The sequence below is a fragment of the Sminthopsis crassicaudata genome, chromosome 6 (genome assembly GCF_048593235.1).
Source record: "Sminthopsis crassicaudata isolate SCR6 chromosome 6, ASM4859323v1, whole genome shotgun sequence".
NCBI classification, from domain to species: domain Eukaryota; kingdom Metazoa; phylum Chordata; class Mammalia; order Dasyuromorphia; family Dasyuridae; genus Sminthopsis; species Sminthopsis crassicaudata.
The window spans coordinates 134879474-135023652 of NC_133622.1; positions in this window are offsets into that span (position 1 = coordinate 134879474).

Sequence of the window (144179 nt, forward strand, 5' to 3'; positions counted from 1 at the left end):
ATTCCTTTTGGATACTTGTTCTCTATTTCCTTTTCTATGTAATTATGTTTTCCCTTTGATGTCTATTAGCAATCCTTTTAAGTCATAAAATTTACATTCAAAGAAATGATCCAGTTATTCTCTTTCGAAAAAACAATTCCTTTGCTTACTTGTTCTTCTCTATGTCACATTCTATTGAGTCTAGTTTTCCCTTTGTTCCTTTTGCAGTATGGGATATTATAGTTGATATATATTGTCTCATATTTGCTTCAAGAAACATTTTGTGCACAATGCATTATCTTATTTATATTTTAGCTGGATCAAAGGCTTCATAACAGGCGTCCTATTAAGTGGAAAGAGTGAATTGCAGAGAAATGTTCCAGGTATTTCCTTTTGAAAAATCCATTCCTTTTGGACACTTGTTCTTCTCTATTTCCCTTTCTATGTAAAGTTTTCTCTTTGATGTTAATTCTCTCAAATTTGATTCAGTGGAACTTTCTGTACAAGTTACAATAACTTCTTTATACTTAAAGCTTGATCCAAGGTTTTGTAACAGCAATCCTTTTAAGTCATAAAATTTACAATTAATGAAATGATCCAGTTATTCCCTTTCGAAAAACAATTCCTTTTTTACTGATTCTTCTCTATTTCACATTCTATTGATTTTAGTTTTTTCTTTGTTCCTTTTGAATTTGGGGATATTTTAGTTGATATCAATTCTCTCATATTTGTTTCAAAGAAACATTTTGTGCACAATGCATTATCTTCTTTATATTTTAGCTGGATCAAAGGCTTCATAATAGGCGTCCTATTAAGTGGAAAGAGTGAATTGCAGAGAAATCTTCCAGGTATTTCCTTTTGAAAAATCCATTCCTTTTGGACACTTGTTCTTCTCTATTACCCATTCCATTGTGTCTAGGTTTCTCTTTGTTTCCCTTGCATTTGGGTTCATTATACTTGATGTTAATTCTCTCCCATTTGCTTCAGTGGAATATTTCTCTACAAGTTTCATTAACTTCTTTATATTTAAAGCTTGATCAAAGGTTTTGTAATAGCAATCCTTTTAAGTCATAAAATTTACATTCAAAGAAATGATCCAGTTATTCTCTTTCGAAAAAACAATTTCTTCTCTTACATGTTCTTCTCTATTTCACATTCTATTGAGTCAAGTTTTCCCTTTGTCCCATTTGAATTTTGGGATATTATAGTTGATATCAATAATCTCATATTTGTTTCAATGAAACATTTTGTGCACAATGCATTATCTTCTTTATATTTTAGCTGGATCAACGGCTTCATGACAGGCGTCCTATTAAGTGGAAAGAGTGAATTGCAGAGAAATCTTCCAGGTATTTCCTTTTGAAAAATCCATTCCTTTTGGACACTTGTTCTTCTCTATTTCCCTTTCTCTGTAAAGTTTTCCCTTTGATGTTAATTCTCTCAAATTTGATTCAGTGGAACTTTCTGTACAAGTTACAATAACTTCTTTATAATTAAAGCTTGATCCAAGGTTTTGTAACAGCAATCCTTTTAAGTCATAAAATTTACATTCAATGAAATGATCCAGTTATTCCCTTTCGAAAAACAATTCCTTTTTTACTGATTCTTCTCTATTTCACATTCTATTGATTTTAGTATTTTCTTTGTTCCTTTTGAATTTGGGGATATTTTAGTTGATATCAATTCTCTCATATTTGTTTCAATGAAACATTTTTTGCACAATGCATTATCTTCTTTATATTTTAGCTGGATCAAACGCTTCATAATAGGCGTCCTATTAAGTGGAAAGAGTGAATTGCAGAGAAATCTTCCAGGTATTTCCTTTTGAAAAATCCATTCCTTTTGGACACTTGTTCTTCTCTATTACCCATTCCATTGTGTCTAGGTTTCTCTTTGTTTCCCTTGCATTTGGGTTCATTATACTTGATGTTAATTCTCTCCCATTTGCTTCAGTGGAATATTTCTCTACAAGTTTCATTAACTTCTTTATATTTAAAGCTTGATCAAAGATTTTGTAATAGCAATACTTTTAAGTCATAAAATTTACATTCAAAGAAATGATCCAGTTATTCTCTTTCGAAAAATCAATTCCTTTGCTTACTTGTTCTTCTCTATGTCACATTCTATTGAGTCTAGTTTTCCCTTTGTTCCTTTTGCAGTATGGGATATTATAGTTGATATATATTGTCTCATATTTGCTTCAAGAAACATTTTGTGCACAATGCATTATCTTCTTTATATTTTAGCTGGATCAAAGGCTTCATAACAGGCGTCCTATTAAGTGGAAAGAGTGAATTGCAGAGAAATCTTCCAGGTATTTCCTTTTGAAAAATCCATTCCTTTTGGACACTTGTTCTTCTCTATTACCCATTCCATTGTGTCTAGGTTTCTCTTTGTTTCCCTTGCATTTGGGTTCATTATACTTGATGTTAATTCTCTCCCATTTGCTTCAGTGGAATATTTCTCTACAAGTTTCATTAACTTCTTTATATTTAAAGCTTGATCAAAGGTTTTGTAATAGCAATCCTTTTAAGTCATAAAATTTACATTCAAAGAAATGATCCAGTTATTCTCTTTCGAAAAAACAATTTCTTCTCTTACATGTTCTTCTCTATTTCACATTCTATTGAGTCTAGTTTTCCCTTTGTTCCTTTTGAATTTTGGGATATTATAGTTGATATCAATAATCTCATATTTGTTTCAATGAAACATTTTGTGCACAATGCTTTATCTTCTTTATATTTTAGCTGGATCAACGGCTTCATAACAGGCGTCCTATTAAGTGGAAAGAGTGAATTGCAGAGAAATCTTCCAGGTATTTACTATTGAAAAATCCATTCCTTTTGGATACTTGTTCTTCTCTATTTCCTTTTCTATGTAGTTATGTTTTCCCTTTGATGTCTATTCTCTCAAATTTGATTCAATGGAACTTTCTGTACACGTTACAATAACTATTTTATATTTAAAGCTTGATCCAAGGTTTTGTAACAGCAATCCTTTTAAGTCATAAAATTTACGTTCAAAGAAATGATCCAGTTATTCCCTTTCAAAGAAAAAATTCCTTTGCTTACTTGTTCTTCTCTATGTCACATTCTATTGAGTCTAGTTTTCCCTTTGTTCTTTTTGCAGTATGGGATATTATAGTTGATATATATTGTCTCATATCTGCTTCAAGAAACGTTTTGTGCACAATGCATTATCTTCTTATTATTTTAGCTGGATCAACGGCTTCATAACAGGCGTCCTATTAAGTGGAAAGAGTGAATTGCAGAGAAATCTTCCAGGTATTTCCTTTTGAAAAATCCATTCCTTTTGGACACTTGTTCTTCTCTATTTCCCTTTCTATGTAAAGTTTTCCCTTTGATGTTAATTCTCTCAAATTTGATTCAGTGGAACTTTCTGTACAAGTTACAATAACTTCTTTATACTTAAAGCTTGATCCAAGGTTTTGTAACAGCAATCCTTTTAAGTCATAAAATTTACATTCAATGAAATGATCCAGTTATTACCTTTCGAAAAACAATTCCTTTTTTACTGATTCTTCTGTATTTCACATTCTATTGATTTTAGTTTTTTCTTTGTTCCTTTTGAATTTGGGGATATTTTAGTTGATATCAATTCTCTCATATTTGTTTCAATGAAACATTTTTTGCACAATGCATTATCTTCTTTATATTTTAGCTGGATCAAAGGCTTCATAATAGGCGTCCTATTAAGTGGAAAGAGTGAATTGCAGAGAAATCTTCCAGGTATTTCCTTTTGAAACATCCATTCCTTTTGGACACTTGTTCTTCTCTATTACCCATTCCATTGTGTCTAGGTTTCTCTTTGTTTCCCTTGCATTTGGGTTCATTATACTTGATGTTAATTCTCTCCCATTTGCTTCAGTGGAATATTTCTCTACAAGTTTCATTAACTTCTTTATACTTAAAGCTTGATCCAAGGTTTTGTAACAGCAATCCTTTTAAGTCATAAAATTTACATTCAATGAAGTGATCCAGTTATTCCCTTTCGAAAAACAATTCCTTTTTTACTGATTCTTCTCTATTTCACATTCTATTGATTTTAGTTTTTTCTTTGTTCCTTTTGAATTTGGGGATATATTAGTTGATATCAATTCTCTCATATTTGTTTCAATGAAACATTTTGTGCACAATGCATTATCTTCTTTATATTTTAGCTGGATCAAAGGCTTCATAATAGGCGTCCTATTAAGTGGAAAGAGTGAATTGCAGAGAAATCTTCCAGGTATTTCCTTTTGAAAAATCCATTCCTTTTGGAAACTTTTTCTTCTCTATTTCCTTTTCTATGTAAAGTTTTCCCTTTGATGTTAATTCTCTCAAATTTGATTCAATGGAACTTTCTGTACACGTTACAATAACTATTTTATATTTAAAGCTTGATCCAAGGTTTTGTAACAGCAATCCTTTTAAGTCATAAAATTTACGTTCAAAGAAATGATCCAGTTATTCCCTTTCAAAGAAACAATTCCTTTGCTTACTTGTTCTTCTCTATGTCACATTCCATTGAGTCTAGTTTTCCCTTTGTTCTTTTTGCAGTATGGGATATTATAGTTGATATATATTGTCTCATATCTGCTTCAAGAAACGTTTTGTGCACAATGCATTATCTTCTTATTATTTTAGCTGGATCAACGGCTTCATAACAGGCGTCCTATTAAGTGGAAAGAGTGAATTGCAGAGAAATCTTCCAGGTATTTCCTTTTGAAAAATCCATTCCTTTTGGACACTTGTTCTTCTCTATTTCCCTTTCTATGTAAAGTTTTCCCTTTGATGTTAATTCTCTCAAATTTGATTCAGTGGAACTTTCTGTACAAGTTACAATAACTTCTTTATACTTAAAGCTTGATCCAAGGTTTTGTAACAGCAATCCTTTTAAGTCATAAAATTTACGTTCAAAGAAATGATCCAGTTATTCCCTTTCAAAGAAACAATTCCTTTGCTTACTTGTTCTTCTCTATGTCACATTCTATTGAGTCTAGTTTTCCGTTTGTTCCTTTTGCAGTATGGGATATTATAGTTGATATATATTGTCTCATATTTGCTTCAAGAAACATTTTGTGCACAATGATTTATCTTCTTTATATTTTAGCTGGATCAAAGGCTTCATAATAGGCGTCCTATTAAGTGGAAAGAGTGAATTGCAGAGAAATCTTCCAGGTATTTCCTTTTGAAAAATCCATTCCTTTTGGACACTTGTTCTTCTCTATTACCCATTCCATTGTGTCTAGGTTTCTCTTTGTTTCCCTTGCATTTGGGTTCATTATACTTGATGTTAATTCTCTCCCATTTGCTTCAGTGGAATATTTCTCTACAAGTTTCATTAACTTCTTTATATTTAAAGCTTGATCAAAGATTTTGTAATAGCAATCCTTTTAAGTCATAAAATTTACATTCAAAGAAATGATCCAGTTATTCTCTTTCGAAAAAACAATTTCTTCTCTTACATATTCTTCTCTATTTCACATTCTATTGAGTCAAGTTTTCCCTTTGTCCCTTTTGAATTTTTGGATATTATAGTTGATATCAATAATCTCATATTTGTTTCAATGAAACATTTTGTGCACAATGCATTATCTTCTTTATATTTTAGCTGGATCAACGTCTTCATGACAGGCGTCCTATTAAGTGGAAAGAGTGAATTGCAGAGAAATCTTCCAGGTATTTCCTTTTGAAAAATCCATTCCTTTTGGACACTTGTTCTTCTCTATTTCCTTTTCTATGTAAAGTTTTCCCTTTGATGTTAATTCTCTCAAATTTGATTCAGTGGAACTTTCTGTACAAGTTACAATAACTTCTTTATACTTAAAGCTTGATCCAAGGTTTTGTAACAGCCATCCTTTTAAGTCATAAAATTTACATTCAATGAAATGATCCAGTTATTCCCTTTCGAAAAACAATTCCTTTTTTACTGATTCTTCTCTATTTCACATTCTATTGATTTTAGTATTTTCTTTGTTCCTTTTGAATTTGGGGATATTTTAGTTGATATCAATTCTCTCATATTTGTTTCAATGAAACATTTTTTGCACAATGCATTATCTTCTTTATATTTTAGCTGGATCAAACGCTTCATAATAGGCGTCCTATTAAGTGGAAAGAGTGAATTGCAGAGAAATCTTCCAGGTATTTCCTTTTGAAAAATCCATTCCTTTTGGACACTTGTTCTTCTCTATTACCCATTCCATTGTGTCTAGGTTTCTCTTTGTTTCCCTTGCATTTGGGTTCATTATACTTGATGTTAATTCTCTCCCATTTGCTTCAGTGGAATATTTCTCTACAAGTTTCATTAACTTCTTTATATTTAAAGCTTGATCAAAGGTTTTGTAATAGCAATCCTTTTAAGTCATAAAATTTACATTCAAAGAAATGATCCAGTTATTCTCTTTCGAAAAAACAATTTCTTCTCTTACATGTTCTTCTCTATTTCACATTCTATTGAGTCTAGTTTTCCCTTTGTTCCTTTTGAATTTTGGGATATTATAGTTGATATCAATAATCTCATATTTGTTTCAATGAAACATTTTGTGCACAATGCTTTATCTTCTTTATATTTTAGCTGGATCAACGGCTTCATAACAGGCGTCCTATTAAGTGGAAAGAGTGAATTGCAGAGAAATCTTCCAGGTATTTACTATTGAAAAATCCATTCCTTTTGGATACTTGTTCTTCTCTATTTCCTTTTCTATGTAGTTATGTTTTCCCTTTGATGTCTATTCTCTCAAATTTGATTCAATGGAACTTTCTGTACACGTTACAATAACTATTTTATATTTAAAGCTTGATCCAAGGTTTTGTAACAGCAATCCTTTTAAGTCATAAAATTTACGTTCAAAGAAATGATCCAGTTATTCCCTTTCAAAGAAACAATTCCTTTGCTTACTTGTTCTTCTCTATGTCACATTCCATTGAGTCTAGTTTTCCCTTTGTTCTTTTTGCAGTATGGGATATTATAGTTGATATATATTGTCTCATATCTGCTTCAAGAAACGTTTTGTGCACAATGCATTATCTTCTTATTATTTTAGCTGGATCAACGGCTTCATAACAGGCGTCCTATTAAGTGGAAAGAGTGAATTGCAGAGAAATCTTCCAGGTATTTCCTTTTGAAAAATCCATTCCTTTTGGACACTTGTTCTTCTCTATTTCCCTTTCTATGTAAAGTTTTCCCTTTGATGTTAATTCTCTCAAATTTGATTCAGTGGAACTTTCTGTACAAGTTACAATAACTTCTTTATACTTAAAGCTTGATCCAAGGTTTTGTAACAGCAATCCTTTTAAGTCATAAAATTTACGTTCAAAGAAATGATCCAGTTATTCCCTTTCAAAGAAACAATTCCTTTGCTTACTTGTTCTTCTCTATGTCACATTCTATTGAGTCTAGTTTTCCGTTTGTTCCTTTTGCAGTATGGGATATTATAGTTGATATATATTGTCTCATATTTGCTTCAAGAAACATTTTGTGCACAATGATTTATCTTCTTTATATTTTAGCTGGATCAAAGGCTTCATAATAGGCGTCCTATTAAGTGGAAAGAGTGAATTGCAGAGAAATCTTCCAGGTATTTCCTTTTGAAAAATCCATTCCTTTTGGACACTTGTTCTTCTCTATTACCCATTCCATTGTGTCTAGGTTTCTCTTTGTTTCCCTTGCATTTGGGTTCATTATACTTGATGTTAATTCTCTCCCATTTGCTTCAGTGGAATATTTCTCTACAAGTTTCATTAACTTCTTTATATTTAAAGCTTGATCAAAGATTTTGTAATAGCAATCCTTTTAAGTCATAAAATTTACATTCAAAGAAATGATCCAGTTATTCTCTTTCGAAAAAACAATTTCTTCTCTTACATATTCTTCTCTATTTCACATTCTATTGAGTCAAGTTTTCCCTTTGTCCCTTTTGAATTTTTGGATATTATAGTTGATATCAATAATCTCATATTTGTTTCAATGAAACATTTTGTGCACAATGCATTATCTTCTTTATATTTTAGCTGGATCAACGTCTTCATGACAGGCGTCCTATTAAGTGGAAAGAGTGAATTGCAGAGAAATCTTCCAGGTATTTCCTTTTGAAAAATCCATTCCTTTTGGACACTTGTTCTTCTCTATTTCCTTTTCTATGTAAAGTTTTCCCTTTGATGTTAATTCTCTCAAATTTGATTCAGTGGAACTTTCTGTACAAGTTACAATAACTTCTTTATACTTAAAGCTTGATCCAAGGTTTTGTAACAGCCATCCTTTTAAGTCATAAAATTTACATTCAATGAAATGATCCAGTTATTCCCTTTCGAAAAACAATTCCTTTTTTACTGATTCTTCTCTATTTCACATTCTATTGATTTTAGTATTTTCTTTGTTCCTTTTGAATTTGGGGATATTTTAGTTGATATCAATTCTCTCATATTTGTTTCAATGAAACATTTTTTGCACAATGCATTATCTTCTTTATATTTTAGCTGGATCAAACGCTTCATAATAGGCGTCCTATTAAGTGGAAAGAGTGAATTGCAGAGAAATCTTCCAGGTATTTCCTTTTGAAAAATCCATTCCTTTTGGACACTTGTTCTTCTCTATTACCCATTCCATTGTGTCTAGGTTTCTCTTTGTTTCCCTTGCATTTGGGTTCATTATACTTGATGTTAATTCTCTCCCATTTGCTTCAGTGGAATATTTCTCTACAAGTTTCATTAACTTCTTTATATTTAAAGCTTGATCAAAGGTTTTGTAATAGCAATCCTTTTAAGTCATAAAATTTACATTCAAAGAAATGATCCAGTTATTCTCTTTCGAAAAAACAATTTCTTCTCTTACATGTTCTTCTCTATTTCACATTCTATTGAGTCTAGTTTTCCCTTTGTTCCTTTTGAATTTTGGGATATTATAGTTGATATCAATAATCTCATATTTGTTTCAATGAAACATTTTGTGCACAATGCTTTATCTTCTTTATATTTTAGCTGGATCAACGGCTTCATAACAGGCGTCCTATTAAGTGGAAAGAGTGAATTGCAGAGAAATCTTCCAGGTATTTACTATTGAAAAATCCATTCCTTTTGGATACTTGTTCTTCTCTATTTCCTTTTCTATGTAGTTATGTTTTCCCTTTGATGTCTATTCTCTCAAATTTGATTCAATGGAACTTTCTGTACACGTTACAATAACTATTTTATATTTAAAGCTTGATCCAAGGTTTTGTAACAGCAATCCTTTTAAGTCATAAAATTTACGTTCAAAGAAATGATCCAGTTATTCCCTTTCAAAGAAACAATTCCTTTGCTTACTTGTTCTTCTCTATGTCACATTCTATTGAGTCTAGTTTTCCCTTTGTTCTTTTTGCAGTATGGGATATTATAGTTGATATATATTGTCTCATATCTGCTTCAAGAAACGTTTTGTGCACAATGCATTATCTTCTTATTATTTTAGCTGGATCAACGGCTTCATAACAGGCGTCCTATTAAGTGGAAAGAGTGAATTGCAGAGAAATCTTCCAGGTATTTCCTTTTGAAAAATCCATTCCTTTTGGACACTTGTTCTTCTCTATTTCCCTTTCTATGTAAAGTTTTCCCTTTGATGTTAATTCTCTCAAATTTGATTCAGTGGAACTTTCTGTACAAGTTACAATAACTTCTTTATACTTAAAGCTTGATCCAAGGTTTTGTAACAGCAATCCTTTTAAGTCATAAAATTTACATTCAATGAAATGATCCAGTTATTCCCTTTCGAAAAACAATTCCTTTTTTACTGATTCTTCTGTATTTCACATTCTATTGATTTTAGTTTTTTCTTTGTTCCTTTTGAATTTGGGGATATTTTAGTTGATATCAATTCTCTCATATTTGTTTCAATGAAACATTTTGTGCACAATGCATTATCTTCTTTATATTTTAGCTGGATCAAAGGCTTCATAATAGGCGTCCTATTAAGTGGAAAGAGTGAATTGCAGAGAAATCTTCCAGGTATTTCCTTTTGAAACATCCATTCCTTTTGGACACTTGTTCTTCTCTATTACCCATTCCATTGTGTCTAGGTTTCTCTTTGTTTCCCTTGCATTTGGGTTCATTATACTTGATGTTAATTCTCTCCCATTTGCTTCAGTGGAATATTTCTCTACAAGTTTCATTAACTTCTTTATATTTAAAGCTTGATCAAAGGTTTTGTAATAGCAATCCTTTTAAGTCATAAAATTTACATTCAAAGAAATGATCCAGTTATTCTCTTTCGAAAAAACAATTTCTTCTCTTACATGTTCTTCTCTATTTCACATTCTATTGAGTCTAGTTTTCCCTTTGTTCCTTTTGACTTTTGGGATATTATAGTTGATATCAATAATCTCATATTTGTTTCAATGAAACATTTTGTGCACAGTGCATTATCTTCTTTATATTTTAGATGGATCAACGGCTTCATGACAGGCGTCCTATTAAGTGGAAAGAGTGAATTGCAGAGAAATCTTCCAGGTATTTCCTTTTGAAAAATCCATTCCTTTTGGATACTTGTTCTTCTCTATTTCCTTTTCTATGTAGTTATGTTTTCCCTTTGATGTTAATTCTCTCAAATTTGATTCAATGGAACTTTCTGTACAAGTTACAATAACTTCTTTCTACTTAAAGCTTGATCCAAGGTTTTGTAACAGCAATCCTTTTAAGTCATAAAATTTACGTTCAAAGAAATGATCCAGTTATTCCCTTTCAAAGAAACAATTCCTTTGCTTACTTGTTCTTCTCTATGTCACATTCTATTGAGTCTAGTTTTCCGTTTGTTCCTTTTGCAGTATGGGATATTATAGTTGATATATATTGTCTCATATTTGCTTCAAGAAACATTTTGTGCACAATGCTTTATCTTCTTTATATTTTAGCTGGATCAACGGCTTCATAACAGGCGTCCTATTAAGTGGAAAGAGTGAATTGCAGAGAAATCTTCCAGGTATTTCCTTTTGAAAAATCCATTCCTTTTGGATACTTGTTCTTCTCTATTTCCTTTTCTATGTAGTTATGTTTTCCCTTTGATGTCTATTCTCTCAAATTTGATTCAATGGAACTTTCTGTACATGTTACAATAACTTCTTTATACTTAAAGCTTGATCCAAGGTTTTGTAACAGCAATCCTTTTAAGTCATAAAATTTACATTCAATGAAATGATCCAGTTATTCCCTTTCGAAAAACAATTCCTTTTTTACTGATTCTTCTCTATTTCACATTCTATTGATTTTAGTTTTTTCTTTGTTCCTTTTGAATTTGGGGATATATTAGTTGATATCAATTCTCTCATATTTGTTTCAATGAAACATTTTGTGCACAATGCATTATCTTCTTTATATTTTAGCTGGATCAAAGGCTTCATAATAGGCATCCTATTAAGTGGAAAGAGTGAATTGCAGAGAAATCTTCCAGGTATTTCCTTTTGAAAAATCCATTCCTTTTGGAAACTTTTTCTTCTCTATTTCCTTTTCTATGTAAAGTTTTCCCTTTGATGTTAATTCTCTCAAATTTGATTCAATGGAACTTTCTGTACACGTTACAATAACTATTTTATATTTAAAGCTTGATCCAAGTTTTTGTAACAGCAATCCTTTTAAGTCATAAAATTTACGTTCAAAGAAATGATCCAGTTATTCCCTTTCAAAGAAACAATTCCTTTGCTTACTTGTTCTTCTCTATGTCACATTCCATTGAGTCTAGTTTTCCCTTTGTTCTTTTTGCAGTATGGGATATTATAGTTGATATATATTGTCTCATATCTGCTTCAAGAAACGTTTTGTGCACAATGCATTATCTTCTTATTATTTTAGCTGGATCAACGGCTTCATAGCAGGCGTCCTATTAAGTGGAAAGAGTGAATTGCAGAGAAATCTTCCAGGTATTTCCTTTTGAAAAATCCATTCCTTTTGGACACTTGTTCTTCTCTATTTCCCTTTCTATGTAAAGTTTTCCCTTTGATGTTAATTCTCTCAAATTTGATTCAGTGGAACTTTCTGTACAAGTTACAATAACTTCTTTATACTTAAAGCTTGATCCAAGGTTTTGTAACAGCAATCCTTTTAAGTCATAAAATTTACGTTCAAAGAAATGATCCAGTTATTCCCTTTCAAAGAAACAATTCCTTTGCTTACTTGTTCTTCTCTATGTCACATTCTATTGAGTCTAGTTTTCCGTTTGTTCCTTTTGCAGTATGGGATATTATAGTTGATATATATTGTCTCATATTTGCTTCAAGAAACATTTTGTGCACAATGATTTATCTTCTTTATATTTTAGCTGGATCAAAGGCTTCATAATAGGCGTCCTATTAAGTGGAAAGAGTGAATTGCAGAGAAATCTTCCAGGTATTTCCTTTTGAAAAATCCATTCCTTTTGGACACTTGTTCTTCTCTATTACCCATTCCATTGTGTCTAGGTTTCTCTTTGTTTCCCTTGCATTTGGGTTCATTATACTTGATGTTAATTCTCTCCCATTTGCTTCAGTGGAATATTTCTCTACAAGTTTCATTAACTTCTTTATATTTAAAGCTTGATCAAAGATTTTGTAATAGCAATCCTTTTAAGTCATAAAATTTACATTCAAAGAAATGATCCAGTTATTCTCTTTCGAAAAAACAATTTCTTCTCTTACATGTTCTTCTCTATTTCACATTCTATTGAGTCTAGTTTTCCCTTTGTTCCTTTTGAATTTTGGGATATTATAGTTGATATCAATAATCTCATATTTGCTTCAATGAAACATTTTGTGCACAATGCATTATCTTCTTTATATTTTAGCTGGATCAACGGCTTCATAACAGGCGTCCTATTAAGTGGAAAGAGTGAATTGCAGAGAAATCTTCCAGGTATTTCCTTTTGAAAAATCCATTCCTTTTGGATACTTGTTCTTCTCTATTTCCTTTTCTATGTAGTTATGTTTTCCCTTTGATGTTAATTCTCTCAAATTTGATTCAATGGAACTTTCTGTACAAGTTACAATAACTTCTTTCTACTTAAAGCTTGATCCAAGGTTTTGTAACAGCAATCCTTTTAAGGCATAAAATTTACGTTCAAAGAAATGATCCAGTTATTCCCTTTCAAAGAAACAATTCCTTTGCTTACTTGTTCTTCTCTATGTCACATTCTATTGAGTCTAGTTTTCCGTTTGTTCCTTTTGCAGTATGGGATATTATAGTTGATACATATTGTCTCATATTTGCTTCAAGGAAACATTTTGTGCACAATGCATTAACTTCTTTATATTTAAAGCTGTTTCAAAGGAATCTTATTCAGAGGAAAGGGTGAACGTGCAGAGCAGTCTTCCAGTTGTTCACTTTTGAAAAGTCTATTCCTTTGCTGCCTTGTTCTTCTCTATTACCCATTCCATTGTGTCTAGGTTTCGCTTTGTTTCCCTTGCATTTGGGTTCATTATACTTGATGTTAATTCTCTCCCATTTGCTTCAGTGGAATATTTCTCTACAAGTTGCATTAACTTCTTTATATTTAAAGCTTGATCAAAGGTTTTTTAATAGCAATCCTTTTAAATCATTAAATTTACGTTCAAAGAAATGATCCAGTTATTCCTTTTCTTAAAAACAATTTCTTTTCTCACTTGTGCTTCTCTATTTCACATTCTATTGAGTCTAGTATTCGCTTTGTTCCTTTTGCATTTTGGGATATTATAGTTGATATATATTGTCTCATATTTGCTTCAAGGAAACATTTTGTGCACAATGCATTATCTTCTTATTATTTTAGCTGGATCAACGGCTTCATAACAGGCGTCCTATTAAGTGGAAAGAGTGAATTGCAGAGAAATCTTCCAGGTATTTCCTTTTGAAAAATCCATTCCTTTTGGACACTTGTACTTCTCTATTTCCCTTTCTATGTAAAGTTTTCCCTTTGATGTTAATTCTCTCAAATTTGATTCAGTGGAACTTTCTGTACAAGTTACAATAACTTCTTTATACTTAAAGCTTGATCCAAGGTTTTGTAACAGCAATCCTTTTAAGTCATAAAATTTACATTCAATGAAATGATCCAGTTATTCCCTTTCGAAAAACAATTCCTTTTTTACTGATTCTTCTCTATTTCACATTCTATTGATTTTAGTTTTTTCTTTGTTCCTTTTGAATTTGGGGATATTTTAGTTGATATCAATTCTCTCATATTTGTTTCAATGAAACATTTTGTGCACAATGCATTATCTTCTTTATATTTTAGCTGGATCAAAGGCTTCATAATAGGCGTCCTATTAAGTGGAAAGATTGAATTGCAGAGAAATCTTCCAGGTATTTCCTTTTGAAAAATCCAATCCTTTTGGAAACTTTTTCTTCTCTATTTCCTTTTCTATGTAAAGTTTTCCCTTTGATGTTAATTCTCTCAAATTTCATTCAGTGGAACTTTCTGTACAAGTTACAATAACTTCTTTATACTTAAAGCTTGATCCAAGGTTTTGTAACAGCAATCCTTTTAAGTCATAAAATTTACATTCAATGAAATGATCCAGTTATTCCCTTTCGAAAAACAATTCCTTTTTTACTGATTCTTCTCTATTTCACATTCTATTGATTTTAGTTTTTTCTTTGTTCCTTTTGAATTTGGGGATATTTTAGTTGATATCAATTCTCTCATATTTGTTTCAATGAAACATTTTGTGCACAATGCATTATCTTCTTTATATTTTAGCTGGATCAAAGGCTTCATAATAGGCGTCCTATTAAGTGGAAAGAGTGAATTGCAGAGAAATCTTCCAGGTATTTCCTTTTGAAAAATCCATTCCTTTTGGACACTTGTTCTTCTCTATTACCCATTCCATTGTGTCTAGGTTTCTCTTTGTTTCCCTTGCATTTGGGTTCATTATACTTGATGTTAATTCTCTCCCATTTGCTTCAGTGGAATATTTCTCTACAAGTTTCATTAACTTCTTTATATTTAAAGCTTGATCAAAGGTTTTGTAATAGCAATCCTTTTAAGTCATAAAATTTACATTCAAAGAAATGATCCAGTTATTCTCTTTCGAAAAAACAATTTCTTCTCTTACATGTTCTTCTCTATTTCACATTCTATTGAGTCTAGTTTTCCCTTTGTTCCTTTTGAATTTTGGGATATTATAGTTGATATCAATAATCTCATATTTGTTTCAATGAAACATTTTGTGCACAATGCATTATCTTCTTTATATTTTAGCTGGATCAACGGCTTCATAATAGGCGTCCTATTAAGTGGAAAGAGTGAATTGCAGAGAAATCTTCCAGGTATTTCCTTTTGAAAAATCCATTCCTTTTGGATACTTGTTCTTCTCTATTTCCTTTTCTATGTAGTTATGTTTTCCCTTTGATGTTAATTCTTTCAAATTTCATTCAATGGAACTTTCTATGCAAGTTACAATAACTTCTTTCTACTTAAAGCTTGATCCAAGGTTTTGTAACAGCAATCCTTTTAAGTCATAAAATTGCGTTCAAAGAAATGATCCAGTTATTCCCTTTCAAAGAAACAATTCCTTTGCTTACTTGTTCTTCTCTATGTCACATTCTATTGAGTCTAGTTTTCCGTTTGTTCCTTTTGCAGTATGGGATATTATAGTTGATATATATTGTCTCATATTTGCTTCAAGGAAACATTTTGTGCACAATGCATTATCTTCTTTATATTTTAGCTGGATCAACGGCTTCATAACAGGCATCCTATTAAGTGGAAAGAGTGAATTGCAGAGAAATCTTCCAGGTATTTCCTTTTGAAAAATCCATTCCTTTTGGACACTTGTTCTTCTCTATTTCCCTTTCTATGTAGTTATGTTTTCCCTTTGATGTCTATTCTCTCAAATTTGATTCAATGGAACTTTCTGTACACGTTACAATAACTTCTTTATACTTAAAGCTTGATCCAAGGTTTTGTAACAGCAATCCTTTTAAGTCATAAAATTTACATTCAATGAAATGATCCAGTTATTTCCTTTCGAAAAACAATTCCTTTTTTACTGATTCTTCTCTATTTCACATTCTATTGATTTTAGTTTTTTCTTTGTTCCTTTTGAATTTGGGGATATTTTAGTTGATATCAATTCTCTCATATTTGTTTCAATGAAACATTTTTTGCACAATGCATTATCTTCTTTATATTTTAGCTGGATCAAACGCTTCATAATAGGCGTCCTATTAAGTGGAAAGAGTGAATTGCAGAGAAATCTTCCAGGTATTTCCTTTTGAAAAATCCATTCCTTTTGGACACTTGTTCTTCTCTATTACCCATTCCATTGTGTCTAGGTTTCTCTTTGTTTCCCTTGCATTTGGGTTCATTATACTTGATGTTAATTCTCTCCCATTTGCTTCAATGGAATATTTCTCTACAAGTTTCATTAACTTCTTTATATTTAAAGCTTGATCAAAGGTTTTGTAATAGCAATCCTTTTAAGTCATAAAATTTACATTCAAAGAAATGATCCAGTTATTCTCTTTCGAAAAAACAATTTCTTCTCTTACATGTTCTTCTCTATTTCACATTCTATTGAGTCTAGTTTTCCCTTTGTTCCTTTTGAATTTTGGGATATTATAGTTGATATCAATAATCTCATATTTGTTTCAATGAAACATTTTGTGCACAATGCATTATCTTCTTTATATTTTAGCTGGATCAACGGCTTCATAACAGGCGTCCTATTAAGTGGAAAGAGTGAATTGCAGAGAAATCTTCCAGGTATTTCCTTTTGAAAAATCCATTCCTTTTGGATTCTTGTTCTTCTCTATTTCCTTTTCTATGTAGTTATGTTTTCCCTTTGATGTTAATTCTCTCAAATTTGATTCAATGGAACTTTCTGTACAAGTTACAATAACTTCTTTCTACTTAAAGCTTGATCCAAGGTTTTGTAACAGCAATCCTTTTAAGGCATAAAATTTACGTTCAAAGAAATGATCCAGTTATTCCCTTTCAAAGAAACAATTCCTTTGCTTACTTGTTCTTCTCTATGTCACATTCTATTGAGTCTAGTTTTCCGTTTGTTCCTTTTGCAGTATGGGATATTATAGTTGATACATATTGTCTCATATTTGCTTCAAGGAAACATTTTGTGCACAATGCATTAACTTCTTTATATTTAAAGCTGTTTCAAAGGAATCTTATTCAGAGGAAAGGGTGAACGTGCAGAGCAGTCTTCCAGTTGTTCACTTTTGAAAAATCTATTCCTTTGCTGCCTTGTTCTTCTCTATTACCCATTCCATTGTGTCTAGGTTTCGCTTTGTTTCCCTTGCATTTGGGTTCATTATACTTGATGTTAATTCTCTCCCATTTGCTTCAGTGGAATATTTCTCTACAAGTTGCATTAACTTCTTTATATTTAAAGCTTGATCAAAGGTTTTTTAATAGCAATCCTTTTAAATCATTAAATTTACGTTCAAAGAAATGATCCAGTTATTCCTTTTCTTAAAAACAATTTCTTTTCTCACTTGTGCTTCTCTATTTCACATTCTATTGAGTCTAGTATTCGCTTTGTTCCTTTTGCATTTTGGGATATTATAGTTGATATATATTGTCTCATATTTGCTTCAAGGAAACATTTTGTGCACAATGCATTATCTTCTTTATATTTTAGCTGGATCAACGGCTTCATAACAGGCGTCCTATTAAGTGAAAAGAGTGAATTGCAGAGAAATCTTCCAGGTATTTCCTTTTGAAAAATCCATTCCTTTTGGACACTTGTTCTTCTCTATTTCCCTTTCTATGTAAAGTTTTCCCTTTGATGTTAATTCTCTCAAATTTGATTCAGTGGAACTTTCTGTACAAGTTACAATAACTTCTTTATACTTAAAGCTTGATCCAAGGTTTTGTAACAGCAATCCTTTTAAGTCATAAAATTTACATTCAATGAAATGATCCAGTTATTCCCTTTCGAAAAACAATTCCTTTTTTACTGATTCTTCTCTATTTCACATTCTATTGATTTTAGTTTTTTCTTTGTTCCTTTTGAATTTGGGGATATTTTAGTTGATATCAATTCTCTCATATTTGTTTCAATGAAACATTTTGTGCACAATGCATTATCTTCTTTATATTTTAGCTGGATCAAAGGCTTCATAATAGGCGTCCTATTAAGTGGAAAGAGTGAATTGCAGAGAAATCTTTCAGGTATTTCCTTTTGAAAAATCCATTCCTTTTGGACACTTGTTCTTCTCTATTACCCATTCCATTGTGTCTAGGTTTCTCTTTGTTTCCCTTGCATTTGGGTTCATTATACTTGATGTTAATTCTCTCCCATTTGCTTCAGTGGAATATTTCTCTACAAGTTTCATTAACTTCTTTATATTTAAAGCTTGATCAAAGGTTTTGTAATAGCCATCCTTTTAAGTCATAAAATTTACATTCAAAGAAATGATCCAGTTATTCTCTTTCGAAAAAACAATTTCTTCTCTTACATGTTCTTCTCTATTTCACATTCTATTGAGTCTAGTTTTCCCTTTGTTCCTTTTGAATTTTGGGATATTATAGTTGATATCAATAATCTCATATTTGTTTCAATGAAACATTTTGTACACAATGCTTTATCTTCTTTATATTTTAGCTGGATCAACGGCTTCATAACAGGCGTCCTATTAAGTGGAAAGAGTGAATTGCAGAGAAATCTTCCAGGTATTTCCTTTTGAAAAATCCATTCCTTTTGGATACTTGTTCTTCTCTATTTCCTTTTCTATGTAGTTATGTTTTCCCTTTGATGTTAATTCTCTCAAATTTGATTCAATGGAACTTTCTGTACAAGTTACAATAACTTCTTTCTACTTAAAGCTTGATCCAAGGTTTTGTAACAGCAATCCTTTTAAGTCATAAAATTTACGTTCAAAGAAATGATCCAGTTATTCCCTTTAAATGAAACAATTCCTTTGCTTACTTGTTCTTCTCTACTTCACATTCTATTGAGTCAAGTTTTCCCTTTGTTCCTTTTGCAGTTTGGGATATTATAGTTGATATATATTGTCTCATATTTTCTTCAAGGAAACATTTTCTGCAAAATGCATTAACTTCTTTAATTTTAAAGCTGAGTCAAAGGAATCTTATTCAGCGGAAAGTGTGAACATGCAGAGCAGTCTTCCATTTGTTCACTTTTAAAAAGTCCATTCCTTGGCTTCCTTGTTTTTCTCTATTACCCATTCCATTGTGTCTAGGTTTCGCATTGTTACCCTTGCATTTGGGTTCACTATACTTGATGTTAATTCTCTCCCATTTGCTTCAGTGGAATATTTCTGTACAAGTTGCATTAACTTCTTGATATTTATAGCTTGATCAAAGGTTTTGTAATAGCAATCCTTTTAAGTCATAAAATTTACGTTCAAAGAAGTGATCCAGTTATTCTTTTTCTAAAAACAATTTCTTTTCTCACTTGTTCTTCTCTATTTCACATTCTATTGAGTCTAGTTTTCCCTTTGTTCCCTTTGCATTTTGGGATATTATAGTTGATATCAATTCTCTCATATTTGTTTCAATGAAACATTTTGTGCACAATGCTTTATCTTCTTTATATTTTAGCTGGATCAACGGCTTCATAACAGGCGTCCTATTAAGTGGAAAGAGTGAATTGCAGAGAAATCTTCCAGGTATTTCCTTTTGAAAAATCCATTCCTTTTGGATACTTGTTCTTCTCTATTTCCTTTTCTATGTAGTTATGTTTTCCCTTTGATGTCTATTCTCTCAAATTTGATTCAATGGAACTTTCTGTACATGTTACAATAACTTCTTTATACTTAAAGCTTGATCCAAGGTTTTGTAACAGCAATCCTTTTAAGTCATAAAATTTACATTCAATGAAATGATCCAGTTATTCCCTTTCGAAAAACAATTCCTTTTTTACTGATTCTTCTCTATTTCACATTCTATTGATTTTAGTTTTTTCTTTGTTCCTTTTGAATTTGGGGATATATTAGTTGATATCAATTCTCTCATATTTGTTTCAATGAAACATTTTGTGCACAATGCATTATCTTCTTTATATTTTAGCTGGATCAAAGGCTTCATAATAGGCGTCCTATTAAGTGGAAAGAGTGAATTGCAGAGAAATCTTCCAGGTATTTCCTTTTGAAAAATCCATTCCTTTTGGAAACTTTTTCTTCTCTATTTCCTTTTCTATGTAAAGTTTTCCCTTTGATGTTAATTCTCTCAAATTTGATTCAATGGAACTTTCTGTACACGTTACAATAACTATTTTATATTTAAAGCTTGATCCAAGGTTTTGTAACAGCAATCCTTTTAAGTCATAAAATTTACGTTCAAAGAAATGATCCAGTTATTCCCTTTCAAAGAAACAATTCCTTTGCTTACTTGTTCTTCTCTATGTCACATTCCATTGAGTCTAGTTTTCCCTTTGTTCTTTTTGCAGTATGGGATATTATAGTTGATATATATTGTCTCATATCTGCTTCAAGAAACGTTTTGTGCACAATGCATTATCTTCTTATTATTTTAGCTGGATCAACGGCTTCATAACAGGCGTCCTATTAAGTGGAAAGAGTGAATTGCAGAGAAATCTTCCAGGTATTTCCTTTTGAAAAATCCATTCCTTTTGGACACTTGTACTTCTCTATTTCCCTTTCTATGTAAAGTTTTCCCTTTGATGTTAATTCTCTCAAATTTGATTCAGTGGAACTTTCTGTACAAGTTACAATAACTTCTTTATACTTAAAGCTTGATCCAAGGTTTTGTAACAGCAATCCTTTTAAGTCATAAAATTTACGTTCAAAGAAATGATCCAGTTATTCCCTTTCAAAGAAACAATTCCTTTGCTTACTTGTTCTTCTCTATTTCACATTCTATTGAGTCTAGTTTTCCGTTTGTTCCTTTTGCAGTATGGGATATTATAGTTGATATATATTGTCTCATATTTGCTTCAAGAAACATTTTGTGCACAATGATTTATCTTCTTTATATTTTAGCTGGATCAAAGGCTTCATAATAGGCGTCCTATTAAGTGGAAAGAGTGAATTGCAGAGAAATCTTCCAGGTATTTCCTTTTGAAAAATCCATTCCTTTTGGACACTTGTTCTTCTCTATTAGCCATTCCATTGTGTCTAGGTTTCTCTTTGTTTCCCTTGCATTTGGGTTCATTATACTTGATGTTAATTCTCTCCCATTTGCTTCAGTGGAATATTTCTCTACAAGTTTCATTAACTTCTTTATATTTAAAGCTTGATCAAAGATTTTGTAATAGCAATCCTTTTAAGTCATAAAATTTACATTCAAAGAAATGATCCAGTTATTCTCTTTCGAAAAAACAATTTCTTCTCTTACATGTTCTTCTCTATTTCACATTCTATTGAGTCAAGTTTTCCCTTTGTCCCTTTTGAATTTTGGGATATTATAGTTGATATCAATAATCTCATATTTGTTTCAATGAAACATTTTGTGCACAATGCATTATCTTCTTTATATTTTAGCTGGATCAACGGCTTCATGACAGGCGTCCTATTAAGTGGAAAGAGTGAATTGCAGAGAAATCTTCCAGGTATTTCCTTTTGAAAAATCCATTCCTTTTGGACACTTGTTCTTCTCTATTTCCTTTTCTATGTAAAGTTTTCCCTTTGATGTTAATTCTCTCAAATTTGATTCAGTGGAACTTTCTGTACAAGTTACAATAACTTCTTTATACTTAAAGCTTGATCCAAGGTTTTGTAACAGCAATCCTTTTAAGTCATAAAATTTACATTCAATGAAATGATCCAGTTATTCCCTTTCGAAAAACAATTCCTTTTTTACTGATTCTTCTCTATTTCACATTCTATTGATTTTAGTATTTACTTTGTTCCTTTTGAATTTGGGGATATTTTAGTTGATATCAATTCTCTCATATTTGTTTCAATGAAACATTTTTTGCACAATGCATTATCTTCTTTATATTTTAGCTGGATCAAACGCTTCATAATAGGCGTCCTATTAAGTGGAAAGAGTGAATTGCAGAGAAATCTTCCAGGTATTTCCTTTTGAAAAATCCATTCCTTTTGGACACTTGTTCTTCTCTATTACCCATTCCATTGTGTCTAGGTTTCTCTTTGTTTCCCTTGCATTTGGGTTCATTATACTTGATGTTAATTCTCTCCCATTTGCTTCAGTGGAATATTTCTCTACAAGTTTCATTAACTTCTTTATATTTAAAGCTTGATCAAAGGTTTTGTAATAGCAATCCTTTTAAGTCATAAAATTTACATTCAAAGAAATGATCCAATTATTCTCTTTCGAAAAAACAATTTCTTCTCTTACATGTTCTTCTCTATTTCACATTCTATTGAGTCTAGTTTTCCCTTTGTTCCTTTTGAATTTTGGGATATTATAGTTGATATCAATAATCTCATATTTGTTTCAATGAAACATTTTGTGCACAATGCTTTATCTTCTTTATATTTTAGCTGGATCAACGGCTTCATAACAGGCGTCCTATTAAGTGGAAAGAGTGAATTGCAGAGAAATTTTCCAGGTATTTACTATTGAAAAATCCATTCCTTTTGGATACTTGTTCTTCTCTATTTCCTTTTCTATGTAGTTATGTTTTCCCTTTGATGTTAATTCTCACAAATTTGATTCAATGGAACTTTCTGTACAAGTTACAATAACTTCTTTCTACTTAAAGCTTGATCCAAGGTTTTGTAACAGCAATCCTTTTAAGTCATAAAATTTACGTTCAAAGAAATGATCCAGTTATTCCCTTTCAAAGAAACAATTCCTTTGCTTACTTGTTCTTCTCTATGTCACATTCTATTGAGTCTAGTTTTCCGTTTGTTCCTTTTGCAGTATGGGATATTATAGTTGATATATATTGTCTCATATTTGCTTCAAGAAACATTTTGTGCACAATGCTTTATCTTCTTTATATTTTAGCTGGATCAACGGCTTCATAACAGGCGTCCTATTAAGTGGAAAGAGTGAATTGCAGAGAAATCTTCCAGGTATTTCCTTTTGAAAAATCCATTCCTTTTGGATACTTGTTCTTCTCTATTTCCTTTTCTATGTAGTTATGTTTTCCCTTTGATGTCTATTCTCTCAAATTTGATTCAATGGAACTTTCTGTACATGTTACAATAACTTCTTTATACTTAAAGCTTGATCCAAGGTTTTGTAACAGCAATCCTTTTAAGTCATAAAATTTACATTCAATGAAATGATCCAGTTATTCCCTTTCGAAAAACAATTCCTTTTTTACTGATTCTTCTCTATTTCACATTCTATTGATTTTAGTTTTTTCTTTGTTCCTTTTGAATTTGGGGATATATTAGTTGATATCAATTCTCTCATATTTGTTTCAATGAAACATTTTGTGCACAATGCATTATCTTCTTTATATTTTAGCTGGATCAAAGGCTTCATAATAGGCGTCCTATTAAGTGGAAAGAGTGAATTGCAGAGAAATCTTCCAGGTATTTCCTTTTGAAAAATCCATTCCTTTTGGAAACTTTTTCTTCTCTATTTCCTTTTCTATGTAAAGTTTTCCCTTTGATGTTAATTCTCTCAAATTTGATTCAATGGAACTTTCTGTACACGTTACAATAACTATTTTATATTTAAAGCTTGATCCAAGGTTTTGTAACAGCAATCCTTTTAAGTCATAAAATTTACGTTCAAAGAAATGATCCAGTTATTCCCTTTCAAAGAAACAATTCCTTTTCTTACTTGTTCTTCTCTATGTCACATTCCATTGAGTCTAGTTTTCCCTTTGTTCTTTTTGCAGTATGGGATATTATAGTTGATATATATTGTCTCATATCTGCTTCAAGAAACGTTTTGTGCACAATGCATTATCTTCTTATTATTTTAGCTGGATCAACGGCTTCATAACAGGCGTCCTATTAAGTGGAAAGAGTGAATTGCAGAGAAATCTTCCAGGTATTTCCTTTTGAAAAATCCATTCCTTTTGGACACTTGTACTTCTCTATTTCCCTTTCTATGTAAAGTTTTCCCTTTGATGTTAATTCTCTCAAATTTGATTCAGTGGAACTTTCTGTACAAGTTACAATAACTTCTTTATACTTAAAGCTTGATCCAAGGTTTTGTAACAGCAATCCTTTTAAGTCATAAAATTTACATTCAATGAAATGATCCAGTTATTCCCTTTCGAAAAACAATTCCTTTTTTACTGATTCTTCTCTATTTCACATTCTATTGATTTTAGTTTTTTCTTTGTTCCTTTTGAATTTGGGGATATTTTAGTTGATATCAATTCTCTCATATTTGTTTCAATGAAACATTTTGTGCACAATGCATTATCTTCTTTATATTTTAGCTGGATCAAAGGCTTCATAATAGGCGTCCTATTAAGTGGAAAGAGTGAATTGCAGAGAAATCTTCCAGGTATTTCCTTTTGAAAAATCCATTCCTTTTGGACACTTGTTCTTCTCTATTACCCATTCCATTGTGTCTAGGTTTCTCTTTGTTTCCCTTGCATTTGGGTTCATTATACTTGATGTTAATTCTCTCCCATTTGCTTCAGTGGAATATTTCTCTACAAGTTTCATTAACTTCTTTATATTTAAAGCTTGATCAAAGGTTTTGTAATAGCAATCCTTTTAAGTCATAAAATTTACATTCAAAGAAATGATCCAGTTATTCTCTTTCGAAAAAACAATTTCTTCTCTTACATGTTCTTCTCTATTTCACATTCTATTGAGTCTAGTTTTCCCTTTGTTCCTTTTGAATTTTGGGATATTATAGTTGATATCAATAATCTCATATTTGTTTCAATGAAACATTTTGTGCACAATGCATTATCTTCTTTATATTTTAGCTGGATCAACGGCTTCATAATAGGCGTCCTATTAAGTGGAAAGAGTGAATTGCAGAGAAATCTTCCAGGTATTTCCTTTTGAAAAATCCATTCCTTTTGGATTCTTGTTCTTCTCTATTTCCTTTTCTATGTAGTTATGTTTTCCCTTTGATGTTAATTCTTTCAAATTTCATTCAATGGAACTTTCTATGCAAGTTACAATAACTTCTTTCTACTTAAAGCTTGATCCAAGGTTTTGTAACAGCAATCCTTTTAAGTCATAAAATTGCGTTCAAAGAAATGATCCAGTTATTCCCTTTCAAAGAAACAATTCCTTTGCTTACTTGTTCTTCTCTATGTCACATTCTATTTGAGTCTAGTTTTTCCGTTTGGTTCCTTTTGCAGTATGGGATATTATAGTTGATATATATTGTCTCATATTTGCTTCAAGGAAACATTTTGTGCACAATGCATTATCTTCTTTATATTTTAGCTGGATCAACGGCTTCATAACAGGCATCCTATTAAGTGGAAAGAGTGAATTGCAGAGAAATCTTCCAGGTATTTCCTTTTGAAAAATCCATTCCTTTTGGACACTTGTTCTTCTCTATTTCCCTTTCTATGTAGTTATGTTTTCCCTTTGATGTCTATTCTCTCAAATTTGATTCAATGGAACTTTCTGTACACGTTACAATAACTTCTTTATACTTAAAGCTTGATCCAAGGTTTTGTAACAGCAATCCCTTTTAAGTCATAAAAATTTACATTCAATGAAATGATCCAGTTATTTCCTTTCGAAAAACAATTCCTTTTTTACTGATTCTTCTCTATTTCACATTCTATTGATTTTAGTTTTTTCTTTGTTCCTTTTGAATTTGGGGATATTTTAGTTGATATCAATTCTCTCATATTTGTTTCAATGAAACATTTTTTGCACAATGCATTATCTTCTTTATATTTTAGCTGGATCAAAACGCTTCATAATAGGCGTCCTATTAAGTGGAAAGAGTGAATTGCAGAGAAATCTTCCAGGTATTTCCTTTTGAAAAATCCATTCCTTTTGGACACTTGTTCTTCTCTATTACCCATTCCATTGTGTCTAGGTTTCTCTTTGTTTCCCTTGCATTTGGGTTCATTATACTTGATGTTAATTCTCTCCCATTTGCTTCAATGGAATATTTCTCTACAAGTTTCATTAACTTCTTTATATTTAAAGCTTGATCAAAGGTTTTTGTAATAGCAATCCTTTTAAGTCATAAAATTTACATTCAAAGAAATGATCCAGTTATTCTCTTTCGAAAAAACAATTTCTTCTCTTACATGTTCTTCTCTATTTCACATTCTATTGAGTCTAGTTTTCCCTTTGTTCCTTTTGAATTTTGGGATATTATAGTTGATATCAATAATCTCATATTTGTTTCAATGAAACATTTTGTGCACAATGCATTATCTTCTTTATATTTTAGCTGGATCAACGGCTTCATAACAGGCGTCCTATTAAGTGGAAAGAGTGAATTGCAGAGAAATCTTCCAGGTATTTCCTTTTGAAAAATCCATTCCTTTTGGATACTTGTTCTTCTCTATTTCCTTTTCTATGTAGTTATGTTTTCCCTTTGATGTTAATTCTCTCAAATTTGATTCAATGGAACTTTCTGTACAAGTTACAATAACTTCTTTCTACTTAAAGCTTGATCCAAGGTTTTGTAACAGCAATCCTTTTAAGGCATAAAATTTACGTTCAAAGAAATGATCCAGTTATTCCCTTTCAAAGAAACAATTCCTTTGCTTACTTGTTCTTCTCTATGTCACATTCTATTGAGTCTAGTTTTCCGTTTGTTCCTTTTGCAGTATGGGATATTATAGTTGATACATATTGTCTCATATTTGCTTCAAGGAAACATTTTGTGCACAATGCATTAACTTCTTTATATTTAAAGCTGTTTCAAAGGAATCTTATTCAGAGGAAAGGGTGAACGTGCAGAGCAGTCTTCCAGTTGTTCACTTTTGAAAAGTCTATTCCTTTGCTGCCTTGTTCTTCTCTATTACCCATTCCATTGTGTCTAGGTTTCGCTTTGTTTCCCTTGCATTTGGGTTCATTATACTTGATGTTAATTCTCTCCCATTTGCTTCAGTGGAATATTTCTCTACAAGTTGCATTAACTTCTTTATATTTAAAGCTTGATCAAAGGTTTTTTAATAGCAATCCTTTTAAATCATTAAATTTACGTTCAAAGAAATGATCCAGTTATTCCTTTTCTTAAAAACAATTTCTTTTCTCACTTGTGCTTCTCTATTTCACATTCTATTGAGTCTAGTATTCGCTTTGTTCCTTTTGCATTTTGGGATATTATAGTTGATATATATTGTCTCATATTTGCTTCAAGGAAACATTTTGTGCACAATGCATTATCTTCTTTATATTTTAGCTGGATCAACGGCTTCATAACAGGCGTCCTATTAAGTGAAAAGAGTGAATTGCAGAGAAATCTTCCAGGTATTTCCTTTTGAAAAATCCATTCCTTTTGGACACTTGTTCTTCTCTATTTCCCTTTCTATGTAAAGTTTTCCCTTTGATGTTAATTCTCTCAAATTTGATTCAGTGGAACTTTCTGTACAAGTTACAATAACTTCTTTATACTTAAAGCTTGATCCAAGGTTTTGTAACAGCAATCCTTTTAAGTCATAAAATTTACATTCAATGAAATGATCCAGTTATTCCCTTTCGAAAAACAATTCCTTTTTTACTGATTCTTCTCTATTTCACATTCTATTGATTTTAGTTTTTTCTTTGTTCCTTTTGAATTTGGGGATATTTTAGTTGATATCAATTCTCTCATATTTGTTTCAATGAAACATTTTGTGCACAATGCATTATCTTCTTTATATTTTAGCTGGATCAAAGGCTTCATAATAGGCGTCCTATTAAGTGGAAAGAGTGAATTGCAGAGAAATCTTTCAGGTATTTCCTTTTGAAAAATCCTTTCCTTTTGGACACTTGTTCTTCTCTATTACCCATTCCATTGTGTCTAGGTTTCTCTTTGTTTCCCTTGCATTTGGGTTCATTATACTTGATGTTAATTCTCTCCCATTTGCTTCAGTGGAATATTTCTCTACAAGTTTCATTAACTTCTTTATATTTAAAGCTTGATCAAAGGTTTTGTAATAGCCATCCTTTTAAGTCATAAAATTTACATTCAAAGAAATGATCCAGTTATTCTCTTTCGAAAAAACAATTTCTTCTCTTACATGTTCTTCTCTATTTCACATTCTATTGAGTCTAGTTTTCCCTTTGTTCCTTTTGAATTTTGGGATATTATAGTTGATATCAATAATCTCATATTTGTTTCAATGAAACATTTTGTACACAATGCTTTATCTTCTTTATATTTTAGCTGGATCAACGGCTTCATAACAGGCGTCCTATTAAGTGGAAAGAGTGAATTGCAGAGAAATCTTCCAGGTATTTCCTTTTGAAAAATCCATTCCTTTTGGATACTTGTTCTTCTCTATTTCCTTTTCTATGTAGTTATGTTTTCCCTTTGATGTTAATTCTCTCAAATTTGATTCAATGGAACTTTCTGTACAAGTTACAATAACTTCTTTCTACTTAAAGCTTTATCCAAGGTTTTGTAACAGCAATCCTTTTAAGTCATAAAATTTACGTTCAAAGAAATGATCCAGTTATTCCCTTTAAATGAAACAATTCCTTTGCTTACTTGTTCTTCTCTATGTCACATTCTATTGAGTCAAGTTTTCCCTTTGTTCCTTTTGCAGTTTGGGATATTATAGTTGATATATATTGTCTCATATTTTCTTCAAGGAAACATTTTCTGCAAAATGCATTAACTTCTTTAATTTTAAAGCTGAGTCAAAGGAATCTTATTCAGCGGAAAGTGTGAACATGCAGAGCAGTCTTCCATTTGTTCACTTTTAAAAAGTCCATTCCTTGGCTTCCTTGTTTTTCTCTATTACCCATTCCATTGTGTCTAGGTTTCGCTTTGTTACCCTTGCATTTGGGTTCACTATACTTGATGTTAATTCTCTCCCATTTGCTTCAGTGGAATATTTCTGTACAAGTTGCATTAACTTCTTGATATTTATAGCTTGATCAAAGGTTTTGTAATAGCAATCCTTTTAAGTCATAAAATTTACGTTCAAAGAAGTGATCCAGTTATTCTTTTTCTAAAAACAATTTCTTTTCTCACTTGTTCTTCTCTATTTCACATTCTATTGAGTCTAGTTTTCCCTTTGTTCCCTTTGCATTTTGGGATATTATAGTTGATATCAATTCTCTCATATTTGTTTCAATGAAACATTTTGTGCACAATGCTTTATCTTCTTTATATTTTAGCTGGATCAACGGCTTCATAACAGGCGTCCTATTAAGTGGAAAGAGTGAATTGCAGAGAAATCTTCCAGGTATTTCCTTTTGAAAAATCCATTCCTTTTGGATACTTGTTCTTCTCTATTTCCTTTTCTATGTAGTTATGTTTTCCCTTTGATGTTAATTCTCTCAAATTGATTCAATGGATCTTTCTGTACAAGTTACAATGACTTCTTTCTACTTAAAGCTTGATCCAAGGTTTTGTAACAGCAATCCTTTTAAGTCATAAAATTTACGTTCAAAGAAATGATCCAGTTATTCCCTTTCAATGAAACAATTCATTTGCTTACTTGTTCTTCTCTATGTCACATTCTCTTGAGTCTAGTTTTCCCTTTGTTCCTTTTGCAGTTTGGGATATTATAGTTGATATATATTGTCTCATATTTTCTTCAAGGAAACATTTTCTGCAAAATGCATTAACTTCTTTAATTTTAAAGCTGAGTCAAAGGAATCTTATTCAGCGGAAAGTGTGAACGTGCAGAGCAGTCTTCCATTTGTTCACTTTTAAAAAGTCCATTCCTTGACTTCCTTGTTTTTCTCTATTACCCATTCCATTGTGTCTAGGTTTCGCTTTGTTACCCTTGCATTTGGGTTCACTATACTTGATGTTAATTCTCTCCCATTTGCTTCAGTGGAATATTTCTGTACAAGTTGCATTAACTTCTTGATATTTATAGCTTGATCAAAGGTTTTGTAATAGCAATCCTTTTAAGTCATAAAAATTACGTTCAAAGAAATGATCCAGTTATTCTTTTTCTAAAAACAATTTCTTTTCTCACTTGTTCTTCTCTATTTCACATTCTATTGAGTCTAGTTTTCCCTTTGTTCCCTTTGCATTTTGGGATATTATAGTTGATATCAATTCTCTCATATTTGTTTCAATGAACCATTTTGTGCACAATACATTAACTTCTTTACATTTTAGCTGGATCAAAGGCTTCATAACAGGTGTCCTATTAAGTGGAAAGCGTGAATTGCAGAGAAATCTTCCAGGTATTTCCTTTTGAAAAATCCATTCCTTTTGGATACTTGTTCTTCTCTATTTCCTTTTCTATGTAAAGTTTTCCCTTTGATGTTAATTCTCTCAAATTTGATTCAGTGGAACTTTCTGTACAAGTTACAATAACTTCTTTATACTTAAAGATTGATCCAAGGTTTTGTAATAGCAATCCTTTTAAGTCATAAAATTTACGTTCAAAGAAATGATCCAGTTATGCCCTTTCAAAGAAACAATTCCTTTCCTTACTTGTTCTTCTCTATGTCACATTCTATTTAATCTAGTTTTCCCTTTGTTCCTTTTGCAGTATGGCATATTATAGTTGATATATATTTCGTCATATTTGCTTCAAGGAAACATTTTGTGCACAATGCCTTATCTTCTTTATATTTTAGCTGGATCAAAGGCTTCATAACAGGCGTCCTATTAAGTGGAAAGAGTGAATTGCAGAGAAATCTTACAGGTATTTCCTTTTGAAAAATCCATTCCTTTTGGATACTTGTTCTTCTCTATTTCCCTTTCTATGTAAAGTTTTCCCTTTGATGTTAATTCTCTCAATTTTGATTCAGTGGAACTTTTTGTACAAGTTACATTAACTTCTTTATATTTAAAGGTTTATTAAAGGTTTTGTAACAGCAATCCTTTTAAGTCATAAAATTTACATTAAAAGAAATGATCCAGTTATTCCCTTTCAAAGAAACAATTCCTTTCCTTACTTGTTCTTCTCCATGTCACATTCTATTGAGTCTAGTTTTCCCTTTGTTCCTTTTGCAGTTTGGGATATTATACTTGATATTTATTGTCTCATATTTGCTTCAAGGAAACATTTTGTGCACAATGCATTAACTTCTTTATATTTAAAGCTGTGTCAAAGGAATCTTATTCAGCGGAAAGGGTGAAAGTTCAGAGCAGTCTTCCAGTTGTTCACTTTTGAAAAGTTCATTCCTTTGCTTACTTGTTCTTCTCTATTACCCATTCCCTTGTGTTTAGGTTTCGCTTTGTTTCCCTTGCATTTGGGTTCATTATACTTGATGTTAATTCTCTCCCATTTGCTTCAGTGGAATATTTCTGTACAAGTTGAATTAACTTCTTTATATTTAAAGCTTGATCAAAGTATTTATAACAGCAATCCTTTTCAGTCTGAAAAAGGTTTTGTCCAAAGGAATGTTCCGGTTATTCCAGTACCAAAAAACAGTTGGTTTTCTTACTTGTTCTTCTCTATTTCACATTCTGAGTCTAGTCTTCCCTTTTTTTCTTTTGCCCTTTGGGATATTATAGTTGTTATCAATTTTCTCCATTTGCTTAAATGGAAGTTTTTTGCACAATGCATTATCTTCTTTATATTAAAATTGTATGAAAGGATTCTTTTTTTTTTAATTTTATATTATATATATTTTTATAATATCATCCCTTTTATTCATTTTTCCAAGTTATCCCCCCCTCCCTCAATTCCCTCCCCCCATGACAGGCAATCCCATACATTTTACATTTGTTACAATATAGTCTAGGTACAATACATGTGTGTGAATACCACTTTCTTGTTGCACAATAAACTTTAGATTCCGAAGGTACATGTAACCTGGGCAGACAGATATTAGTGCTAACAATTTACATTCACTTCCCAGTGTTTCTTCTCTTGGTGTAGCTACCTCTGTCCATCATTGATCAACTGGAAGTGAGTTGGTTTTTCTTTATGTTGAAGATTTCCACTTCCATCAGAATACATCCTCATAAAGTATTGTTGTTGAAGTGTACAGTGATCTTCTGGTTCTGCTCATTTCACTCAGCACCAGTTGATTTAAGTCTCTCCAGGCCTCTCTGTATTCCTCCTGCTGGTCATTTCTTACAGAGCAATAATATTCCATAACATTCATATACCACAATTTACCCAACCATTCTCCAACTGATGGACATCCATTCATCTTCCAGTTTCTAGCTACAACAAAAAGAGCTGCCACAAACATTTTGGCACATATATGTCTCTTTCCGCTCTTTAGTATTTCTTTGGGATATTATAGTTGATATCAATTCTCTCGCATTTCCTTCAATAGAAGTTTTGTGCACAATGCATTATCTTCTTTATATTTAAATTGTATGAAAGGATTCTTAATAGGAGTCCTATACAGTGGAAAGGGTTAATGGGTAGAGAAATCTTCCAGTTATTCCCTTTTGATAAATCCATTTCTTTGGTTACTTTTTCTTCTCTATTTCCCATTTTGTTGAGTCTAGTTTCACTTTGTTTCCCTTGCATTTTAGATCATTGTAATTGATTTAAATTCTCACCTATTTGCTTCAATGGAACTTTCTTTACAAGTTGCATAATCTTCTTTATATTTATAGATTGATCAAAAGATTCCTAACAGCAATCCTTTTCAGTCTGAAAAAGGTTTTGTCCAAAGGAATGTTCCGGTTATTCCAGTACCAAAAAACAATTGGTTTTCTTCTCTATTTCACATTATACTGAGTCTAGTTTTCCCTTTGTTTCTTTTGCAGTTTGGGATATTATAGTTGATATCAATTTTCTCCATTTGCTTCAATGGAAGTTTTGTGCACAATGCATTTTCTTCTTTATATTAAAATTGTATGAAAGGATTCTTAATAGTAGTCTTATATAGTGGAAAGGCAGAATGGGTAGAGAAATCTTTCAGTTATTCCCTACTAAAAAATCCATTCCTTTGTATACTTGTTCTTCTTTATTTCCCATTCTATTGAGTCTGGTTTTCCCTTTGTTTCTCTTGCATTTGGGATCATTATCATTGATTTAAATTCTCTGCCATTTTCTTCAATGGAACTTTCTGTTCAAGTTGCATCATCTTCATTATATTTAAAGATTGATCGAAGGATTCATAAAAGCAATCCTTTTCATTCTGAAAATGTTTTGTCCAAAGCAATGTTCCGGTTATTCCAGTACCAAAAAACAATTGGTTTTCTTACTTGTTCTTCTCTATTTGACATTCTGAGTCTAGTTTTCCCTTCTTTTCTTTTGCAGTTCGGGATATTATAGTTGATATCAATTCTCTCGCATTTCCTTCAATAGAAGTTTTGTGCACAATGCATCATCTCCTTTATATTTAAACTACATGAAAGGATTCTGAACAACAGTCCTATACAGTGGAAAGGGTGACTGGGTAGAAAAATCTTCAAGTTATTTCCTATCAAAAATTCCATTCCTTTGGATATTTGTTCTCTTCTATTTACCATTATATTGAGTCTAGGTTTCCCTTTATTTCCCTTGCATTTCAGATCATTGTAATTGATGTAAATTCTCTCCCATTTGTTTCAATGGAACTTTCTTACAAGTTGCATATTCTTCTTTATATTTAAAGATTGAACAAAGGGTTCGTAACAGCAATCCTTTTCAGTCTGAAAAAGGTTTTGTCCAAAGGAATGTTCCGGTTATTCCAGTACCAAAAAAAAATTGGTTTTCTTACTTGTTTTTCTCTATTTCACATTCTATTGAGTCTAGTTTTCCCTTTGTTTCTTTTGCAGTTTGGGATATTATAGTTGATATCAATTTTCTCCATTTGCTTCAATACAAGTTTTGTGCACAATGAATTATCTTCCTTATATTCAAACTGTACCAAAGGATTCTTAACAGCACTCCTATACAGTGGAAAGGGTGACAGCGTAGAGAAATCTTCAAGTTATTCCCTTTTGATAAATCTATTCCTTTGGATACATTTTCTTCTCTATTTCCATTTTATTCAGTCTAGTTTTCCCTTTGTTTCCCTTGCATTTCAGATCATTGTAATTGATGTAAATTCTCTCCCATTTGCTTCAATGGAATTTTCTTTACAAGTTGCATAATCTTCTTTATATTTAAAGATTGATCAGAGGATTCGTAACAACAATCCTTTTCAATCTAAAAAAGGTTTTGTCCAAAGGAATGTTCCGGTTATTCCAGGACCAAAAAACAATTTGTTTTCTTACTTGTTCTTCTCTCTTTCCCATTCTGAGTCTAGTTTTCCCTTTGTTTCTTTTGCAGTTTGGGATATTATAGTTGATATCAATTCTCTCGCATTTCCTTCAATAGAAGTTTTGTGCACAATGCATTATCTTCTTTATATTTAAACTGCATGAAAGGATTCTTAATAAGAGTCCTATAGAGTGGAAAGGGTGAATGGGTTGAGTAATCTTTAAATTATTCCCTATTGAAAAATCCATTCCTTTGGATACTTGTTCTTCTTTATTTCCGATTCTATTGAGTCTAGGTTTCCCTTTGTTTCTCTTGCATTTGGGATCATTATACTTGATGTAAATCCTCTACCATTTCCTTCAGTGAAACTTTCTGTTCTAGTTGCATCATCTTCATTATATTTAAAGATTGATCAAAGGATTCGTAACAGCAATCCTTTTCAGTCGGAAAATGTTTTGTCCAAAGCAATGTTCCTGTTATTCCTGTATGAAAAAACAATTCATTTACTTCGATGTTCTTTACTAATTCACATTCTGAGTCTATTTTTCCATTTGCTTCTTTTACTGTTTGGGATATTATAGTTGATATCAATTTTCTCGCATTTCCTTCAATAGAAGTTTTGTACACAATGCATTATCTTCCTTATATTCAAACTGTACCAAAGGATTCTTAACAACAGTGCTAGACTGTGGAAATAGTGACTAGGTTGAGAAATCTTCAAGTTATTCCTTATTAAAAATTCCATTCCTTTGGATATTTGTTCTCTACTATTTCCCATTGTATTGAGTCTAGGTTTCCCTTTGTTTCCCTTGCATTTCAGATCATTGTAATTGATGTAAATTCTATCCACTTTGCTTCAATGGAACTTTCTTTACAAGTTGCATAATCTTCTTTATATTTAAAGATTGATCAAAGGATTTGTAACAGCAATCCTTTTCAGTCTGAAAAAGGTTTTGTCCAAAGGAATGTTCCGGTTATTCCAGTACCAAAAAACAATTGGTTTTCTTACTTGTTTTTCTCTATTTCACATTCTATTGAGTCTAGTTTTCCCTTTGTTTCTTTTGCAGTTTGGGATATTATAGTTGATATCAATTTTCTCCATTTGCTTCAATGGAAGTTTTGTGCACAATGCATTATCTTCTTTATATTTAAACTGGAAGAAAGGATTCTTAACAACAGTCCTTTACAGTGGAAACGGTGACTGGGTTGCAAAATCTTCAAGTTATTTCGTATTGAAAATTCCATTCCATTGGATATTTGTTCTTCTCTATTTCCCATTCTCTTGAGTCTAGGTTTCCCTTTGTTTCCCTTGCATTTCATATCATTGTAATCGATTTGAATTCTCTCCCATTTGCTTCAATGCAACTTTTTTTACAAGTTGCATAATCTTCTTTATATGTAAAGATTGATCAAAGGATTCGTAACAACACTCCTTTTCAATCTAAAAAAGGTTTTGTCCAAAGGAATGTTCCGGTTATTCCAGGACCAAAAAACAATTTGTTTTCTTACTTGTTCTTCTCTCTTTCCCATTCTGAGTCTAGTTTTCCCTTTGTTTCTTTTGCAGTTTGGGATATTATAGTTGATATCAATTCTCTCGCATTTCCTTCAATAGAAGTTTTGTGCACAATGCATTATCTTCTTTATATTTAAACTGCATGAAAGGATTCTTAATAAGAGTCCTATAGAGTGGAAAGGGTGAATGGGTTGAGAATTCTTTAAATTATTCTTTATTGAAAAATCCATTCCTTTGGATACTTGTTCTTCTTTATTTCCGATTCTATTGAGTCTAGCTTTCGCTTTGTTTCTCTTGCATTTGGGATCATTATACTTGATGTAAATTCACTACCATTTCCTTCAGTGATACTTTCTGTTCAAGTTGCATCATCTTCATTATATTTAACGATTGATCAAAGGATTCCTAACAGCAATCCTTTTCGGTCGGAAAATGTTTTGTCCAAAGCAATGTTCCTGTTATTCCTGTATGAAAAAACAATTCCTTTTCTTCCATGTTCTTTATTAATTCCAATTCTGAGTTTAGTTTTCCATTTGCTTCTTTTACTGTTTGGGATATTATAGTTGATATTAATTCTCTCGCATTTCCTTCAATAGAAGTTTTGTACACAATACATTATCTTCCTTATATGCAAACTGTTCCAAAGGATTCTTAACAACATTCCTATACAGTGGAAAGGGTGACAGCGTAGAGAAATCTTCAAGTTATTCCCTTTTGATAAATCTATTCCTTTGGATACATTTTCTTCTCTATTTCCATTTTATTCAGTCTAGTTTTCCCTTTGTTTCCCTTGCATTTCAGATCATTGTAATTGATGTAAATTCTCTCCCATTTGCTTCAATGGAATTTTCTTTACAAGATGCATAATCTTCTTTATATTTAAAGATTGATCAGAGGATTCGTAACAGCAATCCTTTTCAGTCTGAAAAAGGTTTTGTCCAAAGGAATGTTCCGGTTATTCCAGTACCAAAAAACAATTGGTTTTCTTACTTGTTTTTCTCTATTTCACATTCTATTGAGTCTAGTTTTCCCTTTGTTTCTTTTGCAGTTTGGGATATTATAGTTGATATCAATTTTCTCCATTTGCTTCAATGGAAGTTTTGTGCACAATGCATTATCTTCTTTATATTTAAACTGCAAGAAAGGATTCTTAACAACAGTCCTTTACAGTGGAAACGGTGACTGGGTTGCGAAATCTTCAAGTTATTTCATATTGAAAATTCCATTCCATTGGATATTTGTTCTTCTCTATTTCCCATTCTCTTGAGTCTAGGTTTCACTTTGTTTCCCTTGCATTTCATATCATTGTAATTGATTTGAATTCTCTCCCATTTGCTTCAATGCAACTTTTTTTACAAGTTGCATAATCTTCTTTATATTTAAAGATTGATCAAAGGATTCGTAACAACAATCCTTTTCAATCTAAAAAAGGTTTTGTCCAAGGAATGTTCCGGTTATTCCAGGACCAAAAAACAATTTGTTTTCTTATTTCTTCTCTCTTTCCCATTCTGAGTCTAGTTTTCCCTTTGTTTCTTTTGCAGTTTGGGATATTATAGTTGATATCAATTCTCTCGCATTTCCTTCAATAGAAGTTTTGTGCACAATGCATTGTCTTCTTTATATTTAAACTGCATGAAAGGTTTCTTAATAAGAGTCCTATAGAGTGGAAAGGGTGAATGGGTTGAGTAATCTTTAAATTATTCCCTTTTGAAAAATCCATTCCTTTGGATACTTGTTCTTCTTTATTTCCGATTCTATTGAGTCTAGGTTTCCCTTTGTTTCTCTTGCATTTGGGATCATTATACTTGATGTAAATCCTCTACCATTTCCTTCAGTGAAACTTTCTGTTCTAGTTGCATCATCTTCATTATATTGAAAGATTGATCAAAGGATTCGTAACAGCAATCCTTTTCAGTCGGAAAATGTTTTGTCCAAAGCAATGTTCCTGTTATTCCTGTATGAAAAAACAATTCATTTTCTTTGATGTTCTTTACTAATTCACATTCTGAGTCTATTTTTCCATTTGCTTCTTTTACTGTTTGGGATATTATAGTTGATATCAATTTTCTCGCATTTCCTTCAATAGAAGTTTTGTACACAATGCATTATCTTCCTTATATTCAAACTGTACCAAAGGATTCTTAACAACAGTGCTAGACTGTGGAAATAGTGACTAGGTTGAGAAATCTTCAAGTTATTCCTTATTAAAAATTCCATTCCTTTGGATATTTGTTCTCTACTATTTCCCATTGTATTGAGTCTAGGTTTCCCTTTGTTTCCCTTGCATTTCAGATCATTGTAATTGATGTAAATTCTATCCACTTTGCTTCAATGGAACTTTCTTTACAAGTTGCATAATCTTCTTTATATTTAAAGATTGATCAAAGGATTCGTAACAGCAATCCTTTTCAGTCTGAAAAAGGTTTTGTCCAACTGAATGGTCCGGTTATTCCAGTACCAAAAAACAATTGGTTTTCTTACTTGTTTTTCTCTATTTCACATTCTATTGAGTCTAGTTTTCCCTTTGTTTCTTTTGCAGTTTGGGATATTATAGTTGATATCAATTTTCTCCATTTGCTTCAATGGAAGTTTTGTGCACAATGCATTATCTTCTTTATATTTAAACTGCAAGAAAGGATTCTTAACAACAGTCCTTTACAGTGGAAACGGTGACTGGGTTGCAAAATCTTCAAGTTATTTCGTATTGAAAATTCCATTCCATTGGATATTTGTTCTTCTCTATTTCCCATTCTCTTGAGTCTAGGTTTCCCTTTGTTTCCCTTGCATTTCATATCATTGTAATTGATTTGAATTCTCTCCCATTTGCTTCAATGCAACTTTTTTTACAAGTTGCATAATCTTCTTTATATGTAAAGATTGATCAAAGGATTCGTAACAACACTCCTTTTCAATCTAAAAAAGGTTTTGTCCAAAGGAATGTTCCGGTTATTCCAGGACCAAAAAACAATTTGTTTTCTTACTTGTTCTTCTCTCTTTCCCATTCTGAGTCTAGTTTTCCCTTTGTTTCTTTTGCAGTTTGGGATATTATAGTTGATATCAATTCTCTCGCATTTCCTTCAATAGAAGTTTTGTGCACAATGCATTATCTTCTTTATATTTAAACTGCATGAAAGGATTCTTAATAAGAGTCCTATAGAGTGGAAAGGGTGAATGGGTTGAGAATTCTTTAAATTATTCTTTATTGAAAAATCCATTCCTTTGGATACTTGTTCTTCTTTATTTCCGATTCTATTGAGTCTAGCTTTCGCTTTGTTTCTCTTGCATTTGGGATCATTATACTTGATGTAAATTCACTACCATTTCCTTCAGTGATACTTTCTGTTCAAGTTAGATCATCTTCATTATATTTAACGATTGATCAAAGGATTCGTAACAGCAATCCATTTCGGTCGGTAAATGTTTTGTCCAAAGCAATGTTCCTGTTATTCCTGTATGAAAAAACAATTCCTTTTCTTCCATGTTCTTTATTAATTCCAATTCTGAGTCTAGTTTTCCATTTGCTTCTTTTACTGTTTGGGATATTATAGTTGATATTAATTCTCTCGCATTTCCTTCAATAGAAGTTTTGTACACAATACATTATCTTCCTGATATGCAAACTGTTCCAAAGGATTCTTAACAACATTCCTATACAGTGGAAAGGGTGACAGCGTAGAGAAATCTTCAAGTTATATCCTTTTGATAAATCAATTCCTTTGGATTCATTTTCTTCTCTATTTCCATTTTATTCAGTCTAGTTTTCCCTTTGTTTCCCTTGCATTTCATATCATTGTAATTGATTTGAATTCTCTCCCATTTCCTTCAATGCAACTTTTTTTACAAGTTGCATAATCTTCTTTATATTTAAAGATTAATCAAAGGATTCATAACAACAATCCTTTTCAATCTAAAAAAGGTTTTGTCCAAAGGAATGTTCCGGTTATTCCAGGACCAAAAAACAATTTGTTTTCTTACTTGTTCTTCTCTCTTTCCCATTCTGAGTCTAGTTTTCCCTTTGTTTCTTTTGCAGTTTGGGATATTATAGTTGATATCAATTCTCTCGCATTTCCTTCAATAGAAGTTTTGTGCACAATGCATTATCTTCTTTATATTTAAACTGCATGAAAGGATTCTTAATAAGAGTCCTATAGAGTGGAAAGGGTGAATGGGTTGAGAATTCTTTAAATTATTCTTTATTGAAAAATCCATTCCTTTGGATACTTGTTCTTCTTTATTTCCGATTCTATTGAGTCTAGCTTTCGCTTTGTTTCTCTTGCATTTGGGATCATTATACTTGATGTAAATTCACTACCATTTCCTTCAGTGATACTTTCTGTTCAAGTTGCATCATCTTCATTATATTTAACGATTGATCAAAGGATTCCTAACAGCAATCCTTTTCGGTCGGAAAATGTTTTGTCCAAAGCAATGTTCCTGTTATTCCTGTATGAAAAAACAATTCCTTTTCTTCCATGTTCTTTATTAATTCCAATTCTGAGTCTAGTTTTCCATTTGCTTCTTTTACTGTTTGGGATATTATAGTTGATATTTATTCTCTCGCATTATCTTCAATAGAAGTTTTGTACACAATACATTATCTTCCTTATATGCAAACTGTTCCAAAGGATTCTTAACAACATTCCTATACAGTGGAAAGGGTGACAGCGTAGAGAAATCTTCAAGTTATTCCCTTTTGATAAATCTATTCCTTTGGATACATTTTCTTCTCTATTTCCATTTTATTCAGTCTAGTTTTCCCTTTGTTTCCCTTGCATTTCAGATCATTGTAATTGATGTAAATTCTCTCCCATTTGCTTCAATGGAATTTTCTTTACAAGTTGCATAATCTTCTTTATATTTAAAGATTGATCAGAGGATTCGTAACAGCAATCCTTTTCAGTCTGAAAAAGGTTTTGTCCAAAGGAATGTTCCGGTTATTCCAGTACCAAAAAACAATTGGTTTTCTTACTTGTTTTTCTCTATTTCACATTCTATTGAGTCTAGTTTTCCCTTTGTTTCTTTTGCAGTTTGGGATATTATAGTTGATATCAATTCTCTCGCATTTCCTTCAATAGAAGTTTTGTGCACAATGCATTATCTTCTTTATATTTAAACTGCATGAAAGTTTTCTTAATAAGAGTCCTATAGAGTGGAAAGGGTGAATGGGTTGAGTAATCTTTAAATTATTCCCTTTTGAAAAATCCATTCCTTTGGATACTTGTTCTTCTTTATTTCCGATTCTATTGAGTCTAGGTTTCCCTTTGTTTCTCTTGCATTTGGGATCATTATACTTGATGTAAATCCTCTACCATTTCCTTCAGTGAAACTTTCTGTTCTAGTTGCATCATCTTCATTATATTGAAAGATTGATCAAAGGATTCGTAACAGCAATCCTTTTCAGTCGGAAAATGTTTTGTCCAAAGCAATGTTCCTGTTATTCCTGTATGAAAAAACAATTCATTTACTTCGATGTTCTTTACTAATTCACATTCTGAGTCTATTTTTCCATTTGCTTCTTTTACTGTTTGGGATATTATAGTTGATATCAATTTTCTCGCATTTCCTTCAATAGAAGTTTTGTACACAATGCATTATCTTCCTTATATTCAAACTGTACCAAAGGATTCTTAACAACAGTGCTAGACTGTGGAAATAGTGACTAGGTTGAGAAATCTTCAAGTTATTCCTTATTAAAAATTCCATTCCTTTGGATATTTGTTCTCTACTATTTCCCATTGTATTGAGTCTAGGTTTCCCTTTGTTTCCCTTGCATTTCAGATCATTGTAATTGATGTAAATTCTATCCACTTTGCTTCAATGGAACTTTCTTTACAAGTTGCATAATCTTCTTTATATTTAAAGATTGATCAAAGGATTTGTAACAGCAATCCTTTTCAGTCTGAAAAAGGTTTTGTCCAAAGGAATGTTCCGGTTATTCCAGTACCAAAAAACAATTGGTTTTCTTACTTGTTTTTCTCTATTTCACATTCTATTGAGTCTAGTTTTCCCTTTGTTTCTTTTGCAGTTTGGGATATTATAGTTGATATCAATTTTCTCCATTTGCTTCAATGGAAGTTTTGTGCACAATGCATTATCTTCTTTATATTTAAACTGCAAGAAAGGATTCTTAACAACAGTCCTTTACAGTGGAAACGGTGACTGGGTTGCAAAATCTTCAAGTTATTTCGTATTGAAAATTCCATTCCATTGGATATTTGTTCTTCTCTATTTCCCATTCTCTTGAGTCTAGGTTTCCCTTTGTTTCCCTTGCATTTCATATCATTGTAATCGATTTGAATTCTCTCCCATTTGCTTCAATGCAACTTTTTTTACAAGTTGCATAATCTTCTTTATATGTAAAGATTGATCAAAGGATTCGTAACAACACTCCTTTTCAATCTAAAAAAGGTTTTGTCCAAAGGAATGTTCCGGTTATTCCAGGACCAAAAAACAATTTGTTTTCTTACTTGTTCTTCTCTCTTTCCCATTCTGAGTCTAGTTTTCCCTTTGTTTCTTTTGCAGTTTGGGATATTATAGTTGATATCAATTCTCTCGCATTTCCTTCAATAGAAGTTTTGTGCACAATGCATTATCTTCTTTATATTTAAACTGCATGAAAGGATTCTTAATAAGAGTCCTATAGAGTGGAAAGGGTGAATGGGTTGAGAATTCTTTAAATTATTCTTTATTGAAAAATCCATTCCTTTGGATACTTGTTCTTCTTTATTTCCGATTCTATTGAGTCTAGCTTTCGCTTTGTTTCTCTTGCATTTGGGATCATTATACTTGATGTAAATTCACTACCATTTCCTTCAGTGATACTTTCTGTTCAAGTTGCATCATCTTCATTATATTTAACGATTGATCAAAGGATTCGTAACAGCAATCCTTTTCGGTCGGAAAATGTTTTGTCCAAAGCAATGTTCCTGTTATTCCTGTATGAAAAAACAATTCCTTTTCTTCCATGTTCTTTATTAATTCCAATTCTGAGTCTAGTTTTCCATTTGCTTCTTTTACTGTTTGGGATATTATAGTTGATATTAATTCTCTCGCATTTCCTTCAATAGAAGTTTTGTACACAATACATTATCTTCCTTATATGCAAACTGTTCCAAAGGATTCTTAACAACATTCCTATACAGTGGAAAGGGTGACAGCGTAGAGAAATCTTCAAGTTATTCCCTTTTGATAAATCTATTCCTTTGGATACATTTTGTTCTCTATTTCCATTTTATTCAGTCTAGTTTTCCCTTTGTTTCCCTTGCATTTCAGATCATTGTAATTGATGTAAATTCTCTCCCATTTGCTTCAATGGAATTTTCTTTACAAGTTGCATAATCTTCTCTATATTTAAAGATTGATCAGAGGATTCGTAACAGCAATCCTTTTCAGTCTGAAAAAGGTTTTGTCCAAAGGAATGTTCCGGTTATTCCAGTACCAAAAAACAATTGGTTTTCTTACTTGTTTTTCTCTATTTCACATTCTATTGAGTCTAGTTTTCCCTTTGTTTCTTTTGCAGTTTGGGATATTATAGTTGATATCAATTTTCTCCATTTGCTTCAATGGAAGTTTTGTGCACAATGCATTATCTTCTTTATATTTAAACTGCAAGAAAGGATTCTTAACAACAGTCCTTTACAGTGGAAACGGTGACTGGGTTGCGAAATCTTCAAGTTATTTCATATTGAAAATTCCATTCCATTGGATATTTGTTCTTCTCTATTTCCCATTCTCTTGAGTCTAGGTTTCACTTTGTTTCCCTTGCATTTCATATCATTGTAATTGATTTGAATTCTCTCCCATTTGCTTCAATGCAACTTTTTTTACAAGTTGCATAATCTTCTTTATATTTAAAGATTGATCAAAGGATTCGTAACAACAATCCTTTTCAATCTAAAAAAGGTTTTGTCCAAAGGAATGTTCCGGTTATTCCAGGACCAAAAAACAATTTGTTTTCTTATTTGTTCTTCTCTCTTTCCCATTCTGAGTCTAGTTTTCCCTTTGTTTCTTTTGCAGTTTGGGATATTATAGTTGATATCAATTCTCTCGCATTTCCTTCAATAGAAGTTTTGTGCACAATGCATTGTCTTCTTTATATTTAAACTGCATGAAAGGTTTCTTAATAAGAGTCCTATAGAGTGGAAAGGGTGAATGGGTTGAGTAATCTTTAAATTATTCCCTTTTGAAAAATCCATTCCTTTGGATACTTGTTCTTCTTTATTTCCGATTCTATTGAGTCTAGGTTTCCCTTTGTTTCTCTTGCATTTGGGATCATTATACTTGATGTAAATCCTCTACCATTTCCTTCAGTGAAACTTTCTGTTCTAGTTGCATCATCTTCATTATATTGAAAGATTGATCAAAGGATTCGTAACAGCAATCCTTTTCAGTCGGAAAATGTTTTGTCCAAAGCAATGTTCCTGTTATTCCTGTATGAAAAAACAATTCATTTTCTTTGATGTTCTTTACTAATTCACATTCTGAGTCTATTTTTCCATTTGCTTCTTTTACTGTTTGGGATATTATAGTTGATATCAATTTTCTCGCATTTCCTTCAATAGAAGTTTTGTACACAATGCATTATCTTCCTTATATTCAAACTGTACCAAAGGATTCTTAACAACAGTGCTAGACTGTGGAAATAGTGACTAGGTTGAGAAATCTTCAAGTTATTCCTTATTAAAAATTCCATTCCTTTGGATATTTGTTCTCTACTATTTCCCATTGTATTGAGTCTAGGTTTCCCTTTGTTTCCCTTGCATTTCAGATCATTGTAATTGATGTAAATTCTATCCACTTTGCTTCAATGGAACTTTCTTTACAAGTTGCATAATCTTCTTTATATTTAAAGATTGATCAAAGGATTCGTAACAGCAATCCTTTTCAGTCTGAAAAAGGTTTTGTCCAACTGAATGGTCCGGTTATTCCAGTACCAAAAAACAATTGGTTTTCTTACTTGTTTTTCTCTATTTCACATTCTATTGAGTCTAGTTTTCCCTTTGTTTCTTTTGCAGTTTGGGATATTATAGTTGATATCAATTCTCTCGCATTTCCTTCAATAGAAGTTTTGTGCACAATGCATTATCTTCTTTATATTTAAATTGTATGAAAGGATTCTTAATAGGATTCCTATACAGTGGAAAGGGTTAATGGGTAGAGAAATCTTCCAGTTATTCCCTTTTGATAAATCCATTTCTTTGGTTACTTTTTCTTCTCTATTTCCCATTTTGTTGAGTCTAGTTTCACTTTGTTTCCCTTGCATTTTAGATCATTGTAATTGATTTAAATTCTCACCTATTTGCTTCAATGGAACTTTCTTTACAAGTTGCATAATCTTCTTTATATTTATAGATTGATCAAAAGATTCCTAACAGCAATCCTTTTCAGTCTGAAAAAGGTTTTATCCAAAGGAATGTTCCGGTTATTCCAGTACCAAAAAACAATTGGTTTTCTTCTCTATTTCACATTATACTGAGTCTAGTTTTCCCTTTGTTTCTTTTGCAGTTTGGGATATTATAGTTGATATCAATTTTCTCCATTTGCTTCAATGGAAGTTTTGTGCACAATGCATTATCTTCTTTATATTTAAACTGCAAGAAAGGATTCTTAACAACAGTCCTTTACAGTGGAAACGGTGACTGGGTTGCGAAATCTTCAAGTTATTTCATATTGAAAATTCCATTCCATTGGATATTTGTTCTTCTCTATTTCCCATTCTCTTGAGTCTAGGTTTCACTTTGTTTCCCTTGCATTTCATATCATTGTAATTGATTTGAATTCTCTCCCATTTGCTTCAATGCAACTTTTTTTACAAGTTGCATAATCTTCTTTATATTTAAAGATTGATCAAAGGATTCGTAACAACAATCCTTTTCAATCTAAAAAAGGTTTTCTCCAAAGGAATGTTCCGGTTATTCCAGGACCAAAAAACAATTTGTTTTCTTATTTGTTCTTCTCTCTTTCCCATTCTGAGTCTAGTTTTCCCTTTGTTTCTTTTGCAGTTTGGGATATTATAGTTGATATCAATTCTCTCGCATTTCCTTCAATAGAAGTTTTGTGCACAATGCATTGTCTTCTTTATATTTAAACTGCATGAAAGGTTTCTTAATAAGAGTCCTATAGAGTGGAAAGGGTGAATGGGTTGAGTAATCTTTAAATTATTCCCTTTTGAAAAATCCATTCCTTTGGATACTTGTTCTTCTTTATTTCCGATTCTATTGAGTCTAGGTTTCCCTTTGTTTCTCTTGCATTTGGGATCATTATACTTGATGTAAATCCTCTACCATTTCCTTCAGTGAAACTTTCTGTTCTAGTTGCATCATCTTCATTATATTGAAAGATTGATCAAAGGATTCGTAACAGCAATCCTTTTCAGTCGGAAAATGTTTTGTCCAAAGCAATGTTCCTGTTATTCCTGTATGAAAAAACAATTCATTTTCTTTGATGTTCTTTACTAATTCACATTCTGAGTCTATTTTTCCATTTGCTTCTTTTACTGTTTGGGATATTATAGTTGATATCAATTTTCTCGCATTTCCTTCAATAGAAGTTTTGTACACAATGCATTATCTTCCTTATATTCAAACTGTACCAAAGGATTCTTAACAACAGTGCTAGACTGTGGAAATAGTGACTAGGTTGAGAAATCTTCAAGTTATTCCTTATTAAAAATTCCATTCCTTTGGATATTTGTTCTCTACTATTTCCCATTGTATTGAGTCTAGGTTTCCCTTTGTTTCCCTTGCATTTCAGATCATTGTAATTGATGTAAATTCTATCCACTTTGCTTCAATGGAACTTTCTTTACAAGTTGCATAATCTTCTTTATATTTAAAGATTGATCAAAGGATTCGTAACAGCAATCCTTTTCAGTCTGAAAAAGGTTTTGTCCAACTGAATGGTCCGGTTATTCCAGTACCAAAAAACAATTGGTTTTCTTACTTGTTTTTCTCTATTTCACATTCTATTGAGTCTAGTTTTCCCTTTGTTTCTTTTGCAGTTTGGGATATTATAGTTGATATCAATTCTCTCGCATTTCCTTCAATAGAAGTTTTGTGCACAATGCATTATCTTCTTTATATTTAAATTGTATGAAAGGATTCTTAATAGGAGTCCTATACAGTGGAAAGGGTTAATGGGTAGAGAAATCTTCCAGTTATTCCCTTTTGATAAATCCATTTCTTTGGTTACTTTTTCTTCTCTATTTCCCATTTTGTTGAGTCTAGTTTCACTTTGTTTCCCTTGCATTTTAGATCATTGTAATTGATTTAAATTCTCACCTATTTGCTTCAATGGAACTTTCTTTACAAGTTGCATAATCTTCTTTATATTTATAGATTGATCAAAAGATTCCTAACAGCAATCCTTTTCAGTCTGAAAAAGGTTTTATCCAAAGGAATGTTCCGGTTATTCCAGTACCAAAAAACAATTGGTTTTCTTCTCTATTTCACATTATACTGAGTCTAGTTTTCCCTTTGTTTCTTTTGCAGTTTGGGATATTATAGTTGATATCAATTTTCTCCATTTGCTTCAATGGAAGTTTTGTGCACAATGCATTTTCTTCTTTATATTAAAATTGTATGAAAGGATTCTTAATAGTAGTCTTATATAGTGGAAAGGCAGAATGGGTAGAGAAATCTTTCAGTTATTCCCTACTAAAAAATCCATTCCTTTGTATACTTGTTCTTCTTTATTTCCCATTCTATTGAGTCTGGTTTTCCCTTTGTTTCTCTTGCATTTGGGATCATTATCATTGATTTAAATTCTCTGCCATTTTCTTCAATGGAACTTTCTGTTCAAGTTGCATCATCTTCATTATATTTAAAGATTGATCGAAGGTTTCATAAAAGCAATCCTTTTCATTCTGAAAATGTTTTGTCCAAAGCAATGTTCCGGTTATTCCAGTACCAAAAAACAATTGGTTTTCTTACTTGTTCTTCTCTATTTGACATTCTGAGTCTAGGTTTCCCTTCTTTTCTTTTGCAGTTCGGGATATTATAGTTGATATCAATTCTCTCGCATTTCCTTCAATAGAAGTTTTGTGCACAATGCATCATCTCCTTTATATTTAAACTACATGAAAGGATTCTGAACAACAGTCCTATACAGTGGAAAGGGTGACTGGGTAGAGAAATCTTCAAGTTATTTCCTATCAAAAATTCCATTCCTTTGGATATTTGTTCTCTTCTATTTACCATTATATTGAGTCTAGGTTTCCCTTTATTTCCCTTGCATTTCAGATCATTGTAATTGATGTAAATTCTCTCCCATTTGTTTCAATGGAACTTTCTTACAAGTTGCATATTCTTCTTTATATTTAAAGATTGAACAAAGGGTTCGTAACAGCAATCCTTTTCAGTCTGAAAAAGGTTTTGTCCAAAGGAATGTTCCGGTTATTCCAGTACCAAAAAAAAATTGGTTTTCTTACTTGTTTTTCTCTATTTCACATTCTATTGAGTCTAGTTTTCCCTTTGTTTCTTTTGCAGTTTGGGATATTATAGTTGATATCAATTTTCTCCATTTGCTTCAATACAAGTTTTGTGCACAATGAATTATCTTCCTTATATTCAAACTGTACCAAAGGATTCTTAACAGCACTCCTATACAGTGGAAAGGGTGAATGGGTTGAGAAATCTTTAAATTATTCCCTATTGAAAAATCCATTCCTTTGGATACTTGTTCTTCTTTATTTCCGATTCTATTGAGTCTAGGTTTCCCTTTGTTTCTTTTGCATTTGGGATCATTATACTTGATGTAAATCCTCTACCATTTCCTTCAGTGAAACTTTCTGTTCTAGTTGCATCATCATCATTATATTGAAAGATTGATCAAAGGATTCGTAACAGCAATCCTTTTCAGTCTGAAAATGTTTTGTCCAAAGAAATGTTCCTGTTATTCCTGTATGAAAAAACAATTCATTTTCTTCGATGTTCTTTACTAATTCACATTCTGAGTCTATTTTTCCATTTGCTTCTTTTACTGTTTGGGATATTATAGTTGATATTAATTCTCTCGCATTTCCTTCAATAGAAGTTTTGTACACAATACATTATGTTCCTTATATGCAAACTGTTCCAAAGGATTCTTAACAACATTCCTATACAGTGGAAAGGGTGACAGCGTAGAGAAATCTTCAAGTTATTCCCTATTGATAAATCCATTCCTTTGGATACATTTTCTTCTCTATTTCCATTTTATTCAGTCTAGTTTTCCCTTTGTTTCCCTTGCATTTCAGATCATTGTAATTGATGTAAATTCTCTCCCATTTGCTTCAATGGAATTTTCTTTACAAGTTGCATAATCTTCTTTATATTTAAAGATTGATCAGAGGATTCGTAACAACAATCCTTTTCAATCTAAAAAAGGTTTTGTCCAAAGGAATGTTCCGGTTATTCCAGGACCAAAAAACAATTTGTTTTCTTACTTGTTCTTCTCTCTTTCCCATTCTGAGTCTAGTTTTCCCTTTGTTTCTTTTGCAGTTTGGGATATTATAGTTGATATCAATTCTCTCGCATTTCCTTCAATAGAAGTTTTGTGCACAATGCATTATCTTCTTTATATTTAAACTGCATGAAAGGATTCTTAATAAGAGTCCTATAGAGTGGAAAGGGTGAATGGGTTGAGTAATCTTTAAATTATTCCCTATTGAAAAATCCATTCCTTTGGATACTTGTTCTTCTTTATTTCCGATTCTATTGAGTCTAGGTTTCCCTTTGTTTCTCTTGCATTTGGGATCATTATACTTGATGTAAATCCTCTACCATTTCCTTCAGTGAAACTTTCTGTTCTAGTTGCATCATCTTCATTATATTGAAAGATTGATCAAAGGATTCGTAACAGCAATCCTTTTCAGTCGGAAAATGTTTTGTCCAAAGCAATGTTCCTGTTATTCCTGTATGAAAAAACAATTCATTTTCTTTGATGTTCTTTACTAATTCACATTCTGAGTCTATTTTTCCATTTGCTTCTTTTACTGTTTGGGATATTATAGTTGATATCAATTTTCTCGCATTTCCTTCAATAGAAGTTTTGTACACAATGCATTATCTTCCTTATATTCAAACTGTACCAAAGGATTCTTAACAACAGTGCTAGACTGTGGAAATAGTGACTAGGTTGAGAAATCTTCAAGTTATTCCTTATTAAAAATTCCATTCCTTTGGATATTTGTTCTCTACTATTTCCCATTGTATTGAGTCTAGGTTTCCCTTTGTTTCCCTTGCATTTCAGATCATTGTAATTGATGTAAATTCTATCCACTTTGCTTCAATGGAACTTTCTTTACAAGTTGCATAATCTTCTTTATATTTAAAGATTGATCAAAGGATTCGTAACAGCAATCCTTTTCAGTCTGAAAAAGGTTTTGTCCAACTGAATGGTCCAGTTATTCCAGTACCAAAAAACAATTGGTTTTCTTACTTGTTTTTCTCTATTTCACATTCTATTGAGTCTAGTTTTCCCTTTGTTTCTTTTGCAGTTTGGGATATTATAGTTGATATCAATTTTCTCCATTTGCTTCAATGGAAGTTTTGTGCACAATGCATTATCTTCTTTATATTTAAACTGCAAGAAAGGATTCTTAACAACAGTCCTTTACAGTGGAAACGGTGACTGGGTTGCAAAATCTTCAAGTTATTTCGTATTGAAAATTCCATTCCATTGGATATTTGTTCTTCTCTATTTCCCATTCTCTTGAGTCTAGGTTTCCCTTTATTTCCCTTGCATTTCATATCATTGTAATTGATTTGAATTCTCTCCCATTTGCTTCAATGCAACTTTTTTTACAAGTTGCATAATCTTCTTTATATGTAAAGATTAATCAAAGGATTCGTAACAACACTCCTTTTCAATCTAAAAAAGGTTTTGTCCAAAGGAATGTTCCGGTTATTCCAGGACCAAAAAACAATTTGTTTTCTTACTTGTTCTTCTCTCTTTCTCATTCTGAGTCTAGTTTTCCCTTTGTTTCTTTTGCAGTTTGGGATATTATAGTTGATATCAATTCTCTCGCATTTCCTTCAATAGAAGTTTTGTGCACAATGCATTATCTTCTTTATATTTAAACTGCATGAAAGGATTCTTAATAAGAGTCCTATAGAGTGGAAAGGGTGAATGGGTTGAGAATTCTTTAAATTATTCCCTATTCAAAAATCCATTCCTTTGGATACTTGTTCTTCTTTATTTCCGATTCTATTGAGTCTAGCTTTCGCTTTGTTTCTCTTGCATTTGGGATCATTATACTTGATGTAAATTCACTACCATTTCCTTCAGTGATACTTTCTGTTCAAGTTAGATCATCTTCATTATATTTAACGATTGATCAAAGGATTCGTAACAGCAATCCTTTTCGGTCGGAAAATGTTTTGTCCAAAGCAATGTTCCTGTTATTCCTGTATGAAAAAACAATTCCTTTTCTTCCATGTTCTTTATTAATTCCAATTCTGAGTCTAGTTTTCCATTTGCTTCTTTTACTGTTTGGGATATTATAGTTGATATTAATTCTCTCGCATTTCCTTCAATAGAAGTTTTGTACACAATACATTATCTTCCTTATATGCAAACTGTTCCAAAGGATTCTTAACAACATTCCTATACAGTGGAAAGGGTGACAGCGTAGAGAAATCTTCAAGTTATTCCCTTTTGATAAATCAATTCCTTTGGATTCATTTTCTTCTCTATTTCCATTTTATTCAGTCTAGTTTTCCCTTTGTTTCCCTTGCATTTCATATCATTGTAATTGATTTGAATTCTCTCCCATTTCCTTCAATGCAACTTTTTTTACAATTTGCATAATCTTTTTTATATTTAAAGATTAATCAAAGGATTCATAACAACAATCCTTTTCAATCTAAAAAAGTTTTGTCCAAAGGAATGTTCCGGTTATTCCAGGACCAAAAAACAATTTGTTTTCTTACTTGTTCTTCTCTATTTCCCATTCTGAGTCTAGTTTTCCCTTTGTTTCTTTTGCAGTTTGGGATATTATAGTTGATATCAATTCTCTCGCATTTCCTTCAATAGAAGTTTTGTGCACAATGCATTATCTTCTTTATATTTAAACTGCATGAAAGGATTCTTAATAAGAGTCCTATAGAGTGGAAAGGGTGAATGGGTTGAGAATTCTTTAAATTATTCTTTATTGAAAAATCCATTCCTTTGGATACTTGTTCTTCTTTATTTCCGATTCTATTGAGTCTAGCTTTCGCTTTGTTTCTCTTGCATTTGGGATCATTATACTTGATGTAAATTCACTACCATTTCCTTCAGTGATACTTTCTGTTCAAGTTGCATCATCTTCATTATATTTAACGATTGATCAAAGGATTCCTAACAGCAATCCTTTTCGGTCGGAAAATGTTTTGTCCAAAGCAATGTTCCTGTTATTCCTGTATGAAAAAACAATTCCTTTTCTTCCATGTTCTTTATTAATTCCAATTCTGAGTCTAGTTTTCCATTTGCTTCTTTTACTGTTTGGGATATTATAATTGATATTAATTCTCTCGCATTTCCTTCAATAGAAGTTTTGTACACAATACATTATCTTCCTTATATGCAAACTGTTCCAAAGGATTCTTAACAACATTCCTATACAGTGGAAAGGGTGACAGCGTAGAGAAATCTTCAAGTTATTCCCTTTTGATAAATCTATTCCTTTGGATACATTTTCTTCTCTATTTCCATTTTATTCAGTCTAGTTTTCCCTTTGTTTCCCTTGCATTTCAGATCATTGTAATTGATGTAAATTCTCTCCCATTTGCTTCAATGGAATTTTCTTTACAAGTTGCATAATCTTCTTTATATTTAAAGATTGATCAGAGGATTCGTAACAGCAATCCTTTTCAGTCTGAAAAAGGTTTTGTCCAAAGGAATGTTCCGGTTATTCCAGTACCAAAAAACAATTGGTTTTCTTACTTGTTTTTCTCTATTTCACATTCTATTGAGTCTAGTTTTCCCTTTGTTTCTTTTGCAGTTTGGGATATTATAGTTGATATCAATTCTCTCGCATTTCCTTCAATAGAAGTTTTGTGCACAATGCATTATCTTCTTTATATTTAAACTGCATGAAAGGTTTCTTAATAAGAGTCCTATAGAGTGGAAAGGGTGAATGGGTTGAGTAATCTTTAAATTATTCCCTTTTGAAAAATCCATTCCTTTGGATACTTGTTCTTCTTTTTTTCCGATTCTATTGAGTCTAGGTTTCCCTTTGTTTCTCTTGCATTTGGGATCATTATACTTGATGTAAATCCTCTACCATTTCCTTCAGTGAAACTTTCTGTTCTAGTTGCATCATCTTCATTATATTGAAAGATTGATCAAAGGATTCGTAACAGCAATCCTTTTCAGTCGGAAAATGTTTTGTCCAAAGCAATGTTCCTGTTATTCCTGTATGAAAAAACAATTCATTTTCTTTGATGTTCTTTACTAATTCACATTCTGAGTCTATTTTTCCATTTGCTTCTTTTACTGTTTGGGATATTATAGTTGATATCAATTTTCTCGCATTTCCTTCAATAGAAGTTTTGTACACAATGCATTATCTTCCTTATATTCAAACTGTACCAAAGGATTCTTAACAACAGTGCTAGACTGTGGAAATAGTGACTAGGTTGAGAAATCTTCAAGTTATTCCTTATTAAAAATTCCATTCCTTTGGATATTTGTTCTCTACTATTTCCCATTGTATTGAGTCTAGGTTTCCCTTTGTTTCCCTTGCATTTCAGATCATTGTAATTGATGTAAATTTTATCCACTTTGCTTCAATGGAACTTTCTTTACAAGTTGCATAATCTTCTTTATATTTAAAGATTGATCAAAGGATTCGTAACAGCAATCCTTTTCAGTCTGAAAAAGGTTTTGTCCAACTGAATGGTCCAGTTATTCCAGTACCAAAAAACAATTGGTTTTCTTACTTGTTTTTCTCTATTTCACATTCTATTGAGTCTAGTTTTCCCTTTGTTTCTTTTGCAGTTTGGGATATTATAGTTGATATCAATTTTCTCCATTTGCTTCAATGGAAGTTTTGTGCACAATGCATTATCTTCTTTATATTTAAACTGCAAGAAAGGATTCTTAACAACAGTCCTTTACAGTGGAAACGGTGACTGGGTTGCAAAATCTTCAAGTTATTTCGTATTGAAAATTCCATTCCATTGGATATTTGTTCTTCTCTATTTCCCATTCTCTTGAGTCTAGGTTTCCCTTTATTTCCCTTGCATTTCATATCATTGTAATTGATTTGAATTCTCTCCCATTTGCTTCAATGCAACTTTTTTTACAAGTTGCATAATCTTCTTTATATGTAAAGATTAATCAAAGGATTCGTAACAACACTCCTTTTCAATCTAAAAAAGGTTTTGTCCAAAGGAATGTTCCGGTTATTCCAGGACCAAAAAACAATTTGTTTTCTTACTTGTTCTTCTCTCTTTCCCATTCTGAGTCTAGTTTTCCCTTTGTTTCTTTTGCAGTTTGGGATATTATAGTTGATATCAATTCTCTCGCATTTCCTTCAATAGAAGTTTTGTGCACAATGCATTATCTTCTTTATATTTAAACTGCATGAAAGGATTCTTAATAAGAGTCCTATAGAGTGGAAAGGGTGAATGGGTTGAGAATTCTTTAAATTATTCCCTATTCAAAAATCCATTCCTTTGGATACTTGTTCTTCTTTATTTCCGATTCTATTGAGTCTAGCTTTCGCTTTGTTTCTCTTGCATTTGGGATCATTATACTTGATGTAAATTCACTACCATTTCCTTCAGTGATACTTTCTGTTCAAGTTAGATCATCTTCATTATATTTAACGATTGATCAAAGGATTCGTAACAGCAATCCTTTTCGGTCGGAAAATGTTTTGTCCAAAGCAATGTTCCTGTTATTCCTGTATGAAAAAACAATTCCTTTTCTTCCATGTTCTTTATTAATTCCAATTCTGAGTCTAGTTTTCCATTTGCTTCTTTTACTGTTTGGGATATTATAGTTGATATTAATTCTCTCGCATTTCCTTCAATAGAAGTTTTGTACACAATACATTATCTTCCTTATATGCAAACTGTTCCAAAGGATTCTTAACAACATTCCTATACAGTGGAAAGGGTGACAGCGTAGAGAAATCTTCAAGTTATTCCCTTTTGATAAATCAATTCCTTTGGATTCATTTTCTTCTCTATTTCCATTTTATTCAGTCTAGTTTTCCCTTTGTTTCCCTTGCATTTCATATCATTGTAATTGATTTGAATTCTCTCCCATTTCCTTCAATGCAACTTTTTTTACAATTTGCATAATCTTCTTTATATTTAAAGATTAATCAAAGGATTCATAACAACAATCCTTTTCAATCTAAAAAAGTTTTGTCCAAAGGAATGTTCCGGTTATTCCAGGACCAAAAAACAATTTGTTTTCTTACTTGTTCTTCTCTATTTCCCATTCTGAGTCTAGTTTTCCCTTTGTTTCTTTTGCAGTTTGGGATATTATAGTTGATATCAATTCTCTCGCATTTCCTTCAATAGAAGTTTTGTGCACAATGCATTATCTTCTTTATATTTAAACTGCATGAAAGGATTCTTAATAAGAGTCCTATAGAGTGGAAAGGGTGAATGGGTTGAGAATTCTTTAAATTATTCTTTATTGAAAAATCCATTCCTTTGGATACTTGTTCTTCTTTATTTCCGATTCTATTGAGTCTAGCTTTCGCTTTGTTTCTCTTGCATTTGGGATCATTATACTTGATGTAAATTCACTACCATTTCCTTCAGTGATACTTTCTGTTCAAGTTGCATCATCTTCATTATATTTAACGATTGATCAAAGGATTCCTAACAGCAATCCTTTTCGGTCGGAAAATGTTTTGTCCAAAGCAATGTTCCTGTTATTCCTGTATGAAAAAACAATTCCTTTTCTTCCATGTTCTTTATTAATTCCAATTCTGAGTCTAGTTTTCCATTTGCTTCTTTTACTGTTTGGGATATTATAATTGATATTAATTCTCTCGCATTTCCTTCAATAGAAGTTTTGTACACAATACATTATCTTCCTTATATGCAAACTGTTCCAAAGGATTCTTAACAACATTCCTATACAGTGGAAAGGGTGACAGCGTAGAGAAATCTTCAAGTTATTCCCTTTTGATAAATCTATTCCTTTGGATACATTTTCTTATCTATTTCCATTTTATTCAGTCTAGTTTTCCCTTTGTTTCCCTTGCATTTCAGATCATTGTAATTGATGTAAATTCTCTCCCATTTGCTTCAATGGAATTTTCTTTACAAGTTGCATAATCTTCTTTATATTTAAAGATTGATCAGAGGATTCGTAACAGCAATCCTTTTCAGTCTGAAAAAGGTTTTGTCCAAAGGAATGTTCCGGTTATTCCAGTACCAAAAAACAATTGGTTTTCTTACTTGTTTTTCTCTATTTCACATTCTATTGAGTCTAGTTTTCCCTTTGTTTCTTTTGCAGTTTGGGATATTATAGTTGATATCAATTCTCTCGCATTTCCTTCAATAGAAGTTTTGTGCACAATGCATTATCTTCTTTATATTTAAACTGCATGAAAGGTTTCTTAATAAGAGTCCTATAGAGTGGAAAGGGTGAATGGGTTGAGTAATCTTTAAATTATTCCCTTTTGAAAAATCCATTCCTTTGGATACTTGTTCTTCTTTTTTTCCGATTCTATTGAGTCTAGGTTTCCCTTTGTTTCTCTTGCATTTGGGATCATTATACTTGATGTAAATCCTCTACCATTTCCTTCAGTGAAACTTTCTGTTCTAGTTGCATCATCTTCATTATATTGAAAGATTGATCAAAGGATTCGTAACAGCAATCCTTTTCAGTCGGAAAATGTTTTGTCCAAAGCAATGTTCCTGTTATTCCTGTATGAAAAAACAATTCATTTTCTTTGATGTTCTTTACTAATTCACATTCTGAGTCTATTTTTCCATTTGCTTCTTTTACTGTTTGGGATATTATAGTTGATATCAATTTTCTCGCATTTCCTTCAATAGAAGTTTTGTACACAATGCATTATCTTCCTTATATTCAAACTGTACCAAAGGATTCTTAACAACAGTGCTAGACTGTGGAAATAGTGACTAGGTTGAGAAATCTTCAAGTTATTCCTTATTAAAAATTCCATTCCTTTGGATATTTGTTCTCTACTATTTCCCATTGTATTGAGTCTAGGTTTCCCTTTGTTTCCCTTGCATTTCAGATCATTGTAATTGATGTAAATTCTATCCACTTTGCTTCAATGGAACTTTCTTTACAAGTTGCATAATCTTCTTTATATTTAAAGATTGATCAAAGGATTCGTAACAGCAATCCTTTTCAGTCTGAAAAAGGTTTTGTCCAACTGAATGGTCCAGTTATTCCAGTACCAAAAAACAATTGGTTTTCTTACTTGTTTTTCTCTATTTCACATTCTATTGAGTCTAGTTTTCCCTTTGTTTCTTTTGCAGTTTGGGATATTATAGTTGATATCAATTTTCTCCATTTGCTTCAATGGAAGTTTTGTGCACAATGCATTATCTTCTTTATATTTAAACTGCAAGAAAGGATTCTTAACAACAGTCCTTTACAGTGGAAACGGTGACTGGGTTGCAAAATCTTCAAGTTATTTCGTATTGAAAATTCCATTCCATTGGATATTTGTTCTTCTCTATTTCCCATTCTCTTGAGTCTAGGTTTCCCTTTGTTTCCCTTGCATTTCATATCATTGTAATTGATTTGAATTCTCTCCCATTTGCTTCAATGCAACTTTTTTTACAAGTTGCATAATCTTCTTTATATGTAAAGATTGATCAAAGGATTCGTAACAACACTCCTTTTCAATCTAAAAAAGGTTTTGTCCAAAGGAATGTTCCGGTTATTCCAGGACCAAAAAACAATTTGTTTTCTTACTTGTTCTTCTCTCTTTCCCATTCTGAGTCTAGTTTTCCCTTTGTTTCTTTTGCAGTTTGGGATATTATAGTTGATATCAATTCTCTCGCATTTCCTTCAATAGAAGTTTTGTGCACAATGCATTATCTTCTTTATATTTAAACTGCATGAAAGGATTCTTAATAAGAGTCCTATAGAGTGGAAAGGGTGAATGGGTTGAGAATTCTTTAAATTATTCCCTATTGAAAAATCCATTCCTTTGGATACTTGTTCTTCTTTATTTCCGATTCTATTGAGTCTAGCTTTCGCTTTGTTTCTCTTGCATTTGGGATCATTATACTTGATGTAAATTCACTACCATTTCCTTCAGTGATACTTTCTGTTCAAGTTAGATCATCTTCATTATATTTAACGATTGATCAAAGGATTCGTAACAGCAATCCTTTTCGGTCGGAAAATGTTTTGTCCAAAGCAATGTTCCTGTTATTCCTGTATGAAAAAACAATTCCTTTTCTTCCATGTTCTTTATTAATTCCAATTCTGAGTCTAGTTTTCCATTTGCTTCTTTTACTGTTTGGGATATTATAGTTGATATTAATTCTCTCGCATTTCCTTCAATAGAAGTTTTGTACACAATACATTATCTTCCTTATATGCAAACTGTTCCAAAGGATTCTTAACAACATTCCTATACAGTGGAAAGGGTGACAGCGTAGAGAAATCTTCAAGTTATTCCCTTTTGATAAATCAATTCCTTTGGATTCATTTTCTTCTCTATTTCCATTTTATTCAGTCTAGTTTTCCCTTTGTTTCCCTTGCATTTCATATCATTGTAATTGATTTGAATTCTCTCCCATTTCCTTCAATGCAACTTTTTTTACAAGTTGCATAATCTTCTTTATATTTAAAGATTAATCAAAGGATTCGTAACAACAATCCTTTTCAATCTAAAAAAGGTTTTGTCCAAAGGAATGTTCCGGTTATTCCAGGACCAAAAAACAATTTGTTTTCTTACTTGTTCTTCTCTATTTCCCATTCTGAGTCTAGTTTTCCCTTTGTTTCTTTTGCAGTTTGGGATATTATAGTTGATATCAATTCTCTCGCATTTCCTTCAATAGAAGTTTTGTGCACAATGCATTATCTTCTTTATATTTAAACTGCATGAAAGGATTCTTAATAAGAGTCCTATAGAGTGGAAAGGGTGAATGGGTTGAGAATTCTTTAAATTATTCTTTATTGAAAAATCCATTCCTTTGGATACTTGTTCTTCTTTATTTCCGATTCTATTGAGTCTAGCTTTCGCTTTGTTTCTCTTGCATTTGGGATCATTATACTTGATGTAAATTCACTACCATTTCCTTCAGTGATACTTTCTGTTCAAGTTGCATCATCTTCATTATATTTAACGATTGATCAAAGGATTCCTAACAGCAATCCTTTTCGGTCGGAAAATGTTTTGTCCAAAGCAATGTTCCTGTTATTCCTGTATGAAAAAACAATTCCTTTTCTTCCATGTTCTTTATTAATTCCAATTCTGAGTCTAGTTTTCCATTTGCTTCTTTTACTGTTTGGGATATTATAGTTGATATTAATTCTCTCGCATTTCCTTCAATAGAAGTTTTGTACACAATACATTATCTTCCTTATATGCAAACTGTTCCAAAGGATTCTTAACAACATTCCTATACAGTGGAAAGGGTGACAGCGTAGAGAAATCTTCAAGTTATTCCCTTTTGATAAATCTATTCCTTTGGATATATTTTCTTCTCTATTTCCATTTTATTCAGTCTAGTTTTCCCTTTGTTTCCCTTGCATTTCAGATCATTGTAATTGATGTAAATTCTCTCCCATTTGCTTCAATGGAATTTTCTTTACAAGATGCATAATCTTCTTTATATTTAAAGATTGATCAGAGGATTCGTAACAGCAATCCTTTTCAGTCTGAAAAAGGTTTTGTCCAAAGGAATGTTCCGGTTATTCCAGTACCAAAAAACAATTGGTTTTCTTACTTGTTTTTCTCTATTTCACATTCTATTGAGTCTAGTTTTCCCTTTGTTTCTTTTGCAGTTTGGGATATTATAGTTGATATCAATTTTCTCCATTTGCTTCAATGGAAGTTTTGTGCGCAATGCATTATCTTTTTTTATTTAAACTGCAAGAAAGGATTCTTAACAACAGTCCTTTACAGTGGAAACGGTGACTGGGTTGCGAAATCTTCAAGTTATTTCATATTGAAAATTCCATTCCATTGGATATTTGTTCTTCTCTATTTCCCATTCTCTTGAGTCTAGGTTTCACTTTGTTTCCCTTGCATTTCATATCATTGTAATTGATTTGAATTTTCTCCCATTTGCTTCAATGCAACTTTTTTTACAAGTTGCATAATCTTCTTTATATTTAAAGATTGATCAAAGGATTCGTAACAACAATCCTTTTCAATCTAAAAAAGGTTTTGTCCAAAGGAATGTTCCGGTTATTCCAGGACCAAAAAACAATTTGTTTTCTTATTTGTTCTTCTCTCTTTCCCATTCTGAGTCTAGTTTTCCCTTTGTTTCTTTTGCAGTTTGGGATATTATAGTTGATATCAATTCTCTCGCATTTCCTTCAATAGAAGTTTTGTGCACAATGCATTATCTTCTTTATATTTAAACTGCATGAAAGGTTTCTTAATAAGAGTCCTATAGAGTGGAAAGGGTGAATGGGTTGAGTAATCTTTAAATTATTCCCTTTTGAAAAATCCATTCCTTTGGATACTTGTTCTTCTTTATTTCAGATTCTATTGAGTCTAGGTTTCCCTTTGTTTCTCTTGCATTTGGGATCATTATACTTGATGTAAATCCTCTACCATTTCCTTCAGTGAAACTTTCTGTTCTAGTTGCATCATCTTCATTATATTGAAAGATTGATCAAAGGATTCGTAACAGCAATCCTTTTCAGTCGGAAAATGTTTTGTCCAAAGCAATGTTCCTGTTATTCCTGTATGAAAAAACAATTCATTTTCTTTGATGTTCTTTACTAATTCACATTCTGAGTCTATTTTTCCATTTGCTTCTTTTACTGTTTGGGATATTATAGTTGATATCAATTTTCTCGCATTTCCTTCAATAGAAGTTTTGTACACAATGCATTATCTTCCTTATATTCAAACTGTACCAAAGGATTCTTAACAACAGTGCTAGACTGTGGAAATAGTGACTAGGTTGAGAAATCTTCAAGTTATTCCTTATTAAAAATTCCATTCCTTTGGATATTTGTTCTCTACTATTTCCCATTGTATTGAGTCTAGGTTTCCCTTTGTTTCCCTTGCATTTCAGATCATTGTAATTGATGTAAATTCTATCCACTTTGCTTCAATGGAACTTTCTTTACAAGTTGCATAATCTTCTTTATATTTAAAGATTGATCAAAGGATTCGTAACAGCAATCCTTTTCAGTCTGAAAAAGGTTTTGTCCAACTGAATGGTCCGGTTATTCCAGTACCAAAAAACAATTGGTTTTCTTACTTGTTTTTCTCTATTTCACATTCTATTGAGTCTAGTTTTCCCTTTGTTTCTTTTGCAGTGTGGGATATAGTTGATATCAATTTTCTCCATTTGCTTCAATGGAAGTTTTGTGCACAATGCATTATCTTCTTTATATTTAAACTGCAAGAAAGGATTCTTAACAACAGTCCTTTACAGTGGAAACGGTGACTGGGTTGCAAAATCTTCAAGTTATTTGGTATTGAAAATTCCATTCCATTGGATATTTGTTCTTCTCTATTTCCCATTCTCTTGAGTCTAGGTTTCCCTTTGTTTCCCTTGCATTTCATATCATTGTAATTGATTTGAATTCTCTCCCATTTCCTTCAATGCAACTTTTTTTACAAGTTGCATAATCTTCTTTATATGTAAAGATTAATCAAAGGATTCGTAACAACACTCCTTTTCAATCTAAAAAAGGTTTTGTCCAAAGGAATGTTCCGGTTATTCCAGGACCAAAAAACAATTTGTTTTCTTACTTGTTCTTCTCTCTTTCCCATTCTGAGTCTAGTTTTCCCTTTGTTTCTTTTGCAGTTTGGGATATTATAGTTGATATCAATTCTCTCGCATTTCCTTCAATAGAAGTTTTGTGCACAATGCATTATCTTCTTTATATTTAAACTGCATGAAAGGATTCTTAATAAGAGTCCTATAGAGTGGAAAGGGTGAATGGGTTGAGAATTCTTTAAATTATTCCCTATTGAAAAATCCATTCCTTTGGATACTTGTTCTTCTTTATTTCCGATTCTATTGAGTCTAGCTTTCGCTTTGTTTCTCTTGCATTTGGGATCATTATACTTGATGTAAATTCACTACCATTTCCTTCAGTGATACTTTCTGTTCAAGTTAGATCATCTTCATTATATTTAACGATTGATCAAAGGATTCGTAACAGCAATCCTTTTCGGTCGGAAAATGTTTTGTCCAAAGCAATGTTCCTGTTATTCCTGTATGAAAAAACAATTCCTTTTCTTCCATGTTCTTTATTAATTGCAATTCTGAGTCTAGTTTTCCATTTGCTTCTTTTACTGTTTGGGATATTATAGTTGATATTAATTCTCTCGCATTTCCTTCAATAGAAGTTTTGTACACAATACATTATCTTCCTTATATGCAAACTGTTCCAAAGGATTCTTAACAACATTCCTATACAGTGGAAAGGGTGACAGCGTAGAGAAATCTTCAAGTTATTCCCTTTTGATAAATCAATTCCTTTGGATTCATTTTCTTCTCTATTTCCATTTTATTCAGTCTAGTTTTCCCTTTGTTTTCCTTGCATTTCATATCATTGTAATTGATTTGAATTCTCTCCCATTTCCTTCAATGCAACTTTTTTTACAAGTTGCATAATCTTCTTTATATTTAAAGATTGATCAAAGGATTCGTAACAACAATCCTTTTCAATCTAAAAAAGGTTTTGTCCAAAGGAATGTTCCGGTTATTCCAGGACCAAAAAACAATTTGTTTTCTTACTTGTTCTTCTCTATTTCCCATTCTGAGTCTAGTTTTCCCTTTGTTTCTTTTGCAGTTTGGGATATTATAGTTGATATCAATTCTCTCGCATTTCCTTCAATAGAAGTTTTGTGCACAATGCATTATCTTCTTTATATTTAAACTGCATGAAAGGATTCTTAATAAGAGTCCTATAGAGTGGAAAGGGTGAATGGGTTGAGAATTCTTTAAATTATTCTTTATTGAAAAATCCATTCCTTTGGATACTTGTTCTTCTTTATTTCCGATTCTATTGAGTCTAGCTTTCGCTTTGTTTCTCTTGCATTTGGGATCATTATACTTGATGTAAATTCACTACCATTTCCTTCAGTGATACTTTCTGTTCAAGTTGCATCATCTTCATTATATTTAACGATTGATCAAAGGATTCCTAACAGCAATCCTTTTCGGTCGGAAAATGTTTTGTCCAAAGCAATGTTCCTGTTATTCCTGTATGAAAAAACAATTCCTTTTCTTCCATGTTCTTTATTAATTCCAATTCTGAGTCTAGTTTTCCATTTGCTTCTTTTACTGTTTGGGATATTATAGTTGATATTAATTCTCTCGCATTTCCTTCAATAGAAGTTTTGTACACAATACATTATCTTCCTTATATGCAAACTGTTCCAAAGGATTCTTAACAACATTCCTATACAGTGGAAAGGGTGACAGCGTAGAGAAATCTTCAAGTTATTCCCTTTTGATAAATCTATTCCTTTGGATATATTTTCTTCTCTATTTCCATTTTATTCAGTCTAGTTTTCCCTTTGTTTCCCTTGCATTTCAGATCATTGTAATTGATGTAAATTCTCTCCCATTTGCTTCAATGGAATTTTCTTTACAAGATGCATAATCTTCTTTATATTTAAAGATTGATCAGAGGATTCGTAACAGCAATCCTTTTCAGTCTGAAAAAGGTTTTGTCCAAAGGAATGTTCCGGTTATTCCAGTACCAAAAAACAATTGGTTTTCTTACTTGTTTTTCTCTATTTCACATTCTATTGAGTCTAGTTTTCCCTTTGTTTCTTTTGCAGTTTGGGATATTATAGTTGATATCAATTTTCTCCATTTGCTTCAATGGAAGTTTTGTGCGCAATGCATTATCTTTTTTTATTTAAACTGCAAGAAAGGATTCTTAACAACAGTCCTTTACAGTGGAAACGGTGACTGGGTTGCGAAATCTTCAAGTTATTTCATATTGAAAATTCCATTCCATTGGATATTTGTTCTTCTCTATTTCCCATTCTCTTGAGTCTAGGTTTCACTTTGTTTCCCTTGCATTTCATATCATTGTAATTGATTTGAATTTTCTCCCATTTGCTTCAATGCAACTTTTTTTACAAGTTGCATAATCTTCTTTATATTTAAAGATTGATCAAAGGATTCGTAACAACAATCCTTTTCAATCTAAAAAAGGTTTTGTCCAAAGGAATGTTCCGGTTATTCCAGGACCAAAAAACAATTTGTTTTCTTATTTGTTCTTCTCTCTTTCCCATTCTGAGTCTAGTTTTCCCTTTGTTTCTTTTGCAGTTTGGGATATTATAGTTGATATCAATTCTCTCGCATTTCCTTCAATAGAAGTTTTGTGCACAATGCATTATCTTCTTTATATTTAAACTGCATGAAAGGTTTCTTAATAAGAGTCCTATAGAGTGGAAAGGGTGAATGGGTTGAGTAATCTTTAAATTATTCCCTTTTGAAAAATCCATTCCTTTGGATACTTGTTCTTCTTTATTTCCGATTCTATTGAGTCTAGGTTTCCCTTTGTTTCTCTTGCATTTGGGATCATTATACTTGATGTAAATCCTCTACCATTTCCTTCAGTGAAACTTTCTGTTCTAGTTGCATCATCTTCATTATATTGAAAGATTGATCAAAGGATTCGTAACAGCAATCCTTTTCGGTCGGAAAATGTTTTGTCCAAAGCAATGTTCCTGTTATTCCTGTATGAAAAAACAATTCCTTTTCTTCCATGTTCTTTATTAATTCCAATTCTGAGTCTAGTTTTCCATTTGCTTCTTTTACTGTTTGGGATATTATAGTTGATATTAATTCTCTCGCATTTCCTTCAATAGAAGTTTTGTACACAATACATTATCTTCCTTATATGCAAACTGTTCCAAAGGATTCTTAACAACATTCCTATACAGTGGAAAGGGTGACAGCGTAGAGAAATCTTCAAGTTATTCCCTTTTGATAAATCAATTCCTTTGGATTCATTTTCTTCTCTATTTCCATTTTATTCAGTCTAGTTTTCCCTTTGTTTCCCTTGCATTTCATATCATTGTAATTGATTTGAATTCTCTCCCATTTCCTTCAATGCAACTTTTTTTACAAGTTGCATAATCTTCTTTATATTTAAAGATTGATCAAAGGATTCGTAACAACAATCCTTTTCAATCTAAAAAAGGTTTTGTCCAAAGGAATGTTCCGGTTATTCCAGGACCAAAAAACAATTTGTTTTCTTACTTGTTCTTCTCTATTTCCCATTCTGAGTCTAGTTTTCCCTTTGTTTCTTTTGCAGTTTGGGATATTATAGTTGATATCAATTCTCTCGCATTTCCTTCAATAGAAGTTTTGTGCACAATGCATTATCTTCTTTATATTTAAACTGCATGAAAGGATTCTTAATAAGAGTCCTATAGAGTGGAAAGGGTGAATGGGTTGAGAATTCTTTAAATTATTCTTTATTGAAAAATCCATTCCTTTGGATACTTGTTCTTCTTTATTTCCGATTCTATTGAGTCTAGCTTTCGCTTTGTTTCTCTTGCATTTGGGATCATTATACTTGATGTAAATTCACTACCATTTCCTTCAGTGATACTTTCTGTTCAAGTTGCATCATCTTCATTATATTTAACGATTGATCAAAGGATTCCTAACAGCAATCCTTTTCGGTCGGAAAATGTTTTGTCCAAAGCAATGTTCCTGTTATTCCTGTATGAAAAAACAATTCCTTTTCTTCCATGTTCTTTATTAATTCCAATTCTGAGTCTAGTTTTCCATTTGCTTCTTTTACTGTTTGGGATATTATAGTTGATATTAATTCTCTCGCATTTCCTTCAATAGAAGTTTTGTACACAATACATTATCTTCCTTATATGCAAACTGTTCCAAAGGATTCTTAACAACATTCCTATACAGTGGAAAGGGTGACAGCGTAGAGAAATCTTCAAGTTATTCCCTTTTGATAAATCTATTCCTTTGGATATATTTTCTTCTCTATTTCCATTTTATTCAGTCTAGTTTTCCCTTTGTTTCCCTTGCATTTCAGATCATTGTAATTGATGTAAATTCTCTCCCATTTGCTTCAATGGAATTTTCTTTACAAGATGCATAATCTTCTTTATATTTAAAGATTGATCAGAGGATTCGTAACAGCAATCCTTTTCAGTCTGAAAAAGGTTTTGTCCAAAGGAATGTTCCGGTTATTCCAGTACCAAAAAACAATTGGTTTTCTTACTTGTTTTTCTCTATTTCACATTCTATTGAGTCTAGTTTTCCCTTTGTTTCTTTTGCAGTTTGGGATATTATAGTTGATATCAATTTTCTCCATTTGCTTCAATGGAAGTTTTGTGCGCAATGCATTATCTTTTTTTATTTAAACTGCAAGAAAGGATTCTTAACAACAGTCCTTTACAGTGGAAACGGTGACTGGGTTGCGAAATCTTCAAGTTATTTCATATTGAAAATTCCATTCCATTGGATATTTGTTCTTCTCTATTTCCCATTCTCTTGAGTCTAGGTTTCACTTTGTTTCCCTTGCATTTCATATCATTGTAATTGATTTGAATTTTCTCCCATTTGCTTCAATGCAACTTTTTTTACAAGTTGCATAATCTTCTTTATATTTAAAGATTGATCAAAGGATTCGTAACAACAATCCTTTTCAATCTAAAAAAGGTTTTGTCCAAAGGAATGTTCCGGTTATTCCAGGACCAAAAAACAATTTGTTTTCTTATTTGTTCTTCTCTCTTTCCCATTCTGAGTCTAGTTTTCCCTTTGTTTCTTTTGCAGTTTGGGATATTATAGTTGATATCAATTCTCTCGCATTTCCTTCAATAGAAGTTTTGTGCACAATGCATTATCTTCTTTATATTTAAACTGCATGAAAGGTTTCTTAATAAGAGTCCTATAGAGTGGAAAGGGTGAATGGGTTGAGTAATCTTTAAATTATTCCCTTTTGAAAAATCCATTCCTTTGGATACTTGTTCTTCTTTATTTCCGATTCTATTGAGTCTAGGTTTCCCTTTGTTTCTCTTGCATTTGGGATCATTATACTTGATGTAAATCCTCTACCATTTCCTTCAGTGAAACTTTCTGTTCTAGTTGCATCATCTTCATTATATTGAAAGATTGATCAAAGGATTCGTAACAGCAATCCTTTTCAGTCGGAAAATGTTTTGTCCAAAGCAATGTTCCTGTTATTCCTGTATGAAAAAACAATTCATTTTCTTTGATGTTCTTTACTAATTCACATTCTGAGTCTATTTTTTCCATTTGCTTCTTTTACTGTTTGGGATATTATAGTTGATATCAATTTTCTCGCATTTCCTTCAATAGAAGTTTTGTACACAATGCATTATCTTCCTTATATTCAAACTGTACCAAAGGATTCTTAACAACAGTGCTAGACTGTGGAAATAGTGACTAGGTTGAGAAATCTTCAAGTTATTCCTTATTAAAAATTCCATTCCTTTGGATATTTGTTCTCTACTATTTCCCATTGTATTGAGTCTAGGTTTCCCTTTGTTTCCCTTGCATTTCAGATCATTGTAATTGATGTAAATTCTATCCACTTTGCTTCAATGGAACTTTCTTTACAAGTTGCATAATCTTCTTTATATTTAAAGATTGATCAAAGGATTCGTAACAGCAATCCTTTTCAGTCTGAAAAAGGTTTTGTCCAACTGAATGGTCCGGTTATTCCAGTACCAAAAAACAATTGGTTTTCTTACTTGTTTTTCTCTATTTCACATTCTATTGAGTCTAGTTTTCCCTTTGTTTCTTTTGCAGTTTGGGATATTATAGTTGATATCAATTTTCTCCATTTGCTTCAATGGAAGTTTTGTGCACAATGCATTATCTTCTTTATATTTAAACTGCAAGAAAGGATTCTTAACAACAGTCCTTTACAGTGGAAACGGTGACTGGGTTGCAAAATCTTCAAGTTATTTGGTATTGAAAATTCCATTCCATTGGATATTTGTTCTTCTCTATTTCCCATTCTCTTGAGTCTAGGTTTCCCTTTGTTTCCCTTGCATTTCATATCATTGTAATTGATTTGAATTCTCTCCCATTTGCTTCAATGCAACTTTTTTTACAAGTTGCATAATCTTCTTTATATGTAAAGATTGATCAAAGGATTCGTAACAACACTCCTTTTCAATCTAAAAAAGGTTTTGTCCAAAGGAATGTTCCGGTTATTCCAGGACCAAAAAACAATTTGTTTTCTTACTTGTTCTTCTCTCTTTCCCATTCTGAGTCTAGTTTTCCCTTTGTTTCTTTTGCAGTTTGGGATATTATAGTTGATATCAATTCTCTCGCATTTCCTTCAATAGAAGTTTTGTGCACAATGCATTATCTTCTTTATATTTAAACTGCATGAAAGGATTCTTAATAAGAGTCCTATAGAGTGGAAAGGGTGAATGGGTTGAGAATTCTTTAAATTATTCCCTATTGAAAAATCCATTCCTTTGGATACTTGTTCTTCTTTATTTCCGATTCTATTGAGTCTAGCTTTCGCTTTGTTTCTCTTGCATTTGGGATCATTATACTTGATGTAAATTCACTACCATTTCCTTCAGTGATACTTTCTGTTCAAGTTAGATCATCTTCATTATATTTAACGATTGATCAAAGGATTCGTAACAGCAATCCTTTTCGGTCGGAAAATGTTTTGTCCAAAGCAATGTTCCTGTTATTCCTGTATGAAAAAACAATTCCTTTTCTTCCATGTTCTTTATTAATTCCAATTCTGAGTCTAGTTTTCCATTTGCTTCTTTTACTGTTTGGGATATTATAGTTGATATTAATTCTCTCGCATTTCCTTCAATAGAAGTTTTGTACACAATACATTATCTTCCTTATATGCAAACTGTTCCAAAGGATTCTTAACAACATTCCTATACAGTGGAAAGGGTGACAGCGTAGAGAAATCTTCAAGTTATTCCCTTTTGATAAATCAATTCCTTTGGATTCATTTTCTTCTCTATTTCCATTTTATTCAGTCTAGTTTTCCCTTTGTTTCCCTTGCATTTCATATCATTGTAATTGATTTGAATTCTCTCCCATTTCCTTCAATGCAACTTTTTTTACAAGTTGCATAATCTTCTTTATATTTAAAGATTGATCAAAGGATTCGTAACAACAATCCTTTTCAATCTAAAAAAGGTTTTGTCCAAAGGAATGTTCCGGTTATTCCAGGACCAAAAAACAATTTGTTTTCTTACTTGTTCTTCTCTATTTCCCATTCTGAGTCTAGTTTTCCCTTTGTTTCTTTTGCAGTTTGGGATATTATAGTTGATATCAATTCTCTCGCATTTCCTTCAATAGAAGTTTTGTGCACAATGCATTATCTTCTTTATATTTAAACTGCATGAAAGGATTCTTAATAAGAGTCCTATAGAGTGGAAAGGGTGAATGGGTTGAGAATTCTTTAAATTATTCTTTATTGAAAAATCCATTCCTTTGGATACTTGTTCTTCTTTATTTCCGATTCTATTGAGTCTAGCTTTCGCTTTGTTTCTCTTGCATTTGGGATCATTATACTTGATGTAAATTCACTACCATTTCCTTCAGTGATACTTTCTGTTCAAGTTGCATCATCTTCATTATATTTAACGATTGATCAAAGGATTCCTAACAGCAATCCTTTTCGGTCGGAAAATGTTTTGTCCAAAGCAATGTTCCTGTTATTCCTGTATGAAAAAACAATTCCTTTTCTTCCATGTTCTTTATTAATTCCAATTCTGAGTCTAGTTTTCCATTTGCTTCTTTTACTGTTTGGGATATTATAGTTGATATTAATTCTCTCGCATTTCCTTCAATAGAAGTTTTGTACACAATACATTATCTTCCTTATATGCAAACTGTTCCAAAGGATTCTTAACAACATTCCTATACAGTGGAAAGGGTGACAGCGTAGAGAAATCTTCAAGTTATTCCCTTTTGATAAATCTATTCCTTTGGATATATTTTCTTCTCTATTTCCATTTTATTCAGTCTAGTTTTCCCTTTGTTTCCCTTGCATTTCAGATCATTGTAATTGATGTAAATTCTCTCCCATTTGCTTCAATGGAATTTTCTTTACAAGATGCATAATCTTCTTTATATTTAAAGATTGATCAGAGGATTCGTAACAGCAATCCTTTTCAGTCTGAAAAAGGTTTTGTCCAAAGGAATGTTCCGGTTATTCCAGTACCAAAAAACAATTGGTTTTCTTACTTGTTTTTCTCTATTTCACATTCTATTGAGTCTAGTTTTCCCTTTGTTTCTTTTGCAGTTTGGGATATTATAGTTGATATCAATTTTCTCCATTTGCTTCAATGGAAGTTTTGTGCGCAATGCATTATCTTTTTTTATTTAAACTGCAAGAAAGGATTCTTAACAACAGTCCTTTACAGTGGAAACGGTGACTGGGTTGCGAAATCTTCAAGTTATTTCATATTGAAAATTCCATTCCGTTGGATATTTGTTCTTCTCTATTTCCCATTCTCTTGAGTCTAGGTTTCACTTTGTTTCCCTTGCATTTCATATCATTGTAATTGATTTGAATTTTCTCCCATTTGCTTCAATGCAACTTTTTTTACAAGTTGCATAATCTTCTTTATATTTAAAGATTGATCAAAGGATTCGTAACAACAATCCTTTTCAATCTAAAAAAGGTTTTGTCCAAAGGAATGTTCCGGTTATTCCAGGACCAAAAAACAATTTGTTTTCTTATTTGTTCTTCTCTCTTTCCCATTCTGAGTCTAGTTTTCCCTTTGTTTCTTTTGCAGTTTGGGATATTATAGTTGATATCAATTCTCTCGCATTTCCTTCAATAGAAGTTTTGTGCACAATGCATTATCTTCTTTATATTTAAACTGCATGAAAGGTTTCTTAATAAGAGTCCTATAGAGTGGAAAGGGTGAATGGGTTGAGTAATCTTTAAATTATTCCCTTTTGAAAAATCCATTCCTTTGGATACTTGTTCTTCTTTATTTCCGATTCTATTGAGTCTAGGTTTCCCTTTGTTTCTCTTGCATTTGGGATCATTATACTTGATGTAAATCCTCTACCATTTCCTTCAGTGAAACTTTCTGTTCTAGTTGCATCATCTTCATTATATTGAAAGATTGATCAAAGGATTCGTAACAGCAATCCTTTTCAGTCGGAAAATGTTTTGTCCAAAGCAATGTTCCTGTTATTCCTGTATGAAAAAACAATTCATTTTCTTTGATGTTCTTTACTAATTCACATTCTGAGTCTATTTTTCCATTTGCTTCTTTTACTGTTTGGGATATTATAGTTGATATCAATTTTCTCGCATTTCCTTCAATAGAAGTTTTGTACACAATGCATTATCTTCCTTATATTCAAACTGTACCAAAGGATTCTTAACAACAGTGCTAGACTGTGGAAATAGTGACTAGGTTGAGAAATCTTCAAGTTATTCCTTATTAAAAATTCCATTCCTTTGGATATTTGTTCTCTACTATTTCCCATTGTATTGAGTCTAGGTTTCCCTTTGTTTCCCTTGCATTTCAGATCATTGTAATTGATGTAAATTCTATCCACTTTGCTTCAATGGAACTTTCTTTACAAGTTGCATTATCTTCTTTATATTTAAAGATTGATCAAAGGATTCGTAACAGCAATCCTTTTCAGTCTGAAAAAGGTTTTGTCCAACTGAATGGTCCGGTTATTCCAGTACCAAAAAACAATTGGTTTTCTTACTTGTTTTTCTCTATTTCACATTCTATTGAGTCTAGTTTTCCCTTTGTTTCTTTTGCAGTTTGGGATATTATAGTTGATATCAATTTTCTCCATTTGCTTCAATGGAAGTTTTGTGCACAATGCATTATCTTCTTTATATTTAAACTGCAAGAAAGGATTCTTAACAACAGTCCTTTACAGTGGAAACGGTGACTGGGTTGCAAAATCTTCAAGTTATTTCGTATTGAAAATTCCATTCCATTGGATATTTGTTCTTCTCTATTTCCCATTCTCTTGAGTCTAGGTTTCCCTTTGTTTCCCTTGCATTTCATATCATTGTAATTGATTTGAATTCTCTCCCATTTGCTTCAATGCAACTTTTTTTACAAGTTGCATAATCTTCTTTATATGTAAAGATTGATCAAAGGATTCGTAACAACACTCCTTTTCAATCTAAAAAAGGTTTTGTCCAAAGGAATGTTCCGGTTATTCCAGGACCAAAAAACAATTTGTTTTCTTACTTGTTCTTCTCTCTTTCCCATTCTGAGTCTAGTTTTCCCTTTGTTTCTTTTGCAGTTTGGGATATTATAGTTGATATCAATTCTCTCGCATTTCCTTCAATAGAAGTTTTGTGCACAATGCATTATCTTCTTTATATTTAAACTGCATGAAAGGATTCTTAATAAGAGTCCTATAGAGTGGAAAGGGTGAATGGGTTGAGAATTCTTTAAATTATTCCCTATTGAAAAATCCATTCCTTTGGATACTTGTTCTTCTTTATTTCCGATTCTATTGAGTCTAGCTTTCGCTTTGTTTCTCTTGCATTTGGGATCATTATACTTGATGTAAATTCACTACCATTTCCTTCAGTGATACTTTCTGTTCAAGTTAGATCATCTTCATTATATTTAACGATTGATCAAAGGATTCGTAACAGCAATCCTTTTCGGTCGGAAAATGTTTTGTCCAAAGCAATGTTCCTGTTATTCCTGTATGAAAAAACAATTCCTTTTCTTCCATGTTCTTTATTAATTCCAATTCTGAGTCTAGTTTTCCATTTGCTTCTTTTACTGTTTGGGATATTATAGTTGATATTAATTCTCTCGCATTTCCTTCAATAGAAGTTTTGTACACAATACATTATCTTCCTTATATGCAAACTGTTCCAAAGGATTCTTAACAACATTCCTATACAGTGGAAAGGGTGACAGCGTAGAGAAATCTTCAAGTTATTCCCTTTTGATAAATCAATTCCTTTGGATTCATTTTCTTCTCTATTTCCATTTTATTCAGTCTAGTTTTCCCTTTGTTTCCCTTGCATTTCATATCATTGTAATTGATTTGAATTCTCTCCCATTTCCTTCAATGCAACTTTTTTTACAAGTTGCATAATCTTCTTTATATTTAAAGATTGATCAAAGGATTCGTAACAACAATCCTTTTCAATCTAAAAAAGGTTTTGTCCAAAGGAATGTTCCGGTTATTCCAGGACCAAAAAACAATTTGTTTTCTTACTTGTTCTTCTCTATTTCCCATTCTGAGTCTAGTTTTCCCTTTGTTTCTTTTGCAGTTTGGGATATTATAGTTGATATCAATTCTCTCGCATTTCCTTCAATAGAAGTTTTGTGCACAATGCATTATCTTCTTTATATTTAAACTGCATGAAAGGATTCTTAATAAGAGTCCTATAGAGTGGAAAGGGTGAATGGGTTGAGAATTCTTTAAATTATTCTTTATTGAAAAATCCATTCCTTTGGATACTTGTTCTTCTTTATTTCCGATTCTATTGAGTCTAGCTTTCGCTTTGTTTCTCTTGCATTTGGGATCATTATACTTGATGTAAATTCACTACCATTTCCTTCAGTGATACTTTCTGTTCAAGTTGCATCATCTTCATTATATTTAACGATTGATCAAAGGATTCCTAACAGCAATCCTTTTCGGTCGGAAAATGTTTTGTCCAAAGCAATGTTCCTGTTATTCCTGTATGAAAAAACAATTCTTTTTCTTCCATGTTCTTTATTAATTCCAATTCTGAGTCTAGTTTTCCATTTGCTTCTTTTACTGTTTGGGATATTATAGTTGATATTAATTCTCTCGCATTTCCTTCAATAGAAGTTTTGTACACAATACATTATCTTCCTTATATGCAAACTGTTCCAAAGGATTCTTAACAACATTCCTATACAGTGGAAAGGGTGACAGCGTAGAGAAATCTTCAAGTTATTCCCTTTTGATAAATCTATTCCTTTGGATATATTTTCTTCTCTATTTCCATTTTATTCAGTCTAGTTTTCCCTTTGTTTCCCTTGCATTTCAGATCATTGTAATTGATGTAAATTCTCTCCCATTTGCTTCAATGGAATTTTCTTTACAAGATGCATAATCTTCTTTATATTTAAAGATTGATCAGAGGATTCGTAACAGCAATCCTTTTCAGTCTGAAAAAGGTTTTGTCCAAAGGAATGTTCCGGTTATTCCAGTACCAAAAAACAATTGGTTTTCTTACTTGTTTTTCTCTATTTCACATTCTATTGAGTCTAGTTTTCCCTTTGTTTCTTTTGCAGTTTGGGATATTATAGTTGATATCAATTTTCTCCATTTGCTTCAATGGAAGTTTTGTGCGCAATGCATTATCTTTTTTTATTTAAACTGCAAGAAAGGATTCTTAACAACAGTCCTTTACAGTGGAAACGGTGACTGGGTTGCGAAATCTTCAAGTTATTTCATATTGAAAATTCCATTCCGTTGGATATTTGTTCTTCTCTATTTCCCATTCTCTTGAGTCTAGGTTTCACTTTGTTTCCCTTGCATTTCATATCATTGTAATTGATTTGAATTTTCTCCCATTTGCTTCAATGCAACTTTTTTTACAAGTTGCATAATCTTCTTTATATTTAAAGATTGATCAAAGGATTCGTAACAACAATCCTTTTCAATCTAAAAAAGGTTTTGTCCAAAGGAATGTTCCGGTTATTCCAGGACCAAAAAACAATTTGTTTTCTTATTTGTTCTTCTCTCTTTCCCATTCTGAGTCTAGTTTTCCCTTTGTTTCTTTTGCAGTTTGGGATATTATAGTTGATATCAATTCTCTCGCATTTCCTTCAATAGAAGTTTTGTGCACAATGCATTATCTTCTTTATATTTAAACTGCATGAAAGGTTTCTTAATAAGAGTCCTATAGAGTGGAAAGGGTGAATGGGTTGAGTAATCTTTAAATTATTCCCTTTTGAAAAATCCATTCCTTTGGATACTTGTTCTTCTTTATTTCCGATTCTATTGAGTCTAGGTTTCCCTTTGTTTCTCTTGCATTTGGGATCATTATACTTGATGTAAATCCTCTACCATTTCCTTCAGTGAAACTTTCTGTTCTAGTTGCATCATCTTCATTATATTGAAAGATTGATCAAAGGATTCGTAACAGCAATCCTTTTCAGTCGGAAAATGTTTTGTCCAAAGCAATGTTCCTGTTATTCCTGTATGAAAAAACAATTCATTTTCTTTGATGTTCTTTACTAATTCACATTCTGAGTCTATTTTTCCATTTGCTTCTTTTACTGTTTGGGATATTATAGTTGATATCAATTTTCTCGCATTTCCTTCAATAGAAGTTTTGTACACAATGCATTATCTTCCTTATATTCAAACTGTACCAAAGGATTCTTAACAACAGTGCTAGACTGTGGAAATAGTGACTAGGTTGAGAAATCTTCAAGTTATTCCTTATTAAAAATTCCATTCCTTTGGATATTTGTTCTCTACTATTTCCCATTGTATTGAGTCTAGGTTTCCCTTTGTTTCCCTTGCATTTCAGATCATTGTAATTGATGTAAATTCTATCCACTTTGCTTCAATGGAACTTTCTTTACAAGTTGCATTATCTTCTTTATATTTAAAGATTGATCAAAGGATTCGTAACAGCAATCCTTTTCAGTCTGAAAAAGGTTTTGTCCAACTGAATGGTCCGGTTATTCCAGTACCAAAAAACAATTGGTTTTCTTACTTGTTTTTCTCTATTTCACATTCTATTGAGTCTAGTTTTCCCTTTGTTTCTTTTGCAGTTTGGGATATTATAGTTGATATCAATTTTCTCCATTTGCTTCAATGGAAGTTTTGTGCACAATGCATTATCTTCTTTATATTTAAACTGCAAGAAAGGATTCTTAACAACAGTCCTTTACAGTGGAAACGGTGACTGGGTTGCAAAATCTTCAAGTTATTTCGTATTGAAAATTCCATTCCATTGGATATTTGTTCTTCTCTATTTCCCATTCTCTTGAGTCTAGGTTTCCCTTTGTTTCCCTTGCATTTCATATCATTGTAATTGATTTGAATTCTCTCCCATTTGCTTCAATGCAACTTTTTTTACAAGTTGCATAATCTTCTTTATATGTAAAGATTGATCAAAGGATTCGTAACAACACTCCTTTTCAATCTAAAAAAGGTTTTGTCCAAAGGAATGTTCCGGTTATTCCAGGACCAAAAAACAATTTGTTTTCTTACTTGTTCTTCTCTCTTTCCCATTCTGAGTCTAGTTTTCCCTTTGTTTCTTTTGCAGTTTGGGATATTATAGTTGATATCAATTCTCTCGCATTTCCTTCAATAGAAGTTTTGTGCACAATGCATTATCTTCTTTATATTTAAACTGCATGAAAGGATTCTTAATAAGAGTCCTATAGAGTGGAAAGGGTGAATGGGTTGAGAATTCTTTAAATTATTCCCTATTGAAAAATCCATTCCTTTGGATACTTGTTCTTCTTTATTTCCGATTCTATTGAGTCTAGCTTTCGCTTTGTTTCTCTTGCATTTGGGATCATTATACTTGATGTAAATTCACTACCATTTCCTTCAGTGATACTTTCTGTTCAAGTTAGATCATCTTCATTATATTTAACGATTGATCAAAGGATTCGTAACAGCAATCCTTTTCGGTCGGAAAATGTTTTGTCCAAAGCAATGTTCCTGTTATTCCTGTATGAAAAAACAATTCCTTTTCTTCCATGTTCTTTATTAATTCCAATTCTGAGTCTAGTTTTCCATTTGCTTCTTTTACTGTTTGGGATATTATAGTTGATATTAATTCTCTCGCATTTCCTTCAATAGAAGTTTTGTACACAATACATTATCTTCCTGATATGCAAACTGTTCCAAAGGATTCTTAACAACATTCCTATACAGTGGAAAGGGTGACAGCGTAGAGAAATCTTCAAGTTATTCCCTTTTGATAAATCAATTCCTTTGGATTCATTTTCTTCTCTATTTCCATTTTATTCAGTCTAGTTTTCCCTTTGTTTCCCTTGCATTTCATATCATTGTAATTGATGTAAATTCTCTCCCATTTGCTTCAATGGAATTTTCTTTACAAGTTGCATAATCTTCTTTATATTTAAAGATTGATCAGAGGATTCGTAACAGCAATCCTTTTCAGTCTGAAAAAGGTTTTGTCCAAAGGAATGTTCCGGTTATTCCAGTACCAAAAAACAATTGGTTTTCTTACTTGTTTTTCTCTATTTCACATTCTATTGAGTCTAGTTTTCCCTTTGTTTCTTTTGCAGTTTGGGATATTATAGTTGATATCAATTTTCTCCATTTGCTTCAATGGAAGTTTTGTGCACAATGCATTATCTTCTTTATATTTAAACTGCAAGAAAGGATTCTTAACAACAGTCCTTTACAGTGGAAACGGTGACTGGGTTGCGAAATCTTCAAGTTATTTCATATTGAAAATTTCATTCCATTGGATATTTGTTCTTCTCTATTTCCCATTCTCTTGAGTCTAGGTTTCACTTTGTTTCCCTTGCATTTCATATCATTGTAATTGATTTGAATTCTCTCCCATTTGCTTCAATGCAACTTTTTTTACAAGTTGCATAATCTTCTTTATATTTAAAGATTGATCAAAGGATTCGTAACAACAATCCTTTTCAATCTAAAAAAGGTTTTGTCCAAAGGAATGTTCCGGTTATTCCAGGACCAAAAAACAATTTGTTTTCTTATTTGTTCTTCTCTATTTCCCATTCTGAGTCTAGTTTTCCCTTTGTTTCTTTTGCAGTTTGGGATATTATAGTTGATATCAATTCTCTCGCATTTCCTTCAATAGAAGTTTTGTGCACAATGCATTATCTTCTTTATATTTAAACTGCATGAAAGGTTTCATAATAAGAGTCCTATAGAGTGGAAAGGGTGAATGGGTTGAGTAATTTTAAATTATTCCCTTTTGAAAAATCCATTCCTTTGGATACTTGTTCTTCTTTATTTCCGATTCTATTGAGTCTAGGTTTCCCTTTGTTTCTCTTGCATTTGGGATCATTATACTTGATGTAAATCCTCTACCATTTCCTTCAGTGAAACTTTCTGTTCTAGTTGCATCATCTTCATTATATTGAAAGATTGATCAAAGGATTCGTAACAGCAATCCTTTTCAGTCGGAAAATGTTTTGTCCAAAGCAATGTTCCTGTTATTCCTGTATGAAAAAACAATTCATTTTCTTTGATGTTCTTTACTAATTCACATTCTGAGTCTATTTTTCCATTTGCTTCTTTTACTGTTTGGGATATTATAGTTGATATCAATTTTCTCGCATTTCCTTCAATAGAAGTTTTGTACACAATGCATTATCTTCCTTATATTCAAACTGTACCAAAGGATTCTTAACAACAGTGCTAGACTGTGGAAATAGTGACTAGGTTGAGAAATCTTCAAGTTATTCCTTATTAAAAATTCCATTCCTTTGGATATTTGTTCTCTACTATTTCCCATTGTATTGAATCTAGGTTTCCCTTTGTTTCCCTTGCATTTCAGATCATTGTAATTGATGTAAATTCTATCCACTTTGCTTCAATGGAACTTTCTTTACAAGTTGCATAATCTTCTTTATATTTAAAGATTGATCAAAGGATTCGTAACAGCAATCCTTTTCAGTCTGAAAAAGGTTTTGTCCAACTGAATGGTCCGGTTATTCCAGTACCAAAAAACAATTGGTTTTCTTACTTGTTTTTCTCTATTTCACATTCTATTGAGTCTAGTTTTCCCTTTGTTTCTTTTGCAGTTTGGGATATTATAGTTGATATCAATTTTCTCCATTTGCTTCAATGGAAGTTTTGTGCACAATGCATTATCTTCTTTATATTTAAACTGCAAGAAAGGATTCTTAACAACAGTCCTTTACAGTGGAAACGGTGACTGGGTTGCAAAATCTTCAAGTTATTTGGTATTGAAAATTCCATTCCATTGGATATTTGTTCTTCTCTATTTCCCATTCTCTTGAGTCTAGGTTTCCCTTTGTTTCCCTTGCATTTCATATCATTGTAATTGATTTGAATTCTCTCCCATTTGCTTCAATGCAACTTTTTTTACAAGTTGCATAATCTTCTTTATATGTAAAGATTGATCAAAGGATTCGTAACAACACTCCTTTTCAATCTAAAAAAGGTTTTGTCCAAAGGAATGTTCCGGTTATTCCAGGACCAAAAAACAATTTGTTTTCTTACTTGTTCTTCTCTCTTTCCCATTCTGAGTCTAGTTTTCCCTTTGTTTCTTTTGCAGTTTTGGATATTATAGTTGATATCAATTCTCTCGCATTTCCTTCAATAGAAGTTTTGTGCACAATGCATTATCTTCTTTATATTTAAACTGCATGAAAGGATTCTTAATAAGAGTCCTATAGAGTGGAAAGGGTGAATGGGTTGAGAATTCTTTAAATTATTCCCTATTGAAAAATCCATTCCTTTGGATACTTGTTCTTCTTTATTTCCGATTCTATTGAGTCTAGCTTTCGCTTTGTTTCTCTTGCATTTGGGATCATTATACTTGATGTAAATTCACTACCATTTCCTTCAGTGAAACTTTCTGTTCAAGTTAGATCATCTTCATTATATTTAACGATTGATCAAAGGATTCGTAACAGCAATCCTTTTCGGTCGGAAAATGTTTTGTCCAAAGCAATGTTCCTGTTATTCCTGTATGAAAAAACAATTCCTTTTCTTCCATGTTCTTTATTAATTCCAATTCTGAGTCTAGTTTTCCATTTGCTTCTTTTACTGTTTGGGATATTATAGTTGATATTAATTCTCTCGCATTTCCTTCAATAGAAGTTTTGTACACAATACATTATCTTCCTTATATGCAAACTGTTCCAAAGGATTCTTAACAACATTCCTATACAGTGGAAAGGGTGACAGCGTAGAGAAATCTTCAAGTTATTCCCTTTTGATAAATCAATTCCTTTGGATTCATTTTCTTCTCTATTTCCATTTTATTCAGTCTAGTTTTCCCTTTGTTTCCCTTGCATTTCATATCATTGTAATTGATTTGAATTCTCTCCCATTTCCTTCAATGCAACTTTTTTTACAAGTTGCATAATCTTCTTTATATTTAAAGATTGATCAAAGGATTCGTAACAACAATCCTTTTCAATCTAAAAAAGGTTTTGTCCAAAGGAATGTTCCGGTTATTCCAGGACCAAAAAACAATTTGTTTTCTTACTTGTTCTTCTCTATTTCCCATTCTGAGTCTAGTTTTCCCTTTGTTTCTTTTGCAGTTTGGGATATTATAGTTGATATCAATTCTCTCGCATTTCCTTCAATAGAAGTTTTGTGCACAATGCATTATCTTCTTTATATTTAAACTGCATGAAAGGATTCTTAATAAGAGTCCTATAGAGTGGAAAGGGTGAATGGGTTGAGAATTCTTTAAATTATTCTTTATTGAAAAATCCATTCCTTTGGATACTTGTTCTTCTTTATTTCCGATTCTATTGAGTCTAGCTTTCGCTTTGTTTCTCTTGCATTTGGGATCATTATACTTGATGTAAATTCACTACCATTTCCTTCAGTGATACTTTCTGTTCAAGTTGCATCATCTTCATTATATTTAACGATTGATCAAAGGATTCCTAACAGCAATCCTTTTCGGTCGGAAAATGTTTTGTCCAAAGCAATGTTCCTGTTATTCCTGTATGAAAAAACAATTCCTTTTCTTCCATGTTCTTTACTAATTCACATTCTGAGTCTAGTTTTCCATTTGCTTCTTTTACTGTTTGGGATATTATAGTTGATATCAATTTTCTCGCATTTCCTTCAATAGAAGTTTTGTACACAATGCATTATCTTCCTTATATTCAAACTGTACCAAAGGATTCTTAACAACTGTGCTAGACTGTGGAAATAGTGACTAGGTTGAGAAATCTTCAAGTTATTCCTTATTAAAAATTCCATTCCTTTGGATATTTGTTCTCTACTATTTCCCATTGTATTGAATCTAGGTTTCCCTTTGTTTCCCTTGCATTTCAGATCATTGTAATTGATGTAAATTCTATCCACTTTGCTTCAATGGAACTTTCTTTACAAGTTGCATAATCTTCTTTATATTTAAAGATTGATCAAAGGATTCGTAACAGCAATCCTTTTCAGTCTGAAAAAGGTTTTGTCCAACTGAATGGTCCGGTTATTCCAGTACCAAAAAACAATTGGTTTTCTTACTTGTTTTTCTCTATTTCACATTCTATTGAGTCTAGTTTTCCCTTTGTTTCTTTTGCAGTTTGGGATATTATAGTTGATATCAATTTTCTCCATTTGCTTCAATGGAAGTTTTGTGCACAATGCATTATCTTCTTTATATTTAAACTGCAAGAAAGGATTCTTAACAACAGTCCTTTACAGTGGAAACGGTGACTGGGTTGCAAAATCTTCAAGTTATTTGGTATAGAAAATTCCATTCCATTGGATATTTGTTCTTCTCTATTTCCCATTCTCTTGAGTCTAGGTTTCCCTTTGTTTCCCTTGCATTTCATATCATTGTAATTGATTTGAATTCTCTCCCATTTGCTTCAATGCAACTTTTTTTACAAGTTGCATAATCTTCTTTATATGTAAAGATTGATCAAAGGATTCGTAACAACACTCCTTTTCAATCTAAAAAAGGTTTTGTCCAAAGGAATGTTCCGGTTATTCCAGGACCAAAAAACAATTTGTTTTCTTACTTGTTCTTCTCTCTTTCCCATTCTGAGTCTAGTTTTCCCTTTGTTTCTTTTGCAGTTTGGGATATTATAGTTGATATCAATTCTCTCGCATTTCCTTCAATAGAAGTTTTGTGCACAATGCATTATCTTCTTTATATTTAAACTGCATGAAAGGATTCTTAATAAGAGTCCTATAGAGTGGAAAGGGTGAATGGGTTGAGAATTCTTTAAATTATTCCCTATTGAAAAATCCATTCCTTTGGATACTTGTTCTTCTTTATTTCCGATTCTATTGAGTCTAGCTTTCGCTTTGTTTCTCTTGCATTTGGGATCATTATACTTGATGTAAATTCACTACCATTTCCTTCAGTGATACTTTCTGTTCAAGTTACATCATCTTCATTATATTTAACGATTGATCAAAGGATTCCTAACAGCAATCCTTTTCGGTCGGAAAATGTTTTGTCCAAAGCAATGTTCCTGTTATTCCTGTATGAAAAAACAATTCCTTTTCTTCCATGTTCTTTATTAATTCCAATTCTGAGTCTAGTTTTCCATTTGCTTCTTTTACTGTTTGGGATATTATAGTTGATATTAATTCTCTCGCATTTCCTTCAATAGAAGTTTTGTACACAATACATTATCTTCCTGATATGCAAACTGTTCCAAAGGATTCTTAACAACATTCCTATACAGTGGAAAGGGTGACAGCGTAGAGAAATCTTCAAGTTATTCCCTTTTGATAAATCAATTCCTTTGGATTCATTTTCTTCTCTATTTCCATTTTATTCAGTCTAGTTTTCCCTTTGTTTCCCTTGCATTTCATATCATTGTAATTGATGTAAATTCTCTCCCATTTGCTTCAATGGAATTTTCTTTACAAGTTGCATAATCTTCTTTATATTTAAAGATTGATCAGAGGATTCGTAACAGCAATCCTTTTCAGTCTGAAAAAGGTTTTGTCCAAAGGAATGTTCCGGTTATTCCAGTACCAAAAAACAATTGGTTTTCTTACTTGTTTTTCTCTATTTCACATTCTATTGAGTCTAGTTTTCCCTTTGTTTCTTTTGCAGTTTGGGATATTATAGTTGATATCAATTTTCTCCATTTGCTTCAATGGAAGTTTTGTGCACAATGCATTATCTTCTTTATATTTAAACTGCAAGAAAGGATTCTTAACAACAGTCCTTTACAGTGGAAACGGTGACTGGGTTGCGAAATCTTCAAGTTATTTCATATTGAAAATTTCATTCCATTGGATATTTGTTCTTCTCTATTTCCCATTCTCTTGAGTCTAGGTTTCACTTTGTTTCCCTTGCATTTCATATCATTGTAATTGATTTGAATTCTCTCCCATTTGCTTCAATGCAACTTTTTTTACAAGTTGCATAATCTTCTTTATATTTAAAGATTGATCAAAGGATTCGTAACAACAATCCTTTTCAATCTAAAAAAGGTTTTGTCCAAAGGAATGTTCCGGTTATTCCAGGACCAAAAAACAATTTGTTTTCTTATTTGTTCTTCTCTATTTCCCATTCTGAGTCTAGTTTTCCCTTTGTTTCTTTTGCAGTTTGGGATATTATAGTTGATATCAATTCTCTCGCATTTCCTTCAATAGAAGTTTTGTGCACAATGCATTATCTTCTTTATATTTAAACTGCATGAAAGGTTTCATAATAAGAGTCCTATAGAGTGGAAAGGGTGAATGGGTTGAGTAATTTTAAATTATTCCCTTTTGAAAAATCCATTCCTTTGGATACTTGTTCTTCTTTATTTCCGATTCTATTGAGTCTAGGTTTCCCTTTGTTTCTCTTGCATTTGGGATCATTATACTTGATGTAAATCCTCTACCATTTCCTTCAGTGAAACTTTCTGTTCTAGTTGCATCATCTTCATTATATTGAAAGATTGATCAAAGGATTCGTAACAGCAATCCTTTTCAGTCGGAAAATGTTTTGTCCAAAGCAATGTTCCTGTTATTCCTGTATGAAAAAACAATTCATTTTCTTTGATGTTCTTTACTAATTCACATTCTGAGTCTATTTTTCCATTTGCTTCTTTTACTGTTTGGGATATTATAGTTGATATCAATTTTCTCGCATTTCCTTCAATAGAAGTTTTGTACACAATGCATTATCTTCCTTATATTCAAACTGTACCAAAGGATTCTTAACAACAGTGCTAGACTGTGGAAATAGTGACTAGGTTGAGAAATCTTCAAGTTATTCCTTATTAAAAATTCCATTCCTTTGGATATTTGTTCTCTACTATTTCCCATTGTATTGAGTCTAGGTTTCCCTTTGTTTCCCTTGCATTTCATATCATTGTAATTGATTTGAATTCTCTCCCATTTGCTTCAATGCAACTTTTTTTACAAGTTGCATAATCTTCTTTATATGTAAAGATTGATCAAAGGATTCGTAACAACACTCCTTTTCAATCTAAAAAAGGTTTTGTCCAAAGGAATGTTCCGGTTATTCCAGGACCAAAAAACAATTTGTTTTCTTACTTGTTCTTCTCTCTTTCCCATTCTGAGTCTAGTTTTCCCTTTGTTTCTTTTGCAGTTTTGGATATTATAGTTGATATCAATTCTCTCGCATTTCCTTCAATAGAAGTTTTGTGCACAATGCATTATCTTCTTTATATTTAAACTGCATGAAAGGATTCTTAATAAGAGTCCTATAGAGTGGAAAGGGTGAATGGGTTGAGAATTCTTTAAATTATTCCCTATTGAAAAATCCATTCCTTTGGATACTTGTTCTTCTTTATTTCCGATTCTATTGAGTCTAGCTTTCGCTTTGTTTCTCTTGCATTTGGGATCATTATACTTGATGTAAATTCACTACCATTTCCTTCAGTGAAACTTTCTGTTCAAGTTAGATCATCTTCATTATATTTAACGATTGATCAAAGGATTCGTAACAGCAATCCTTTTCGGTCGGAAAATGTTTTGTCCAAAGCAATGTTCCTGTTATTCCTGTATGAAAAAACAATTCCTTTTCTTCCATGTTCTTTATTAATTCCAATTCTGAGTCTAGTTTTCCATTTGCTTCTTTTACTGTTTGGGATATTATAGTTGATATTAATTCTCTCGCATTTCCTTCAATAGAAGTTTTGTACACAATACATTATCTTCCTTATATGCAAACTGTTCCAAAGGATTCTTAACAACATTCCTATACAGTGGAAAGGGTGACAGCGTAGAGAAATCTTCAAGTTATTCCCTTTTGATAAATCAATTCCTTTGGATTCATTTTCTTCTCTATTTCCATTTTATTCAGTCTAGTTTTCCCTTTGTTTCCCTTGCATTTCATATCATTGTAATTGATTTGAATTCTCTCCCATTTCCTTCAATGCAACTTTTTTTACAAGTTGCATAATCTTCTTTATATTTAAAGATTGATCAAAGGATTCGTAACAACAATCCTTTTCAATCTAAAAAAGGTTTTGTCCAAAGGAATGTTCCGGTTATTCCAGGACCAAAAAACAATTTGTTTTCTTACTTGTTCTTCTCTATTTCCCATTCTGAGTCTAGTTTTCCCTTTGTTTCTTTTGCAGTTTGGGATATTATAGTTGATATCAATTCTCTCGCATTTCCTTCAATAGAAGTTTTGTGCACAATGCATTATCTTCTTTATATTTAAACTGCATGAAAGGATTCTTAATAAGAGTCCTATAGAGTGGAAAGGGTGAATGGGTTGAGAATTCTTTAAATTATTCTTTATTGAAAAATCCATTCCTTTGGATACTTGTTCTTCTTTATTTCCGATTCTATTGAGTCTAGCTTTCGCTTTGTTTCTCTTGCATTTGGGATCATTATACTTGATGTAAATTCACTACCATTTCCTTCAGTGATACTTTCTGTTCAAGTTGCATCATCTTCATTATATTTAACGATTGATCAAAGGATTCCTAACAGCAATCCTTTTCGGTCGGAAAATGTTTTGTCCAAAGCAATGTTCCTGTTATTCCTGTATGAAAAAACAATTCCTTTTCTTCCATGTTCTTTACTAATTCACATTCTGAGTCTAGTTTTCCATTTGCTTCTTTTACTGTTTGGGATATTATAGTTGATATCAATTTTCTCGCATTTCCTTCAATAGAAGTTTTGTACACAATGCATTATCTTCCTTATATTCAAACTGTACCAAAGGATTCTTAACAACTGTGCTAGACTGTGGAAATAGTGACTAGGTTGAGAAATCTTCAAGTTATTCCTTATTAAAAATTCCATTCCTTTGGATATTTGTTCTCTACTATTTCCCATTGTATTGAATCTAGGTTTCCCTTTGTTTCCCTTGCATTTCAGATCATTGTAATTGATGTAAATTCTATCCACTTTGCTTCAATGGAACTTTCTTTACAAGTTGCATAATCTTCTTTATATTTAAAGATTGATCAAAGGATTCGTAACAGCAATCCTTTTCAGTCTGAAAAAGGTTTTGTCCAACTGAATGGTCCGGTTATTCCAGTACCAAAAAACAATTGGTTTTCTTACTTGTTTTTCTCTATTTCACATTCTATTGAGTCTAGTTTTCCCTTTGTTTCTTTTGCAGTTTGGGATATTATAGTTGATATCAATTTTCTCCATTTGCTTCAATGGAAGTTTTGTGCACAATGCATTATCTTCTTTATATTTAAACTGCAAGAAAGGATTCTTAACAACAGTCCTTTACAGTGGAAACGGTGACTGGGTTGCAAAATCTTCAAGTTATTTGGTATAGAAAATTCCATTCCATTGGATATTTGTTCTTCTCTATTTCCCATTCTCTTGAGTCTAGGTTTCCCTTTGTTTCCCTTGCATTTCATATCATTGTAATTGATTTGAATTCTCTCCCATTTGCTTCAATGCAACTTTTTTTACAAGTTGCATAATCTTCTTTATATGTAAAGATTGATCAAAGGATTCGTAACAACACTCCTTTTCAATCTAAAAAAGGTTTTGTCCAAAGGAATGTTCCGGTTATTCCAGGACCAAAAAACAATTTGTTTTCTTACTTGTTCTTCTCTCTTTCCCATTCTGAGTCTAGTTTTCCCTTTGTTTCTTTTGCAGTTTGGGATATTATAGTTGATATCAATTCTCTCGCATTTCCTTCAATAGAAGTTTTGTGCACAATGCATTATCTTCTTTATATTTAAACTGCATGAAAGGATTCTTAATAAGAGTCCTATAGAGTGGAAAGGGTGAATGGGTTGAGAATTCTTTAAATTATTCCCTATTGAAAAATCCATTCCTTTGGATACTTGTTCTTCTTTATTTCCGATTCTATTGAGTCTAGCTTTCGCTTTGTTTCTCTTGCATTTGGGATCATTATACTTGATGTAAATTCACTACCATTTCCTTCAGTGATACTTTCTGTTCAAGTTACATCATCTTCATTATATTTAACGATTGATCAAAGGATTCCTAACAGCAATCCTTTTCGGTCGGAAAATGTTTTGTCCAAAGCAATGTTCCTGTTATTCCTGTATGAAAAAACAATTCCTTTTCTTCCATGTTCTTTATTAATTCCAATTCTGAGTCTAGTTTTCCATTTGCTTCTTTTACTGTTTGGGATATTATAGTTGATATTAATTCTCTCGCATTTCCTTCAATAGAAGTTTTGTACACAATACATTATCTTCCTTATATGCAAACTGTTCCAAAGGATTCTTAACAACATTCCTATACAGTGGAAAGGGTGACAGCGTAGAGAAATCTTCAAGTTATTCCCTTTTGATAAATCAATTCCTTTGGATTCATTTTCTTCTCTATTTCCATTTTATTCAGTCTAGTTTTCCCTTTGTTTCCCTTGCATTTCATATCATTGTAATTGATTTGAATTCTCTCCCATTTCCTTCAATGCAACTTTTTTTACAAGTTGCATAATCTTCTTTATATTTAAAGATTGATCAAAGGATTCGTAACAACAATCCTTTTCAATCTAAAAAAGGTTTTGTCCAAAGGAATGTTCCGGTTATTCCAGGACCAAAAAACAATTTGTTTTCTTACTTGTTCTTCTCTATTTCCCATTCTGAGTCTAGTTTTCCCTTTGTTTCTTTTGCAGTTTGGGATATTATAGTTGATATCAATTCTCTCGCATTTCCTTCAATAGAAGTTTTGTGCACAATGCATTATCTTCTTTATATTTAAACTGCATGAAAGGATTCTTAATAAGAGTCCTATAGAGTGGAAAGGGTGAATGGGTTGAGAATTCTTTAAATTATTCTTTATTGAAAAATCCATTCCTTTGGATACTTGTTCTTCTTTATTTCCGATTCTATTGAGTCTAGCTTTCGCTTTGTTTCTCTTGCATTTGGGATCATTATACTTGATGTAAATTCACTACCATTTCCTTCAGTGATACTTTCTGTTCAAGTTGCATCATCTTCATTATATTTAACGATTGATCAAAGGATTCCTAACAGCAATCCTTTTCGGTCGGAAAATGTTTTGTCCAAAGCAATGTTCCTGTTATTACTGTATGAAAAAACAATTCCTTTTCTTCCATGTTCTTTATTAATTCCAATTCTGAGTCTAGTTTTCCATTTGCTTCTTTTACTGTTTGGGATATTATAGTTGATATTAATTCTCTCGCATTTCCTTCAATAGAAGTTTTGTACACAATACATTATCTTCCTTATATGCAAACTGTTCCAAAGGATTCTTAACAACATTCCTATACAGTGGAAAGGGTGACAGCGTAGAGAAATCTTGAAGTTATTCCCTTTTGATAAATCTATTCCTTTGGATACATTTTCTTCTCTATTTCCATTTTATTCAGTCTAGTTTTCCCTTTGTTTCCCTTGCATTTCAGATCATTGTAATTGATGTAAATTCTCTCCCATTTGCTTCAATGGAATTTTCTTTACAAGTTGCATAATCTTCTTTATATTTAAAGATTGATCAAAGGATTCGTAACAGCAATCCTTTTCAGTCTGAAAAAGGTTTTGTCCAAAGGAATGTTCCGGTTATTCCAGTACCAAAAAACAATTGGTTTACTTGTTTTTCTCTATTTCACATTCTATTGAGTCTAGTTTTCCCTTTGTTTCTTTTGCAGTTTGGGATATTATAGTTGATATCAATTTTCTCCATTTGCTTCAATGGAAGTTTTGTGCGCAATGCATTATCTTTTTTTATTTAAACTGCAAGAAAGGATTCTTAACAACAGTCCTTTACAGTGGAAACGGTGACTGGGTTGCGAAATCTTCAAGTTATTTCATATTGAAAATTCCATTCCATTGGATATTTGTTCTTCTCTATTTCCCATTCTCTTGAGTCTAGGTTTCACTTTGTTTCCCTTGCATTTCATATCATTGTAATTGATTTGAATTCTCTCCCATTTGCTTCAATGCAACTTTTTTTACAAGTTGCATAATCTTCTTTATAGTTAAAGATTGATCAAAGGATTCGTAACAACAATCCTTTTCAATCTAAAAAAGGTTTTGTCCAAAGGAATGTTCCGGTTATTCCAGGACCAAAAAACAATTTGTTTTCTTATTTGTTCTTCTCTCTTTCCCATTCTGAGTCTAGTTTTCCCTTTGTTTCTTTTGCAGTTTGGGATATTATAGTTGATATCAATTCTCTCGCATTTCCTTCAATAGAAGTTTTGTGCACAATGCATTATCTTCTTTATATTTAAACTGCATGAAAGGTTTCTTAATAAGAGTCCTATAGAGTGGAAAGGGTGAATGGGTTGAGTAATCTTTAAATTATTCCCTTTTGAAAAATCCATTCCTTTGGATACTTGTTCTTCTTTATTTCCGATTCTATTGAGTCTAGGTTTCCCTTTGTTTCTCTTGCATTTGGGATCATTATACTTGATGTAAATCCTCTACCATTTCCTTCAGTGAAACTTTCTGTTCTAGTTGCATCATCTTCATTATATTGAAAGATTGATCAAAGGATTCGTAACAGCAATCCTTTTCAGTCGGAAAATGTTTTGTCCAAAGCAATGTTCCTGTTATTCCTGTATGAAAAAACAATTCATTTTCTTTGATGTTCTTTACTAATTCACATTCTGAGTCTATTTTTCCATTTGCTTCTTTTACTGTTTGGGATATTATAGTTGATATCAATTTTCTCGCATTTCCTTCAATAGAAGTTTTGTACACAATGCATTATCTTCCTTATATTCAAACTGTACCAAAGGATTCTTAACAACAGTGCTAGACTGTGGAAATAGTGACTAGGTTGAGAAATCTTCAAGTTATTCCTTATTAAAAATTCCATTCCTTTGGATATTTGTTCTCTACTATTTCCCATTGTATTGAGTCTAGGTTTCCCTTTGTTTCCCTTGCATTTCAGATCATTGTAATTGATGTAAATTCTATCCACTTTGCTTCAATGGAACTTTCTTTACAAGTTGCATAATCTTCTTTATATTTAAAGATTGATCAAAGGATTCGTAACAGCAATCCTTTTCAGTCTGAAAAAGGTTTTGTCCAACTGAATGGTCCGGTTATTCCAGTACCAAAAAACAATTGGTTTTCTTACTTGTTTTTCTCTATTTCACATTCTATTGAGTCTAGTTTTCCCTTTGTTTCTTTTGCAGTTTGGGATATTATAGTTGATATCAATTTTCTCCATTTGCTTCAATGGAAGTTTTGTGCACAATGCATTATCTTCTTTATATTTAAACTGCAAGAAAGGATTCTTAACAACAGTCCTTTACAGTGGAAACGGTGACTGGGTTGCAAAATCTTCAAGTTATTTGGTATTGAAAATTCCATTCCATTGGATATTTGTTCTTCTCTATTTCCCATTCTCTTGAGTCTAGGTTTCCCTTTGTTTCCCTTGCATTTCATATCATTGTAATTGATTTGAATTCTCTCCCATTTGCTTCAATGCAACTTTTTTTACAAGTTGCATAATCTTCTTTATATGTAAAGATTGATCAAAGGATTCGTAACAACACTCCTTTTCAATCTAAAAAAGGTTTTGTCCAAAGGAATGTTCCGGTTATTCCAGGACCAAAAAACAATTTGTTTTCTTACTTGTTCTTCTCTCTTTCCCATTCTGAGTCTAGTTTTCCCTTTGTTTCTTTTGCAGTTTGGGATATTATAGTTGATATCAATTCTCTCGCATTTCCTTCAATAGAAGTTTTGTGCACAATGCATTATCTTCTTTATATTTAAACTGCATGAAAGGATTCTTAATAAGAGTCCTATAGAGTGGAAAGGGTGAATGGGTTGAGAATTCTTTAAATTATTCCCTATTGAAAAATCCATTCCTTTGGATACTTGTTCTTCTTTATTTCCGATTCTATTGAGTCTAGCTTTCGCTTTGTTTCTCTTGCATTTGGGATCATTATACTTGATGTAAATTCACTACCATTTCCTTCAGTGATACTTTCTGTTCAAGTTAGATCATCTTCATTATATTTAACGATTGATCAAAGGATTCGTAACAGCAATCCTTTTCGGTCGGAAAATGTTTTGTCCAAAGCAATGTTCCTGTTATTCCTGTATGAAAAAACAATTCCTTTTCTTCCATGTTCTTTATTAATTCCAATTCTGAGTCTAGTTTTCCATTTGCTTCTTTTACTGTTTGGGATATTATAGTTGATATTAATTCTCTCGCATTTCCTTCAATAGAAGTTTTGTACACAATACATTATCTTCCTTATATGCAAACTGTTCCAAAGGATTCTTAACAACATTCCTATACAGTGGAAAGGGTGACAGCGTAGAGAAATCTTCAAGTTATTCCCTTTTGATAAATCAATTCCTTTGGATTCATTTTCTTCTCTATTTCCATTTTATTCAGTCTAGTTTTCCCTTTGTTTCCCTTGCATTTCATATCATTGTAATTGATTTGAATTCTCTCCCATTTCCTTCAATGCAACTTTTTTTACAAGTTGCATAATCTTCTTTATATTTAAAGATTGATCAAAGGATTCGTAACAACAATCCTTTTCAATCTAAAAAAGGTTTTGTCCAAAGGAATGTTCCGGTTATTCCAGGACCAAAAAACAATTTGTTTTCTTACTTGTTCTTCTCTATTTCCCATTCTGAGTCTAGTTTTCCCTTTGTTTCTTTTGCAGTTTGGGATATTATAGTTGATATCAATTCTCTCGCATTTCCTTCAATAGAAGTTTTGTGCACAATGCATTATCTTCTTTATATTTAAACTGCATGAAAGGATTCTTAATAAGAGTCCTATAGAGTGGAAAGGGTGAATGGGTTGAGAATTCTTTAAATTATTCTTTATTGAAAAATCCATTCCTTTGGATACTTGTTCTTCTTTATTTCCGATTCTATTGAGTCTAGCTTTCGCTTTGTTTCTCTTGCATTTGGGATCATTATACTTGATGTAAATTCACTACCATTTCCTTCAGTGATACTTTCTGTTCAAGTTGCATCATCTTCATTATATTTAACGATTGATCAAAGGATTCCTAACAGCAATCCTTTTCGGTCGGAAAATGTTTTGTCCAAAGCAATGTTCCTGTTATTACTGTATGAAAAAACAATTCCTTTTCTTCCATGTTCTTTATTAATTCCAATTCTGAGTCTAGTTTTCCATTTGCTTCTTTTACTGTTTGGGATATTATAGTTGATATTAATTCTCTCGCATTTCCTTCAATAGAAGTTTTGTACACAATACATTATCTTCCTTATATGCAAACTGTTCCAAAGGATTCTTAACAACATTCCTATACAGTGGAAAGGGTGACAGCGTAGAGAAATCTTGAAGTTATTCCCTTTTGATAAATCTATTCCTTTGGATACATTTTCTTCTCTATTTCCATTTTATTCAGTCTAGTTTTCCCTTTGTTTCCCTTGCATTTCAGATCATTGTAATTGATGTAAATTCTCTCCCATTTGCTTCAATGGAATTTTCTTTACAAGTTGCATAATCTTCTTTATATTTAAAGATTGATCAGAGGATTCGTAACAGCAATCCTTTTCAGTCTGAAAAAGGTTTTGTCCAAAGGAATGTTCCGGTTATTCCAGTACCAAAAAACAATTGGTTTACTTGTTTTTCTCTATTTCACATTCTATTGAGTCTAGTTTTCCCTTTGTTTCTTTTGCAGTTTGGGATATTATAGTTGATATCAATTTTCTCCATTTGCTTCAATGGAAGTTTTGTGCACAATGCATTATCTTTTTTTATTTAAACTGCAAGAAAGGATTCTTAACAACAGTCCTTTACAGTGGAAACGGTGACTGGGTTGCGAAATCTTCAAGTTATTTCATATTGAAAATTCCATTCCATTGGATATTTGTTCTTCTCTATTTCCCATTCTCTTGAGTCTAGGTTTCACTTTGTTTCCCTTGCATTTCATATCATTGTAATTGATTTGAATTCTCTCCCATTTGCTTCAATGCAACTTTTTTTACAAGTTGCATAATCTTCTTTATATTTAAAGATTGATCAAAGGATTCGTAACAACAATCCTTTTCAATCTAAAAAAGGTTTTGTCCAAAGGAATGTTCCGGTTATTCCAGGACCAAAAAACAATTTGTTTTCTTATTTGTTCTTCTCTCTTTCCCATTCTGAGTCTAGTTTTCCCTTTGTTTCTTTTGCAGTTTGGGATATTATAGTTGATATCAATTCTCTCGCATTTCCTTCAATAGAAGTTTTGTGCACAATGCATTATCTTCTTTATATTTAAACTGCATGAAAGGTTTCTTAATAAGAGTCCTATAGAGTGGAAAGGGTGAATGGGTTGAGTAATCTTTAAATTATTCCCTTTTGAAAAATCCATTCCTTTGGATACTTGTTCTTCTTTATTTCAGATTCTATTGAGTCTAGGTTTCCCTTTGTTTCTCTTGCATTTGGGATCATTATACTTGATGTAAATCCTCTACCATTTCCTTCAGTGAAACTTTCTGTTCTAGTTGCATCATCTTCATTATATTGAAAGATTGATCAAAGGATTCGTAACAGCAATCCTTTTCAGTCGGAAAATGTTTTGTCCAAAGCAATGTTCCTGTTATTCCTGTATGAAAAAACAATTCATTTTCTTTGATGTTCTTTACTAATTCACATTCTGAGTCTATTTTTCCATTTGCTTCTTTTACTGTTTGGGATATTATAGTTGATATCAATTTTCTCGCATTTCCTTCAATAGAAGTTTTGTACACAATGCATTATCTTCCTTATATTCAAACTGTACCAAAGGATTCTTAACAACAGTGCTAGACTGTGGAAATAGTGACTAGGTTGAGAAATCTTCAAGTTATTCCTTATTAAAAATTCCATTCCTTTGGATATTTGTTCTCTACTATTTCCCATTGTATTGAGTCTAGGTTTCCCTTTGTTTCCCTTGCATTTCAGATCATTGTAATTGATGTAAATTCTATCCACTTTGCTTCAATGGAACTTTCTTTACAAGTTGCATAATCTTCTTTATATTTAAAGATTGATCAAAGGATTCGTAACAGCAATCCTTTTCAGTCTGAAAAAGGTTTTGTCCAACTGAATGGTCCGGTTATTCCAGTACCAAAAAACAATTGGTTTTCTTACTTGTTTTTCTCTATTTCACATTCTATTGAGTCTAGTTTTCCCTTTGTTTCTTTTGCAGTTTGGGATATTATAGTTGATATCAATTTTCTCCATTTGCTTCAATGGAAGTTTTGTGCACAATGCATTATCTTCTTTATATTTAAACTGCAAGAAAGGATTCTTAACAACAGTCCTTTACAGTGGAAACGGTGACTGGGTTGCAAAATCTTCAAGTTATTTGGTATTGAAAATTCCATTCCATTGGATATTTGTTCTTCTCTATTTCCCATTCTCTTGAGTCTAGGTTTCCCTTTGTTTCCCTTGCATTTCATATCATTGTAATTGATTTGAATTCTCTCCCATTTGCTTCAATGCAACTTTTTTTACAAGTTGCATAATCTTCTTTATATGTAAAGATTGATCAAAGGATTCGTAACAACACTCCTTTTCAATCTAAAAAAGGTTTTGTCCAAAGGAATGTTCCGGTTATTCCAGGACCAAAAAACAATTTGTTTTCTTACTTGTTCTTCTCTCTTTCCCATTCTGAGTCTAGTTTTCCCTTTGTTTCTTTTGCAGTTTGGGATATTATAGTTGATATCAATTCTCTCGCATTTCCTTCAATAGAAGTTTTGTGCACAATGCATTATCTTCTTTATATTTAAACTGCATGAAAGGATTCTTAATAAGAGTCCTATAGAGTGGAAAGGGTGAATGGGTTGAGAATTCTTTAAATTATTCCCTATTGAAAAATCCATTCCTTTGGATACTTGTTCTTCTTTATTTCCGATTCTATTGAGTCTAGCTTTCGCTTTGTTTCTCTTGCATTTGGGATCATTATACTTGATGTAAATTCACTACCATTTCCTTCAGTGATACTTTCTGTTCAAGTTAGATCATCTTCATTATATTTAACGATTGATCAAAGGATTCGTAACAGCAATCCTTTTCGGTCGGAAAATGTTTTGTCCAAAGCAATGTTCCTGTTATTCCTGTATGAAAAAACAATTCCTTTTCTTCCATGTTCTTTATTAATTCCAATTCTGAGTCTAGTTTTCCATTTGCTTCTTTTACTGTTTGGGATATTATAGTTGATATTAATTCTCTCGCATTTCCTTCAATAGAAGTTTTGTACACAATACATTATCTTCCTTATATGCAAACTGTTCCAAAGGATTCTTAACAACATTCCTATACAGTGGAAAGGGTGACAGCGTAGAGAAATCTTCAAGTTATTCCCTTTTGATAAATCAATTCCTTTGGATTCATTTTCTTCTCTATTTCCATTTTATTCAGTCTAGTTTTCCCTTTGTTTCCCTTGCATTTCATATCATTGTAATTGATTTGAATTCTCTCCCATTTCCTTCAATGCAACTTTTTTTACAAGTTGCATAATCTTCTTTATATTTAAAGATTGATCAAAGGATTCGTAACAACAATCCTTTTCAATCTAAAAAAGGTTTTGTCCAAAGGAATGTTCCGGTTATTCCAGGACCAAAAAACAATTTGTTTTCTTACTTTTTCTTCTCTATTTCCCATTCTGAGTCTAGTTTTCCCTTTGTTTCTTTTGCAGTTTGGGATATTATAGTTGATATCAATTCTCTCGCATTTCCTTCAATAGAAGTTTTGTGCACAATGCATTATCTTCTTTATATTTAAACTGCATGAAAGGATTCTTAATAAGAGTCCTATAGAGTGGAAAGGGTGAATGGGTTGAGAATTCTTTAAATTATTCTTTATTGAAAAATCCATTCCTTTGGATACTTGTTCTTCTTTATTTCCGATTCTATTGAGTCTAGCTTTCGCTTTGTTTCTCTTGCATTTGGGATCATTATACTTGATGTAAATTCACTACCATTTCCTTCAGTGATACTTTCTGTTCAAGTTGCATCATCTTCATTATATTTAACGATTGATCAAAGGATTCCTAACAGCAATCCTTTTCGGTCGGAAAATGTTTTGTCCAAAGCAATGTTCCTGTTATTCCTGTATGAAAAAACAATTCCTTTTCTTCCATGTTCTTTATTAATTCCAATTCTGAGTCTAGTTTTCCATTTGCTTCTTTTACTGTTTGGGATATTATAGTTGATATTAATTCTCTCGCATTTCCTTCAATAGAAGTTTTGTACACAATACATTATCTTCCTTATATGCAAACTGTTCCAAAAGGATTCTTAACAACATTCCTATACAGTGGAAAGGGTGACAGCGTAGAGAAATCTTGAAGTTATTCCCTTTTGATAAATCTATTCCTTTGGATACATTTTCTTCTCTATTTCCATTTTATTCAGTCTAGTTTTCCCTTTGTTTCCCTTGCATTTCAGATCATTGTAATTGATGTAAATTCTCTCCCATTTGCTTCAATGGAACTTTCTTTACAAGTTGCATAATCTTCTTTATATGTAAAGATTGATCAAAGGATTCGTAACTGCAATCCTTTTCAGTCTGAAAAAGGTTTTGTCCAAAGGAATGTTCCGGTTATTTCAGTACCAAAAACAATTGGTTTTCTTACTTGTTCTTCTCTATTTCACATTATATTGAGTCTAGTTTTCCCTTTGTTTCTTTTGCAGTTTGAGATGTTATACTTGATATCACTTCTCTCGCTTTTCCTTCAATAGAAGTTTTGTGCACAATGCATTATCTTCTTTATATTTAAATTGTATGAAAGGATTCTTAATAGGAGTCCTATACAGTGGAAAGGGTGAATGGGTAGAGAAATCTTCAAGTTATTTCCTATTGAAAATTCCATTCCTTTGGATATTTTTTCTTCTCTATTTCCCATTCAATTGAGTCTAGGTTTCACTTTGTTTCCCTTGCATTTCAGATCATTGTAATTGATTTAATTTCTCTCCCATTTGCTTCAATGGAACTTTCTTTACAAGTTGCATAATCTTCTTTATATATAAAGATTGATCAAAGGATTCGTAACTGCAATCCTTTTCAGTTTGAAAAAGGTTTTGTCCAAAGGAATGTTCCGGTTATTCCAGTACCAAAAAACAATTGGTATTCTTACTCGTTTTTCTCTATTTCACATTATATTGAGTCTAGTTTTCCCTTTGTTTCTTTTGCAGTTTGGGATATTATAGTTGATATCAATTTTCTCCATTTGCTTCAATGGAAGTTTTGTGCACAATGCATTATCTTCTTTATATTGAAACTGTACCAAAGGATTCTTAACAACAGTCCTATACAGTGGAAAGAATGACTGAGTAGAGAAATCTTCAAGTTATTTCCTATTGAAAATTCCATTCCTTTAAATACTTGTTCTTCTTTATTTCCGATTCTATTGAGTCTACCTTTCCCTTTGTTTCTCTTGTATTTGGGATCATTATACTTGATGTAAATTCTCTACCATTTCCTTCAGTGAAACTTTCTGTTCAAGTTGCATCATCTTCATTATATTGAAAGATTGATCAAAGGATTCGTAACAGCAATCCTTTTCAGTCTGAAAAGGTTTTGTCCAAAGCAATGTTCCTGTTATTCCAGTAAGAAAAAACAATTCCTTTTCTTACTCTTTCTTTACTAATTCACATTCTGAGTCTAGTTTTCCATTTGCTTCTTTTACTGTTTGGGATATTATAGTTGATATCAATTCTCTCGCATTTGCTTCAATGGAAGTTTTGTACACAATGCATTATCTTCCTTATATTGAAACTGTACCAAAGGATTCTTAACAACAGTCCTATACAGTGGAAAGGGTGACTGAGTAGAGAAATCTTCAAGTTATTTCCTATTGAAAATTCCATTCCTTTGGATATTTTTTCTTCTCTATTTCCCATTCTATTGAGTCTAGGTTTCACTTTGTTTCCCTTGCATTTCAGATCATTGTAATTGATTTAAATTCTCTCCCATTTGCTTCAATGGAACTTTCTTTACAAGTTGCATAATCTTCTTTATATGTAAAGATTGATCAAAGGATTCGTAACTGCAATCCTTTTCAGTCTGAAAAAGGTTTTGTCCAAAGGAATGTTCCGGTTATTCCAGTACCAAAAAACAATTGGTTTTTTTACTTGTTTTTCTCTATTTCACATTATATTGAGTCTAGTTTTCCCTTTGTTTCTTTTGCAGTTTGGGATATTATAGTTGATATCAATTTTCTCCATTTGCTTCAATGGAAGTTTTGTGCACAATGCATTATCTTCTTTATATTTAAATTGTATGAAAGGATTCTTAATAGGAGTCCTATACAGTGGAAAGGGTGAATGGGTAGAGAAATCTTCAAGTTATTTCCTATTGAAAATTCCATTCCTTTGGATATTTTTTCTTCTCTATTTCCCATTCAATTGAGTCTAGGTTTCACTTTGTTTCCCTTGCATTTCAGATCATTGTAATTGATTTAATTTCTCTCCCATTTGCTTCAATGGAACTTTCTTTACAAGTTGCATAATCTTCTTTATATATAAAGATTGATCAAAGGATTCGTAACTGCAATCCTTTTCAGTTTGAAAAAGGTTTTGTCCAAAGGAATGTTCCGGTTATTCCAGTACCAAAAAACAATTGGTGTTCTTACTCGTTTTTCTCTATTTCACATTATATTGAGTCTAGTTTTCCCTTTGTTTCTTTTGCAGTTTGGGATATTATAGTTGATATCAATTTTCTCCATTTGCTTCAATGGAAGTTTTGTGCACAATGCATTATCTTCTTTATATTGAAACTGTACCAAAGGATTCTTAACAACAGTCCTATACAGTGGAAAGGGTGACTGAGTAGAGAAATCTTCAAGTTATTTCCTATTGAAAATTCCATTCCTTTGGATATTTTTTCTTCTCTATTTCCCATTCTATTGAGTCTAGGTTTCACTTTGTTTCCCTTGCATTTCAGATCATTGTAATTGATTTAAATTCTCTCCTATTTGCTTCAATGGAACTTTCTTTACAAGTTGCATAATCTTCTTTATATGTAAAGATTGATCAAAGGATTCGTAACTGCAATCCTTTTCAGTCTGAAAAAGGTTTTGTCCAAAGGAATGTTCCGGTTATTTCAGTACCAAAATCAATTGGTTTTCTTACTTGTTCTTCTCTATTTCACATTATATTGAGTCTAGTTTTCCCTTTGTTTCTTTTGCAGTTTGAGATGTTATACTTGATATCACTTCTCTCGCTTTTCCTTCAATAGAAGTTTTGTGCACAATGCATTATCTTCTTTATATTTAAATTGTATGAAAGGATTCTTAATAGGAGTCCTATACAGTGGAAAGGGTGAATGGGTAGAGAAATCTTCAAGTTATTTCCTATTGAAAATTCCATTCCTTTGGATATTTTTTCTTCTCTATTTCCCATTCAATTGAGTCTAGGTTTCACTTTGTTTCCCTTGCATTTCAGATCATTGTAATGGATTTAATTTCTCTCCCATTTGCTTCAATGGAACTTTTTTACAAGTTGCATAATCTTCTTTATATATAAAGATTGATCAAAGGATTCGTAACTGCAATCCTTTTCAGTTTGAAAAAGGTTTTGTGCAAAGGAATGTTCCGGTTATTCCAGTACCAAAAAACAATTGGTGTTCTTACTCGTTTTTCTCTATTTCACATTATATTGAGTCTAGTTTTCCCTTTGTTTCTTTTGCAGTTTGGGATATTATAGTTGATATCAATTTTCTCCATTTGCTTCAATGGAAGTTTTGTGCACAATGCATTATCTTCTTTATATTTAAATTGTATGAAAGGATTCTTAATAGGAGTCCTATACAGTGGAAAGGGTGAATGGGTTGAGAAATCTTTAAATTATTCCCTATTGAAAAATCCATTCCTTTGGATACTTGTTCTTCTTTATTTCCGATTCTATTGAGTCTACCTTTCCCTTTGTTTCTCTTGTATTTGGGATCATTATACTTGATGTAAATTCTCTACCATTTCCTTCAGTGAAACTTTCTGTTCAAGTTGCATCATCTTCATTATATTGAAAGATTGATCAAAGGATTCGTAACAGCAATCCTTTTCAGTCTGAAAAGGTTTTGTCCAAAGCAATGTTCCTGTTATTCCAGTAAGAAAAAACAATTCCTTTTCTTACTCTATCTTTACTAATTCACATTCTGAGTCTAGTTTTCCATTTGCTTCTTTTACTGTTTGGGATATTATAGTTGATATCAATTCTCTCGCATTTGCTTCAATGGAAGTTTTGTACACAATGCATTATCTTCCTTATATTGAAACTGTACCAAAGAATTCTTAACAACAGTCCTATACAGTGGAAAGGGTGACTGAGTAGAGAAATCTTCAAGTTATTTCCTATTGAAAATTCCATTCCTTTGGATATTTTTTCTTCTCTATTTCCCATTCTATTGAGTCTAGGTTTCACTTTGTTTCCCTTGCATTTCAGATCATTGTAATTGATTTAAATTCTCTCCCATTTGCTTCAATGGAACTTTCTTTACAAGTTGCATAATCTTCTTTATATGTAAAGATTGATCAAAGGATTCGTAACTGCAATCCTTTTCAGTCTGAAAAAGGTTTTGTCCAAAGGAATGTTCCGGTTATTTCAGTACCAAAAACAATTGGTTTTCTTACTTGTTCTTCTCTATTTCACATTATATTGAGTCTAGTTTTCCCTTTGTTTCTTTTGCAGTTTGAGATGTTATACTTGATATCACTTCTCTCGCTTTTCCTTCAATAGAAGTTTTGTGCACAATGCATTATCTTCTTTCTATTTAAATTGTATGAAAGGATTCTTAAAAGGAGTCCTATACAGTGGAAAGGGTGAATGGGTAGAGAAATCTTCAAGTTATTTCCTATTGAAAATTCCATTCCTTTGGATATTTTTTCTTCTCTATTTCCCATTCAATTGAGTCTAGGTTTCACTTTGTTTCCCTTGCATTTCAGATCATTGTAATGGATTTAATTTCTCTCCCATTTGCTTCAATGGAACTTTCTTTACAAGTTGCATAATCTTCTTTATATATAAAGATTGATCAAAGGATTCGTAACTGCAATCCTTTTCAGTTTGAAAAAGGTTTTGTCCAAAGGAATGTTCCGGTTATTCCAGTACCAAAAAACAATTGGTGTTCTTACTCGTTTTTCTCTATTTCACATTATATTGAGTCTAGTTTTCCCTTTGTTTCTTTTGCAGTTTGGGATATTATAGTTGATATCAATTTTCTCCATTTGCTTCAATGGAAGTTTTGTGCACAATGCATTATCTTCTTTATATTTAAATTGTATGAAAGGATTCTTAATAGGAGTCCTATACAGTGGAAAGGGTGAATGGGTTGAGAAATCTTTAAATTATTCCCTATTGAAAAATCCATTCCTTTGGATTTTTGTTCTTCTTTATTTCCGATTCTATTGAGTCTACCTTTCCCTTTGTTTCTCTTGTATTTGGGATCATTATACTTGATGTAAATTCTCTACCATTTCCTTCAGTGAAACTTTCTGTTCAAGTTGCATCATCTTCATTATATTGAAAGATTGATCAAAGGATTCGTAACAGCAATCCTTTTCAGTCTGAAAAGGTTTTGTCCAAAGCAATGTTCCTGTTATTCCAGTAAGAAAAAACAATTCCTTTTCTTACTCTTTCTTTACTAATTCACATTCTGAGTCTAGTTTTCCATTTGCTTCTTTTACTGTTTGGGATATTATAGTTGATATCAATTCTCTCGCATTTGCTTCAATGGAAGTTTTGTACACAATGCATTATCTTCCTTATATTGAAACTGTACCAAAGGATTCTTAACAACAGTCCTATACAGTGGAAAGGGTGACTGAGTAGAGAAATCTTCAAGTTATTTCCTATTGAAAATTCCATTCCTTTGGATATTTTTTCTTCTCTATTTCCCATTCTATTGAGTCTAGGTTTCACTTTGTTTCCCTTGCATTTCAGATCATTGTAATTGATTTAAATTCTCTCCCATTTGCTTCAATGGAACTTTCTTTACAAGTTGCATAATCTTCTTTATATGTAAAGATTGATCAAAGGATTCGTAACTGCAATCCTTTTCAGTCTGAAAAAGGTTTTGTCCAAAGGAATGTTCCGGTTATTTCAGTACCAAAAACAATTGGTTTTCTTACTTGTTCTTCTCTATTTCACATTATATTGAGTCTAGTTTTCCCTTTGTTTCTTTTGCAGTTTGAGATGTTATACTTGATATCACTTCTCTCGCTTTTCCTTCAATAGAAGTTTTGTGCACAATGCATTATCTTCTTTCTATTTAAATTGTATGAAAGGATTCTTAATAGGAGTCCTATACAGTGGAAAGGGTGAATGGGTAGAGAAATCTTCAAGTTATTTCCTATTGAAAATTCCATTCCTTTGGATATTTTTTCTTCTCTATTTCCCATTCAATTGAGTCTAGGTTTCACTTTGTTTCCCTTGCATTTCAGATCCTTGTAATTGATTTAATTTCTCTCCCATTTGCTTCAATGGAACTTTCTTTACAAGTTGCATAATCTTCTTTATATATAAAGATTGATCAAAGGATTCGTAACTGCAATCCTTTTCAGTTTGAAAAAGGTTTTGTCCAAAGGAATGTTCCGGTTATTCCAGTACCAAAAAACAATTGGTGTTCTTACTCGTTTTTCTCTATTTCACATTATATTGAGTCTAGTTTTCCCTTTGTTTCTTTTGCAGTTTGGGATATTATAGTTGATATCAATTTTCTCCATTTGCTTCAATGGAAGTTTTGTGCACAATGCATTATCTTCTTTATATTGAAACTGTACCAAAGGATTCTTAACAACAGTCCTATACAGTGGAAAGGGTGACTGAGTAGAGAAATCTTCAAGTTATTTCCTCATGAAAATTCCATTCCTTTAAATACTTGTTCTTCTTTATTTCCGATTCTATTGAGTCTACCTTTCCCTTTGTTTCTCTTGTATTTGGGATCATTATACTTGATGTAAATTCTCTACCATTTCCTTCAGTGAAACTTTCTGTTCAAGTTGCATCATCTTCATTATATTGAAAGATTGATCAAAGGATTCGTAACAGCAATCCTTTTCAGTCTGAAAAGGTTTTGTCCAAAGCAATGTTCCTGTTATTCCAGTAAGAAAAAACAATTCCTTTTCTTACTCTTTCTTTACTAATTCACATTCTGAGTCTAGTTTTCCATTTGCTTCTTTTACTGTTTGGGATATTATAGTTGATATCAATTCTCTCGCATTTGCTTCAATGGAAGTTTTGTACACAATGCATTATCTTCCTTATATTGAAACTGTACCAAAGGATTCTTAACAACAGTCCTATACAGTGGAAAGGGTGACTGAGTAGAGAAATCTTCAAGTTATTTCCTATTGAAAATTCCATTCCTTTGGATATTTTTTCTTCTCTATTTCCCATTCTATTGAGTCTAGGTTTCACTTTGTTTCCCTTGCATTTCAGATCATTGTAATTGATTTAAATTCTCTCCCATTTGCTTCAATGGAACTTTCTTTACAAGTTGCATAATCTTCTTTATATGTAAAGATTGATCAAAGGATTCGTAACTGCAATCCTTTTCAGTCTGAAAAAGGTTTTGTCCAAAGGAATGTTCCGGTTATTTCAGTACCAAAAACAATTGGTTTTCTTACTTGTTCTTCTCTATTTCACATTATATTGAGTCTAGTTTTCCCTTTGTTTCTTTTGCAGTTTGAGATGTTATACTTGATATCACTTCTCTCGCTTTTCCTTCAATAGAAGTTTTGTGCACAATGCATTATCTTCTTTATATTTAAATTGTATGAAAGGATTCTTAATAGGAGTCCTATACAGTGGAAAGGGTGAATGGGTAGAGAAATCTTCAAGTTATTTCCTATTGAAAATTCCATTCCTTTGGATATTTTTTCTTCTCTATTTCCCATTCAATTGAGTCTAGGTTTCACTTTGTTTCCCTTGCATTTCAGATCATTGTAATTGATTTAATTTCTCTCCCATTTGCTTCAATGGAACTTTCTTTACAAGTTGCATAATCTTCTTTATATATAAAGATTGATCAAAGGATTCGTAACTGCAATCCTTTTCAGTTTGAAAAAGGTTTTGTCCAAAGGAATGTTCCGGTTATTCCAGTACCAAAAAACAATTGGTGTTCTTACTCGTTTTTCTCTATTTCACATTATATTGAGTCTAGTTTTCCCTTTGTTTCTTTTGCAGTTTGGGATATTATAGTTGATATCAATTTTCTCCATTTGCTTCAATGGAAGTTTTGTGCACAATGCATTATCTTCTTTATATTGAAACTGTACCAAAGGATTCTTAACAACAGTCCTATACAGTGGAAAGAATGACTGAGTAGAGAAATCTTCAAGTTATTTCCTCATGAAAATTCCATTCCTTTAAATACTTGTTCTTCTTTATTTCCGATTCTATTGAGTCTACCTTTCCCTTTGTTTCTCTTGTATTTGGGATCATTATACTTGATGTAAATTCTCTACCATTTCCTTCAGTGAAACTTTCTGTTCAAGTTGCATCATCTTCATTATATTGAAAGATTGATCAAAGGATTCGTAACAGCAATCCTTTTCAGTCTGAAAAGGTTTTGTCCAAAGCAATGTTCCTGTTATTCCAGTAAGAAAAAACAATTCCTTTTCTTACTCTTTCTTTACTAATTCACATTCTGAGTCTAGTTTTCCATTTGCTTCTTTTACTGTTTGGGATATTATAGTTGATATCAATTCTCTCGCATTTGCTTCAATGGAAGTTTTGTACACAATGCATTATCTTCCTTATATTGAAACTGTACCAAAGGATTCTTAACAACAGTCCTATACAGTGGAAAGGGTGACTGAGTAGAGAAATCTTCAAGTTATTTCCTATTGGAAATTCCATTCCTTTGGATATTTTTTCTTCTCTATTTCCCATTCTATTGAGTCTAGGTTTCACTTTGTTTCCCTTGCATTTCAGATCATTGTAATTGATTTAAATTCTCTCCCATTTGCTTCAATGGAACTTTCTTTACAAGTTGCATAATCTTCTTTATATGTAAAGATTGATCAAAGGATTCGTAACTGCAATCCTTTTCAGTCTGAAAAAGGTTTTGTCCAAAGGAATGTTCCGGTTATTTCAGTACCAAAAACAATTGGTTTTCTTACTTGTTCTTCTCTATTTCACATTATATTGAGTCTAGTTTTCCCTTTGTTTCTTTTGCAGTTTGAGATGTTATACTTGATATCACTTCTCTCGCTTTTCCTTCAATAGAAGTTTTGTGCACAATGCATTATCTTCTTTCTATTTAAATTGTATGAAAGGATTCTTAAAAGGAGTCCTATACAGTGGAAAGGGTGAATGGGTAGAGAAATCTTCAAGTTATTTCCTATTGAAAATTCCATTCCTTTGGATATTTTTTCTTCTCTATTTCCCATTCAATTGAGTCTAGGTTTCACTTTGTTTCCCTTGCATTTCAGATCATTGTAATGGATTTAATTTCTCTCCCATTTGCTTCAATGGAACTTTCTTTACAAGTTGCATAATCTTCTTTATATATAAAGATTGATCAAAGGATTCGTAACTGCAATCCTTTTCAGTTTGAAAAAGGTTTTGTCCAAAGGAATGTTCCGGTTATTCCAGTACCAAAAAACAATTGGTGTTCTTACTCGTTTTTCTCTATTTCACATTATATTGAGTCTAGTTTTCCCTTTGTTTCTTTTGCAGTTTGGGATATTATAGTTGATATCAATTTTCTCCATTTGCTTCAATGGAAGTTTTGTGCACAATGCATTATCTTCTTTATATTGAAACTGTACCAAAGGATTCTTAACAACAGTCCTATACAGTGGAAAGAATGACTGAGTAGAGAAATCTTCAAGTTATTTCCTCATGAAAATTCCATTCCTTTAAATACTTGTTCTTCTTTATTTCCGATTCTATTGAGTCTACCTTTCCCTTTGTTTCTCTTGTATTTGGGATCATTATACTTGATGTAAATTCTCTACCATTTCCTTCAGTGAAACTTTCTGTTCAAGTTGCATCATCTTCATTATATTGAAAGATTGATCAAAGGATTCGTAACAGCAATCCTTTTCAGTCTGAAAAGGTTTTGTCCAAAGCAATGTTCCTGTTATTCCAGTAAGAAAAAACAATTCCTTTTCTTACTCTTTCTTTACTAATTCACATTCTGAGTCTAGTTTTCCATTTGCTTCTTTTACTGTTTGGGATATTATAGTTGATATCAATTCTCTCGCATTTGCTTCAATGGAAGTTTTGTACACAATGCATTATCTTCCTTATATTGAAACTGTACCAAAGGATTCTTAACAACAGTCCTATACAGTGGAAAGGGTGACTGAGTAGAGAAATCTTCAAGTTATTTCCTATTGAAAATTCCATTCCTTTGGATATTTTTTCTTCTCTATTTCCCATTCTATTGAGTCTAGGTTTCACTTTGTTTCCCTTGCATTTCAGATCATTGTAATTGATTTAAATTCTCTCCCATTTGCTTCAATGGAACTTTCTTTACAAGTTGCATAATCTTCTTTATATGTAAAGATTGATCAAAGGATTCGTAACTGCAATCCTTTTCAGTCTGAAAAAGGTTTTGTCCAAAGGAATGTTCCGGTTATTTCAGTACCAAAAACAATTGGTTTTCTTACTTGTTCTTCTCTATTTCACATTATATTGAGTCTAGTTTTCCCTTTGTTTCTTTTGCAGTTTGAGATGTTATACTTGATATCACTTCTCTCGCTTTTCCTTCAATAGAAGTTTTGTGCACAATGCATTATCTTCTTTCTATTTAAATTGTATGAAAGGATTCTTAATAGGAGTCCTATACAGTGGAAAGGGTGAATGGGTAGAGAAATCTTCAAGTTATTTCCTATTGAAAATTCCATTCCTTTGGATATTTTTTCTTCTCTATTTCCCATTCAATTGAGTCTAGGTTTCACTTTGTTTCCCTTGCATTTCAGATCCTTGTAATTGATTTAATTTCTCTCCCATTTGCTTCAATGGAACTTTCTTTACAAGTTGCATAATCTTCTTTATATATAAAGATTGATCAAAGGATTCGTAACTGCAATCCTTTTCAGTTTGAAAAAGGTTTTGTCCAAAGGAATGTTCCGGTTATTCCAGTACCAAAAAACAATTGGTGTTCTTACTCGTTTTTCTCTATTTCACATTATATTGAGTCTAGTTTTCCCTTTGTTTCTTTTGCAGTTTGGGATATTATAGTTGATATCAATTTTCTCCATTTGCTTCAATGGAAGTTTTGTGCACAATGCATTATCTTCTTTATATTGAAACTGTACCAAAGGATTCTTAACAACAGTCCTATACAGTGGAAAGGGTGACTGAGTAGAGAAATCTTCAAGTTATTTCCTCATGAAAATTCCATTCCTTTAAATACTTGTTCTTCTTTATTTCCGATTCTATTGAGTCTACCTTTCCCTTTGTTTCTCTTGTATTTGGGATCATTATACTTGATGTAAATTCTCTACCATTTCCTTCAGTGAAACTTTCTGTTCAAGTTGCATCATCTTCATTATATTGAAAGATTGATCAAAGGATTCGTAACAGCAATCCTTTTCAGTCTGAAAAGGTTTTGTCCAAAGCAATGTTCCTGTTATTCCAGTAAGAAAAAACAATTCCTTTTCTTACTCTTTCTTTACTAATTCACATTCTGAGTCTAGTTTTCCATTTGCTTCTTTTACTGTTTGGGATATTATAGTTGATATCAATTCTCTCGCATTTGCTTCAATGGAAGTTTTGTACACAATGCATTATCTTCCTTATATTGAAACTGTACCAAAGGATTCTTAACAACAGTCCTATACAGTGGAAAGGGTGACTGAGTAGAGAAATCTTCAAGTTATTTCCTATTGAAAATTCCATTCCTTTGGATATTTTTTCTTCTCTATTTCCCATTCTATTGAGTCTAGGTTTCACTTTGTTTCCCTTGCATTTCAGATCATTGTAATTGATTTAAATTCTCTCCCATTTGCTTCAATGGAACTTTCTTTACAAGTTGCATAATCTTCTTTATATGTAAAGATTGATCAAAGGATTCGTAACTGCAATCCTTTTCAGTCTGAAAAAGGTTTTGTCCAAAGGAATGTTCCGGTTATTTCAGTACCAAAAACAATTGGTTTTCTTACTTGTTCTTCTCTATTTCACATTATATTGAGTCTAGTTTTCCCTTTGTTTCTTTTGCAGTTTGAGATGTTATACTTGATATCACTTCTCTCGCTTTTCCTTCAATAGAAGTTTTGTGCACAATGCATTATCTTCTTTATATTTAAATTGTATGAAAGGATTCTTAATAGGAGTCCTATACAGTGGAAAGGGTGAATGGGTAGAGAAATCTTCAAGTTATTTCCTATTGAAAATTCCATTCCTTTGGATATTTTTTCTTCTCTATTTCCCATTCAATTGAGTCTAGGTTTCACTTTGTTTCCCTTGCATTTCAGATCATTGTAATTGATTTAATTTCTCTCCCATTTGCTTCAATGGAACTTTCTTTACAAGTTGCATAATCTTCTTTATATATAAAGATTGATCAAAGGATTCGTAACTGCAATCCTTTTCAGTTTGAAAAAGGTTTTGTCCAAAGGAATGTTCCGGTTATTCCAGTACCAAAAAACAATTGGTGTTCTTACTCGTTTTTCTCTATTTCACATTATATTGAGTCTAGTTTTCCCTTTGTTTCTTTTGCAGTTTGGGATATTATAGTTGATATCAATTTTCTCCATTTGCTTCAATGGAAGTTTTGTGCACAATGCATTATCTTCTTTATATTGAAACTGTACCAAAGGATTCTTAACAACAGTCCTATACAGTGGAAAGAATGACTGAGTAGAGAAATCTTCAAGTTATTTCCTCATGAAAATTCCATTCCTTTAAATACTTGTTCTTCTTTATTTCCGATTCTATTGAGTCTACCTTTCCCTTTGTTTCTCTTGTATTTGGGATCATTATACTTGATGTAAATTCTCTACCATTTCCTTCAGTGAAACTTTCTGTTCAAGTTGCATCATCTTCATTATATTGAAAGATTGATCAAAGGATTCGTAACAGCAATCCTTTTCAGTCTGAAAAGGTTTTGTCCAAAGCAATGTTCCTGTTATTCCAGTAAGAAAAAACAATTCCTTTTCTTACTCTTTCTTTACTAATTCACATTCTGAGTCTAGTTTTCCATTTGCTTCTTTTACTGTTTGGGATATTATAGTTGATATCAATTCTCTCGCATTTGCTTCAATGGAAGTTTTGTACACAATGCATTATCTTCCTTATATTGAAACTGTACCAAAGGATTCTTAACAACAGTCCTATACAGTGGAAAGGGTGACTGAGTAGAGAAATCTTCAAGTTATTTCCTATTGGAAATTCCATTCCTTTGGATATTTTTTCTTCTCTATTTCCCATTCTATTGAGTCTAGGTTTCACTTTGTTTCCCTTGCATTTCAGATCATTGTAATTGATTTAAATTCTCTCCCATTTGCTTCAATGGAACTTTCTTTACAAGTTGCATAATCTTCTTTATATGTAAAGATTGATCAAAGGATTCGTAACTGCAATCCTTTTCAGTCTGAAAAAGGTTTTGTCCAAAGGAATGTTCCGGTTATTTCAGTACCAAAAACAATTGGTTTTCTTACTTGTTCTTCTCTATTTCACATTATATTGAGTCTAGTTTTCCCTTTGTTTCTTTTGCAGTTTGAGATGTTATACTTGATATCACTTCTCTCGCTTTTCCTTCAATAGAAGTTTTGTGCACAATGCATTATCTTCTTTCTATTTAAATTGTATGAAAGGATTCTTAAAAGGAGTCCTATACAGTGGAAAGGGTGAATGGGTAGAGAAATCTTCAAGTTATTTCCTATTGAAAATTCCATTCCTTTGGATATTTTTTCTTCTCTATTTCCCATTCAATTGAGTCTAGGTTTCACTTTGTTTCCCTTGCATTTCAGATCATTGTAATGGATTTAATTTCTCTCCCATTTGCTTCAATGGAACTTTCTTTACAAGTTGCATAATCTTCTTTATATATAAAGATTGATCAAAGGATTCGTAACTGCAATCCTTTTCAGTTTGAAAAAGGTTTTGTCCAAAGGAATGTTCCGGTTATTCCAGTACCAAAAAACAATTGGTGTTCTTACTCGTTTTTCTCTATTTCACATTATATTGAGTCTAGTTTTCCCTTTGTTTCTTTTGCAGTTTGGGATATTATAGTTGATATCAATTTTCTCCATTTGCTTCAATGGAAGTTTTGTGCACAATGCATTATCTTCTTTATATTGAAACTGTACCAAAGGATTCTTAACAACAGTCCTATACAGTGGAAGGGGTGACTGAGTAGAGAAATCTTCAAGTTATTTCCTATTGAAAATTCCATTCCTTTGGATACTTGTTCTTCTTTATTTCCGATTCTATTGAGTCTACCTTTCCCTTTGTTTCTCTTGTATTTGGGATCATTATACTTGATGTAAATTCTCTACCATTTCCTTCAGTGAAACTTTCTGTTCAAGTTGCATCATCTCCATTATATTGAAAGATTGATCAAAGGATTCGTAACAGCAATCCTTTTCAGTCTGAAAAGGTTTTGTCCAAAGCAATGTTCCTGTTACTCCAGTAAGAAAAAACAATTCCTTTTCTTACTCTTTCTTTACTAATTCACATTCTGAGTCTAGTTTTCCATTTGCTTCTTTTACTGTTTGGGATATTATAGTTGATATCAATTCTCTCGCATTTGCTTCAATGGAAGTTTTGTACACAATGCATTATCTTCCTTATATTGAAACTGTACCAAAGGATTCTTAACAACAGTCCTATACAGTGGAAAGGGTGACTGAGTAGAGAAATCTTCAAGTTATTTCCTATTGGAAATTCCATTCCTCAAATCACTATTGATCAGAGAAATGCAAATTAAGACAACTCTGAGGTATCATTACACACCTGTCAGATTGGCTAAGATGACAGGAACAAATAACGATGAATGTTGGAGGGGCTGTGGGAAAACTGGGACACTGATGCATTGTTGGTGGAGTTGTGAAAGAATCCAACCATTCTGGAGAGCAATCTGGAATTATGCCCAAAAAGTTATCAAAATGTGCATACCCTTTGACCCAGCCATACTACTACTGGGCTTATACCCCAAGGAACTACTAGAGAAGGGAAAGGGTCCTGTATGTGCCAAAATGTTTGTGGCAGCCCTTTTCATAGTGGCTAGAAGCTGGAAGATGAATGGATGTCCATCAATTGGAGAATGGTTGGGTAAACTATGGTATATGAATGTTATGGAATATTATTGTTCTATAAGAAATGACCAACAGGAGAAATACAGAGAGGCTTGGAGAGACTTACGTCAACTGATGCTGAGTGAAACGAGCAGAACCAGAAGATCATTATACACTTCAACAATGATACTGTACGAGGATGTATGCTGATGGAAGTGGATTTCTTCAACATAGAGAAGAACTAATCCAATTCCAATTGATTAATGATGGACAGAACCAGCTACATCCAGAAAAGGAACACTGGGAAATGAATGTAAACTGTTATTTTTACCTTCTGAATCCAATTCTTCCTGTGCAACAAAAAATTCGGTTCTACACACATATATTGTATCTAAATTATACTGTAATATATTTAACATATATAAGACTGCTTGCCATCTGGGGGAGGGGGTTGGGGGAGGAAGGGAAAAAATCTGAATAGAAGTAAGTGCAAGGGATAATGTTGTAAAAAATTACCCATGCATATGTACTGTCAAAAAATGTTATAATTATAAAATAAAATAAAAAATTAAAAAAAAAAAAAAAAAAAAAAAGGAATGGGGGTCATTAATCCCCAAAGACTGAAAACTGACTTAATTTAAAAATAAATTATTACTTGTTTTAAAAAAAAAAAAAAAAAAAAAAAAGGAAATTCCATTCCTTTGGATATTTTTTCTTCTCTATTTCCCATTCTATTGAGTCTAGGTTTCACTTTGTTTCCCTTGCATTTCAGATCATTGTAATTGATTTAAATTCTCTCCCATTTGCTTCAATGGAACTTTTTTACAAGTTGCATAATCTTCTTTATATGTAAAGATTGATCAAAGGGTTCGTAACAGCAATACTTTTCAGTTTGAAAAAGGTTTTGTCCAAAGGAATGTTCCGGTTATTCCAGTACCAAAAAACAATTGGTGTTCTTACTCGTTTTTCTCTATTTCACATTATATTGAGTCTAGTTTTCCCTTTGTTTCTTTTGCAGTTTGGGATATTATAGTTGATATCAATTTTCTCCATTTGCTTCAATGGAAGTTTTGTGCACAATGCATTATCTTCTTTATATTGAAACTGTACCAAAGGATTCTTAACAACAGTCCTATACAGTGAAAAGGGTGACTGAGTAGAGAAATCTTCAAGTTATTTCCTATTGAAAATTCCATTCCTTTGGATACTTGTTCTTCTTTATTTCCGATTCTATTGAGTCTACCTTTCCCTTTGTTTCTCTTGTATTTGGGATCATTATACTTGATGTAAATTCTCTACCATTTCCTTCAGTGAAACTTTCTGTTCAAGTTGCATCATCTTCATTATATTGAAAGATTGATCAAAGGATTCGTAACAGCAATCCTTTTCAGTCTGAAAAGGTTTTGTCCAAAGCAATGTTCCTGTTATTCCAGTAAGAAAAAACAATTCCTTTTCTTACTCTTTCTTTACTAATTCACATTCTGAGTCTAGTTTTCCATTTGCTTCTTTTACTGTTTGGGATATTATAGTTGATATCAATTCTCTCGCATTTGCTTCAATGGAAGTTTTGTACACAATGCATTATCTTCCTTATATTGAAACTGTACCAAAGGATTCTTAACAACAGTCCTATACAGTGGAAAGGGTGACTGAGTAGAGAAATCTTCAAGTTATTTCCTATTGGAAATTCCATTCCTTTGGATATTTTTTCTTCTCTATTTCCCATTCTATTGAGTCTAGGTTTCACTTTGTTTCCCTTGCATTTCAGATCATTGTAATTGATTTAAATTCTCTCCCATTTGCTTCAATGGAACTTTTTTACAAGTTGCATAATCTTCTTTATATGTAAAGATTGATCAAAGGATTCGTAACTGCAATCCTTTTCAGTCTGAAAAAGGTTTTGTCCAAAGGAATGTTCCGGTTATTCCAGTACCAAAAAACAATTGGTTTTCTTACTTGTTTTTCTCTATTTCACATTATATTGAGTCTAGTTTTCCCTTTGTTTCTTTTGCAGTTTGGGATATTATAGTTGATATCAATTTTCTCCATTTGCTTCAATGGAAGTTTTGTGCACAATGCATTATCTTCTTTATATTTAAATTGTATGAAAGGATTCTTAATAGGAGTCCTATACAGTGGAAAGGGTGAATGGGTAGAGAAATCTTCCCGTTATTCCATTTTGACAAATTCATTCCTTTGGATATTTTTTCTTCTCTATTTCCCATTCAATTGAGTCTAGGTTTCACTTGGTTTCCCTTGCATTTCAGATCATTGTAATGGATTTAAATTCTCTCCCATTTGCTTCAATGGAACTTTCTTTACAAGTTGCATAATCTTCTTTATATGTAAAGATTGATCAAAGGATTCGTAACTGCAATCCTTTTCAGTCTGAAAAAGGTTTTGTCCAAAGGAATGTTCCGGTTATTCCAGTACCAAAAAACAATTGGTGTTCTTACTCGTTTTTCTCTATTTCACATTATATTGAGTCTAGTTTTCCCTTTGTTTCTTTTGCAGTTTGGGATATTATAGTTGATATCAATTTTCTCCATTTGCTTCAATGGAAGTTTTGTGCACAATGCATTATCTTCTTTATATTGAAACTGTACCAAAGGATTCTTAACAACAGTCCTATACAGTGGAAAGAATGACTGAGTAGAGAAATCTTCAAGTTATTTCCTCATGAAAATTCCATTCCTTTAAATACTTGTTCTTCTTTATTTCCGATTCTATTGGGTCTACCTTTCCCTTTGTTTCTCTTGTATTTGGGATCATTATACTTGATGTAAATTCTCTACCATTTCCTTCAGTGAAACTTTCTGTTCAAGTTGCATCATCTTCATTATATTGAAAGATTGATCAAAGGATTCGTAACAGCAATCCTTTTCAGTCTGAAAAGGTTTTGTCCAAAGCAATGTTCCTGTTACTCCAGTAAGAAAAAACAATTCCTTTTCTTACTCTTTCTTTACTAATTCACATTCTGAGTCTAGTTTTCCATTTGCTTCTTTTACTGTTTGGGATATTATAGTTGATATCAATTCTCTCGCATTTGCTTCAATGGAAGTTTTGTACACAATGCATTATCTTCCTTATATTGAAACTGTACCAAAGGATTCTTAACAACAGTCCTATACAGTGGAAAGGGTGACTGAGTAGAGAAATCTTCAAGTTATTTCCTATTGGAAATTCCATTCCTCAAATCACTATTGATCAGAGAAATGCAAATTAAGACAACTCTGAGGTATCATTACACACCTGTCAGATTGGCTAAGATGACAGGAACAAATAACGATGAATGTTGGAGGGGCTGTGGGAAAACTGGGACACTGATGCATTGTTGGTGGAGTTGTGAAAGAATCCAACCATTCTGGAGAGCAATCTGGAATTATGCCCAAAAAGTTATCAAAATGTGCATACCCTTTGACCCAGCCATACTACTACTGGGCTTATACCCCAAGGAACTACTAGAGAAGGGAAAGGGTCCTGTATGTGCCAAAATGTTTGTGGCAGCCCTTTTCATAGTGGCTAGAAGCTGGAAGATGAATGGATGTCCATCAATTGGAGAATGGTTGGGTAAACTATGGTATATGAATGTTATGGAATATTATTGTTCTATAAGAAATGACCAACAGGAGAAATACAGAGAGGCTTGGAGAGACTTACGTCAACTGATGCTGAGTGAAACGAGCAGAACCAGAAGATCATTATACACTTCAACAATGATACTGTACGAGGATGTATGCTGATGGAAGTGGATTTCTTCAACATAGAGAAGAACTAATCCAATTCCAATTGATTAATGATGGACAGAACCAGCTACATCCAGAAAAGGAACACTGGGAAATGAATGTAAACTGTTATTTTTACCTTCTGAATCCAATTCTTCCTGTGCAACAAAAAATTCGGTTCTACACACATATATTGTATCTAAATTATACTGTAATATATTTAACATATATAAGACTGCTTGCCATCTGGGGGAGGGGGTTGGGGGAGGAAGGGAAAAAATCTGAATAGAAGTAAGTGCAAGGGATAATGTTGTAAAAAATTACCCATGCATATGTACTGTCAAAAAATGTTATAATTATAAAATAAAATAAAAAATTAAAAAAAAAAAAAAAAAAAAAGGAATGGGGGTCATTAATCCCCAAAGACTGAAAACTGACTTAATTTAAAAATAAATTATTACTTGTTTTAAAAAAAAAAAAAAAAAAAAAAAGGAAATTCCATTCCTTTGGATATTTTTTCTTCTCTATTTCCCATTCTATTGAGTCTAGGTTTCACTTTGTTTCCCTTGCATTTCAGATCATTGTAATTGATTTAAATTCTCTCCCATTTGCTTCAATGGAACTTTTTTACAAGTTGCATAATCTTCTTTATATGTAAAGATTGATCAAAGGGTTCGTAACAGCAATACTTTTCAGTTTGAAAAAGGTTTTGTCCAAAGGAATGTTCCGGTTATTCCAGTACCAAAAAACAATTGGTGTTCTTACTCGTTTTTCTCTATTTCACATTATATTGAGTCTAGTTTTCCCTTTGTTTCTTTTGCAGTTTGGGATATTATAGTTGATATCAATTTTCTCCATTTGCTTCAATGGAAGTTTTGTGCACAATGCATTATCTTCTTTATATTGAAACTGTACCAAAGGATTCTTAACAACAGTCCTATACAGTGAAAAGGGTGACTGAGTAGAGAAATCTTCAAGTTATTTCCTATTGAAAATTCCATTCCTTTGGATACTTGTTCTTCTTTATTTCCGATTCTATTGAGTCTACCTTTCCCTTTGTTTCTCTTGTATTTGGGATCATTATACTTGATGTAAATTCTCTACCATTTCCTTCAGTGAAACTTTCTGTTCAAGTTGCATCATCTTCATTATATTGAAAGATTGATCAAAGGATTCGTAACAGCAATCCTTTTCAGTCTGAAAAGGTTTTGTCCAAAGCAATGTTCCTGTTATTCCAGTAAGAAAAAACAATTCCTTTTCTTACTCTTTCTTTACTAATTCACATTCTGAGTCTAGTTTTCCATTTGCTTCTTTTACTGTTTGGGATATTATAGTTGATATCAATTCTCTCGCATTTGCTTCAATGGAAGTTTTGTACACAATGCATTATCTTCCTTATATTGAAACTGTACCAAAGGATTCTTAACAACAGTCCTATACAGTGGAAAGGGTGACTGAGTAGAGAAATCTTCAAGTTATTTCCTATTGGAAATTCCATTCCTTTGGATATTTTTTCTTCTCTATTTCCCATTCTATTGAGTCTAGGTTTCACTTTGTTTCCCTTGCATTTCAGATCATTGTAATTGATTTAAATTCTCTCCCATTTGCTTCAATGGAACTTTTTTACAAGTTGCATAATCTTCTTTATATGTAAAGATTGATCAAAGGATTCGTAACTGCAATCCTTTTCAGTCTGAAAAAGGTTTTGTCCAAAGGAATGTTCCGGTTATTCCAGTACCAAAAAACAATTGGTTTTCTTACTTGTTTTTCTCTATTTCACATTATATTGAGTCTAGTTTTCCCTTTGTTTCTTTTGCAGTTTGGGATATTATAGTTGATATCAATTTTCTCCATTTGCTTCAATGGAAGTTTTGTGCACAATGCATTATCTTCTTTATATTTAAATTGTATGAAAGGATTCTTAATAGGAGTCCTATACAGTGGAAAGGGTGAATGGGTAGAGAAATCTTCCCGTTATTCCATTTTGACAAATTCATTCCTTTGGATATTTTTTCTTCTCTATTTCCCATTCTATTGAGTCTAGGTTTCACTTGGTTTCCCTTGCATTTCAGATCATTGTAATGGATTTAAATTCTCTCCCATTTGCTTCAATGGAACTTTCTTTACAAGTTGCATAATCTTCTTTATATGTAAAGATTGATCAAAGGATTCGTAACTGCAATCCTTTTCAGTCTGAAAAAGGTTTTGTCCAAAGGAATGTTCCGGTTATTCCAGTACCAAAAAACAATTGGTGTTCTTACTCGTTTTTCTCTATTTCACATTATATTGAGTCTAGTTTTCCCTTTGTTTCTTTTGCAGTTTGGGATATTATAGTTGATATCAATTTTCTCCATTTGCTTCAATGGAAGTTTTGTGCACAATGCATTATCTTCTTTATATTGAAACTGTACCAAAGGATTCTTAACAACAGTCCTATACAGTGGAAAGAATGACTGAGTAGAGAAATCTTCAAGTTATTTCCTCATGAAAATTCCATTCCTTTAAATACTTGTTCTTCTTTATTTCCGATTCTATTGAGTCTACCTTTCCCTTTGTTTCTCTTGTATTTGGGATCATTATAGTTGATGTAAATTCTCTACCATTTCCTTCAGTGAAACTTTCTGTTCAAGTTGCATCATCTTCATTATATTGAAAGATTGATCAAAGGATTCGTAACAGCAATCCTTTTCAGTCTGAAAAGGTTTTGTCCAAAGCAATGTTCCTGTTATTCCAGTAAGAAAAAACAATTCCTTTTCTTACTCTTTCTTTACTAATTCACATTCTGAGTCTAGTTTTCCATTTGCTTCTTTTACTGTTTGGGATATTATAGTTGATATCAATTCTCTCGCATTTGCTTCAATGGAAGTTTTGTACACAATGCATTATCTTCCTTATATTGAAACTGTACCAAAGGATTCTTAACAACAGTCCTATACAGTGGAAAGGGTGACTGAGTAGAGAAATCTTCAAGTTATTTCCTATTGGAAATTCCATTCCTTTGGATATTTTTTCTTCTCTATTTCCCATTCTATTGAGTCTAGGTTTCACTTTGTTTCCCTTGCATTTCAGATCATTGTAATTGATTTAAATTCTCTCCCATTTGCTTCAATGGAACTTTCTTTACAAGTTGCATAATCTTCTTTATATGTAAAGATTGATCAAAGGATTCGTAACTGCAATCCTTTTCAGTCTGAAAAAGGTTTTGTCCAAAGGAATGTTCCGGTTATTTCAGTACCAAAAACAATTGGTTTTCTTACTTGTTCTTCTCTATTTCACATTATATTGAGTCTAGTTTTCCCTTTGTTTCTTTTGCAGTTTGAGATGTTATACTTGATATCACTTCTCTCGCTTTTCCTTCAATAGAAGTTTTGTGCACAATGCATTATCTTCTTTCTATTTAAATTGTATGAAAGGATTCTTAAAAGGAGTCCTATACAGTGGAAAGGGTGAATGGGTAGAGAAATCTTCAAGTTATTTCCTATTGAAAATTCCATTCCTTTGGATATTTTTTCTTCTCTATTTCCCATTCAATTGAGTCTAGGTTTCACTTTGTTTCCCTTGCATTTCAGATCATTGTAATTGATTTAATTTCTCTCCCATTTGCTTCAATGGAACTTTCTTTACAAGTTGCATAATCTTCTTTATATATAAAGATTGATCAAAGGATTCGTAACTGCAATCCTTTTCAGTTTGAAAAAGGTTTTGTCCAAAGGAATGTTCCGGTTATTCCAGTACCAAAAAACAATTGGTGTTCTTACTCGTTTTTCTCTATTTCACATTATATTGAGTCTAGTTTTCCCTTTGTTTCTTTTGCAGTTTGGGATATTATAGTTGATATCAATTTTCTCCATTTGCTTCAATGGAAGTTTTGTGCACAATGCATTATCTTCTTTATATTTAAATTGTATGAAAGGATTCTTAATAGGAGTCCTATACAGTGGAAAGGGTGAATGGGTTGAGAAATCTTTAAATTATTCCCTATTGAAAAATCCATTCCTTTGGATACTTGTTCTTCTTTATTTCCGATTCTATTGAGTCTACCTTTCCCTTTGTTTCTCTTGTATTTGGGATCATTATAGTTGATGTAAATTCTCTACCATTTCCTTCAGTGAAACTTTCTGTTCAAGTTGCATCATCTTCATTATATTGAAAGATTGATCAAAGGATTCGTAACAGCAATCCTTTTCAGTCTGAAAAGGTTTTGTCCAAAGCAATGTTCCTGTTATTCCAGTAAGAAAAAACAATTCCTTTTCTTACTCTTTCTTTACTAATTCACATTCTGAGTCTAGTTTTCCATTTGCTTCTTTTACTGTTTGGGATATTATAGTTGATATCAATTCTCTCGCATTTGCTTCAATGGAAGTTTTGTACACAATGCATTATCTTCCTTATATTGAAACTGTACCAAAGGATTCTTAACAACAGTCCTATACAGTGGAAAGGGTGACTGAGTAGAGAAATCTTCAAGTTATTTCCTATTGAAAATTCCATTCCTTTGGATATTTTTTCTTCTCTATTTCCCATTCTATTGAGTCTAGGTTTCACTTTGTTTCCCTTGCATTTCAGATCATTGTAATTGATTTAAATTCTCTCCCATTTGCTTCAATGGAACTTTCTTTACAAGTTGCATAATCTTCTTTATATGTAAAGATTGATCAAAGGATTCGTAACTGCAATCCTTTTCAGTCTGAAAAAGGTTTTGTCCAAAGGAATGTTCCGGTTATTTCAGTACCAAAAACAATTGGTTTTCTTACTTGTTCTTCTCTATTTCACATTATATTGAGTCTAGTTTTCCCTTTGTTTCTTTTGCAGTTTGAGATGTTATACTTGATATCACTTCTCTCGCTTTTCCTTCAATAGAAGTTTTGTGCACAATGCATTATCTTCTTTCTATTTAAATTGTATGAAAGGATTCTTAATAGGAGTCCTATACAGTGGAAAGGGTGAATGGGTAGAGAAATCTTCAAGTTATTTCCTATTGAAAATTCCATTCCTTTGGATATTTTTTCTTCTCTATTTCCCATTCAATTGAGTCTAGGTTTCACTTTGTTTCCCTTGCATTTCAGATCCTTGTAATTGATTTAATTTCTCTCCCATTTGCTTCAATGGAACTTTCTTTACAAGTTGCATAATCTTCTTTATATATAAAGATTGATCAAAGGATTCGTAACTGCAATCCTTTTCAGTTTGAAAAAGGTTTTGTCCAAAGGAATGTTCCGGTTATTCCAGTACCAAAAAACAATTGGTGTTCTTACTCGTTTTTCTCTATTTCACATTATATTGAGTCTAGTTTTCCCTTTGTTTCTTTTGCAGTTTGGGATATTATAGTTGATATCAATTTTCTCCATTTGCTTCAATGGAAGTTTTGTGCACAATGCATTATCTTCTTTATATTGAAACTGTACCAAAGGATTCTTAACAACAGTCCTATACAGTGGAAAGGGTGACTGAGTAGAGAAATCTTCAAGTTATTTCCTCATGAAAATTCCATTCCTTTAAATACTTGTTCTTCTTTATTTCCGATTCTATTGAGTCTACCTTTCCCTTTGTTTCTCTTGTATTTGGGATCATTATACTTGATGTAAATTCTCTACCATTTCCTTCAGTGAAACTTTCTGTTCAAGTTGCATCATCTTCATTATATTGAAAGATTGATCAAAGGATTCGTAACAGCAATCCTTTTCAGTCTGAAAAGGTTTTGTCCAAAGCAATGTTCCTGTTATTCCAGTAAGAAAAAACAATTCCTTTTCTTACTCTTTCTTTACTAATTCACATTCTGAGTCTAGTTTTCCATTTGCTTCTTTTACTGTTTGGGATATTATAGTTGATATCAATTCTCTCGCATTTGCTTCAATGGAAGTTTTGTACACAATGCATTATCTTCCTTATATTGAAACTGTACCAAAGGATTCTTAACAACAGTCCTATACAGTGGAAAGGGTGACTGAGTAGAGAAATCTTCAAGTTATTTCCTATTGAAAATTCCATTCCTTTGGATATTTTTTCTTCTCTATTTCCCATTCTATTGAGTCTAGGTTTCACTTTGTTTCCCTTGCATTTCAGATCATTGTAATTGATTTAAATTCTCTCCCATTTGCTTCAATGGAACTTTCTTTACAAGTTGCATAATCTTCTTTATATGTAAAGATTGATCAAAGGATTCGTAACTGCAATCCTTTTCAGTCTGAAAAAGGTTTTGTCCAAAGGAATGTTCCGGTTATTTCAGTACCAAAAACAATTGGTTTTCTTACTTGTTCTTCTCTATTTCACATTATATTGAGTCTAGTTTTCCCTTTGTTTCTTTTGCAGTTTGAGATGTTATACTTGATATCACTTCTCTCGCTTTTCCTTCAATAGAAGTTTTGTGCACAATGCATTATCTTCTTTCTATTTAAATTGTATGAAAGGATTCTTAATAGGAGTCCTATACAGTGGAAAGGGTGAATGGGTAGAGAAATCTTCAAGTTATTTCCTATTGAAAATTCCATTCCTTTGGATATTTTTTCTTCTCTATTTCCCATTCAATTGAGTCTAGGTTTCACTTTGTTTCCCTTGCATTTCAGATCATTGTAATTGATTTAATTTCTCTCCCATTTGCTTCAATGGAACTTTCTTTACAAGTTGCATAATCTTCTTTATATATAAAGATTGATCAAAGGATTCGTAACTGCAATCCTTTTCAGTTTGAAAAAGGTTTTGTCCAAAGGAATGTTCCGGTTATTCCAGTACCAAAAAACAATTGGTGTTCTTACTCGTTTTTCTCTATTTCACATTATATTGAGTCTAGTTTTCCCTTTGTTTCTTTTGCAGTTTGGGATATTATAGTTGATATCAATTTTCTCCATTTGCTTCAATGGAAGTTTTGTGCACAATGCATTATCTTCTTTATATTGAAACTGTACCAAAGGATTCTTAACAACAGTCCTATACAGTGGAAAGAATGACTGAGTAGAGAAATCTTCAAGTTATTTCCTCATGAAAATTCCATTCCTTTAAATACTTGTTCTTCTTTATTTCCGATTCTATTGAGTCTACCTTTCCCTTTGTTTCTCTTGTATTTGGGATCATTATAGTTGATGTAAATTCTCTACCATTTCCTTCAGTGAAACTTTCTGTTCAAGTTGCATCATCTTCATTATATTGAAAGATTGATCAAAGGATTCGTAACAGCAATCCTTTTCAGTCTGAAAAGGTTTTGTCCAAAGCAATGTTCCTGTTATTCCAGTAAGAAAAAACAATTCCTTTTCTTACTCTTTCTTTACTAATTCACATTCTGAGTCTAGTTTTCCATTTGCTTCTTTTACTGTTTGGGATATTATAGTTGATATCAATTCTCTCGCATTTGCTTCAATGGAAGTTTTGTACACAATGCATTATCTTCCTTATATTGAAACTGTACCAAAGGATTCTTAACAACAGTCCTATACAGTGGAAAGGGTGACTGAGTAGAGAAATCTTCAAGTTATTTCCTATTGGAAATTCCATTCCTTTGGATATTTTTTCTTCTCTATTTCCCATTCTATTGAGTCTAGGTTTCACTTTGTTTCCCTTGCATTTCAGATCATTGTAATTGATTTAAATTCTCTCCCATTTGCTTCAATGGAACTTTCTTTACAAGTTGCATAATCTTCTTTATATGTAAAGATTGATCAAAGGATTCGTAACTGCAATCCTTTTCAGTCTGAAAAAGGTTTTGTCCAAAGGAATGTTCCGGTTATTTCAGTACCAAAAACAATTGGTTTTCTTACTTGTTCTTCTCTATTTCACATTATATTGAGTCTAGTTTTCCCTTTGTTTCTTTTGCAGTTTGAGATGTTATACTTGATATCACTTCTCTCGCTTTTCCTTCAATAGAAGTTTTGTGCACAATGCATTATCTTCTTTCTATTTAAATTGTATGAAAGGATTCTTAAAAGGAGTCCTATACAGTGGAAAGGGTGAATGGGTAGAGAAATCTTCAAGTTATTTCCTATTGAAAATTCCATTCCTTTGGATATTTTTTCTTCTCTATTTCCCATTCAATTGAGTCTAGGTTTCACTTTGTTTCCCTTGCATTTCAGATCATTGTAATGGATTTAATTTCTCTCCCATTTGCTTCAATGGAACTTTCTTTACAAGTTGCATAATCTTCTTTATATATAAAGATTGATCAAAGGATTCGTAACTGCAATCCTTTTCAGTTTGAAAAAGGTTTTGTCCAAAGGAATGTTCCGGTTATTCCAGTACCAAAAAACAATTGGTGTTCTTACTCGTTTTTCTCTATTTCACATTATATTGAGTCTAGTTTTCCCTTTGTTTCTTTTGCAGTTTGGGATATTATAGTTGATATCAATTTTCTCCATTTGCTTCAATGGAAGTTTTGTGCACAATGCATTATCTTCTTTATATTGAAACTGTACCAAAGGATTCTTAACAACAGTCCTATACAGTGGAAGGGGTGACTGAGTAGAGAAATCTTCAAGTTATTTCCTATTGAAAATTCCATTCCTTTGGATACTTGTTCTTCTTTATTTCCGATTCTATTGAGTCTACCTTTCCCTTTGTTTCTCTTGTATTTGGGATCATTATACTTGATGTAAATTCTCTACCATTTCCTTCAGTGAAACTTTCTGTTCAAGTTGCATCATCTCCATTATATTGAAAGATTGATCAAAGGATTCGTAACAGCAATCCTTTTCAGTCTGAAAAGGTTTTGTCCAAAGCAATGTTCCTGTTACTCCAGTAAGAAAAAACAATTCCTTTTCTTACTCTTTCTTTACTAATTCACATTCTGAGTCTAGTTTTCCATTTGCTTCTTTTACTGTTTGGGATATTATAGTTGATATCAATTCTCTCGCATTTGCTTCAATGGAAGTTTTGTACACAATGCATTATCTTCCTTATATTGAAACTGTACCAAAGGATTCTTAACAACAGTCCTATACAGTGGAAAGGGTGACTGAGTAGAGAAATCTTCAAGTTATTTCCTATTGGAAATTCCATTCCTCAAATCACTATTGATCAGAGAAATGCAAATTAAGACAACTCTGAGGTATCATTACACACCTGTCAGATTGGCTAAGATGACAGGAACAAATAACGATGAATGTTGGAGGGGCTGTGGGAAAACTGGGACACTGATGCATTGTTGGTGGAGTTGTGAAAGAATCCAACCATTCTGGAGAGCAATCTGGAATTATGCCCAAAAAGTTATCAAAATGTGCATACCCTTTGACCCAGCCATACTACTACTGGGCTTATACCCCAAGGAACTACTAGAGAAGGGAAAGGGTCCTGTATGTGCCAAAATGTTTGTGGCAGCCCTTTTCATAGTGGCTAGAAGCTGGAAGATGAATGGATGTCCATCAATTGGAGAATGGTTGGGTAAACTATGGTATATGAATGTTATGGAATATTATTGTTCTATAAGAAATGACCAACAGGAGAAATACAGAGAGGCTTGGAGAGACTTACGTCAACTGATGCTGAGTGAAACGAGCAGAACCAGAAGATCATTATACACTTCAACAATGATACTGTACGAGGATGTATGCTGATGGAAGTGGATTTCTTCAACATAGAGAAGAACTAATCCAATTCCAATTGATTAATGATGGACAGAACCAGCTACATCCAGAAAAGGAACACTGGGAAATGAATGTAAACTGTTATTTTTACCTTCTGAATCCAATTCTTCCTGTGCAACAAAAAATTCGGTTCTACACACATATATTGTATCTAAATTATACTGTAATATATTTAACATATATAAGACTGCTTGCCATCTGGGGGAGGGGGTTGGGGGAGGAAGGGAAAAAATCTGAATAGAAGTAAGTGCAAGGGATAATGTTGTAAAAAATTACCCATGCATATGTACTGTCAAAAAATGTTATAATTATAAAATAAAATAAAAAATTAAAAAAAAAAAAAAAAAAAAAAAGGAATGGGGGTCATTAATCCCCAAAGACTGAAAACTGACTTAATTTAAAAATAAATTATTACTTGTTTTAAAAAAAAAAAAAAAAAAAAAAAAGGAAATTCCATTCCTTTGGATATTTTTTCTTCTCTATTTCCCATTCTATTGAGTCTAGGTTTCACTTTGTTTCCCTTGCATTTCAGATCATTGTAATTGATTTAAATTCTCTCCCATTTGCTTCAATGGAACTTTTTTACAAGTTGCATAATCTTCTTTATATGTAAAGATTGATCAAAGGGTTCGTAACAGCAATACTTTTCAGTTTGAAAAAGGTTTTGTCCAAAGGAATGTTCCGGTTATTCCAGTACCAAAAAACAATTGGTGTTCTTACTCGTTTTTCTCTATTTCACATTATATTGAGTCTAGTTTTCCCTTTGTTTCTTTTGCAGTTTGGGATATTATAGTTGATATCAATTTTCTCCATTTGCTTCAATGGAAGTTTTGTGCACAATGCATTATCTTCTTTATATTGAAACTGTACCAAAGGATTCTTAACAACAGTCCTATACAGTGAAAAGGGTGACTGAGTAGAGAAATCTTCAAGTTATTTCCTATTGAAAATTCCATTCCTTTGGATACTTGTTCTTCTTTATTTCCGATTCTATTGAGTCTACCTTTCCCTTTGTTTCTCTTGTATTTGGGATCATTATACTTGATGTAAATTCTCTACCATTTCCTTCAGTGAAACTTTCTGTTCAAGTTGCATCATCTTCATTATATTGAAAGATTGATCAAAGGATTCGTAACAGCAATCCTTTTCAGTCTGAAAAGGTTTTGTCCAAAGCAATGTTCCTGTTATTCCAGTAAGAAAAAACAATTCCTTTTCTTACTCTTTCTTTACTAATTCACATTCTGAGTCTAGTTTTCCATTTGCTTCTTTTACTGTTTGGGATATTATAGTTGATATCAATTCTCTCGCATTTGCTTCAATGGAAGTTTTGTACACAATGCATTATCTTCCTTATATTGAAACTGTACCAAAGGATTCTTAACAACAGTCCTATACAGTGGAAAGGGTGACTGAGTAGAGAAATCTTCAAGTTATTTCCTATTGGAAATTCCATTCCTTTGGATATTTTTTCTTCTCTATTTCCCATTCTATTGAGTCTAGGTTTCACTTTGTTTCCCTTGCATTTCAGATCATTGTAATTGATTTAAATTCTCTCCCATTTGCTTCAATGGAACTTTTTTACAAGTTGCATAATCTTCTTTATATGTAAAGATTGATCAAAGGATTCGTAACTGCAATCCTTTTCAGTCTGAAAAAGGTTTTGTCCAAAGGAATGTTCCGGTTATTCCAGTACCAAAAAACAATTGGTTTTCTTACTTGTTTTTCTCTATTTCACATTATATTGAGTCTAGTTTTCCCTTTGTTTCTTTTGCAGTTTGGGATATTATAGTTGATATCAATTTTCTCCATTTGCTTCAATGGAAGTTTTGTGCACAATGCATTATCTTCTTTATATTTAAATTGTATGAAAGGATTCTTAATAGGAGTCCTATACAGTGGAAAGGGTGAATGGGTAGAGAAATCTTCCCGTTATTCCATTTTGACAAATTCATTCCTTTGGATATTTTTTCTTCTCTATTTCCCATTCTATTGAGTCTAGGTTTCACTTGGTTTCCCTTGCATTTCAGATCATTGTAATGGATTTAAATTCTCTCCCATTTGCTTCAATGGAACTTTCTTTACAAGTTGCATAATCTTCTTTATATGTAAAGATTGATCAAAGGATTCGTAACTGCAATCCTTTTCAGTCTGAAAAAGGTTTTGTCCAAAGGAATGTTCCGGTTATTCCAGTACCAAAAAACAATTGGTGTTCTTACTCGTTTTTCTCTATTTCACATTATATTGAGTCTAGTTTTCCCTTTGTTTCTTTTGCAGTTTGGGATATTATAGTTGATATCAATTTTCTCCATTTGCTTCAATGGAAGTTTTGTGCACAATGCATTATCTTCTTTATATTGAAACTGTACCAAAGGATTCTTAACAACAGTCCTATACAGTGGAAAGAATGACTGAGTAGAGAAATCTTCAAGTTATTTCCTCATGAAAATTCCATTCCTTTAAATACTTGTTCTTCTTTATTTCCGATTCTATTGGGTCTACCTTTCCCTTTGTTTCTCTTGTATTTGGGATCATTATACTTGATGTAAATTCTCTACCATTTCCTTCAGTGAAACTTTCTGTTCAAGTTGCATCATCTTCATTATATTGAAAGATTGATCAAAGGATTCGTAACAGCAATCCTTTTCAGTCTGAAAAGGTTTTGTCCAAAGCAATGTTCCTGTTACTCCAGTAAGAAAAAACAATTCCTTTTCTTACTCTTTCTTTACTAATTCACATTCTGAGTCTAGTTTTCCATTTGCTTCTTTTACTGTTTGGGATATTATAGTTGATATCAATTCTCTCGCATTTGCTTCAATGGAAGTTTTGTACACAATGCATTATCTTCCTTATATTGAAACTGTACCAAAGGATTCTTAACAACAGTCCTATACAGTGGAAAGGGTGACTGAGTAGAGAAATCTTCAAGTTATTTCCTATTGGAAATTCCATTCCTTTGGATATTTTTTCTTCTCTATTTCCCATTCTATTGAGTCTAGGTTTCACTTTGTTTCCCTTGCATTTCAGATCATTGTAATTGATTTAAATTCTCTCCCATTTGCTTCAATGGAACTTTCTTTACAAGTTGCATAATCTTCTTTATATGTAAAGATTGATCAAAGGATTCGTAACTGCAATCCTTTTCAGTCTGAAAAAGGTTTTGTCCAAAGGAATGTTCCGGTTATTTCAGTACCAAAAACAATTGGTTTTCTTACTTGTTCTTCTCTATTTCACATTATATTGAGTCTAGTTTTCCCTTTGTTTCTTTTGCAGTTTGAGATGTTATACTTGATATCACTTCTCTCGCTTTTCCTTCAATAGAAGTTTTGTGCACAATGCATTATCTTCTTTCTATTTAAATTGTATGAAAGGATTCTTAATAGGAGTCCTATACAGTGGAAAGGGTGAATGGGTAGAGAAATCTTCAAGTTATTTCCTATTGAAAATTCCATTCCTTTGGATATTTTTTCTTCTCTATTTCCCATTCAATTGAGTCTAGGTTTCACTTTGTTTCCCTTGCATTTCAGATCATTGTAATTGATTTAATTTCTCTCCCATTTGCTTCAATGGAACTTTCTTTACAAGTTGCATAATCTTCTTTATATATAAAGATTGATCAAAGGATTCGTAACTGCAATCCTTTTCAGTTTGAAAAAGGTTTTGTCCAAAGGAATGTTCCGGTTATTCCAGTACCAAAAAACAATTGGTGTTCTTACTCGTTTTTCTCTATTTCACATTATATTGAGTCTAGTTTTCCCTTTGTTTCTTTTGCAGTTTGGGATATTATAGTTGATATCAATTTTCTCCATTTGCTTCAATGGAAGTTTTGTGCACAATGCATTATCTTCTTTATATTGAAACTGTACCAAAGGATTCTTAACAACAGTCCTATACAGTGGAAAGGGTGACTGAGTAGAGAAATCTTCAAGTTATTTCCTCATGAAAATTCCATTCCTTTAAATACTTGTTCTTCTTTATTTCCGATTCTATTGAGTCTACCTTTCCCTTTGTTTCTCTTGTATTTGGGATCATTATACTTGATGTAAATTCTCTACCATTTCCTTCAGTGAAACTTTCTGTTCAAGTTGCATCATCTTCATTATATTGAAAGATTGATCAAAGGATTCGTAACAGCAATCCTTTTCAGTCTGAAAAGGTTTTGTCCAAAGCAATGTTCCTGTTATTCCAGTAAGAAAAAACAATTCCTTTTCTTACTCTTTCTTTACTAATTCACATTCTGAGTCTAGTTTTCCATTTGCTTCTTTTACTGTTTGGGATATTATAGTTGATATCAATTCTCTCGCATTTGCTTCAATGGAAGTTTTGTACACAATGCATTATCTTCCTTATATTGAAACTGTACCAAAGGATTCTTAACAACAGTCCTATACAGTGGAAAGGGTGACTGAGTAGAGAAATCTTCAAGTTATTTCCTATTGGAAATTCCATTCCTTTGGATATTTTTTCTTCTCTATTTCCCATTCTATTGAGTCTAGGTTTCACTTTGTTTCCCTTGCATTTCAGATCATTGTAATTGATTTAAATTCTCTCCCATTTGCTTCAATGGAACTTTCTTTACAAGTTGCATAATCTTCTTTATATGTAAAGATTGATCAAAGGATTCGTAACTGCAATCCTTTTCAGTCTGAAAAAGGTTTTGTCCAAAGGAATGTTCCGGTTATTTCAGTACCAAAAACAATTGGTTTTCTTACTTGTTCTTCTCTATTTCACATTATATTGAGTCTAGTTTTCCCTTTGTTTCTTTTGCAGTTTGAGATGTTATACTTGATATCACTTCTCTCGCTTTTCCTTCAATAGAAGTTTTGTGCACAATGCATTATCTTCTTTCTATTTAAATTGTATGAAAGGATTCTTAAAAGGAGTCCTATACAGTGGAAAGGGTGAATGGGTAGAGAAATCTTCAAGTTATTTCCTATTGAAAATTCCATTCCTTTGGATATTTTTTCTTCTCTATTTCCCATTCAATTGAGTCTAGGTTTCACTTTGTTTCCCTTGCATTTCAGATCATTGTAATGGATTTAATTTCTCTCCCATTTGCTTCAATGGAACTTTCTTTACAAGTTGCATAATCTTCTTTATATATAAAGATTGATCAAAGGATTCGTAACTGCAATCCTTTTCAGTTTGAAAAAGGTTTTGTCCAAAGGAATGTTCCGGTTATTCCAGTACCAAAAAACAATTGGTGTTCTTACTCGTTTTTCTCTATTTCACATTATATTGAGTCTAGTTTTCCCTTTGTTTCTTTTGCAGTTTGGGATATTATAGTTGATATCAATTTTCTCCATTTGCTTCAATGGAAGTTTTGTGCACAATGCATTATCTTCTTTATATTGAAACTGTACCAAAGGATTCTTAACAACAGTCCTATACAGTGGAAAGGGTGACTGAGTAGAGAAATCTTCAAGTTATTTCCTCATGAAAATTCCATTCCTTTAAATACTTGTTCTTCTTTATTTCCGATTCTATTGAGTCTACCTTTCCCTTTGTTTCTCTTGTATTTGGGATCATTATACTTGATGTAAATTCTCTACCATTTCCTTCAGTGAAACTTTCTGTTCAAGTTGCATCATCTTCATTATATTGAAAGATTGATCAAAGGATTCGTAACAGCAATCCTTTTCAGTCTGAAAAGGTTTTGTCCAAAGCAATGTTCCTGTTATTCCAGTAAGAAAAAACAATTCCTTTTCTTACTCTTTCTTTACTAATTCACATTCTGAGTCTAGTTTTCCATTTGCTTCTTTTACTGTTTGGGATATTATAGTTGATATCAATTCTCTCGCATTTGCTTCAATGGAAGTTTTGTACACAATGCATTATCTTCCTTATATTGAAACTGTACCAAAGGATTCTTAACAACAGTCCTATACAGTGGAAAGGGTGACTGAGTAGAGAAATCTTCAAGTTATTTCCTATTGGAAATTCCATTCCTTTGGATATTTTTTCTTCTCTATTTCCCATTCTATTGAGTCTAGGTTTCACTTTGTTTCCCTTGCATTTCAGATCATTGTAATTGATTTAAATTCTCTCCCATTTGCTTCAATGGAACTTTCTTTACAAGTTGCATAATCTTCTTTATATGTAAAGATTGATCAAAGGATTCGTAACTGCAATCCTTTTCAGTCTGAAAAAGGTTTTGTCCAAAGGAATGTTCCGGTTATTTCAGTACCAAAAACAATTGGTTTTCTTACTTGTTCTTCTCTATTTCACATTATATTGAGTCTAGTTTTCCCTTTGTTTCTTTTGCAGTTTGAGATGTTATACTTGATATCACTTCTCTCGCTTTTCCTTCAATAGAAGTTTTGTGCACAATGCATTATCTTCTTTCTATTTAAATTGTATGAAAGGATTCTTAAAAGGAGTCCTATACAGTGGAAAGGGTGAATGGGTAGAGAAATCTTCAAGTTATTTCCTATTGAAAATTCCATTCCTTTGGATATTTTTTCTTCTCTATTTCCCATTCAATTGAGTCTAGGTTTCACTTTGTTTCCCTTGCATTTCAGATCATTGTAATGGATTTAATTTCTCTCCCATTTGCTTCAATGGAACTTTCTTTACAAGTTGCATAATCTTCTTTATATATAAAGATTGATCAAAGGATTCGTAACTGCAATCCTTTTCAGTTTGAAAAAGGTTTTGTCCAAAGGAATGTTCCGGTTATTCCAGTACCAAAAAACAATTGGTGTTCTTACTCGTTTTTCTCTATTTCACATTATATTGAGTCTAGTTTTCCCTTTGTTTCTTTTGCAGTTTGGGATATTATAGTTGATATCAATTTTCTCCATTTGCTTCAATGGAAGTTTTGTGCACAATGCATTATCTTCTTTATATTGAAACTGTACCAAAGGATTCTTAACAACAGTCCTATACAGTGGAAGGGGTGACTGAGTAGAGAAATCTTCAAGTTATTTCCTATTGAAAATTCCATTCCTTTGGATACTTGTTCTTCTTTATTTCCGATTCTATTGAGTCTACCTTTCCCTTTGTTTCTCTTGTATTTGGGATCATTATACTTGATGTAAATTCTCTACCATTTCCTTCAGTGAAACTTTCTGTTCAAGTTGCATCATCTTCATTATATTGAAAGATTGATCAAAGGATTCGTAACAGCAATCCTTTTCAGTCTGAAAAGGTTTTGTCCAAAGCAATGTTCCTGTTACTCCAGTAAGAAAAAACAATTCCTTTTCTTACTCTTTCTTTACTAATTCACATTCTGAGTCTAGTTTTCCATTTGCTTCTTTTACTGTTTGGGATATTATAGTTGATATCAATTCTCTCGCATTTGCTTCAATGGAAGTTTTGTACACAATGCATTATCTTCCTTATATTGAAACTGTACCAAAGGATTCTTAACAACAGTCCTATACAGTGGAAAGGGTGACTGAGTAGAGAAATCTTCAAGTTATTTCCTATTGGAAATTCCATTCCTCAAATCACTATTGATCAGAGAAATGCAAATTAAGACAACTCTGAGGTATCATTACACACCTGTCAGATTGGCTAAGATGACAGGAACAAATAACGATGAATGTTGGAGGGGCTGTGGGAAAACTGGGACACTGATGCATTGTTGGTGGAGTTGTGAAAGAATCCAACCATTCTGGAGAGCAATCTGGAATTATGCCCAAAAAGTTATCAAAATGTGCATACCCTTTGACCCAGCCATACTACTACTGGGCTTATACCCCAAGGAACTACTAGAGAAGGGAAAGGGTCCTGTATGTGCCAAAATGTTTGTGGCAGCCCTTTTCATAGTGGCTAGAAGCTGGAAGATGAATGGATGTCCATCAATTGGAGAATGGTTGGGTAAACTATGGTATATGAATGTTATGGAATATTATTGTTCTATAAGAAATGACCAACAGGAGAAATACAGAGAGGCTTGGAGAGACTTACGTCAACTGATGCTGAGTGAAACGAGCAGAACCAGAAGATCATTATACACTTCAACAATGATACTGTACGAGGATGTATGCTGATGGAAGTGGATTTCTTCAACATAGAGAAGAACTAATCCAATTCCAATTGATTAATGATGGACAGAACCAGCTACATCCAGAAAAGGAACACTGGGAAATGAATGTAAACTGTTATTTTTACCTTCTGAATCCAATTCTTCCTGTGCAACAAAAAATTCGGTTCTACACACATATATTGTATCTAAATTATACTGTAATATATTTAACATATATAAGACTGCTTGCCATCTGGGGGAGGGGGTTGGGGGAGGAAGGGAAAAAATCTGAATAGAAGTAAGTGCAAGGGATAATGTTGTAAAAAATTACCCATGCATATGTACTGTCAAAAAATGTTATAATTATAAAATAAAATAAAAAATTAAAAAAAAAAAAAAAAAAAAAGGAATGGGGGTCATTAATCCCCAAAGACTGAAAACTGACTTAATTTAAAAATAAATTATTACTTGTTTTAAAAAAAAAAAAAAAAAAAAAAAGGAAATTCCATTCCTTTGGATATTTTTTCTTCTCTATTTCCCATTCTATTGAGTCTAGGTTTCACTTTGTTTCCCTTGCATTTCAGATCATTGTAATTGATTTAAATTCTCTCCCATTTGCTTCAATGGAACTTTTTTACAAGTTGCATAATCTTCTTTATATGTAAAGATTGATCAAAGGGTTCGTAACAGCAATACTTTTCAGTTTGAAAAAGGTTTTGTCCAAAGGAATGTTCCGGTTATTCCAGTACCAAAAAACAATTGGTGTTCTTACTCGTTTTTCTCTATTTCACATTATATTGAGTCTAGTTTTCCCTTTGTTTCTTTTGCAGTTTGGGATATTATAGTTGATATCAATTTTCTCCATTTGCTTCAATGGAAGTTTTGTGCACAATGCATTATCTTCTTTATATTGAAACTGTACCAAAGGATTCTTAACAACAGTCCTATACAGTGAAAAGGGTGACTGAGTAGAGAAATCTTCAAGTTATTTCCTATTGAAAATTCCATTCCTTTGGATACTTGTTCTTCTTTATTTCCGATTCTATTGAGTCTACCTTTCCCTTTGTTTCTCTTGTATTTGGGATCATTATACTTGATGTAAATTCTCTACCATTTCCTTCAGTGAAACTTTCTGTTCAAGTTGCATCATCTTCATTATATTGAAAGATTGATCAAAGGATTCGTAACAGCAATCCTTTTCAGTCTGAAAAGGTTTTGTCCAAAGCAATGTTCCTGTTATTCCAGTAAGAAAAAACAATTCCTTTTCTTACTCTTTCTTTACTAATTCACATTCTGAGTCTAGTTTTCCATTTGCTTCTTTTACTGTTTGGGATATTATAGTTGATATCAATTCTCTCGCATTTGCTTCAATGGAAGTTTTGTACACAATGCATTATCTTCCTTATATTGAAACTGTACCAAAGGATTCTTAACAACAGTCCTATACAGTGGAAAGGGTGACTGAGTAGAGAAATCTTCAAGTTATTTCCTATTGGAAATTCCATTCCTTTGGATATTTTTTCTTCTCTATTTCCCATTCTATTGAGTCTAGGTTTCACTTTGTTTCCCTTGCATTTCAGATCATTGTAATTGATTTAAATTCTCTCCCATTTGCTTCAATGGAACTTTTTTACAAGTTGCATAATCTTCTTTATATGTAAAGATTGATCAAAGGATTCGTAACTGCAATCCTTTTCAGTCTGAAAAAGGTTTTGTCCAAAGGAATGTTCCGGTTATTCCAGTACCAAAAAACAATTGGTTTTCTTACTTGTTTTTCTCTATTTCACATTATATTGAGTCTAGTTTTCCCTTTGTTTCTTTTGCAGTTTGGGATATTATAGTTGATATCAATTTTCTCCATTTGCTTCAATGGAAGTTTTGTGCACAATGCATTATCTTCTTTATATTTAAATTGTATGAAAGGATTCTTAATAGGAGTCCTATACAGTGGAAAGGGTGAATGGGTAGAGAAATCTTCCCGTTATTCCATTTTGACAAATTCATTCCTTTGGATATTTTTTCTTCTCTATTTCCCATTCTATTGAGTCTAGGTTTCACTTGGTTTCCCTTGCATTTCAGATCATTGTAATGGATTTAAATTCTCTCCCATTTGCTTCAATGGAACTTTCTTTACAAGTTGCATAATCTTCTTTATATGTAAAGATTGATCAAAGGATTCGTAACTGCAATCCTTTTCAGTCTGAAAAAGGTTTTGTCCAAAGGAATGTTCCGGTTATTCCAGTACCAAAAAACAATTGGTGTTCTTACTCGTTTTTCTCTATTTCACATTATATTGAGTCTAGTTTTCCCTTTGTTTCTTTTGCAGTTTGGGATATTATAGTTGATATCAATTTTCTCCATTTGCTTCAATGGAAGTTTTGTGCACAATGCATTATCTTCTTTATATTTAAATTGTATGAAAGGATTCTTAATAGGAGTCCTATACAGTGGAAAGGGTGAATGGGTTGAGAAATCTTTAAATTATTCCCTATTGAAAAATCCATTCCTTTGGATACTTGTTCTTCTTTATTTCCGATTCTATTGAGTCTACCTTTCCCTTTGTTTCTCTTGTATTTGGGATCATTATACTTGATGTAAATTCTCTACCATTTCCTTCAGTGAAACTTTCTGTTCAAGTTGCATCATCTTCATTATATTGAAAGATTGATCAAAGGATTCGTAACAGCAATCCTTTTCAGTCTGAAAAGGTTTTGTCCAAAGCAATGTTCCTGTTACTCCAGTAAGAAAAAACAATTCCTTTTCTTACTCTTTCTTTACTAATTCACATTCTGAGTCTAGTTTTCCATTTGCTTCTTTTACTGTTTGGGATATTATAGTTGATATCAATTCTCTCGCATTTGCTTCAATGGAAGTTTTGTACACAATGCATTATCTTCCTTATATTGAAACTGTACCAAAGGATTCTTAACAACAGTCCTATACAGTGGAAAGGGTGACTGAGTAGAGAAATCTTCAAGTTATTTCCTATTGGAAATTCCATTCCTTTGGATATTTTTTCTTCTCTATTTCCCATTCTATTGAGTCTAGGTTTCACTTTGTTTCCCTTGCATTTCAGATCATTGTAATTGATTTAAATTCTCTCCCATTTGCTTCAATGGAACTTTCTTTACAAGTTGCATAATCTTCTTTATATGTAAAGATTGATCAAAGGATTCGTAACTGCAATCCTTTTCAGTCTGAAAAAGGTTTTGTCCAAAGGAATGTTCCGGTTATTTCAGTACCAAAAACAATTGGTTTTCTTACTTGTTCTTCTCTATTTCACATTATATTGAGTCTAGTTTTCCCTTTGTTTCTTTTGCAGTTTGAGATGTTATACTTGATATCACTTCTCTCGCTTTTCCTTCAATAGAAGTTTTGTGCACAATGCATTATCTTCTTTCTATTTAAATTGTATGAAAGGATTCTTAATAGGAGTCCTATACAGTGGAAAGGGTGAATGGGTAGAGAAATCTTCAAGTTATTTCCTATTGAAAATTCCATTCCTTTGGATATTTTTTCTTCTCTATTTCCCATTCAATTGAGTCTAGGTTTCACTTTGTTTCCCTTGCATTTCAGATCATTGTAATTGATTTAATTTCTCTCCCATTTGCTTCAATGGAACTTTTTTACAAGTTGCATAATCTTCTTTATATGTAAAGATTGATCAAAGGATTCGTAACTGCAATCCTTTTCAGTCTGAAAAAGGTTTTGTCCAAAGGAATGTTCCGGTTATTCCAGTACCAAAAAACAATTGGTTTTCTTACTTGTTTTTCTCTATTTCACATTATATTGAGTCTAGTTTTCCCTTTGTTTCTTTTGCAGTTTGGGATATTATAGTTGATATCAATTTTCTCCATTTGCTTCAATGGAAGTTTTGTGCACAATGCATTATCTTCTTTATATTTAAATTGTATGAAAGGATTCTTAATAGGAGTCCTATACAGTGGAAAGGGTGAATGGGTAGAGAAATCTTCCCGTTATTCCATTTTGACAAATTCATTCCTTTGGATATTTTTTCTTCTCTATTTCCCATTCTATTGAGTCTAGGTTTCACTTGGTTTCCCTTGCATTTCAGATCATTGTAATGGATTTAAATTCTCTCCCATTTGCTTCAATGGAACTTTCTTTACAAGTTGCATAATCTTCTTTATATGTAAAGATTGATCAAAGGGTTCGTAACAGCAATCCTTTTCAGTTTGAAAAAGGTTTTGTCCAAAGGAATGTTCCGGTTATTCCAGTACCAAAAAACAATTGGTGTTCTTACTCGTTTTTCTCTATTTCACATTATATTGAGTCTAGTTTTCCCTTTGTTTCTTTTGCAGTTTGGGATATTATAGTTGATATCAATTTTCTCCATTTGCTTCAATGGAAGTTTTGTGCACAATGCATTATCTTCTTTATATTGAAACTGTACCAAAGGATTCTTAACAACAGTCCTATACAGTGAAAAGGGTGACTGAGTAGAGAAATCTTCAAGTTATTTCCTATTGAAAATTCCATTCCTTTGGATACTTGTTCTTCTTTATTTCCGATTCTATTGAGTCTACCTTTCCCTTTGTTTCTCTTGTATTTGGGATCATTATACTTGATGTAAATTCTCTACCATTTCCTTCAGTGAAACTTTCTGTTCAAGTTGCATCATCTTCATTATATTGAAAGATTGATCAAAGCATTCGTAACAGCAATCCTTTTCAGTCTGAAAAGGTTTTGTCCAAAGCAATGTTCCTGTTATTCCAGTAAGAAAAAACAATTCCTTTTCTTACTCTTTCTTTACTAATTCACATTCTGAGTCTAGTTTTCCATTTGCTTCTTTTACTGTTTGGGATATTATAGTTGATATCAATTCTCTCGCATTTGCTTCAATGGAAGTTTTGTACACAATGCATTATCTTCCTTATATTGAAACTGTACCAAAGGATTCTTAACAACAGTCCTATACAGTGGAAAGGGTGACTGAGTAGAGAAATCTTCAAGTTATTTCCTATTGGAAATTCCATTCCTTTGGATATTTTTTCTTCTCTATTTCCCATTCTATTGAGTCTAGGTTTCACTTTGTTTCCCTTGCATTTCAGATCATTGTAATTGATTTAAATTCTCTCCCATTTGCTTCAATGGAACTTTTTTACAAGTTGCATAATCTTCTTTATATGTAAAGATTGATCAAAGGATTCGTAACTGCAATCCTTTTCAGTTTGAAAAAGGTTTTGTCCAAAGGAATGTTCCGGTTATTCCAGTACCAAAAAACAATTGGTGTTCTTACTCGTTTTTCTCTATTTCACATTATATTGAATCTAGTTTTCCCTTTGTTTCTTTTGCAGTTTGGGATATTATAGTTGATATCAATTTTCTCCATTTGCTTCAATGGAAGTTTTGTGCACAATGCATTATCTTCTTTATATTGAAACTGTACCAAAGGATTCTTAACAACAGTCCTATACAGTGGAAGGGGTGACTGAGTAGAGAAATCTTCAAGTTATTTCCTATTGAAAATTCCATTCCTTTGGATACTTGTTCTTCTTTATTTCCGATTCTATTGAGTCTACCTTTCCCTTTGTTTCTCTTGTATTTGGGATCATTATACTTGATGTAAATTCTCTACCATTTCCTTCAGTGAAACTTTCTGTTCAAGTTGCATCATCTTCATTATATTGAAAGATTGATCAAAGGATTCGTAACAGCAATCCTTTTCAGTCTGAAAAGGTTTTGTCCAAAGCAATGTTCCTGTTATTCCAGTAAGAAAAAACAATTCCTTTTCTTACTCTTTCTTTACTAATTCACATTCTGAGTCTAGTTTTCCATTTGCTTCTTTTACTGTTTGGGATATTATAGTTGATATCAATTCTCTCGCATTTGCTTCAATGGAAGTTTTGTACACAATGCATTATCTTCCTTATATTGAAACTGTACCAAAGGATTCTTAACAACAGTCCTATACAGTGGAAAGGGTGACTGAGTAGAGAAATCTTCAAGTTATTTCCTATTGAAAATTCCATTCCTTTGGATATTTTTTCTTCTCTATTTCCCATTCTATTTAGTCTAGGTTTCACTTTGTTTCCCTTGCATTTCAGATCATTGTAATTGATTTAAATTCTCTCCCATTTGCTTCAATGGACCTTTCTTTACAAGTTGCATAATCTTCTTTATATGTAAAGATTGATCAAAGGATTCGTAACTGCAATCCTTTTCAGTCTGAAAAAGGTTTTGTCCAAAGGAATGTTCCGGTTATTTCAGTACCAAAAACAATTGGTTTTCTTACTTGTTCTTCTCTATTTCACATTATATTGAGTCTAGTTTTCCCTTTGTTTCTTTTGCAGTTTGAGATGTTATACTTGATATAACTTCTCTCGCTTTTCCTTCAATAGAAGTTTTGGGCACAATGCATTATCTTCTTTATATTTAAATTGTATGAAAGGATTCTTAATAGGAGTCCTATACAGTGGAAAGGGTGAATGGGTAGAGAAATCTTCAAGTTATTTCCTATTGAAAATTCCATTCCTTTGGATATTTTTTCTTCTCTATTTCCCATTCAATTGAGTCTAGGTTTCACTTTGTTTCCCTTGCATTTCAGATCATTGTAATTGATTTAATTTCTCTCCCATTTGCTTCAATGGAACTTTCTTTACAAGTTGCATAATCTTCTTTATATATAAAGATTAATCAAAGGATTCGTAACTGCAATCCTTTTCAGTTTGAAAAAGGTTTTGTCCAAAGCAATGTTCCTGTTATTCCAGTAAGAAAAAACAATTCCTTTTCTTACTCTTTCTTTACTAATTCACATTCTGAGTCTAGTTTTCCATTTGCTTCTTTTACTGTTTGGGATATTATAGTTGATATCAATTCTCTCGCATTTGCTTCAATGGAAGTTTTGTACACAATGCATTATCTTCCTTATATTGAAACTGTACCAAAGGATTCTTAACAACAGTCCTATACAGTGGAAGGGGTGACTGAGTAGAGAAATCTTCAAGTTATTTCCTATTGAAAATTCCATTCCTTTGGATACTTGTTCTTCTTTATTTCCGATTCTATTGAGTCTACCTTTCCCTTTGTTTCTCTTGTATTTGGGATCATTATACTTGATGTAAATTCTCTACCATTTCCTTCAGTGAAACTTTCTGTTCAAGTTGCATCATCTTCATTATATTGAAAGATTGATCAAAGGATTCGTAACAGCAATCCTTTTCAGTCTGAAAAGGTTTTGTCCAAAGCAATGTTCCTGTTACTCCAGTAAGAAAAAACAATTCCTTTTCTTACTCTTTCTTTACTAATTCACATTCTGAGTCTAGTTTTCCATTTGCTTCTTTTACTGTTTGGGATATTATAGTTGATATCAATTCTCTCGCATTTGCTTCAATGGAAGTTTTGTACACAATGCATTATCTTCCTTATATTGAAACTGTACCAAAGGATTCTTAACAACAGTCCTATACAGTGGAAAGGGTGACTGAGTAGAGAAATCTTCAAGTTATTTCCTATTGGAAATTCCATTCCTTTGGATATTTTTTCTTCTCTATTTCCCATTCTATTGAGTCTAGGTTTCACTTTGTTTCCCTTGCATTTCAGATCATTGTAATTGATTTAAATTCTCTCCCATTTGCTTCAATGGAACTTTTTTACAAGTTGCATAATCTTCTTTATATGTAAAGATTGATCAAAGGATTCGTAACTGCAATCCTTTTCAGTCTGAAAAAGGTTTTGTCCAAAGGAATGTTCCGGTTATTCCAGTACCAAAAAACAATTGGTTTTCTTACTTGTTTTTCTCTATTTCACATTATATTGAGTCTAGTTTTCCCTTTGTTTCTTTTGCAGTTTGGGATATTATAGTTGATATCAATTTTCTCCATTTGCTTCAATGGAAGTTTTGTGCACAATGCATTATCTTCTTTATATTTAAATTGTATGAAAGGATTCTTAATAGGAGTCCTATACAGTGGAAAGGGTGAATGGGTAGAGAAATCTTCCCGTTATTCCATTTTGACAAATTCATTCCTTTGGATATTTTTTCTTCTCTATTTCCCATTCTATTGAGTCTAGGTTTCACTTGGTTCCCCTTGCATTTCAGATCATTGTAATGGATTTAAATTCTCTCCCATTTGCTTCAATGGAACTTTCTTTACAAGTTGCATAATCTTCTTTATATGTAAAGATTGATCAAAGGGTTCGTAACAGCAATACTTTTCAGTTTGAAAAAGGTTTTGTCCAAAGGAATGTTCCGGTTATTCCAGTACCAAAAAACAATTGGTGTTCTTACTCGTTTTTCTCTATTTAACATTATATTGAGTCTAGTTTTCCCTTTGTTTCTTTTGCAGTTTGGGATATTATAGTTGATATCAATTTTCTCCATTTGCTTCAATGGAAGTTTTGTGCACAATGCATTATCTTCTTTATATTGAAACTGTACCAAAGGATTCTTAACAACAGTCTTATACAGTGGAAGTGGTGACTGAGTAGAGAAATCTTCAAGTTATTTCCTATTGAAAATTCCATAACTTTGGATACTTGTTCTTCTTTATTTCCGATTCTATTGAGTCTACCTTTCCCTTTGTTTCTCTTGTATTTGGGATCATTATACTTGATGTAAATTCTCTACCATTTCCTTCAGTGAAACTTTCTGTTCAAGTTGCATCATCTTCATTATATTGAAAGATTGATCAAAGGATTCGTAACAGCAATCCTTTTCAGTCTGAAAAGGTTTTGTCCAAAGCAATGTTCCTGTTACTCCAGTAAGAAAAAACAATTCCTTTTCTTACTCTTTCTTTACTAATTCACATTCTGAGTCTAGTTTTCCATTTGCTTCTTTTACTGTTTGGGATATTATAGTTGATATCAATTCTCTCGCATTTGCTTCAATGGAAGTTTTGTACACAATGCATTATCTTCCTTATATTGAAACTGTACCAAAGGATTCTTAACAACAGTCCTATACAGTGGAAAGGGTGACTGAGTAGAGAAATCTTCAAGTTATTTCCTATTGGAAATTCCATTCCTTTGGATATTTTTTCTTCTCTATTTCCCATTCTATTGAGTCTAGGTTTCACTTTGTTTCCCTTGCATTTCAGATCATTGTAATTGATTTAAATTCTCTCCCATTTGCTTCAATGGAACTTTTTTACAAGTTGCATAATCTTCTTTATATGTAAAGATTGATCAAAGGATTCGTAACTGCAATCCTTTTCAGTCTGAAAAAGGTTTTGTCCAAAGGAATGTTCCGGTTATTCCAGTACCAAAAAACAATTGGTTTTCTTACTTGTTTTTCTCTATTTCACATTATATTGAGTCTAGTTTTCCCTTTGTTTCTTTTGCAGTTTGGGATATTATAGTTGATATCAATTTTCTCCATTTGCTTCAATGGAAGTTTTGTGCACAATGCATTATCTTCTTTATATTTAAATTGTATGAAAGGATTCTTAATAGGAGTCCTATACAGTGGAAAGGGTGAATGGGTAGAGAAATCTTCCCGTTATTCCATTTTGACAAATTCATTCCTTTGGATATTTTTTCTTCTCTATTTCCCATTCTATTGAGTCTAGGTTTCACTTGGTTTCCCTTGCATTTCAGATCATTGTAATGGATTTAAATTCTCTCCCATTTGCTTCAATGGAACTTTCTTTACAAGTTGCATAATCTTCTTTATATGTAAAGATTGATCAAAGGGTTCGTAACAGCAATCCTTTTCAGTTTGAAAAAGGTTTTGTCCAAAGGAATGTTCCGGTTATTCCAGTACCAAAAAACAATTGGTGTTCTTACTCGTTTTTCTCTATTTCACATTATATTGAGTCTAGTTTTCCCTTTGTTTCTTTTGCAGTTTGGGATATTATAGTTGATATCAATTTTCTCCATTTGCTTCAATGGAAGTTTTGTGCACAATGCATTATCTTCTTTATATTGAAACTGTACCAAAGGATTCTTAACAACAGTCCTATACAGTGAAAAGGGTGACTGAGTAGAGAAATCTTCAAGTTATTTCCTATTGAAAATTCCATTCCTTTGGATACTTGTTCTTCTTTATTTCCGATTCTATTGAGTCTACCTTTCCCTTTGTTTCTCTTGTATTTGGGATCATTATACTTGATGTAAATTCTCTACCATTTCCTTCAGTGAAACTTTCTGTTCAAGTTGCATCATCTTCATTATATTGAAAGATTGATCAAAGCATTCGTAACAGCAATCCTTTTCAGTCTGAAAAGGTTTTGTCCAAAGCAATGTTCCTGTTATTCCAGTAAGAAAAAACAATTCCTTTTCTTACTCTTTCTTTACTAATTCACATTCTGAGTCTAGTTTTCCATTTGCTTCTTTTACTGTTTGGGATATTATAGTTGATATCAATTCTCTCGCATTTGCTTCAATGGAAGTTTTGTACACAATGCATTATCTTCCTTATATTGAAACTGTACCAAAGGATTCTTAACAACAGTCCTATACAGTGGAAAGGGTGACTGAGTAGAGAAATCTTCAAGTTATTTCCTATTGGAAATTCCATTCCTTTGGATATTTTTTCTTCTCTATTTCCCATTCTATTGAGTCTAGGTTTCACTTTGTTTCCCTTGCATTTCAGATCATTGTAATTGATTTAAATTCTCTCCCATTTGCTTCAATGGAACTTTTTTACAAGTTGCATAATCTTCTTTATATGTAAAGATTGATCAAAGGATTCGTAACTGCAATCCTTTTCAGTTTGAAAAAGGTTTTGTCCAAAGGAATGTTCCGGTTATTCCAGTACCAAAAAACAATTGGTGTTCTTACTCGTTTTTCTCTATTTCACATTATATTGAATCTAGTTTTCCCTTTGTTTCTTTTGCAGTTTGGGATATTATAGTTGATATCAATTTTCTCCATTTGCTTCAATGGAAGTTTTGTGCACAATGCATTATCTTCTTTATATTGAAACTGTACCAAAGGATTCTTAACAACAGTCCTATACAGTGGAAGGGGTGACTGAGTAGAGAAATCTTCAAGTTATTTCCTATTGAAAATTCCATTCCTTTGGATACTTGTTCTTCTTTATTTCCGATTCTATTGAGTCTACCTTTCCCTTTGTTTCTCTTGTATTTGGGATCATTATACTTGATGTAAATTCTCTACCATTTCCTTCAGTGAAACTTTCTGTTCAAGTTGCATCATCTTCATTATATTGAAAGATTGATCAAAGGATTCGTAACAGCAATCCTTTTCAGTCTGAAAAGGTTTTGTCCAAAGCAATGTTCCTGTTATTCCAGTAAGAAAAAACAATTCCTTTTCTTACTCTTTCTTTACTAATTCACATTCTGAGTCTAGTTTTCCATTTGCTTCTTTTACTGTTTGGGATATTATAGTTGATATCAATTCTCTCGCATTTGCTTCAATGGAAGTTTTGTACACAATGCATTATCTTCCTTATATTGAAACTGTACCAAAGGATTCTTAACAACAGTCCTATACAGTGGAAAGGGTGACTGAGTAGAGAAATCTTCAAGTTATTTCCTATTGAAAATTCCATTCCTTTGGATATTTTTTCTTCTCTATTTCCCATTCTATTTAGTCTAGGTTTCACTTTGTTTCCCTTGCATTTCAGATCATTGTAATTGATTTAAATTCTCTCCCATTTGCTTCAATGGACCTTTCTTTACAAGTTGCATAATCTTCTTTATATGTAAAGATTGATCAAAGGATTCGTAACTGCAATCCTTTTCAGTCTGAAAAAGGTTTTGTCCAAAGGAATGTTCCGGTTATTTCAGTACCAAAAACAATTGGTTTTCTTACTTGTTCTTCTCTATTTCACATTATATTGAGTCTAGTTTTCCCTTTGTTTCTTTTGCAGTTTGAGATGTTATACTTGATATAACTTCTCTCGCTTTTCCTTCAATAGAAGTTTTGGGCACAATGCATTATCTTCTTTATATTTAAATTGTATGAAAGGATTCTTAATAGGAGTCCTATACAGTGGAAAGGGTGAATGGGTAGAGAAATCTTCAAGTTATTTCCTATTGAAAATTCCATTCCTTTGGATATTTTTTCTTCTCTATTTCCCATTCAATTGAGTCTAGGTTTCACTTTGTTTCCCTTGCATTTCAGATCATTGTAATTGATTTAATTTCTCTCCCATTTGCTTCAATGGAACTTTCTTTACAAGTTGCATAATCTTCTTTATATATAAAGATTAATCAAAGGATTCGTAACTGCAATC